General features: G+C 40.0%; 1 protein-coding gene across 2 annotated transcripts; it reads left to right on the top strand.

The window, feature by feature from the left end:
* The first annotated feature begins 6,753 nt into the window (after positions 1 to 6,753).
* Positions 6,754 to 125,303, top strand: DENND5A (DENN domain containing 5A). 2 transcript variants are annotated; one of them, XM_030331138.1, is made up of 24 exons: positions 6,754 to 6,886; positions 45,580 to 45,651; positions 46,653 to 46,762; positions 48,719 to 49,376; positions 58,962 to 59,149; positions 70,439 to 70,756; positions 79,402 to 79,617; positions 80,004 to 80,238; positions 80,652 to 80,801; positions 95,031 to 95,181; positions 95,870 to 95,963; positions 99,054 to 99,185; positions 104,009 to 104,161; positions 109,920 to 110,004; positions 112,773 to 112,857; positions 113,536 to 113,664; positions 117,973 to 118,094; positions 119,304 to 119,449; positions 120,022 to 120,140; positions 120,551 to 120,732; positions 121,362 to 121,444; positions 121,932 to 122,055; positions 122,600 to 122,768; positions 124,269 to 125,303. In XM_030331138.1, exons 1-24 carry the CDS (start codon positions 6,778 to 6,780, stop codon positions 124,450 to 124,452), a joined length of 4,014 nt encoding a protein of 1,337 aa, XP_030186998.1. In that variant the 5' UTR covers positions 6,754 to 6,777; the 3' UTR covers positions 124,453 to 125,303. The 2 variants fall into 2 exon arrangements, with proteins under 2 accessions (XP_030186998.1, XP_030186999.1); XM_030331139.1 differs by lacking the exon at positions 80,652 to 80,801 and having other exon boundaries at positions 6,756 to 6,886.
* The last annotated feature ends 370 nt before the right edge of the window (positions 125,304 to 125,673 follow it).

The following is a 125,673-nucleotide window of genomic DNA, read 5'->3' as shown; positions in this document are numbered from 1 at the left end:
CCACCATTCTACTTTCAAGTCCCTAGGATTTTGACTAGTCTAGGTAACTCAAGTAAGTGGAATCATATAGTATTTGTCTTTTTTTTTTTTTTTTTTAATGTTTATTTATTTTTGAGACAGAGAGAGACAGAGCATGAATGGGGGAGGGGCAGAGAGAGAGAGGGAGACACAGAATCGGAAGCAGGCTCCAGGCTCTGAGCCATCAGCCCAGAGCCTGATGCGGGGCTCGAACTCACGAACTGTGAGATCGTGACCTGAGCTGAAGTCGGACGCTCAAACGACTGAGCCACCCAGGCGCCCCAGTATTTGTCTTTTTGTGACAGGCTTATTTCATCTAGTGTAATGTCCTCAAAGTTCATCCATGTTGTAGCACGTGTCTTCTTTTCCTTCTTTTTAAGGCTGAAAAACATTCCATTGTGTATATATATTACATTTCACCTATCCATTCATTCATGGATGGACATTTGGGTTGCTTTCACATTTTAGCTATTATACACACTGTTTTGCACTTGCTTTTTACATTAACAGTGTATCTTGGATATTTTTCCACATCAGTACACAATATGTCTCCTTTTTTTTTATCTTTCCTTCTTTTTATTTTTTTTGTTTTACAACATACTTCAATTTTTTGCACAAACTGTAGTTTCTTTGACTTGTCCCCTATAGCTGGATATTTGGATTGTTACACATTGGTTTTGTTTTTGTTGCTACATACCATGATGTATATATTTACTTATCCCTCTCTCTCTCTATCTAAATATGATCCATCATATATATGATCCAAGACACACCAATGACCTCATTCCATCCTTCAAAGCAGGGTTTGGCTCTGCTGTTGGGCTGATCTGTTGTGATCATATCCTCCTTCCCCTTTACTTTGCTATTGCTTTTTCAGGCTACAGGCTCACAAGGTACAGCCCTGCTGTTCCTACATTCCTTCAGGGCAGAGCCAACATTCAAGGGAGTAATAAAAAGGCAAATAATTTGGTGTCCCTTCAAACTGTTTTTTTTTTTTTGCAGGAATTCTTTTTTTTTAATTTTTTACTTTTAGAAATTTTTTAAAATTATTTTTTTATTTTTTAATTACATCCAAATTAGTTAGCATATAGTGAAACAATGATTTCAGGAGTAGATTCCTTAATGCCCCTTACCCATTTAGCCCGTCCCCCCTCCCACAACCCCTCCAGTAACCCTCAGTTTGTTCTCCATATTTATGAGCCTCTTCTGTTTTGTCCCCCTCCCTGTTTTTATATTATTTTTATTTCCCTTCCCTATGTTCATCTGTTTTGTCTCTTAAAGTCTTCATATGAGTGAAGTCATATGATTTTTGTCTTTCTCTGACTGACTAATTTCACTTAGCATAATACCCTCCAGTTCCATCCACGTAGTTGCAGATGACAAGATTTCCTTCGTAGTACTCCATTGTGTGTGTGTGTGTATATATATATATACCTATATATATATACATATATATACCTATATATATATATACATATATATATACCTATATACATATACATATATATATATACCTATATACATATATATATGTATATATATATATATATACCACATCTTCTTTAACCAATATCCATCTATCTTTCCATACTTTGGCTATTGTTGATAGTGCTGCTATAAATGTGCGGGTGCATGTGTCCCTTCGAAACAGCACACCTGTATCCCTTGGATAAATGCCTAGTAGTGCAATCGCTGGGTCGTAGGGTAGTTCTGTTTTTAGTTTTTTGAGGAACCTCCATACTGTTTTCCAGAGTGGCTGCACCAGCTTGCATTCCCACCCTTCAAACTAGTTTAAAATACTTGTTGAGGGGTGCCTGGCTAGTTCAGTCAGTAGAGCATGTGACTCTTGATTTGGGGGTCATGAGTTCAAGCCCCACATTGGGCACAGAACTTACCTAAAAAAAAATTATTAAATAGATATATATCAAGCAAAAAGAACTGATTTATTAATAAAAATGGTATATTTTTTTATATTAAAATGAGGGATTTATTACATTCATTGTATATATCATTGTGTTTTATTCAATGTGAATTTGTTTTTATTTCCCAGTTTTTCCACTATTGATATCATTATCTAGCAACATTCATTAAAAGTAGAGGTAACTTATAGGGGCGCCTGGGTGGCGCAGTCGGTTAAGCGTCCGACTTCAGCCAGGTCACGATCTCGCAGTCCGTGAGTTCGAGCCCCGCGTCGGGCTCTGGGCTGATGGCTCAGAGCCTGGAGCCTGTTTCCGATTCTGTGTCTCCCTCTCTCTCTCTGCCCCTCCCCCGTTCATGCTCTGTCTCTCTCTGTCCCAAAAATAAAAATAAACATTGAAAAAAAAAATTAAAAAAAAAATAAATAAAAAAAAAAAAGTAGAGGTAACTTATAAAGTTCCAAAGTATTTTTTGAAATATGCTTAGTAATTTTCTGGATTTCATATAACCAGAATGTTTCACACTTTCAGTAGCTTGTTCTTTTTTCAGTTTCCTTTTATAATTTTCTGAGCCAGACAATTTTAAAGGGATTATAAGTTAGAAAGCATTGTGCTATGCTTTAATCATTATTTTCTGTAACTAAGAGAACTTTCTAATGTGTGTGTGGAGAGAGAGAGAGAGAGAAATCAAGAATGAGTGTAAGGTTTTTGCATGAGCTGAAAGAATGGGGTTTCCATTTGCTGATATGGGGAAAGAGTGTGGAAGGGGCAGCATCATGGAGACAAATCAGAAATACAATTTGGAATATGAAATGCCTTTTAGACCTCCAAACTGAGATGTTAAGAAGTCAGTTAGATATACAAATCTTGAGTTCAGGGACAAGTTCTAGGCAGAGCTAATATACATAAAGTGCTTAAAACAGTGCCTTGGAGATATATATATAAAGTTTATTTATTTGGAGAGAGAACACGAATGGGGGAGAGGGGCAGAGGGAGAGAGAGAATCACAAGCAGTCTCCATGCTCAGTGCAGAGCCCAACAAGGGGCTCGATCCCACAACTCTGGGATCATGACCTGAGTAGAAATCAGGAGTCAGATACTCAACTGACTGAGCCACCCAAGTGCCCCTCAATCTTTTATATTATGGATAGTGCTTTCTGTAACTTGTTTACAAAGTCCCTACCCAGAGGTTAGAAATGTATTTGTTAATATTATCTTTAGAAGATTTAAACTTTTGTTCATGACATTTATAACTTCTTAATACATCTCAAGTTGATTTTTGTTCTGGAGCTTTCCTCTACATGCTTGATTCAGAGATCCAGGCTCCTTCTGTCTTCTGTTTCACCTTTCCTTAGAACCGCAGAATTCTTCTAGCTGGTGAAAAGCCTACAAGAGAGACTGAAGCCTCATTTACTTCTTAAATACACTGACCCAGCAGTGACACACATAAATTCCTGCACATATTCCATTGGTAAGAACTAGTCACATGGCCACATCTAGATGCAGGTGGGACTGGGAAATGTTGCCATGAGCAGACAGTTGTTTCCTAGGGACAATGCCACACACTGTGTTAAGGGGAAACATGATTTTTTGAGCTACAAGGTAACTCCACAACTTTTACCGTCTTCTACCGCTCTTCCCACCCCAACCCTTCCCAGCCACCTTAGGCTTCTTATAGCTCCTTGCACACTCCAGGCACACTTCTGCCTCCTGCCCTTTCCTGGAATTACCTTCCCTTACATGTTCACTTGCTCTCTCTAATGTCCTTCATTATGAAATGGGTGCCCTGGAATGCCACTTATTAAGAATGTATTATGTCCCAGATATCTGAAATTCCTTTTTTCATTGATTTTTAAAAATTAATTTAATAATCTTCAAATCAATCTTGTGAAAAAGGTTAAGAATGATTATTCTTACTCCAGAGAGGTTAATTGATGTGCCTCAGTTCACACAGCTAGTAAAAGCAGGAGTGGGGATTTAAACATTAAATCTAAAGAACATCCAGCTTTGTTTTCTCTCTGACTCTCAATAGAAGCAATCACTCTGCCAAACATATTTCCTACTGGGAAGGAGATCACTTTACAATTGAGTATTCTGGGCCTCTGAGCAGTTACATTTCCCAAGGCAAATTAATACAGTTGGGGTTTTGTTTCGAATTTGTGTTTTATGAGTTGACTTGGTGTGAGAGATCTCCCAGCACCTGATTGCCTTGGATGCATTGGATAAAAAATCTCTGGGGGCGCCTGGGTGGCGCAGTTGGTTAAGCGTCCGACTTTAGCCAGGTCACGATCTCGCGGTCCGTGAGTTCAAGCCCCACGTCGGGCTCTGGGCTGATGGCTCAGAGCCTGGAGCCTGTTTCCGATTCTGTGTCTCCCTCTCTCTCTGCCCCTCCCCCGTTCATGCTCTGTCTCTCTCTGTCCCAAAAATAAATAAAACGTTGAAAAAAAATTTAAAAAAAAAAATAAATAAATAAAAAGTCTCTGGACTAGAGAGAGCACGCAAGCTGGGAAGGGGCAGAGAGAGAGGGAGACACAGAATCTGAAGCAGGCTCCAGGCTCTGAACTGTCAGCACAGAGCTTGACATGGGGCTCAAACTGACCAACTCACCAACTCCTAACCAACTGAACCATCCAGGAGCCCCAAAAGTCTCTGGACTTTTAAACTGAGGACATTTAAGCTTTTTTTCAAGTCTCTTTTTCCATATTGCCCTCAGTAATCATTTTAAGATGTCAGTCAGATCTTGTCATTCTTCAGCTTAAATTCCTCTAAGTTACCATTCCTCACACACACTTCACAGAGTAAATTCTCTAGCCTGGCATTTGAAGACTTTCCTGCTCTGTCCCTCTTCTCTTTCCCTGGTTTCATCCCCCTTTAATTCTCCATTTCCCATTAAAATGAATTACTTGCTGTTGCCTGAATGTACCATTTTAATCTGTCACTCCCTGTTGTTGCCCATGCTTCCTGAAACATCTTCTTTCTCTCCCTTTTTACCTGAGAAGTTCCTTTTGATCCTCTGGAACTCAGGTCACATTATACCTCCTTCTGGGAACCTTCCCTGACCATCTCCCAACCTGGGGAGATGCCCAGATGCCTTGTAATTATTTAGCTCCCTAATCCCCCTCTACTGTCTGTGTCTCCAACATACAGGATGGGGGAGGATTATTCATACCATCCTGAATAAACTTTGTGAAGCTACTTTCTCCTCCCCACTTTTTGTCCCCTCAGTTCAGCCAGGTTACATACAGGGAGGGGCAGGTGCTATGGTTCCCAGTGATGTTGGTTGTGACCTCCAGGCCACCCTCCCCAAGGGAACAAATGCTTGAGAGAAGTACCCAGGAGAGAACCCAGGAGAGAGCCCAGGGTTAGTCCTTGGGGAAACCAGCTGCCTTCCAGAGTTCTTAGTAGCAGCCTGCCAGATCAAACCTTTTGCTGGAATAATAATAATTTATAATAATTATGGAGTGCTTTTTATGTTCCAGGCACTATTATGACCATTTTACCTGTTTGCACATTTATCTTATGTAATCTTCACAAAAACATGATGGCTGGCACCTGGAGAGTGCCCAAGGTCACATAGTAAATGACAAAGTCAGGATTCAAATCTGAGCATTCTGTTTCTGGGGCCCATGGTGGTAACCAAGATACTATATTACCTTCCTGGCTTCTGATCTCCAGTTTCCTGCCTACCTTCTACGGGAACCAAATCAGAGGGTCCCAAGACAAGGAGCAAGAAGCAAGTTTCTCTCCTCCTCATCCCCCACTTTTTCTCAGGAGGACCAGCTCAGAGACGGATCTGAGATTTCTCATAAGTAGAAAGGGAGCTCCTAAGTGGCTGGGGCCTCTGGAGGCCCTAGGAGAGAGATGAGGACAGCCTGGTGCATGGGAAAAGGCCTGGCTGAGGTGGTGGGTGAGGGAGTTGGGAGCTGGCAGCGAGCCCAGGATTCTAGTCCGGGTTTTGTCTCTTAGACTCTATATAAAGTTGGGGGGAAGTCTTTGCTTCTTTCTGAACCTTAGTTTTCCCCATTTGTAAAACAAGGGTAAATACAGGACTGGCCGATCCATCTCCACCAAAAGAGGCGGCATCTTCAGCTCTCCTGCCCGAGGAAAGGGCAGGGCACGGAAGCCAGGGAGCAGGGGCAGGGAGAAGACGCTCTCTGGGGTCTAGGTCTAGTCTGGAGACGGGACCAGGTGGGGTGTTGAGCTCAGTCTTGCGACCCCATTCCTGTGACAGGGCCGGTTAAGGAGGAGACGTCTGGACCGCCAAGTAGAGGAAGAGGTGGGGGGACAGAACGTGGGCCAGGCTCTCGGCTCTGCAGGATGCGCCCACTCATCCCTCACCTCCTTATCCTCTCAAAAGGAGTCGCAGCCTGTAGAAGGTAGCGGTTGCCGGCGACCCGGCAGTGGCCGGCGGCGCTGCGGCTGCCGCCTGGGAAGCTGCCGCCCTCCGGGCCCGAAGAGCATCACGTCATCCTTTCCGCCAGGCTCCCGCCCCCCTCCCCGACGGCGCCTGCGCAGGCGCGGCGGGAGGGGGTCGCGGTGGGGGTTCTCTCCTCAGCGCTTTCCGCCCTTCTCCAAGCTCGCTCGGGTCGCGGCGCTCTCGGCGGGCGGCAGCGGCGGCGGCGCAGAGAGGAAGGCGTCCAGGATGCGGCGCGGGGCGGCCCGGTGCCCCCCTGACCCGTCACGGCAGCCGCGGCGGCCGCGGGGACCGGGCCAGGGCCGGGGGCGGCGGCCCGAGCCGCGGTAGCGGCGGCGGCGGGAGGGGCAGCCTGAGGGCGGACGGGCGGGCGCCCTGGTGCGGGGGCTCCGCACTCCGCACGGCCCGGCCCGGCTCGGCCCCGGCGCCATGAGCGGCGGCGGCGGCGGAGGGGGCTCGGCGCCCAGTCGTTTCGCCGACTACTTTGTCATCTGCGGGCTGGACACCGAGACCGGGCTGGAGCCGGACGAGCTGTCGGGTGAGTGCGCGCGGAGCCCGGTGCTGCCTCCCTGCGCCCACTGCGGCCCGGGACCCTCGAGGAAACCTCCCCGCTTTGTCCCGGGATCTGGGCGAGGGCCGGTCCGCAGGACCCACGGCTGGCGCGGAGGAAGGGGGCATCGGGCTGGAGGTGGGGAAGCGAGGTTAGAGGCTCTGAGCCGCGAGGTGTCCGAACGGCCCCAATGCTTCTCTGCGCGTTGTCCTGTAGTAGGGGACGAGGAGGAGAGGGAAGCGTTGTGTGATCTGTCTGGTGAAGGTAGAGTGACTTAGTACAAGATAAAGGTAAGCTTGTTCTCGAACACCCGTTAGGTGAGGGAAGAAGGTATTTCACGATTAGTGCAAGTAAGTTCTACCCAGACTTTTAAAAAAACCAAGGAGAGCAAAACAGAAACTTGGTGAGTTTTTCTGGCCCCTTCCCAAGAAGCCAGTTCCTCAAAACCAGCCCTGGGATGGGCCCCCTTTTTGATAGGACATGAAGTAAAGTTGAGCCATGAAGTGAAGTTGAGCCACACGAAGAAGGGTAAGAACTCTCTTAGTTCTAGAAGGTCCTGTACCCCGAGGCTGTGCCTCTTTTTATGAAAAGTAATTGGTGGCCTTTTATGAGATCAGTGTCATTTGTGAATAAAAGCGCAGCAACCTAGTGGGAGAGTCTGGGTTGGGTCGTTAGGCTTCTGAAGTCATCTTTCAAAGAGGAAGTGGTAGGGGAGCGAAGATGGGGCCCAGATCAGATTTGGAAAGAATTGCAGAAGAATGTCATAATTGTAAAATCCCCATGAATTCCACTGCACTGTCATTGGAGCCTTTGAATTGCAACAGTTTTGAAAAAGTTTTTGTCTGGAGTGTCCAGTTTGTAGGTGTCATGTGAGTGGAGGTTTGTTGTTGTCATCCTGACTTGAGAGGGGATACCCCTTTCCAGTGCTCTGTCATGATGTATTTACTTAAGTTTCCTGAAAGTGATTATGCTGTTGACTAATTTTACTTTGTTTCAGAGATAATGGGACAAGGTTGTTGGTTTATTTTTTAATTTTTTTTATGTTATTTATTTTTGAGAGAGACAGAACGCGAGCGGGGGGGGGGGGGCAGAGAGAGAGGAAGACACAGAATCTGAAGCAGGCTCCAGGTTCTGAGCTGTAAGCACAGAGCCTGATGAGGGGCTCGAACTCACCAACAGTGAGATCATGACCTGAGCCAACGTTGGAGGCTCAACTGACTGAGCCACCCAGGCACCCGTTTGTTTATTTTTGTCACCAGAAAAATTTCCATGTTTCTTATGAAAAAAAAAAAAAAATTAGGTGCATACTTCAAGTGACAAAAATAGATCATCTTTTAAAAAACATGATAAATTGATGACTTTTATCAAGGTCAAAACAAATATTATTTTCTCAAATTTATAGCAGATGGAAAAGAATGTCATGAAGCAGTAATGCCATTAATACTAGGCCTTTTGTTGGGGTTGCTTTAGTGTTTCAAGTTCACTCTTTTAGGTCTTTAAATTCTTATAATAAAGATGCTAATTTTTCATCTCTGTTTCATATTTATTAAATTTTTGACTTTATGATGTAGTTGTTGGAATTCAGTTCATGATGTTGGAGTTGGGAGGGACCTCAGAGAGGAAAATGAGCCCCAGGAAGGACAGTAGAGCCTACATCCTGTTACTTAATTGGCTGACTTTTGGTTCATTGCTCCTTACACTAAGCTGCATCTCTGCCTGGCTGGGTCTTTAGAAAACGCAAACATGTTGAGAAAGAATAAAAATAACAAAGTTGTCCCCAGTGAAAGAAACTTTAAAGTGGTGGAATAAACAAGTGTTATTTTTATACTGTGCTTTTGAGTGTCTATTAAATTATATAGAAACTTGATTTTAGAAAATAAAGAGAATGGTTTGCAAATGATAAAGCATAAGAATGAAGCCAGGAAGTGATTTGTTAGAGCATGGATTTTGCGGTTAATCATTCCCCCTCTGCAATACATTGGCTATCTTGGTGACTAGCGGCAATTCAGGTAACTGCTGGCATCTTCATGTATAAAACAGGTAAAGTAAATAAAAAGCATCTCATCAAGTAGACCCTCAAAAACGTTACTTTTCTTTTAGCGAATATCTGTTAATTATCTGTTTTTTCAGCAAGCTAAAATTATATCCCTGTGAAAGCTTGGGAGAATAAAGAAAAGGCGATCAATTGTGTAAAATGTGTGAAGGAAGGGTATTTTTTTGTCTTTTTAAATGTGGTTGCAGTGGTGGAATGCCAAGACCATTTATTCAGTAGGTGGCCTTTGTTCGAATAGGCACTGATTGAAGGATTTCTTTTTTCCTTCATTTCATTTCTGGTGAGTTGGTAGGGGAATCTGGACGACCCAGAGGGAATCTGAATAAAATAAAACAGAATACAAATAGCTCTATGCAGGTCAGTATTGAGACTCTCCAGGGTGTATTTTCTCTCCTTAGCGAGCCTTATAGCTCCCAAACTGATGATGTCATAGTAAGTGAAACTATAGTAAATTGTGAACTGTACCCAGGTTCTTTAGGGAGGTATGAGGAGTCTATGTTCTCTCCAGGCAAATTAAGTTCTATACCTCACATAGCTTCTATGCTTTTAAAAAAGTGAGTCCTGAACAAGCAAATCAAAGACATTCAGTGTTTCTTAGTTTTGTGGAGAAGGATTAAGATTCATTCTCTGGTTGCAACAATAAGCAGAGAGCTTAGATTCAATCTCTGGTTGCAACAATAACCATAGAGCTTGCTGCGTTGAATATAAACTCAAATCATTGGATTTTATAGGAGTCTCTCTCTGTCACCTCTTCCCCTTTTTTGCAGATTTAAGTATTTAGGCAAGTCATTTAGTTACTTGTTGTGCAGGGAACTGAGGAAGGTAAGAAAATTGTTTTCTTTCTGGTTAGTTGAAGTATTTTGGGTTGTGAAGAGAGGAAGGTAATCAATGAATGAATCCTAAGTCTAGCCAACTTTAGGAAATAGTATCTGCTTGTTGGCTTTTTGAGCTCGTCGGATAGATAAGCAAATCTGTAAGAATTGCTTTCAATCTACGTTTTCATTACTGTTGGCTCAGCCTGAGTGGGGAGGCAGATGGCAGTAGAGTCCATTCCCACTCTTATCCTTTGATGGATGGGTGTCCTGGGCATCTTTGTTTCTCCCTTTTCTTCTTATGGTCACCACCACTGACTGCAGGAGAAGGCTTACCATGAGATAGGATTCCTGAGTTTACGTTCCCTGTTTCTGAGTGAGAATTAAGATCCCAGAATACTTGCGACCTGTTTTTTACCTTTTTTAAGTTCCTCTGAACTACCTGTGCCCAGCGTTGAGATGTGAGTTTTCTTGGTTCTTGCATCCACTACTCCAGTTGTCCCAGGCTCTGAGCAAAGGACTTTGCCAAGAATTGAGGAGAAGGGCTTGGGAATATAGAAATGAGACTGGCCAGTATCCTGCCAAGAATTGAGGAGAAGGGCTTGGGAATATAGAAATGAGACTGGCCAGTGTCCTGTATGAGCCTATTTAGAACACTGAGAATACACTGAAATCATCTCTTAATGTCACCGTTTGAAGAGAGGAAAAAATGTTTACTGACTAGGAAGGTCAGAGGCCTGGTGAGATCATACTCCTCCTTAACCATATTGAGCAGTGAATTTAGAACATTAAGACTCATGGCATGTCAAACATGGAAGCACTCTTCAAGAGATTATATAACCTTATGATTTTACAGATGAAGAAACTGAGGACCTGAGAAAGAGAATATTTTTCTCCCTTGCCACATTTCATTCTTCTTTTCTGCTACTTGAGTGATGCTTTGAAGCAGTCCATTGAGTAGAGGGGACAAATAAAAAGACAAGTAAAATATTTGTTTGGCAGGGGCAGGAGCAGACATTATGTCAGTTTTTCTAGTACAGGTTTCTGTTTCATTTTTTTTTTTTTTAATGTTTATTTATTTTTGACAGAGAGAGAGAGACAGAGCATGAGTGGGGTAGGGGCAGAGAGAGAGGGAGACACAGAATCCGAAGCAGGCTCCAGGCTCTGAGCTGTCAGCACAGAGCCCGATGCGGGGCTCAAACTCACAGACCATGAGATCATGACCTGAGCTGAAGTCAGACGCTCAACCGACTGAGCCACCCAGGTGCCCTGGTTTCTGTTTTATGTTAAGAAAGAATACTGTGTGTGATTCTCCTGAGAGATATCTTATTTTTTTTAGCTTTTTCTTTTCATATAATTTCACACTGAACATTCACATGAATAGTAGAAAGATCTTCAACATATCCTTTTTCCAGATTTACTGATTAACATTTTGCTCCATTTGTTTTGTTTTATCACTTGTATGCGTATGTTCTCTCTCCTTAACATATATATAAACAACTTCATTGAGATATAATTCATCTACCATATAATTCACTTATTTAAAGTGTACAACTCAGGGATCCCTGGCTGGCTCAGTTGGAAGTGCATGCAGCTCTTCATCTCTGGGTCGGGAGTTTGAGTTTCATGTTGGATGTAGAGATTACTTAAACTTAAAAAAAAAAAAAAATATATATATATATATATATAATTGAGTAATTTTTTAGTATATTCACAGAGTTGCTCAATCATGAGTGTAGTCAGTTATTTATCACTGGTGCTCCTCCCCCCCCAAGACCCACACCCATTAACAGTCACTCCCCATTTCCTTCCAACTCTCTCTCAGCCCTAGCCAACCACTAATCTACTTTTGGTATCTATAGATTTGCCTATTCTGGACATTTCATATAAATGAAGTCATATATGGTCTTCTGTGACTGGCTTTTTTCATTTAGTACATTTTTAAGGTTAATCCATGTTGTAGCATGTATTGGTATGTTATTTCTTTTTATGGCTGAAAAATATCCTGCTGTATGAATATACCATGTTCTATTTATCCATCAGTTGATGGACATTTGAGTTGTTTATAGTTTTTGATCACTATGAATAATGCTGCTGTGAACATTTGTATAAATTTTTTTTTAATTAATTAATTTCAGTAGGGCCCACACCCAATGTGGGGCTTGAACTCACAACTCTGAGATCAAGAGTTATATGCTCTACCAACTAAGCCAGCCAAGTGCCCCACATTTGTGTACATGTTTTTGTGTGGACATATATTTGCATTTCTCTTGAGTATATACCTGGGAGTGGAATTGTTGGGTCATACGGCATCTGTTTAACCTTTTGAGAAATTGCCAGACTGTTTTCCAGACCAACTATACCAGTTTACATTCCCACTAGCAGTGTATGAAGATTCTACTTTCTCCATGTCTTCACCAACACTTATTATCTTTATTTTTGATTATGGGCATCCTGGTGGGTGTGAAGATACCTCATTGTAGTTTTGATTTACATATGCATGCTGGCTAAGAAGGATATCTTATATTTAAAAAAAAAAAAAAAAAAGGCTATTTCTTTCCAGAGATGAAGTGGCTGTAAAAAGTTTGATGAGCCAGGTTCAAACAGAGAGCCAATACGAGTTATTTATTTTTATTTTTTTAATTTTTATTTATTTATTTATTTATTTATTTATTTATTTATTTATTTATTTATTTAAAAACCACCCAGAGGTATTTATTTATTTATTTTTAATGTTTATTTATTTTTGAGAGAGACAGAGACAGAATATGAGTGGGTCAGGAGCAGACAGAGAGGGAGACACAGAATCTGAAGCAGGCTCCAGGCTCTGAACTGTCAGCACAGAGCCCGACACGGGGCTTGAACTCACGAGCTGTGAGATCATGACCTGAGCCGAAGTCAGATGCTCAACCGTCTGAGCCACCCAGGCACCCCCGAGGTTTTTTTTTTTTAAGGTTTATTTATTTTTGAAGGAAAGAGAGACAGAGCGTGAGCAGGGGAGAGGCAGAAAGAGAGGGAGACATAGAATCCAAAGCAGGTTCTAGGCTCTGAGCTGTCAGCACAGAGCCCATTGTGGGACTCACGAACCATGAGATCATGACCTGAGCCGAAGTCAGAAGCCTAACCGACTGAGCCACCCAGGTGCCTGCCTCAAACTAATTTTTATTTTATTTTTATTTTCCTCTACCAGTCTGTCAATTCTGTGCAGATTCTCTTATGGTCATTGTATAAAGGGTTCTCTGCTCTGAATCCCAGACTCCTAACTGAAGCAAAACTCAAATCCTGATACTTACCTTAGGCATCTTTGATAACTTACAGAGGTCAAGGTTGCTATAACAATAGATTTCCTAAGTTAGTCATGTATTTCCTTTTCTAAAGTAGAGTAAAGGAGAGGTCAAGAGAAGAGACCAACACACAGAAAGCAGAGCAGTCCAAGGCAGTTTAAAATTACATGCTAAATTTAGTTGTAGAGACTGTATATTTTTCTTTTAATTTTTTTTAATGTTTATTTATCTTTGACAGAGAGAGAGAGACAGAGCATGAGCAGGGGAGGGTCAGAGAGAGAGGGAGACACAGAATCTGAAACAGGCTCCAGGCTCTGAGCTGTCAGCACAGAGCCCGACGCGGGGCTCCAGCTCAACAAACCGCGAGATCATGACCTGAGCCAAAGTCGGAGGCTCAACCGACTGAGCCACCCAGGTGCCCCAAGACTGTATATTTTTAAACAGAACCTCACTTTGCACTCCCTCAGGTATGGAGGATCACACTGAAAGTAAGTGGATTTTGCTTGAATGGCACTGGAGCCTTGCTCTTCTCTTCTTAGAAGGAAATCCTGAGTCACAGTGTTTGGTGCTTAAACCAGATTCTCTTAGACTCTGCTTGGTCCTTTCTTCCTTCCTAGATTAGAAATAGTTTTCTTTGCCTAAGGCGTCCTTTGGCAACACCCATTTCCAGTTTTATGTCTTTTGTAAGCTTGTTTTCTGGCTGACTCTGGCAGACAGGAATTCTTGGACTTGGCTCCTTAATTCCCTGTTGCTATCCCTGGATATGAATTACTGTGAAGAGGTCTTAGAAGTCTCTCAGAAACCTAGGTACACATGAGGGAACCTGCTGGATATGGCATAGGATCCAGCAAAAGAGAGAAAGACTTACTTTTTAGAAGCTGGTAACTTCTTAGGGAATTTAGTGCTTACACATAGGCTTTTATTGTTAGATTTTAAGATGTAGTTCTCAAAAGTTAACTAAAAAATTTTTTTTAGTGTTTATTTTTGAGAGAGAGACAGCATGAGTGGGGAAGGGACAGAGAGAGAGGGAGACACAGAATGTGCAGCAGGCTCCAGGCTCCAAGTTGTCAGCACAGAGACTGACTTGGGCTCAAACCCACGAACTGTGAGATCATGACCTCAGCTGAAGTTGGATGCTCAACTGACTGAGACACCCAGGTGCCCCTAGTTCTCAAAAGTTACTAAGTGAGGCAGATATTGAACATATGTCTGTGTTCCAGATGTTCTGTGATGACTGATTTTAGTTTGGAGTATATGGAGTCCTGAACTGTAAATTTAGGAGTGACAGAGTCTTATTATGGTAGAAAATGAGAGCATATGCCAGCTCTCAAGCCATTTTCAGTATGCTCCCAGAGGTTCAGATATGACTCCATGAAGTAAGATGGAAACAGGTATAGGTATAGTTTAGATTATCAGGTTTCTCAGATATTATACTTAGGATATTTGCTTGATGGTGATCCATGGAATCTGTCATAGTTTCCTATTAAAGAGAGCCAGGTTAGTAATATTTTTTTGTTCATTAGTGTGATGGGTAAGTCGGGTCAGACTTTTGCTAGGCCATCTGTTATCTACTGTATGGGCTGAACTAACTGAGTTAGTCTATTTTTTTTTTTAAGTTTATTTATTTATTTTGAGAGAGATAGAGCAAGCAGGGGAGGGGGAGAGGGAGAAGGAGAGGGAGAGAATCCCAAGCAGGTTCCACACCGCCAGTGCAGAGCCTGATATAGGGCTTGAGTTCATGAACTGACATTTTGACCTGAGCCAAAACCAAGAGTTGGATGCTTAACCAACTGAGCCACCAGGGACCGCTAGCTGAGTTAGTCTAAAATAGAGTTTCATGGAGTGCTGAGAGGCCTCAATAGGGAGAAGGTCTTTGGAGGTTCCTCTTGTTAAGCTTCATTCCTCTGTGAGTGTGGGATTCCTTGACTTCTAAACTATTTCTAGTTGGCACAACACACTAAAAAATGAGCATGCATTCATTAATATTGGTCATAGAATTTAAAAAGTCAGAGCTAGAAATCAGAGATAGTCTAGCCACCACTTGTGGCAGATGGTAATGATTAATATTTGCAAGTGACTTCATAGTTTTGCAGTGTACTTTTAAATAGTTTTTTAATTTTTTCAGCGTCACTTGAAAAAAAAATTTTGGTCCATTGTTACCCAACAAGTTGGAAAGAACTATTAGAATCCAGGTCTTCTGTCTCCTGTCACACCATTGATGAGATTATTGTTTTGAGTCATAGATTTGGGAAAACTGAAGCAATGGCTTAATCATTGAATAGCAAGAGTTTTATATGATGTGACCTCTTTAATTCAGTCCCCAGCCCACATTGCAGTAGAGGAGCTCTGTCAGAAGAAGAATCAGGTCACTCATTTTCTGAATTGTAGTTAAGGCTGGTTGTTATATATATATATTTTTCAAGTCTACCCCACTCTTAATCAGTTCCGAAAATGTTTTTCATAGATCAAGTAGTTACCAAGGCTTTGTTTCTAAGAAGCTCCCTTTTTTCGTGTGGCTATTTCAGGATGTTTAATGCTTCTTTGTCTGAGGTTTCTTTTCTTTGAAAAAAAAAAAAAAGGTTTGCATCTGTTAGCCACAGAAATCCCTCAGTATAGGCTGCAGTTTGTATATTTTGTGGTTGTAGTTTGTGTGCTGGCTGTGACTTTTGGTTTACCACATTCATTCATACATTCATTCATTATTTATTTATTTATATTGTTTGTTGAGAGAGAGAGAGAGAGAGAGAGAGAGCGAGCGAGCACGGGAAAGGCAGAGAGAGGGAGACACAGAATCTGAAGCAGGCTCCAGGCTCTGAGCTGTCAGCACAGAGCCTGATGCCGGGCTCGAACCCATGAACTGTGAGATCATGACCTAAGCCAAAGTCTGATGTTTAACTGACTGAGCCACCCAAGTGCCCCCCACCCTGCTTTTTTTTAAGTTTATTTATTTTGAGAGAAACAGACACAGCATGGGTGGAGGAGGGGCAGAGAGAGAGGGAGAGAGAGAATCCCAAGCAGGCTCCGTGCTGCCAGGGCATAGCCTGATGTGGGGCTCAAACCCATGAACCGTGAGATCATGACCTGAGCTAAAACCAAGGGTTGGACACTTAACCAACTGAACCACCCACATGCCCCGGTTTATCATATTCTGTATAATGAAAGAGTATGATGGGATACAACAAAGAAAGTTTCAGAATTCTTAAAGGCAGGAAGAGATGAGGAGATGATTTAGAAATAATAATCATAAGCCATGATTTATAACATAAGTGAATAAAACCAATTTATAACAAATTACATGCATTTTTATTATCATACTTTAGAATTACTTTCCAGGAATGTCAAAGGATTTGGTTCTTTTCCCCATTGTGTTGTCTCTGATGCCCTTTTCCTCTTTTTGCTTTTGTACTTTTAAAATAATGGCCCCCCAACCCTGTTTTAGCCTAGTTGTGAAGATAGATATTATTGTTAGATTGTTGAAGGAAACTAGAGATTTTATTTTAGGTGAGTTAGGTGTCTCTTCTTGTTTTTCCCAAAGTCTTTATTTGGCAATGACCATTAAAAAATTTCTTCTTATTTTTTTTGCTGATTATAAAAACTATAGGTCATTATAAAAATTAAAACATTACAGAGCAATGTTATATTGGGGCACTGGGGTGGCTCAATTGGTTAAGCGTCAGACTTTTGCTTTTGGCTCAGGTCATAATCTTATAGTTTGTGAGTTCAAGCCCCATGTCACACTCTGCACTGATGGTGTGGATCCTGCTTGGGATTCTTCCTCTCTCTCTGTCCTTCCCCTGCTTGTGTTCTCTCTGTCTCTCAAAATAAATAAATAGAAATTAAAAAAAATAAACAAAATAAATAAACAAAACAAAATATTACAAAGCTATGTTACAAATTCCTTTTGTCTGAGAGTCAGCTAGACAAATTTCTTAAAAGACAGTGCTTATACATAATAGTTGCTTGATAAAAGATTTGCTCTATTAATTATGAACTGATAGAGGCTGCCTATTCAGTTTTTTTTTTAATGTTTATTGATTTTTGAGAGCGAGAGAGTGATCATGAGCAGGGAAGGGGCAGAGAGAGAGGGAGACACAGAATCTGAAGGAGGCTTCAGGCTCTGAGCTGTCAGCACAGAGCCTGATGCTGGGCTCGAACCCACAAACCGTGAGATTGTGACCTGAGTAGAAGTCAGATGCTTAACTGACTGAACCACCAGGTGCCGCCTCTCCACTTTTTTCCTGATATAAAGCATAGGACTTAACTTTTAGCATTCAAGCCAAGCTTCCACAACTTTTCTAAGTGCTGAGTAAGTGAAGAAATGTGGAGGTCAGTAGAAGAGAGGAATAGTATTGATTGTTTTCCCATACTCAAAAAGTCCAGGGCCAAAGTCAGGTGTAGCAGTAAGATGGTGATGGAAGAGACATTTTGTACTGCATTCCAATTGTTTTATAAATTTTAATTTATAAAGCTGAATTTTAGGGGCACTTGGGTGGCTCAGTTGGTTAAGTGTCTGACTTCAGCTTAGGTCATGATCTCATGGTTTGTGGTTCGAGCCCTATGTCAGAGTCTGCGTTGACAGCTTAGAGCCTGGAACTTGCTTTTGATTCTGTGTCTTCCTCTCTCTCTGCCCTTCCTCTGCTCACACTGTCTCTCTCTCAAAAAATAAATAAACATTAAAAAAAATTTCTTAAGCTAAATTTTATAATGGTTAAGATGAACCTGATGTTTTTTTTTTTTAAATGAATCTGGTTTTAATTTGTCTAACCAGTTCTTTTGACTTAGGATCACAATCTCTTGTTGGGGAAAACCAAAACAAATATCTAGAAATATCAACTGCTAAACTGACATCCATTAAATTTGCTAACTCTGAAGTTCTATATGTCCAAATAGTATTTAATCCCTTTCATTGCTAGAGTTGTTTAATATTCTTCTCCTAGGCCATTTTTTTAAAGTTTACTTATTTATTTTGAGAGAGAGAAAAAAGCATGAGTGGGAGAGGGGCAGAGAGAGAGAGAGAGAGAGAGAGAGAGAGAGAGGGAGAGAGAGGGAGAGAGAGAGAGAACCCCAAGCAGGCTCCAAACTGTCAGTACAGAGCCCTGTGTGGGGCTCGAACCCAAGAATCATAAGATCGTGACCTGAGCCGAAATCAGACACTTAAATAACAGCCACCTAGGCGCCCCTCCTAGCCCAATTTTTTCACAACATCTATATGAAACACATTCTTTCCCCAGCATTTCTATTGTGTGGAAAGTAGTATTTAAGCACTTACGGTTTTATCTTTTAGGAAGGTATTTAGTGTTTTGTGAAGGATTGTTGGTCTGCTGATCCAGTTCTGTGGGCTGCTTAGCTCAGTTGGTTATGAGTGTGGTGCATTTAATGAGGCCAAGGTCATTGAGTCAGTTTCCGTAAGGACCAGTTAGCTTTGTTCTATCTACGTTTGTGCTAGTCTTAGCCTGCCATCCCACTGACAAGGACACTGTAGGTCATAGGGAACACAGGAATAAAGTGAGGTTAGAGTAGCATTTCATCCTTGTTATAATAGATGATAATTAAATTAATAAGTATCTATTGTTTATTGAGTACACTTCAATGCCAGGTGTGAGAGGGCATTATCCCCATTTTATAGATTTGGGACGTAAAGTGCAGAGAATTTAAATCATGTGCAAGAATTATATAGCAAGAATTGGAAGCCTGTTTTCCCTGTCTCCAAAGTCCGCTACCACAAACCTTTCTCTTACTGAAAGACCAACTTAGTGATGGGACACTTGTTTGCATAGCTGTGAGATACAATTGCTGTCTTTGAGCTAATAGTCTTCTGAGGAGTCAGGAATGTAAACCACTTAACTGCAGAAAAGGTCAGTTCCTTAAGAGAGAAGCAGATTGTGGTGTGTCCTTGGGGCTCTGGAGAGTGAACAAGTTCTGTTCTCTAGCTTTGTCGTTTATATCTTGCAAAATTTACTACGGAAGGCTTAGCTCTGGTGTGACCCTGAAAAAAAACATGGTCTCTGATTTATTCATTTGTGCAAAAACACTTGTGGACCTGTACATAAATTATAGAATCTGAGGGTTAGAAAAAACATGTTTGAAGATCATGGTATTTTTGTCTATCTAAAAATAAAACAGTTATAAAATACATATTTCTTATAGGGAATTTAAAAATTTTAGAAAGGTATAGAAATAAGTGACTCATAATTCTTCTATCCAGATTTAAGCTGTTAGTATTTTGATGTCTTTATGTAGTTCCTTCTAGTTTTAAACATTTTTATTGCAGTATAACTTAAACACAGATCCTAAGTATATAGCTTGATATATTTTTATATGTGTATGCATGTGTATAACCATCACCCAGATCAATTCTAGTTTTTACTATGTGTGGGTGTATGTGTATATACTTTTACATATTGTGATAAAGTGAAATGTAAAATTTTGTGTTTTGAGTTTTTTCAATTAATGTTGTCATGAATTATTTCTCAATATGAAGTATTCTCTTGAAATTTTATTGATCCCAGTGAAGAGTTAATTCTAAGGAGCAGAAACTCATTCAGACAAACTGAAGTAAAAAGGGTATTTATTTCAAATTATAACATGTAATGTATTTATAAATAACATCTTAAAAGAATATCCCACGTCAGGAACATCTGGGTGGTTCAGTTGGTTAAGCCTCTGACTCTTGATCTCAGCTCAGACCTTGATCTCTGGGTTGTGAGTTCAAGCCCTGCGTTGGGGAATTTCCTACATCAATATATAAATCTATGGAATATTTCAAATTTAATTAATTAATTATTTTTGAGAGAGGGGGCGCAAGTGAGCAAGGGGCAGAGAGAAAGAGAACCCTACGAGGGGCAGAGAGAGAGAGAGCGAGAGAGGGAGGGAGAGAGAGAGAGAAGCAGGGCTCACCTGGAGTCAGTTAAGGATCTGACACTTGGTTTCAGCTCAGATCATGATCTCACAGTTAGATCCAGCCCCACATCAGGCTCTGTGCTTACAGTGAGTGGAGCCTGCTTGGGATTCTCTGTCTCTTCTCTCTCTGCCCTTTCCCCACTCGCGATCTCTCACCACCACTTTTTAAGATTCCAGTTTCTCTACATCTGTAATAAAATGTTCTGGTTTTTCTAAAATGTTTCCATTCTGCTAGGAGGAAAATATCTTGTTTTAATCTGAATGTAATTATTTGTGAGGCTGAGCATCTTTTCATATATTTCATGTACCTTTGTATATTCTAGGAATTACCTGTTCAGGTCTTTTGTTCATGTTTCCATTGTGTTGATTATCTTTTTTTCATTCATTTGTGGAAACTGTGTATTAGGAATATTTTGTCAGGAAATAAATCAAAACTTGAAAAATGCTTGCAGTGAAAAATATATATGTACACTAGTATGTATTTATAAATTGGGGTCATAAGAGAAGTGCAATTGTGTATATACTGCCTTTTGAATTATATGTCCATAATTTTCCCATGGTGATTAAAAATGTCTTAATTAAAAATATTCTCATGCCATTAAATATTCTTCATATATACGATTTTAAATGTTATTTAATTCCAAAGTACGGGTGAACTGTAGAATTTGTTTTTAATTTAAATCCAAGTTAGTTAAAATAGTATAATAATGATTTCGGGAATATAATTTAGTAATTCGTCATTTACACATAACACCCAGTGCTCATTCCAACAAGTGCCCTTCTTAGTGCCATCTCCCATTTAGCCCTTACCCCCACCCAACACCCGACCAGCAACACTCAGTTTGTTCTCTGTATTTAAGAGTCTCTTGTGGCTTGTCTCCCTCTGTTTTTATCTTATTTTTCTTACCTTTCCCCCTCAGTTCATCAGTTTTGTTTCTTAAATTCCACATATGAGTGAAATCATGTATTTGTCTTTCTCTGACTGACTTATTTTGCTTAGCGTAATACACTCTATAAACTGTAGAATTTTTAATGATTATTTGGCACTTGGGTGATTTATACTTTTTATAAATAATTTTACACTGTATTACTTTATACAAATCTTGAGTATCTTATTGTTCTTTTTTTTAAAAAAAAAGTTTATGTATTTATTTTGAGAGAGAGGGAGAGAGCGTGAATGAGAGAGGGGCAGAGAGAGAGGGTGAGAGAGAATCCCAAGCAGGTTCTGTGCTGTCAGCACTGAGCCCAGTACGCTCAATCCCATAAACTGTGAGATCCCATGAACTTGTGAGATCATGACCTGAGCTGAAATCGAGAAAGAGTTGGACTCTAACTGAGTCACCCAGGCACCCTTGCATCACTTAACTTTCTATATAATTTTGACATGGATGCAAAGTGGAGATAGGGTAATAGTACTACATACATTATCTCATTTGGGCCTATTAGCAACCACATGTGGTAAGTTCTGTTATTCCCATTAAAATTTTTTTTTTTTTAATTTTTTTTTCAACGTTTATTTATTTTTGGGACAGAGAGAGACAGAGCATGAATGGGGGAGGGGCAGAGAGAGAGGGAGACACAGAATCGGAAACAGGCTCCAGGCTCCGAGCCATCAGCCCAGAGCCTGACGCGGGGCTCGAACTCCCGGACCGCGAGATCGTGACCTGGCTGAAGTCGGACGCTTAACCGACTGCGCCACCCAGGCGCCCCTAAAAATTTTTTTTAAACATTTATTTTCAAGAGACAGAGACAGAGTGCGAGTGGGGGAGGGGCAGAGAGAGAGGGAGACACAGAATCGGAAGTAGGCTCCAGGCTCTGAGCTGTCAGTGCAGAGCCCAACGCAGGGCTCGAACCTACTGTGAGATCATGACCTGAGCCGAGTTGGACGCTTAACCGACTGAGCCACCCAGGCGCCCCTGTTATTCCCATTTTATATGTGAGGACACTGATGCACAATATGGTTAAATAACTTACGTAAGACTATTCAGCTAACAGATGGAAAGACTGGGATTCAAACTCAAATCTGTCAGAATGTGGAGTTTAGCTTTTTTAAGAGTAAAATACTTTATTGAAATCAATATATAATGCGGTAAAGTGCACATATCAAAGTGCACACTGTGGTGTATTTTCACAAACAGATCATACCTGTGTTTCCAGTACCCCAAAATCCTTCCTGTGCCCTTGTCAGTCAGTATTTGCTCTTTCACCTACCAAGGGTAACCTGACTTCTAACAGGATTGATTAGTTTTGCCTGTCTGTAATTTATATAAATGTAATCAAAAGCTGTGCTATTTTGTGTTTGGATTCTTTTGCACATTATGTTTGAGAGATTCATTCATATTGTTATAAGTAGTTTTAGATTCTTACTGCTGTATAGTTTTCCATTATGTAGCTGTATCACACTTTATCTCTCAGTTCTACTGTTGATGACACTGTGGGTAGTTTCTAGATTTTGAGTATTACAATAGTGTTATATTATGAACATTGCTGTATGTGGCTTTTTTGTGAACATTCCCTTTGTTCTTTTGCATGTTTACCTAGGAGTGAAATTGTTGGGTCATAGGTATATGTTCAGCTTTAGTAAGTACATGTACTGCCATACTGTTTTCCACAGTGGTTGTACCACTTCACAATCTCTCCTGCAGTGCAGTAAGTTGCTCCCTGTTCTCATCAATACTTGGTATTTTCCTTCCTTTTTATTTTAGCCATTCTGGTGGTTGTGTAGTGGTCTTGCATTACTTAAATTTGCATTTCCTGGATGACTATTAAAGCTGAGCACCTCTCAAAAGTTTATCAGACATTTGTTTTTGGTTTTTTTAAAGTAGGCTTCATGCCCATTGTGGGGCTTGAACTCACAATCCTGAGATCAAGAGTCTTATGTTCTACTGACTGAACCAGGCAGGTGCCCTATCAGACATTTATTTGTATTCCCTCTTTTTAGAAGTATCCGTCTTTGGCCATTTTTCTTTCAGGCGGTCTTTTTTTTTTTCTTATTGATCTAATGGATCAATTCTTTATATGTTTTATTATTTTTTTAAATGTTTATTTGTTTTTGAGAGTGCATGCACAAGTAGGGGAGAGACAGAGAGAGAAGGAGACAGAGGATCTGAAGCAGGCTGTGCAGTGACAGCAGAGAGCTGATGTCAGGCTTGAACTCACAAACTGCAAGAACATGACTCTGGCCGAAGTCAGATGCTCAACTGAGAGAGCCACCCAGGGGCCCCTATATGTTTTAGATAAGAGTCTTTTGTTAGTTACATGTACTGAAAATATTTCCTTTTAAAAATATTTTTACTTTTTTAGAGGGAGAGAGAGCTAGAGCAGGGGAAGGGGTAGGGGTTGGGGTGGGGGAGAGCTTCTCCAGCAGGCTCCACGCTTTGCTTGATTCCATGACCCGGAGATATGACCTGAACCAAAATCAGGAGTCTGACACTCAACCAACTGAGCTACCCAGGCGCCTCTGAAAATATCTCCTTCTAATCTCTGTGTTTCATTTTAATTCTCTTAATGGTGGCTTTTGAGGAACAAAAGTTTTTAGTTATAATATAATCCGATTTATCAGTTTTCTCTCTTTATGTTTATTGCATTTTATATTCTGTTTAAGATATTTTTGCTGTTGCAAAGTCACAAAGATGTTCTGTGTTTCCTACTAAAAGCTTTATTGTTCTGTCTTTCACATTTAGATTTGCAGTCTCAGAGCTAACCCTCTTAATCACTATGCTGTGACACTACTCTGCACTGCCTGAAAAACGCTCTTACCCTGCTCATGCGCGCATGCGCATATGCACCACTTTTCAATATTCTGCACAATGGAAGAGAAACATTTCCATTGCTCTCACAGCTGGGCCTGTGGTACAACAAGGCTTTGATATGACCAATACAGTGCTTTTAATAGCAGTTTAGTAAAACAAATGCGTGTCTTTGTGCTTTGATTTAGTACCAGCTGGTAAAATTTTAGTGCTTAGGAAACTGAAAAAAAAAAAAAAAAAAAAAAAAAAAAGAAAAACGAATATTACTATAAGAGGTAGAGGTCTGAAGGGTAAAGAGAACTCACTTTTGTTATTGAGGGTAACCTGACAGGAGATTCTTAAATCTCCTTGTACACTCTAGAGGAAGTGAGGAGGTGGTCCTTTATTATAAACTGTGGGTTGGAATTTGGATTTAGGGATATGTTAGTGTTCTTGGTACAGCCATGTTTGCTGCTCTGAACTCTGCTTTGGGCAGATACACGATATATGTTGTCACTTTTATGCAGAAGAGGCTTCCTTCTTGGGAAGAATTTGGGAATTTCTAAGGCATTTCTGTGTCATTTTCATGGTTAAAGATTTAGAGGCGACTCTTACATGTATGGCCGTCCTTTTGGGAGGAAAGGAGCTAATATTTGTTGGGTAGCTCTTGTGCTCTTTACAAGTATATCCCTTTACATATGTTAACTCACTTAGTCCCTTAATGGGCCTATCAAGGTATTATTATCCCTGTGCTAAAGATGAGGAAACAGATTTATTGAAGAAAGAGCTTGGGCAGGTTACTTAAAATTCATCAGGGTATGCAACTAGTATTTGAATCTAGATTTGCCTGTGTTTAAAGTCTTGTTTCTTTTACCAATCATAGTGTTTATATCACAGGATATACTGTAGTACCTTCCTAGCTTCATCTGGAAGAGAGGCTTCTGTAGATTTGTAAGTCCTGTCTACCCAGAGAAGGAGATACAGATTTGTTCACATGTCTTCATGAATTCCAGGAGATGTTGGTTTTTAATGGTAAATTTTTATGTCTCTATAGCATTTAGCTTAGAGCTGTGTACATAGTAGGAACTCAGTCAAGATTAATAAATTGTTCGAGCATGGAATAATGTAGTAACGTAGTAGAACGGCTGAGTGTGGGGTAGACAATTCTCTATCTCATGGTGGCTAAATGGAGAAAACATCACTCTGTGCTTATATTTATAGCTTGAATTTGGTGAGAGGGTATAAGATGTGAGGTTTTGGGTGAATTGTTTTAAATGTCTTGCACATTCAGTAAATATTTGTAGGTTGATAATATTGATGAGTTATGGAGATATTTTCCACCTTGAGGAAGAATTTAAATTTTTGGCTGCACATTTTCTTGTCTCTGTGGTAGCAGAGGTGTATTCATTTTTAGAATTCTTCTTTAGCCTTATTTTGTAATAGATTGGCTAGTTCAGTTTTTGCTGCTGTGGTAAAAAGAACTGTTATAATTAGCATCTCTGCTTCCTCTCACAGTTTTATGGATTTGTTTTGAAGAACCTAAAAAGAAACAAACAAAAAGAAATGTTCATTGTGCTAAGTATTTCTTCAAGAAGGGTATTTTATGCTAGGTAGTACTCTAAATGTGAAACCCCAGATAACCACATTTGAAAAAACCAAAAATCCCAGGACTGAAATGAAATGGTCCCAAAAGCTCCTCCCTGCATTGTTATGGTAAATTATCTATAGATTGGAAAGGGTAGAACTGAGTTACTGAGAGGAGACTGAAACCTGAGATCATTAAGCATTTATATTGGAGCATTTAATTCCTGTGAATGAATTCAAGTCTCTAGACCCAAACAAATTATACCCCAGAGTTCGGAAAGAGTTTTGGGATGAGATCATTTAGTTGCTGTCAGTAACATCTAAGGAATATGGAATTACCACAAAAGGACATATTTTCAAGACTCAGAAGGTAAGAGCTTGACATTTCTAGTCAAAATCTAGAATGGCTTATTAAGGATGTAGTATGTGAATTTAGAAAAGGAAACTGATGATTATTTTTTTTTAAGTTTATTTTACTTATTTTAAGAGGGAGCAGGAGAGAGAGCACAGGAGGGGGTGGGGGGGTGGGGAGGGAGGGAGGGAGAGAGGGAGAGAGAGAGAGAGAGAGAGGGAGAGAGAAAGAGAGAGAGAGAGAGAGAGAGAGAGAGAGAGAGAGAGAGAGAGAGAGAATGAATCCCAACCAGGCTCTGCACTGACAGTGGGGCTCGAACTCAACGAACCATGAAATCATGATCTGAGCCGAACCATGAAATCATGATCTGAGCCGAAATCAGGAGTTGGTCGACTAACCAGTTGAACCACCCAGCTGCCCCAGGAAACTCGTTATTAAGAGCCCTTAAGGGGCCCCTAGGAACATGTTAGGTCAGATCAATCACATTTTCTTTAAGGGAGTAGACTGGTAGAAGTGGGGAATATTTCACCACCATTTTTGGATTCAGGGATTTATAAAAAAATTTTTTTAACGTTTATTTTTATTTTGAGAGAGAGCGCACGCGCACAGGGGTGGGGCTGTGAGAGATTTTTATTTTGAGAGAGAGAGGGAGAGAAAGAATACCAAGCAGGCTCCATGCTGTCAGCACAGAGCCTGATGTGGGGCTCAATCCCACGAACTGTGAGATCATGACCTGGATTCAGGGATGTTTTGATGGGAATGATTAGGATGTACATGGAGTAGGAGAGAGATTTGAGCTATATGATGAAGCAGGTGATACAAAAGTAGCAGTATAAAAAGATTTTCTAAAAAAAAAAAAAATGTGACTTAATAGCTGTTACATCCACACGACTCCTGAAACAGAATGATACGGGCACCAGTGACAGTCACAACAAAATTTATTGCAATAAGAGGCAACGCCAACCGATTGGGACCTACACTCTTGACCAGAGTGTGGTCTCGAACAGCCGGGGTACAGAGTTTTTATAGCCGACCACAGCGTCTTATCATCACCTGGGAACAGAACAAAGAAATAGTTCCCAGATGGGGGTGGAAACAGTTCAGACATGCCCTTGCCCCAATCCAATCAAATACTAATCCAGATGATTTTCTTTGAACTTGTGTTCCCTTGATTGATAGGGCAAGGCTGTTATCTCTTAATCTACAGTGTTAAAACAAAGTTGTTATTTCTTAAGGCTACAGGTTAGCCCTACACTACAATTTAACCCTTACAATAGCAACACTAAAATGTAAGGCTTTTGGTTGGCTGCAACTTTGATTTATGGCAAAAGTTGTGATTTTAGCTAATGGAGAGAGATTGTCAAAAAAGAGAAAATGGATAGTCCTGTTTTAAATGACATCTGTTAGACCACACACCTAGATTCTAGTTCTAGGAGCTAGGGTAGTGAGGGAACTGAAAACCATGTTACATTCAAAGGAGATTTGTTTATGACCAGTAAAATGGCTCTGACAATAGCTCCCACAGAGAAGTTTCAGAAGAACTTGGAGCTGCAGAATTGGCAACATTGTTGGAATACCTTAGATTTTGATAGCAGTCACTTGAATAAATGTAGATTGGCCAGTCAGGCAAAGAAGGGTTTGAAGGTCATTCTAGGCAGAGAACAGCATCTACAAAAGAATGAAGACATGATAAAGCATGCCAAATTTTAGGAACTACAAGTGAGTTGGTGTGGATAATATCTATAGAGGGAAAGAGGGGGTAGGTAGGAGGTAAGACTGGAAAGTTGGCAGGAGGTGCCTTATGGAAGGTGGAGAAATTGGAGCCTAGGAAGAGAAGATTTGCATAAGGCTCAATTGATGGTATTGAACCAGGATGAATTCCAGGCTTTCTTTCTTACTTCCCTTCAGTAGCTCTCTCATTCCCTTCCTTCAAGTATGTTGTTTTAGGTTTACTTTAAAATGGTCATGGGATACCCCGTGTTTATAAAAGGATTCTAAATAAGCACACAGGACTATCTTTTACATTCTTTAGCAAGCTAAAAGAACTTATCAGAAAAGCTGTGACCTACAAGCAGTAGATTGAAATGTATTAACATTCCTAGTTATCATTGCCAGATATTATGGTTTTAACTTTTAGAGACAGGCAGCCGATGGTCTAGGTTATGCTAGAATCAAGACCTTTTTCCACTTTACCATGCTATTTGCTTAAGAGAATTCTTTCTTTGCCTAGTTTAAATGATAGATTCAAGGATAAATAGTTGCATCTATAGTGATCCAGCAGTTAATAGCTGTGCCAAGAAGATGTATTTATCAAGACCTTGGGATAATTTAGGTTGTGACTGATGTGGTTGTAGCTTATTGTTCCACTGCAGGTAGGGTTGAATTTCAGTATGGGAAACACGTTCTTCAGGCTTCTCTTTGTTCTTTAGTCAGGGCTCTATCTAGGGTTGATATCTAGACTATATACCATATGTGTATGGCTAGTGTTTGTTCTCATTGGTTGGTGCCCACACTGTACTGATAGTTAAATATTTTGAAAATCATGTCTACTTCTAACCATCCCTATTCTCTTATTTTATCCCAGATCTAAAGTTTCTTTAATTTGTTTGTGGTTTGTTTATATAGGGAAATTGACTTTTTCTCCTCATGCTCTTAACTTTATAAAAAAAAATTCCTGTAAACAATTTTTTTTCTATTAAAGACCATGATACAGTATTTTTCTTTATATCCATTCAGTGATTTTTTAAAGTTTATTTTTATTTTGAGAGAGATAGAGAGCAAGTGGGGGAGAGACAGAGCGGGAGACAGAATCCCAAGCAGGCTTCATCCAAGCAGGCGTCACACTGTCAGCACAGAGCCTGATGTGGGGCTTGAACTTACGAACTGTGAGATGATGACCTGAGCCAAAATTGAGAGTCAGACGCTGAGCTGACTCAGCCACCCAGGCACCCCTATTCAGTGATTTTTTTTTAAAAGCTAGTTTCAAACATGTATGAGATAACCAAGGAAATTTCAACACTGACTAGAGATTTGGCATTAATGTATTCATCATCATATTATGGTTATCTTAAAAGGAAAAAAGGTCTTTTAGAGACACATGCTTAAATATAGATAAAATGATATGTCTAGATTTGCTTTAAAATAATTTGGTATGAGGGAGTATAGATGTAAAGTATATTTGGACATGCATTGATCATTGTTGAAACCAAGTGATGGATACATGGTAATTCATCGTACTTTTCATAATAAAAAGTTAGAGGAAGGTTTTGTCCTCTAAAAACCCCTCTGTGTTTATAAAATTACAATTAGATTTTTAAAAATTCTCAATCAGATATATTATTGGTAGTTATAACTTTTTTTTCATGTTTATTTTTATTTTTGAGAGAGAGAGCGCGTGCGTGCGCTCTAGCATGAGCAGGGGAGGGGCAGAGAGAGAGCTGGGGGACAGAGGATCCAAAGAGCTCTGTGCTGACGGCAGAGAGCCCCATGTGGGGCTGAACTCATGAACTTGAGATCATGACCTGAGCTGAAATGGGACGCTTAACCAACTGAGCCACCCAGGCACTCTGGCAGTTACAATTTCTGATTGCCTTGTGCTATTTAGAAGTACAACTTGGGATTAATATACTTCTAGCCAAAGGCAAAGAAATTTGACCTTTTAGTTAGTTTATGTAATATTTTCACATATATTCCAATACAGCTTTTTGAAATATTAAAAATGATACCCCCCCCCCCATCCTTACTATTTCCTTTTGGACCTCTAGGTGGGAGCCATTGGCTTTAAAATTTTTGATCAACCTTGTTTATATTTAGATTTTTTTTTCTTCTTTTTAGAGAGAGAGAAAGAGTGCAAGAGGGGGAGGGGCAGGGGAAGAGAGAGAGAATGCCAGGTAGGCTTTACACTCAGCACGGAGCCCGAAGTGGGCTCAATACCATGACCCTGGGATCATGACCCAAGCTGAAATCAAGAGTCAGATGCTCAACTGACTGAACCACCCAGGTGCCCCTGTAGCCAGATTTCTTAACTCAGCTGTAATTAATAAATGTTTTTCATTTTCTTTCTTTTACTCTGTGTATTGTTTTAATGTTTGGATTGTATTCCATTGTGTTGATGTATTACACTTTGCTCTTGTTATACATTTGCTCTTTTTCTTGTAAATAGCTCTACTATGAGAAATTGCTTTTTCAAAAGTTTTTTTAAAAGTTTACTTATTTATTTTGAGAGAGACAGAGACAGCACGAGTGGCGGAGGGGCCGAGAGAGAGAGAGAGAGAGAGAGAGAGAGAGAGAGAAATCTCAAGCAGGCTCCTAGCTGTCAGCACAGAGCCCGATGCAGGGCTTGAATTCATGGAACCGTGAGTTCATGATCTGAGCAGAAACCAAGAGTCTGACTCTTAACCAACCGAGCCACCCAGGTGCCCTGAGAAATTGCTTTTTTAAAAAAGTGTTATTGGGGTGCTACGTTAGTGGGTGCTAGTTTTTTTTCTGGTTCCTTTTTGGTGGGATATAGCAGCAGATTAAAGGGCATGGATTTTTTTTTTTTTTTAAGCTTTTATGATGTCATGCTAGTTTGGTTGAGCTTCTGTCAAAGGTGTCGTTTTGTTGGTTTGAACCTTTTTCAATGTTTGATTCTCTGACTCCCATACCAAAGTTTTAAGGCATATTAACAGGCTGGAAAAAAAGAATAATTTGTTCTGTTCAAAAGAATTGAGCTTTCATTGGAAACCAGTTGAAGGATGGAAATGAATTAACTGTAATCTTGCCGTTAGTGAATTCATAGTTTGGTACAATACTGCCATTTAAATAGGGAGAACAGTTGCATATGTTGGCGGTGATCAGGGAAAGCTGCATAATAAAGGTGACATTTGAATACAGTTTTGAAGGATAGGAAGGACTTAGACCTAGAGGATATGGGTAGGATATGAATGGAGATGGGTAAAAGGTAGATGAACAAGGAACTGCTGGGCATGTTTAGGCACTATGGAGTCATCCTGTTTGGCTAGAAATATGCCATTCAGAGAATAGTAATGGAGGCTAGAGTGAACAAATAAAGCCAACAAGGATGTATCAGATAGATAGTATGAAAAAAGAATAGTGGGGGGAAATGGAGAGATGATGGTATTTGACTGTAATAGCTTCAAGAGCTTGAAGACTATTCGCTGTCTCTGTTGCCTAATTAATAACTCAGTTGCAGGAAAATTGCTACTCTGTTAGTCATTCTGCTAGGATCCTCAGCTTAGCATTTAGTAGACCTACTGATTTTCCAGAAAAAGGGGGTTCTGTGTTTGTACAGCTGTTGATCTAAGTGGAACTGATTCATTTTCAGAGTTTGTGCAGACAAGAGAGCGTGAGAGAGAAGATGCTGGACATTGAGAAGGTGGAGAGAAAGAATTGACATAGTTTGCTCTTTAGACTCTTTCTAAGAAGGTGTGGTGGCTTTTCACCTAAAGCTTTGACAACAGTGGTGGCTTTTAGTCTTAGTTTTCTTCCAAGGACTGATAGAAGGCTCTAGCCTCATGTCTGTGTTTTCCTCTCAGTAAGCGCTCTCTCTCTCTCTCTCTCTCTCTCTTTTTTTTTTTTTGTTGTTTCAGTAAGCTCTCTTACTGGCAGGTTGTCTCCTCCCCCATTCTCCACTCTCCACCTCCTACCATTTTAGCCTCATTTGTTACTCTTCCTGGATCTCTGCCATTCCAGGAGCAAGGAAAGGCTCTGAGGGGCCATCTGCTAGAGGGTCCTAACTGCCAGAGAGTAGGGCAGCTTAGAGATTGATATTGCTTGGTGCAGTGAAAGGATCCAGGAGATTTTGGGTTGATTTTATTTAGGGAGGAAGCCTCTCATGACCTGTGGGTTGAGTATACTACTCTGTATTACAGTAGAGAATTTGTGATTTTATGGTTTTTAGACTTCTTGATGAAGATTACGTCATCTATACTCTTAGAGTATTCCTTACACCAAAACTGTACTTCTTAACTCCTTTAAATTCTAAAGTTCTAAGAGATATCCACTCTGGTGTAGTAGGTGAAAAGAATATTAGAGTAGTAGGTGAAAAGAGTATTAGACAAGGGTGTCCGGAGAGGTTTCTAATCCCATTTTGTGTCCTACTTGTTGGGTGATTTATTATCTCTGAGCCAGTTTACTTACCTGTAAAATCTCTTTTAGGGTTGTAATGAATCTTAATGAAATAATATTTGTGAAAGTGGTTTATATATATATATATGTATATACATATATATACATGTATATACCTATATGTATATATATGTATATATATATATATATATATGAGCGTCTGACTCTAATTTCGGCTCAGGTCATGTCATGATCTCATAGTTGTGAAATCAGGCTCTGTGCTGGGCATGGATCCTGCTTAGGATTCTCTCTCTGCCCATCCCCTGCTCACTCTGTCTCTCATAAAAAAAAAAATTATTTATATTTTTTAGTGTCATCTCTTTGTCATAGAGATTATACATGTTCATAAGTAGGAAGTTCAGAAAATACAGAAAAGTATAAGGAAAAAATAGCAGTCACACATACTTCTACTTTTCAGAAGTCATGTAACAACATTTAATATTTTGTGTATTCATTTCTATAATTTTTTCTGTGTTGAATTTCTTAAAAATATATATTTCAAGAAAGCTGTCATTTGCAATTTTTAAGTTATGCCATAGGTGCTTACGAACATGTTTCTTTGCTTTAAAAATGTTGTGATTTAAAATTTTTTGTATAGTTTTTCTTATATGTCTTATTTTTTGAGGTAGGTAGGACATAAATTATAAAAAAAACCACCTCTCACTTCAGGATTTTATAAGCTCTGTAGAATAAGGTATCACGTTTCATCTGGAGTCATATTCACTAGGCTTTAACTGTGCCTCTATTTCCTTTCTTTTTTAAAATTCCTACCTGATGATATGCAATCAGGAAAACTGTGTTGATCTGCTTCATTACTCTCTACATTTCTTCTCTTTGAGATTTGCAGTATCTGAAAGATTCTTGTTTTTTTCTTTGTTTGTTGTTTTTTTAATAGGAGTCTTGGGGTGCCTGGGTGGCTCAGTCGGTTAAGCATCTGACCTTGGCTCAGGTCATGATCTTGTGGTTCGTGAGTTTGAGCCCTGCATCCGGCTCTCTGCCTGCTTTGGATCCTCTGTCCTTCCTCTCTCTCTCTGCCTCCCCCTCCCCCACCCCCCCCAAATAAACATTTTTTTTTTTAAAAACAAAGAAAATAGGAGTCTTGTAGTTTGTCCTTTGGGTGGGACTTATTATGGATACCTTTAAAGCAGTGGTTTATGGAAGTTTTGGTTCAAAAATCTCTTTGAGAATCTGATACATGCTATGGATTCTTGCCCTAGCTCCGTCAACCTGGGTTGTTTGATATATTGGCTCTCTAGGCCTTTTGCACAGTGAACAGCTTGGGATGTTCCTTTACTTTATCTTGGAGTTATCCTTTGCCACTCTCTTGTGATGGATCCAGCTTCCTGCATCCTGTATGTACATCTTCCCTGGTTGATTCTAGTTTTGGCAGAGCACCTCTTTAATTTCCATAAACTTATTGTTGTCTTTTTATTTTACACAATTTTATTGAGATATAGTTTACATACCATAAAGTTACTCCATAGCCCCCCATTGCAGGCAACTACAACTCTACCTTCTGTCTCTATGGATTTGCTTATTCTGGACTTTTTATTTATATGGGATATAATTTTTAAAACCTTTTCAGTAACACTTTAATTTTAGAATGGTTTCAGTTTTACAGAAAAGTTGTGAAGATAGTACAGGGAGTTCCCATACACTCCCACACCCAGTTTCCCCTAGTACTCACATCTTACAGTAGATGGTACGTTTGTCACAAATAATGAACCACTTTTGATACATTATTATTATTATTGTTATTACTTACTGAAGTGTGAGTCTGTTTTCATTTACTGTGTTAGATCTTTGGAGACCACTTTCATTTTGGGAATTCATGCCCTTTATTTCTGGAGAAGTTTTGTTGAATTATTGATAATATCTTCCCTTTTATTTTCTCTCTTTTCTCTTTATGGAGTAGTCCTATTTGGATAGTAGACTTCTTGGACTGACTCCATACATACTTTATTCAGATTTTCTTAGTTTTTTGCATAATACTCTTTCTTTCTGTTCCAGGATTCCATTCAAGATACCACATTGTGATGAGTTGTTATGCCTCCTTACACTCCTTTAGTAGTACACTTTCTTAGACTTTCCTTCTTTTTGATGACTTTGGCAATTTTGAAGAATATTGGTTAGCAGATTTGTAGAATGTCGATCAGGGTATGTGTGATGTTTTTCTCATGATTAGATTGAGGCTATGGTTTTTTTGAGATGAAGACTACAGAGGTAAAGTGCCATTCTCATCATATTACATCCAGAATACATGCATATTAGCAACATGACATCACTGTTAATGTTTAATTTTTTTTTTTAATGTTTATGTATTTTTGAGAGAGAGAGAGAGAGAGAGAGAGAGCTCATGAGCCGGGGAGGGGCAGAGAGAGTGGGAGACACGGAATCTGAAGCAGGTTCCAGGCTCCTAGCTGTCAGCACAGAGCCTGATGCTGGACTGAAACTCACCAATCGTGAGATCATGACCTGAGCCGAAGTTGGATGCTTAACTGACTGAGCCACCCAGGTGCCCCCAACATCGCTGTTGATTTTAATCTTGATCATCTGGTAGTGTTTGTCAGGTTTCTCCAATATAAAGTTACTCTTTTTTTCCTATGAGCAGCCCATACTTAAGGGAGTTATTTTCCACCTCTTTGAGATCAGAGTATCTATGTAAATTGTTTGGTGTTCTTCTGTATAGGAAATTTGTCTATTGTCCCTCTATTTACTTACTTAATCATTTATTGATATTAGTATGGATTCATGGATATTTATTTTATACTTTGGGTTATAATTCAGTGTGTTTGTTTTGGTCAGATTATCCTGGATTTGGCCAGTGGGAATCTTTTAGTTGGCTCTTTGATGTGTCCTCATCACCATGGGTTTTTTTGAGTACTTCCTTGCTTTTTGGCACTCCAAAATACTCCAGGCTCCTCCCATGTATTTCCTGCTCCAGTTAAAGAACGAACCATTTCTTTAAGCAATCCTGGTTCTTTTTATTGGTGAATAGTATTAGAAACCAAGATCTGGGTGCTAGCTGTGCTTGTCACTCGGGAGTTGTTGCTTCTAGGCCTGAAGATAGTCCTTTTTTTTTTTTTTTTTTTTAATGTTTATTTTGTTTTTTTGAGAGAGATAGAGCGCTAGAGCAGTGGAGGGGCAGAGATAGAGGGAGACACAGAATCCAAAGCAGGCTCCAGGCTCTGAGCTGTCGCACAGAGCCCGATGCAGAGCTTGAACCCATGAGCCTTTAGATCATGACCTGAGCTGAAGTTGGACGCATAACAGATTGAGCCACCCACGTGCCCCAGATAGTAATTTTTGAAGCTTTTTTTTCTGCATAATTTTCTATTTTCTCAAAGTTGCATTGATTGATTGGCAAGAGGTGTCTTTCTTTAATCTTAGAGCCTTTCCCCATATATCTCATGATTCTCTGGCTGTCCATTTACACTTAAGAATAATGCACCAAGAAGCTTGATGTTTATAATAGTGGGGCATTGGTTACTGGGGTTCACTATAGAATGATCTGGCTGCATAGTTTCTTCCCTGTAGTATGAGTATCTCTTGGTCTTTTTTCTTGGGCTCGTCAGATTCACATAAAACGTTCCTCTAAATCTCTGCCTCAAGGGAGTAATTCTAGCCGTCAACTTTGTGAGAGCCAAATAGTGGAAGAGCACTGGGAAGTCTCAACATTCAGTATGTAAGATTTTTCTTATTTTTCTGTTTTTAGAATGATACCCTTGCTCTCAGCTGTGCCCGTGGTTTCCCAGATGTTGATGCTTGATGCCTCGACTATAATCCCAAGTATAGATACCCATTCTTTAAAATTTGGTTTTTTTTTGTTTTTGTTTTTGTTTTTTTAACGTTTATTTATTTTTGGGACAGAGAGAGACAGAGCATGAACGGGGGAGGGGCAGAGAGAGAGGGAGACACAGAATCGGAAACAGGCTCCAGGCTCTGAGCCATTAGCCCAGAGCCTGACGCGGGGCTCGAACTCACGGAGCGCGAGATCGTGACCTGGCTGAAGTCGGACGTTTAACCGACTGCGCCACCCAGGCGCCCCATTCAATTGATATATAATTGGCATATAATATTGTATTAGTTTTAGGTGTACAACATAACGATTTTTGATATATGTACATGTATGGCAAATGATTATCACAGTAAGTTTGGTTAACATCTGTCACCACATAGTTACATTTTTTTTTTCTTGTGATAAGAACTTGTAAGGTCTACTCTCTTAGCAACTTTCAAATATACAATATCGTATTGTTAACTATAGTGACCATGCTGTACACTACAGCCCCAGGACTTATTTATTTCATGACTGGAAGTCTGTACCTGTGACCACCATCACCCGTTTTGACTGAGACCTCACTCATTTCATTTATCCCTTGTGGGAGTAGTATGGGAGTAAGGTGGGGTCTAGTTCTTTTATTTTAAAAAATTGAGATATAATTCATGTAACATAAATAAACCATCTTAAAATGTACACTTCAATGGTTTTTAGTTTACTCACTGTGTTTTGCAGCCATCACCACTATCTAGTTCCAGAACATTTCTGTCATCCCAAACAAACTGCACACCTATTAGCAATTAGTCCCCTGGCAGCCACTTTCTGTTTCTATGTATGGCTATTCTGAATATTTCATATAAATAGAGTAATACAATATGTAGCATTTTGTGTCTGGCTTCTTTCACTTAGCATAATGTTTTCAAGGTTCATTTGTATTGTAGCATCTAACAGTACTTCATTCTTTTTAATGGCTGAATAATGTTCCATTTTACAGTTCTAAAACAATTTATATCTTCATGAGCTGATGCCATCTTCAATAGACTTTCAACCAGTCCTTCTGTTTTTAGTTCCATTTTTATCCCTACTTCCATAAGTGCCTGATGCTACAAGTTCCTGAGCTTTTTGGAGGTTGTATTATATCTTAGCTTTCTCTAGTCTGTTGTCAGGAACCACTCATCCATCTCCTTTTCAGCTTCTAAAATTTTGCTGCTCTCACCTTCATTTTCATTCTGTGGCTATGCCACCCTGACCCCTACCCTTAATGTTGTTCTCATGGGGTTTTGGGGAGAGAGGCAGCAGAGGGAGAACTAAAGCATGCCTTCTCATAATTCAAAGGGGACAGTTTCCATGCTGGGTCAGACTTGAGGCCCAACAGTCATTAAGTCATGAAATGATGAAGCTAGAAAAACCTTTATAGATAGTCCTCTACTTCTTTATCTTTTAGGTGAGGAAAGTGAGACCCACAAGACTCAGTAAATTGTTTAGGTCACACAACTAGTGAGTAGCCAAGGTGGGATCTTAACTCTGTCTCCTGCGTTCTGGGTTAGTTGCTTACAGTTAATTTAGGCTGATTAGTTTACAATTTGGTGTTAAGGAGAGCATGAAGATTGCTCATATTTGTCCTTTGCCATTTCTTACTTAGAGATCCCAGTTCATTGGGCTTGCCTAAGCCTGTTTTACTGGAGGGGCTAGCTTTTAGAGAAAAGTGCCTATAGCATATGTATAGCCTCTGGGAGTTCTTACTCTATTTTAGTAATTCAGTATAGTATGCACTGTATGTAATTCAGTACAGTATATGTATATCCATCTCACAAGAGGGGTTGGTTAGACTGCTCTGAAAGACCATGGATTTGATAGCTTGTTGCTTCCCATACAAAACAGAACAGATTATCTAAGTTACAGATGTTAGCCCAATGGATGTGTGCCCTGTAGGGTTTTTGGCTGGGCTAAAAGGGAGGCAATGCCTATACTTGACACCTTGTTACCAAAGTTTTGTCCTACCTGTTGTTTGGAGCAGTCCTGTCTGGATCGGTTCTCAAACCTCTGACTCTTGTTTTTTTTGTTTTTTGTTTTTTGTTTTTTAAACCTCAGACTCTTGTTAAAACTGGGTACATCAGGGGCTCCTAGGTGGCTCAGTTGGTTGGGTAACTGACTCTTGATTTTGGCTCGTCATAATCTCACAGTTCAAGCCCTGCTTTGGGCTCTGTGCTGAGCATGGAGCCTGCTTGGGATCCTGCTTGGGATTCTGTGTCTCCCTCTCTCTCTGCCCCTCCCCTGTTCTCTCTCTCTCTCTCTCTCTCTCTCTCATTTTCTCTCAAAATAAAGAAATAAACTTAAAAAAAAACAAAACTGGGTACCTGAGAAGTTCAGCCATTTTAGAAATATTAGATGCAGGAGTTGGACTAGGTATGGTGCCTGGAAGATGTCAAGCAGGAGGTAAAGCATCAAAAAAAGTAATGGCTGTATATCTAAATCAAAAGTTATCTGACAAAGAAAATATGTTGAGAAAGAAAGTGAACAAATGTACCTCAAGGGGAACACAAAGGGGTAACAGATGGTTTCTGTTGCTTTTATTGAAAAGTCTGGTGAGCAGCTTTTCTGGGTTATTGCCTTAGAAGAGGCCTTGTGGTGTGTCCAAAGTGGGGGGCAGCTCACTCCCTGCATTTTGGGTATTTGTAAATGTCTGACTCTTGAGCACAAGTCACCTGAGGTCATGTGGGCCAGGGTACAGCCTGTCTCTTCAAGGAGCAGTTACCCTCTTTCTGCTGCAGAAGCTGTAAATTTGCCTCAATTTCATATGTAGAAGACGTGAGGGAGAGCGATGAGTATAGTGTTAAATGGTTTTCTGTAGCTACCAAAACATACCTAGTCTTACTGTGTTTTTTAAAAATGTTTATTAATTTATTTTGAGAGAGAAAAAGAATGCATGCAGGTGAGCGGAGGAGGGGCAAAGAGAGAAGGGGAGAGAGATAATCCCAAGCAGGCTCCATGCTCAGCACAGAGCTCAATGCAGGGTTCAGCACAGGGCTCAATCTCCCAAATCGTGAGATCATGACCTGAGCCAAAATCAAAAGTCAGATGCTTAACAGACTGAGCCACCCAGGCGCCCCCTTTTAAGCTATCTCCATTTAAAAAGTGCTGATAGTAATGAAATGGCCATCTAAAAGGAATAGCAATGTTAATTTTTGTTTAGGTAGAAATTTGCATTCCCTTCTCTTACTGCACTGTGTCCCATCAGTCAAAGATGGCAGGAAACGATTTCTGATTTACAGGGGTTCAGAAAATTATCTGGAAGATAAGGAGAATGCTGAGGCAGCAAGTGAATTAAAGGTGAAACACAAGCTGGTTTTTCAGCATGTGCGAGAAACCAAGTGTAGGTTGGTAGTAATACAATTTTCATGGGCAGTCTGTTTTAGAAATGTTTCTAACAGGAAAAATATAGTGACATCTTTTAGTGCAGGAAGTAAACTTTATAGCACGAGTGGCCCTGAATTGGTCACCATTGTCACCAAAATGATCAGTTTTAGGACATCCCAGAATGCCAGTATGCAAATGAAGGCATAATAACCTGGTTGTATCCATTCCCAGAGGAAAAAAATTCTACTACTCTTGCTGTAGATAATGTGAATTAGACCTTATAGGATTGGTGTGGATGTGGTGAGATGAGGCAGCCCATGTGACACTTCTGTTTTGGGCCTGAAGGGAAAGATAGAGTTCAGCTGTCTTTGAAGAGTTCAGTCCAAGGTATAGCTTTGAATGCTTGAATTGTATTGCTTGAAGCCTCTGCTTTAAAACCTTGACAGGTTGTTAAAATCATTAAAAGTTTTTTTATTTTATGAGAGAGGGAGCGCAAGCGGGGGAGGGCAGAGAGAGAGACGGAGACAGAGACAGACCGAAGTAGGCTCAAGACTCCCAACTGTCAGCACAGAGCCTGACGTGGGGCTTGAACCCACAAACAATGAGATCATGACCTGAGCTGAAGTCGGGTGTTTAACCAACTCAGCCACTCAAGCGTCCCTAAGAGAATTTTTTTTTTGAAAATTTTTTTAACATTTATTTCTTGTTGAAAGACAGAGACAGAGTGCGATCAGGGGAGGGGCAGAAAGAGAGGGAGACAGAATCTGAAGCAGGCTCTAGGCTTGGAGCTGTCAGCACAGAGACCAACATGGGGCCCGAACGCACGAATCAGGAGATCATGACCTGAGCCGAAGTCGGACGCTTAACTGACTAAACCACCCAGGCACCCCTAAAAATTTTTTTTTTTAAATTAAAGAATGCGGGGCGCCTGGGTGGCGCAGTCGGTTAAGCGTCCGACTTCAGCCAGGTCACCATCTCGCGCTCCGTGAGTTCGAGCCCCGCGTCGGGCTCTGGGCTGATGGCTCGGAGCCTGGAGCCTGTTTCCGATTCTGTGTCTCCCTCTCTCTCTGCCCCTCCCCCGTTCATGCTCTGTCTCTCTCTGTCCCAAAAATAAATAAACGTTGATAAATTAAAGAATGTAGTTTTTAAAGACATTAAACTTTTTATTTGAGGTAATTTTAGATTCATATGCAGTTGTAAGAAATAATACAGAGACGACTCTCTACCCTCTACCAAGTAGTAACATCTTGCAATGCTATTGGATGCTCTCACAACCAGGATATTGACATTACTGTACTCAAGACACAGAATAATTCCATCACCACAAGGATTCTTGTGGGTTGCCCTTTTATAGACACCCCCTACTCCCCATTTCTGACCTTTGGCAATCACCAATGTGTTCTTCATTTCTAAAATGTAATTTCAAAATGTTATGTATGTGGAATCATATAGTATATAACTTACTGGGATGGGCTTTTCTTGTAGCAGTACACTGCATGGTAGCAGTGAATTCTCTTAGTTTTGTTTTACTTGAAAATGTTTTGATTTTTCCTTCATTTTTGAAAGATTTTTTTCTGCTAATAGAATTCTGGGTTGACAGGTTTTTATTTGTTTGTTTCAGTACTTGTATGATGGTGTTCCAGGTCTTCTGATCTCTATTGTTTCTGGTAAGAAAGCCATGGTAATTTCAATCATTTCTTTTCCTTAATGTATCATTTTTCTCTGTCTCCTTTCAAGATTTTCTCCTTAATAGTTTTCTTCTTTCTTTCTTTCTTTCTTTCTTTCTTTCTTTCTTTCTTTCTTCCTTTTTTTTAAAGTTTGTGATGTACAGTTTTTATTTTCTTGGTATGTATCCTGCTTGGAATCCACTGAGCTTTTTGAATCTGTAAATCTATGTCTTTTACCCAATTTGGGAAATTTTTTGGTATTATTTCTTCAATTAAAAAAACTTCTTTTAAAACCTCATTTGCTCTCCTTTTTTTCCGGGGCTTCAATTATATGTATATCAGGCTTGTTGCCCCAGAGATCTCTGGGGTCCTCTCCCCCACTCTCCTTTTCTCCTTAATCTTTTTTTCTCTTTGTTTTTCAGATTGGATACTTTTTTTGCTCTTTTTAAGTTCACTAACTCTTCTGCATCCCCAATCAGCAGATTGTTAAGCCCATCTTCTGAATTATAGTCTATTTTTGCTGTTGAGATCTACTATTTGTTCATTTATTATGATCATAGCTGTTTTCAAATCCTTGTCTGTTAATCCCAGTATTTGGATCAAGTCAGGATCAGTTCCTGTTGACTGACTCTTCTTTTGAGAATGGGTCAATTTTTCTTCTTTCTTTCTTTTTTTTTTTTTTTCTATTTCTTTATATGCTGAATAGTTTCGTTGGGTTGTGTCCTTGTTATTGAGTATGACATGTTGTAGACAGTCTGGATTCCATTACCTTCCTCCAGAGAACACTGAATTTTGTTTGTTTTGTCCCCTGCAGTGAATGGCAGTTTAAATCTCAGTTCAGTTCTTTTAGCCCTAACTTGGTTGCCTGAGGTCTGTTCCGTGCATGCATAGTTCAGGGATTAGCCAGAGATTTCAGCAGAATTTATACACAGTTTGAGGCACCTTCTTCGGGTTCTCTTTGGAATTTCCCTCCCTCACTTCTCTGTGTTGGTTGCCTTACAGTTTGTCTTCTGGTTTGTGAAGCTAGTAAGACTGTGAATTTTTATCTGAATTTTAGCCATCTTTCATGGCACAGACTGGGACCTGCCCAGCCAAAAGCTATAAGAAGGGACACTTGGTGTCATTACCTTCTTCCAAATTTTGACCCTCTCTTTCCCTCATGATCTGCCTGCCTTTTGTTCCCTAGTATCTTCAAGTAGTTGTTTTTTTAATTTTCTGTCTAGAGTTCATAGTTATCTGCAAGAGATTTGGTCTCATAGGAGCTACTCTTCTATGACTGGAAGCAGAACCTCCATCATGCTAGATATTAATTATTCTGTTGACAGAGTCATCTTTTTTTCAGTTGTAGTTTCACAGATATTTGTATTATCCTTCCCATCTCTTTTAAGGGATGATATACAAAAATGCCCTTAGCTCTTGCTCTGTTTTCTCTTTTTTTTTCAGACTTCAAATTTTATGGAAAGTTTCTTAAGTGTTTGTCAACTCTGATTACTGTTAGGTTTAGAAATTGAAATACTCCTTTTATTTGGTATATATAATCCAAGATGTAGGTATAACAAATGTGTCCTGTAGACACTTTCCTAGGAACTGATGGTTACTTTTGTTTTGCTTGAATTTAAGCTAACACTGTGTTCTGGAGAAGTTTCGTGTAATTTAACATAAACCAGATGGAGATTTGACTGTATTGGTTCTTTCTCACGTTGTTGTTTGGGACATGCCTTTTTATATCTGCTCTACCATTTCAAAACTGTTGCTTTCCCCACAGATTGAAACTTAGTGGACATTTTCTGATGATTTTTCAGATGACTTCAGACAGAAGTTTTGAGGATAATATTTTTTTAACTTGTTCACATATATGTGTATATTTAAAGAGAGAAATTTGCATCCATAGTCTTCTTATGATAAAAAAGGAGAAAATAATGTCCTGTTTTGAGTCAACATCAACCCAGAAAGCAGTTACTTAGTAGTGAATATATTTTATTTTAGACTGTATGTAAACCTACCCATTTAGGTTAATCTGTAAGTGGTCAAATGTTTCCTGCCCAAAATAGAAACACTTGGAGCTGTGGTTTCTGATTTTTTTGGGTCATGGAACCCTTTGAGAATCTGATGAAAATTGTGTTTTCTCTTGAGAAGAATGCACATATTTTCATACAAAATTTTGTAAATAATTTCAGAGTTTAGGGGCTCCTTTGAAGCTTCTCATTTGTAAGCATCCTACATTTAGGGTTATTCAAATCAACCTAGTACCAACAGGCTAATAGCAATACAAATGTCAGTTTGTTTCTGACTTGGTCAAAGCAGAACAAGTAAACAAAGAACCTAATAGAAGTCCTTGTAAGGCGTGCAGTCTTTAAAAAAAATCTGTTATGATTTATTTGAATTGTACTTCCCCAGGGACAGATTCACAAAGATAGATCTATACCTAGTTGACTAATTTTTAAGTTGCTGTTAGAAATGGGCCTTAGTTCTTGGTATCCAGAATTGCTGACATTTGTGGACTCTGTATGTGTTGGGCAAATAAGTAGTTACGGTTTCAGGACAATAGGACAGTTGTGGTTGTGATATCTTATTCCTAATATTGTTTGAATTTCCAAAGGTCTGAATAATTGAGGATTTAAGGGACCTGTGACATATGTACAGGTCTCAGGAGGTGGGGTATGTAGGTGTTTCTGTGGCATTAAGTCCCTGCCGCTTATTCTCAAAACTCATCCCTCACTATATTATGAAAGACTGAATTTTTTTTTTTTTAAATTTTTTTTTTTTCAACGTTTATTTATTTTTGGGACAGAGAGAGACAGAGCATGAATGGGCGAGGGGCAGAGAGAGAGGGAGACACAGAATCGGAAACAGGCTCCAGGCTCCGAGCCATCAGCCCAGAGCCTGACGCGGGGCTCGAACTCACGGACCGCGAGATCGTGACCTGGCTGAAGTCGGACGCCTAACCAACTGCGCCACCCAGGCGCCCCGAGACTGAATTGTTTTAATAAAAATATCTTAGGTTTGTGAATCCTTTTACCCTGTGACTTTTCTAATGCTCTTCATAGGATTCTTTAATAAACATAATTTGATCTCAGGGCTCTCATACCTCTTTATACCTCCCCTTTCCCCCTGCAGTGAAAACACTAGGCTCCTGATACTGTTCCAGTCTAATACACAGAAAGACTTATGTCTAAGATTGGCACTCTCTTTGGTGCCTTTACTCAGAACCTGACTCTTTAACAAGAAATTTTTACTTAGCTTGTTTGAGGAAGGGGCAGGAGGTAGAGAGGTGATGGGGACAGAGGATCTGAAGACCATTTCTCCTTGTGATTCTTAGCTTCTTCCTCCTCTTTGTACTCCAGGTCAGCTCATCATTTTTACCTCTGGCTTCATCTCTCTGCTGTTTAAAATAGTCCCCTGTTCCATCTTTTGAATGTTCATCATGTCTTAAGGGGCACAGCCATCTTAGAAAAATATCTTTCTCTAAAGGCTTTCATTAGGGACAGTGGTAACTGCCCTGATTCCTGTTTATGTTCAAATATTTTGTGGTTTTTAGTGAGGGGATTTTCTGGCCTAGTAAGGAAGAAATGAGCAAACTGACAACTAAAAGTAATGAAGCTTAGAAGAAAGACATAGTTATCTTCTTAGAACTGAATATAGTTTAAATAAACATTCTGAGACTCTCAGACTATAGACAAGATCATTATGTCAGCTGCTTGCTGTTTAATTTTTTTGTATAGTAAGTGCAGGCTTGCCATGGTGGGCTCTTCGCAGGTATTACCGAAAGCTTGAGATTAGCTGTATATAGCTATAGGGCTTTGTTACTACCACTGTTACCAGCTGCCTGCTGATTTTGCCACTCTTCTTTAGTGAAGATTACCAGATGTATTTTGAGAGATGAAATTTGCTGGAGAAGAGCTTCAGAAAACTAAGTTTGGAAGAAGGATCAGGAAATGGGAAGTATTGAAATTGCTCTACTGGCTTTATTAATAGAAGGAAGGTTGAGTCTTGTCAGAAGTTGAAAATTATTCATGGACTTCTGACGATGGACAAAACCTGAGAGAAAGTGGAAGTGAAGGTTTTAGTTATAAAAGTGATAACTTTCTGACTGGAATCATTATTAATTTCTGGAACAGGCACTTCAGAATTGTTATAAATTCTTTAGAAACTTGAGATGCCTCTGGGATGATTTAGAGTGAAGGACTATCTGACTTTACATTTATCCTAGCCCTGTGTTTGTGGACAATATGTCTTCCTTAATCACCAGGTCCTTTGTGTTCCAAACCAACTTAGAAAAACTGTAGTTGGAATAGAATTTATATTATCAACTAGAACATGTAAACAGGGTCCTCTACAAGCGTGCTCTGAATGGTTGGACCACATAGACTAAAAATCTGGAGCCTGCCAGACAGTAACGTCTGTGAAGTGGTTATTTGTGTATGTTCTTTTTCCTATACAGTTAAGAGTATAAGGTCCTGAGGATGGGTACTTGATTTGGTTCATTGCTATCTCCCACAGTACCTCGGGCCCTTGTATGACATAATTACTCAATAAACAGGTATAGAATTCAGTTGAATTGTTTTTGATCATGTTTTCCACATATTTTTCCATGAGTCCTACTAAATGTATTTATTTGAAATATTTAGGTGCATTTAATTTGCCCCCTACTCCTTAACTCCTTTGGAAAAGCAGTATTTGGGACAGGATACTTTTGGATAAAGTACCAGTGACTTTATAGTAATTTTATATCTGTTGAGCGCTTCATCTTATTATGCTGTATTGTAATGTTTTTTCAAACCATGAATTGTGTTAGTAGGTCTGCAATTAGTATATTTGGTTTTAATGATATAGAGTAGAAATTATGAGAGGGCATCCCACAAAGTAAGGTAAGTATTATTTTGCGAAATTTGTTTTAGACAAATTTATATGCACGCATCATGTATGTATTTATTGCTCCATGATGTGAAACTTGTTTCATACTGGAGTCATGGTCAAAAAAGTTTGAATAACATTGCTTTATTGTAATACTCTGTTATTTCATTTATCATATAGCATTATGCCAGTACATACAGGCTTCTAAAGCCAGGGATGGTGCCAGCCCTTTCATTTCCAGTACGACTGAAGGTAAAAACAAAACAAAATTGAGAACACCCAAAGCTTTCTGGTGGCTCTTACATATGTCTCTACAGTGGCATTTTGTACCCTTTGGCCTTCTAACTTTCTTGTGCCTTTTTTGACCAGTAGGTTTTTCATATTTGTGTCCCTCTAGGTGGTGGGTTCTTTGGTTCTTCCTTTTTTCACTTTAATGTTCTTTATTTCAGTATACTCTGTTTTTAGGGGGAAAGGAGGAACAAAGGAGAATTTCAGAATTTCAAATGATTCTGAATTGACAAAATGGCTCATTAGATTTACCCTGAAATCTGCTTTCTTAATGTTCTTGAATCTTTTAGTCCCTTTGTGTTTTTTTCTGAGATCATAGAAATGCATACTTGATTCTGAATTTAAAATCATTTATGCTTCTATGTTATCAGTTGACTTAAAGCAAACTAAATTGTGGTTTTTTGGGGGGGGAAAAAAGGATGGATATAATCCTTTGTCATTCCTTGCACTTTCTCCACTCTCCCAGGAAGGTTAACCATTGGGTTTGTAGTAATAATTCATTTTCTTTTTTTTTTTTTTTTCAACGTTTATTTATTTTTGGGACAGAGAGAGACAGAGCATGAACGGGGGAGGGGCAGAGAGAGAGGGAGACACAGAATCGGAAACAGGCTCCAGGCTCTGAGCCATCAGCCCAGAGCCCGACGCGGGGCTCGAACTCACGGACCGCGAGATCGTGACCTGGCTGAAGTCGGACGCTTAACCGACTGCGCCACCCAGGCGCTCCAATAATTCATTTTCAAGAAAAGAAAAGATAGTTGTGTCCAGTATTAACCATGCTAAACCTTTTCAGCTTCTTGCTTACCTAATGACTTTAATACCTTTCCTGTTCTTAGATGGTTGGCATACTAACCTAACCCCTTTGCCTTTACTTCTGTACCTTGCTGGACTACCAAGCTCAGACATTCATAACATTGTGATTTCAAGGGACTTTGTAGAGATGATTTGCTTCATTCTTTTTCTTGCAGGAGAAAATTTTGAGCAGACACCACTGAGACGAACATTCAAGTCCAAGGTCCTTGCCCGATACCCTGAGAATGTAGAATGGAATCCCTTTGACCAAGATGCAGTGGGAATGGTTAGTATTTGTTAGCTACAAGTATGAAGTAATTTACAAAGTAATTTATAGTGGAATTGTGAGTCCAGGCTGTGGTAGCAGTGATTCCACTAACTACCAGGAACTTTTGAAGAAGGGGTTATATGATTATTATTTATGATTCTACATTTTGATCAACAAATCAGATATTCAGGATGTATGAAATACACTGAAAAGTCACAGTGTGTTTCTGTTTTGTCAGACAAATACATAGTACTGGGTCATTGAACTTTGTGGTACTGAGCTACTGGTTGCTTATAGCATTGAGATTGCACAGTGAGTCCGATTTAAAGCAGTTTTCTCTCAATCTGGGTTGTATATATGTCTGAGTGATACTGCAGAAATGGGTATTTTGTTTCATCATAATTTTAAATTTTTTTTTTTTTTCAACGTTTATTTATTTTTGGGACAGAGAGAGACAGAGCATGAACGGGGGAGGGGCAGAGGGAGAGGGAGACACAGAATCGGAAACAGGCTCCAGGCTCTGAGCCATCAGCCCAGAGCCTGACGCGGGGCTCGAACTCACGGACCGCGAGATCGTGACCTGGCTGAAGTCGGACGCTTAACCGACTGCGTCACCCAGGCGCCCCATGTTTCATCATAATTTTAGATAGGACACCATTTTAAATCTCATGTAGAAGAATACTACTGTGAATAATCTAACTTTTATTGAGTATTCACCTTGTGCTAGGCAATGTGATAAGCATTTTACATGAATTAATTCACTTAATCTTCATAATACCCCTTACGTAGATGATATTAAACACACACACACACACACACACACACACACACACACACATATTTATACATGAAGAAACTAAGATCCAAAGAGTGATGTGTTTAAAGTCACATGACTAAGAAGCAGTTGAGCTACAATTTGATCACTATGCCATAGTCTGGTTCCAGTGCTATGCTTTTCATCACATCTTTGTACTGCCTGTATTAATTCTTAATAGCTTTCTGTACTTTTTTAGAGGATGATCTTGTTTGATGCACATAATAACCCTGTGAAGTAGGCAGAGTAGACTGTATTATCTTCATTTCACAGATGAGGAAACTGAGTATTAACCTCAAGTTTTTTGACTCCTGGTTCAGTGCTTATTTTATTTTTGACATGCTGTATTCTAGAAACATCTAGGTTTTGGGAAGTCAAGTCCAAAGGTAATGGATATACCATAAGGTTATATGTTATATCCTTTTATTTGTTAACCCAGGCTGCTGGTAGATCATTTGTATAGCCTGGTTTTTGTAAGCCTGGAAAATGGGGACCAATTGATGTAGGTCAGTTTGATTAGCTATCCAAGTTTCTTTATATAACCCATCTGAGTTAAAGTGAAAAAAACTGCATCTTTATCCTGATTATGTCATCTCCTTTATGTGCAATGCTCCCTTTTTTCTGTGAAAAGAGAAGGTTCTCTTGATGGCAGAATTTTGTGAGCTGATAAGAATCTAAAACTTTATGTTTATTTTTAGGTGCAAAATTTTATCTGTCTAGTTTTTAGGTATATTTCTAGCATCCTTTCCCAATAAATGCTGTCATGCTTAACCACCTACTTAAATTCTCCAAGCTTTCTCTTACCTCCTTATCTTTGGGCATTTTCTCCCAGTCCCTGAAATACCCTTCTCTCCCTTGTCTACCTCATGAATTCTAACATAACCTCATCAACAAGCCTTTTCTGATGTTTTTGGGTTGGGTTGTCCATTCTGTGTTACCCTAGCACTTTGTTTCTGGATAGCCCTGATAACTGCATTGTAATTTTATTTACTTGCACGTCTTAGAATTGACGATCTTGAGGACAGATCTTTTCCTGTATTGATCTTGATCTCTCAAACACCTAGCATAATAGGTACTCTGTGAGTAAATCAACAGCGATGGTATTCTGAAGAGGACCAACAGTGAGTTCTCACCACTTGTTTCCTTGTTGTCTTTTGCAGCTATGTATGCCCAAGGGGCTGGCATTCAAGACCCAGGCTGATCCCAGGGAGCCCCAGTTCCATGCCTTTATTATCACAAGGGAGGATGGCTCTCGGACATTTGGGTTTGCCCTCACGTTTTATGAGGAGGTGACTAGCAAACAGATCTGCAGTGCAATGCAGACCCTCTACCACATGCATAATGCTGAGTATGATATCCTACATTCTCCGTCTGCTGATGGCCAAGATGACAGTGGCATGGACGATGGTGAAGGCACTCCTGGGACTAAGCTTCAGCGCTTCAACTCCTATGACATTAGCCGGGACACGCTCTACGTCTCTAAGTGCATTTGCCTCATAACACCCATGTCCTTCATGAAAGCATGCCGGAGTGTGCTGGAACAACTTCACCAGGCAGTCACTTCACCTCAGCCCCCTCCACTGCCCCTTGAGAGCTACATATACAATGTACTCTACGAGGTGCCACTTCCACCTCCTGGCCGGTCCTTGAAATTTTCTGGAGTTTATGGGCCAATAATCTGCCAGAGACCAAGTACTAATGAGCTTCCCTTATTTGACTTTCCTGTCAGAGAGGTCTTTGAACTGCTTGGGGTGGAAAATGTGTTTCAGCTTTTTACTTGTGCTCTTCTGGAGTTTCAAATCCTGCTCTACTCACAGCGTAAGTCAGTGCTTACTAGAGTTCTCTCCCTGCACAGGGCCTCCCTTCTTTCCGTATCAAATGCAGTGGCGCTGATGGTAAAGGTCCAGGGCTGTTAAAATTTGAGCAAAACTCAGATCTTTTGCAGGTAGGTGGTAGATGGAAAACCGATAGAACACAAGAGGGTCACAGTTTTTACTTGGCTATCATCACCATGGCCTTTTGCTGGACACTTCAGTCTAGGAGGGGATTCCTGCTTCCTGACATCCCTTCTAGTTGATGCTGAAAAGAGGGGTAGGAGGTGATGGTTCTGGGAAGCTGACTTTCCAACATTCTGCAGAGTTATTTCTGCCCCTTCCACAGCCTGACAGTAAAACTGAGGATTCACAAACAATGATCCTTCATATATTTGAAAAAAATATATTTGATAAAAGGAGGATGTGTTGCTTCTTCTTTCTGTTGTTTGTTATAACTGAATTGTTTTTTATAAATGAGAAGTGAACTGAATGTGAGCAGCAGATTTGGACAAAATAGTAAAGTAGATCAGAAGGAAACAGATGTTTATTAAATGAACCAGAAAAGTAACATAAGATGTATTCATTCAGTACTTATTTATTGAGAGCCTAGTGTGTGCCAGGCATTGTTTCAGGGTCTAGAGACACAGTGATGGACAAAACAGATAAAAACCCTTCCTATAATGGAACTGATATTTTAGTGGGGAAGGAGAGGTGATTATATAAATAAATAAAGTTTATAGTGTGTAAGGTGTTAATAAGGTCTGTGGAGAAAAGTAAAACAGGAAAGAGGATGGTATTTGGAGAAGGGAAGTTCCAATTTTAACAGAGTGATTAGTTCAAGCCTTCTCCGAGTGACCCATGTCATATCTGTAAGAAAAATATTCTAAGCAAAGGGCATAGGACATATAAAGGTTTTGAGACAAGAATGTGCTTGTTATGTTCAAGAACAGTGAGAAAAATGGGTGGATGGAATGGAGTGAGAGAGCAGGGATATAGAAGCAGATGTTAGAGACTTAACAGCAGCCTAGATTTTTTTTTTAATTTTTTTAATGTTTGTTTATTTTTGAGACAGAGAGAGACAGAGCATGAGCAGAGGAGGGTAGAGAGAGAGAGGGAGACACAGAATCCGAAGCAGGCTCCATCCAGGCTCTGAGCTGTCAGCACAGAGCCTGACGTGGGGCTCAAACTCACGAGCTGTAAGATCATGACCTGAGCTGAAGTCGGACACCCATCCGACTGAGCCACCCTGGTGCCCCTAGATTTTATGGTCTCATAAGGACTTTGTTACTCTGAGATGCATAGTCATTGTAGGTTTTAAGTTTTTTGACTTTTTATTTTGAAGTAGTTTCCACCTATGGAAGAGTTGCAAGAAGTGTTCAAAGAACTCTTGTATGCTCTCCCACAATTCACCAATTGTTAACTTTTGTTGGCCACATTTGTTTTATCATTCTCTCTCTGTATATGTGTGCACATAACTGAACCATTGAGAATCATTGCAGACACCATGGCCCTTGACTCCTAAATGCTTCGGCTTTCATTTCATAAGAACAGGAACATTTTCTTACATAACCATAGTCTGATTATCACATTTAGGAAACATAACATTGTTACAATATTGTTATTCAGGTTCTACCATTGTCCAATAATGTCTGCTTTGATAATTTTTTTTTTTTTAAATTCCTGATCCAGGATCTAGTTGAGTAACATGCATTGCTTTTACTTGTTACTTCTTCATGTCTTTCATGACATGGACATTTTTGAAGAGTGTATCAAGGCATTCTGTAGAATGTCCCTCAATTTGGGTTTGTCTGATGTTTCTTCATGATTAGACTCAGGTTATACAATTTTTGGCTGTAATACACAAAAGTGATGTTGTGATTTTCTCAGTGCGTTACATCAGGAGGCACTTGATGTCAGTTTGCCCATCTTTGGTAATGTTAATTTGATCACTTGGTTAAGGTTATGTCTGCCAAGTTTCTTTCTTTCTTTCTTTCTTTCTTTCTTTCTTTCTTTCTTTCTTTCTTTCTTTTTCTTTTAACATTTATTTATTTTTGAGAGACAGAGACATAGCACAAGTGGAGAGGAGGGGCAGAGAGAGAGGGCGACAGAATCCAAAGCAGGCTCCGGGCTGTCAGCACAGAGCCCGACATAGGGCTAGAACCCACGAACCATGAGATCATGACCTGAGCTGAAGTCAGACGCTTCACTGACTGAGCTACCTGGGTGCCCCTGCCAAGTTTCTTAACTGGAAAGTTATCCTTTTTCCCTTTGTAATTAATAAGTACTTTGTGGGGAGTTAATTTGAAACTCTGTAAGCATACTACTCCACTTTGAAGTTTGCCCAGTAGATTTAACATCCATTAATGATTCTAGTCTGAATTAGTTATTACCATGATGGTTACAAAATGGTGATTTTTCTAGCTACATCTATATTTATTAGTTGACATTTTACTACAGGGAATAACATTCACTCTCCTTTGTTTATTATTATATGGGCTCATAGATTTTTATTTTATTTTATCTTATTTTACATATATATATATATATATATATATATTTAATGTTTATTTACTTATTTTTGAGAGAGACAGAGTACAAGCAGGGGAGGGGCAGAGAGAGAGACAGGGAGAATTTGAAGCAGGCTCCAGGCTCTGAACTGTCAGCACAGAGCCTGATGTGAGGCTTGAATGCACAAAGTTCGAGATCATGACCTGAGCTGAAGTCGGATGCTTAACTGACTGAGTGAACCACCCAGGCGCCCTAGATTTTTATTTTATTCAGTAGCGTAGATACCTGTAATGAAGTGCGAATGTTATAGAGGTGGAAAAAGGAGGATTAAAACCAGAAATATGATAGGTGACATTTTTCCATCGGAGTTTCTTCTTATTTTCCAAGAATATGGGTTATTGTATCCATAATAAGAATTTTAAAGAGGTTTGAAGGCAGTTGAGAAGATTTGTGTATAGAATCAAATGGAATTCAGGATCCAAAGTCATGTTTACAGTAAGGTCAAGAAAAAAGCTTTTTCCGAAAAATTCCTGGACATTGTTGAGCATGGCTGACCATAAAATGCAGTGGCCTTCTATTGGCTGTAGGTTATGTTCTGTATTAATAGAGTACTTTAAACAATTCAGGTTGGATTTCTTGAAATAGTTTTTATTTATGATTCAAAGGCCTTAGGTAGATGAAAATCACTCTGGACTTCCAAAAACATGTCATCACCACTCAGTTAGTTTTGACCACTGCTTGTCCTGCCTTCCGAATAGAAAATAAGCATTACTTAAGTAAAAAGAATGCAGGCAAAATTGTAAGAATCTCAAAATATAATCCACTGGGTGACTGAAGTGACATTTTTAGGAATTTTTAACTTGTACAGATCATTTTACCTACTCCTGGATATTTGTTCTTTGGTCCATATATAGCTTTTTAAAATAACTTATTTTTAAAAAATACTTAAATGTTTATTTATTTATTTTGAGAGAGAGGGAGACAGCACAAGCTGGGGAGGGGAAGACACAGAGGGGGAAAGCGAATCCCAAGCAGGCTCCATGCTGCTGTCATTGCCAAGCCTGACGTGGAGCTTGATGTCACGAACTGCAAGATCATGACCTGAGCCAAAATCAAGAGTTGGACACTTAACTGACTGAGCTACCCAGGTGCCCCTTTAATAGCATATTATTCACTGGTTGGTGCAAAATTGTACATAGAGCAGAAGTTTTTTATCTGAGTTAGTAGGGTAGTAGATTGGATAATTGGAAAAGTCATTTCAGTCTGAGAATCCTAAAAATGATACATATATCCATTAAACATTGTATTTTAGTGTAAAACATGATTGTATAGTCACTAGTCTTTTGATGAAGGGTCTAGCTATTTCCTTGGATTATGGGTCCACTAATCTAATGTCTGCACTGTTTTTCTTGCATAAACCACACCTATAATTCATTAACTAGGTTTTCCAGATACATTTTTTTTAAAGGGGAGTGAGAACTTAATGAACTTTACAAAAGAACTGGAATGGAGACTACCTGTAGATTTTTGTAGTTTTCCCTAGTTTTTTGCGCTTAATTGCCTCATGATATGCCTAATTCAATTATAGTATTTTTTAGCCACTTTGCATTATTCAGTCTTTTTAAAGCATTTAATTTTGTTTTCAGAGAAAATTCTTTTTTTTGTCCTCATTTCACCATTTATTTACATAATATTTGGTTAAATTATATAATTTTTCTGTGTACACAGATACGTTATGTGCGCTAGTTGAACTAGCGCAGATAAGTCTTGTAACAAATGTAACTGATTTTTGATAAGCATACATTAGTTTTTATTGCAAAAGTAATGCATGCTGCTTAAGGCATACAATCAAAACAATTCCAAAGGGAATACAATGAACTCTCCTTTCCTCTCTCCCACTAGTGCTAGCAAGAGATCAAGTTTCTTGTATATCCCTAGTGAAAATAATCGTTTTTTAAAAATGTCTGTTTATTTATTTATTTATTTATTTATTTATTTATTTATTTATTTTGAGAGACAGAGAGAGTGCGTGTGTGTGTGAGAAAGAGCGGCAGAGGGGCAGAGAGAGAGAGAGAGAGAGAGAGAGAGAGAATCCCAAGCAGGCTCCGCGCCACCAGCGCAGAGCCTGACACGGGGTTCGATCTCACAAACTGAGATCATGACCTGAGCCAAGATTAAGAATCATATGTTTAACCAACTGAGCCACCCAGGTGCCCCATAAATAATAGTTTTTAAAAAACAAATAAATAATGTATGGGCAGGGGCGCCTGGGTGGCGCAGTCGGTTAAGCGTCCGACTTCAGCCAGGTCACGATCTCGCGGTCCGTGAGTTCGAGCCCCGCGTCGGGCTCTGGGCTGATGGCTCAGAGCCTGGAGCCTGTTTCCGATTCTGTGTCTCCCTCTCCCTCTGCCCCTCCCCCGTTCATGCTCTGTCTCTCTCTGTCGCAAAAATAAATAAACGTTGAAAAAAAATTAAAAAAAAAAAATAATGTATGGGCAAACAAGGCAAAGAACGTTGAAAATTTCCCTTGTTCACCTAGAATTCTATTTCTATGAAGTGACTTCTTAATTTCTTAGTGCCTTCCACCCCCCCAGATTTTTTTAAGCAATTAACTATTTTTATGTTAAGTGTTGAGTACATATGTATTAATTGTAATGTTCTTCAAAGTATTCATATACATTATGATGCATGTATGGTATATTAAAAATTGATGCTAAAATTTAATATACATATGTATATGTTTTAAATATGGTATATTAAAACTTAAAAAAAAGCCTTTCAGTTATGTGATAGGAATTTTAACACATTGCTAAAGGTTATATAATGAAGTGTACCCCTGGTTATCCTTTAGAGAGATTACCACTGTCTCCTGTTTCCTTCCAGACATAATCATGCATATGTGCTTTTTAGAAACAACACAAATGGGAGCATGCTAGTCATTGTTTTGCAATTTCTTTAATAATGGATCTTGGAGATATTGGACATAGAGATTAGTTTATTTCCTAAGGACAAAGAATACACAAGAAACATCCTTGTTCATACAGTTTTCACAGAAGTGTGAGTATGCAAGGGCAGTTTATGATTCGGTTTCTAATGTGCAGGACTTGCCCTGTAGATTGTTTAGGAGTGGACTTATCTGTAGAGTGTTCCCAAGGCTATTATCTTTCTCTGCACAGAGACAAGTCATAAAGACAAGCAGATTCCTCCCTCCTTCCTCACCACAAAGCAGTGGTCATTGTAATCCCACTATGCTTTGCATTATTACCTCTTTTTGTTAAAAGTAATTGCTCAGTTAATGTTAGGGGAGCCATAAGAGAACACAGTTGTCTAGAGCTGAAGTGTTTCCAGTTGATTTGATTGTTTGAAATGGTTTGGATGCACATGACCTTCAGCTGCATCCTATTTATTGGTTTTGCCTTCTTGGAATGATGAGCACAGACACAGGCAATGGCAAAGGAAGTGCTGATTTGATCATTTGTGTTGTGTACACAAACGGGTTTTTGCTATTGCATACAGCTCTTGGAGGTCAGCATCCTAGTGTGGGTACCACAGATTACTGGAACCCTGAGGTATTGTTTGCTAGGCCATCCTTCAGGTGGGATGTTGCTTTTTAAAAATATAAATATAGAGAGAAAAAGAAACTCAGAACTCACATAGACCAGAAAGGCCATACAATTCCACGTTTCTAGTATCAGTAAAGTTAAGCCACATAGATGGAAAGCAGCTTAGTCTTGAGAGGAGATTATGTCTGACCTCAAAAAGTGTTTTGTTTCTAAGAATCCCATAATTTCAAGTGCATCACAAGGAATTCTTCAGAGATTTCAATCTGAAGCAAATAAAATTATCCACTTTTACAAAAATAAGTGGTCTGAGTTTTAGATGCTAGATTACATTTATCCTGAAGAGTAGGGAAAAACCAGAACTAGATTTCTGTGATACTGAAAAACTTGCTTTGATGGAGCAGAGAAGGCCTCTTTCTTCAGACTCTAGCATGCTCTGTGTTATGGTTATAGAGCAGATGTTCCCAGACCTGCAGCTAGGAACCATACATAGTAGTCCAGTGCCAGGAAGTCTCATGACAGAGGCATTTTTGGGACTCCTTTACTTAGACTGTCTGTTGGCCTTCTGTGAGATGTTACTGTCCCTGAGCAGAAATGCCAGCCACATAAAACACCTGCTTTACTGACTTTGGGTAAAGGAAGGAGGAAGTTGTTTGGTTTTCTCATGATTAAAAAGACCTCTGGTACCTCTGACCCCCACCCCCTAAGATTCAGAAGTGTGTGTGTGTGTGTGTGTGTGTACACACTGAAAATGGGGGTGGGATATTTCAGTGAATATTTATTCAGAATACGTGTTTGAGAGCCAGTGTTCAGACATAGTAGTAAGACTAAACCAGCTTTAAATACCACTTGAAGGTTTTCTCCCACGCTTTTACATTCTTTTGATTCATCTTAATTTTGAATTTTAAAATAAATTCTTAGGATGTCTGAGATTCTCAAGATTGTTGCTCTTGAGTGGATTATTTACAGACATTCATATGTAGAAGAATATAGGAATTGAAGTCTCATCTGGAGAATCATGAGAATTTGTCTTAATAACGATTATTGGGGCGCCTGGGTGGCTCAGTTGGTTGAGCGTCTGACTTTGGCTCAGGTTGCAGTCTCGTGGTTCGTGGGTTCTAGCCCCACACTGGGCTCTGTGCTGACAGGGTGGAGCCTGCTTTGGATCCTCTATCTCCCTCTCTCACTTCACCTCTCCTGCTCACGTTCTTTCTCTCAAAAATAAATAAACATTAAAAAAATAATGATTGTTGGAGTAGTCATTGAGCAGAAGAATTTCAGGAGAAAGATAAAATAATAAGTTATATGGTGTCCCATGGAATTGGGGTATCAGGTGAAGAAGAGGCTGAGGATAGAGCTTGCAATGGTGTAAATTTTGTTACTCAGTTTTTGTTTACTTTCATGTGGGACTAAATACTTTTTCTGAAATTATTTATATTATTTATATAAAACCTAATTTAATTCTTCAAAGATTGCTTTTTTTTTTTTAATTTGGGAAATGTTTTTGTTGTTGCTTGAATGAGGTGGGGAATCTTCACAAAGTAGTTTTTTTAAAAAAAGTTTATTTACTAAATATTAAAAAAATTTTTTTTTCAATATTTATTTTTGAGATACAGAACATAAGTGGGGGAGGGGCAGAGAGAGAGGGAGACAGAATTTGAAGCAGTCTCCAGGCTCTGAGCTGTTAGCACAGAGCCTGGCCTGGGGCTTGAACTCACAAACTGTGAGATCATGACCTGAGCCGAAGTCGGATGCTTAACCGACTAAACCACTTAGGCACCCTTTTACTAAATAGTTTTTAATACAGGAATGACCATGCTTTGTGTGGGCATAATGAAAAATGAGACAGACTCTCTCCTTGAACTCTTATTAGTTTGCCCTGATCTTTAGTGAATATGAGAAGCTCATGTTCTTTTGTCCTTCTGCTAAACTTTTTTTTTTTTTAATTGATGATCAAATCTCTGAGTTTACTTTTATGCACTGATTGGTTATATCACTCATTTGTCAAGTGCCTTAGTTTCCCCAAAGAAGCATATGAGGCATTGTCCTGTAGTACCTTTAAAATGTTCAAGATAATGAAATTTTAGTCATTAATCTCTATTTATTTGCATTACTAGTTAAAAGACTATTTGTAGGTCATGTTCTTTTTTGCTTAGCTGAGAGTACGGTGATAGGCAGTTTTCAAAGCTTTATTAGTGAGCAAATGTAGGGTACTTTACTGAACTTCTACATAGTTGGTACATATCAGCTTTTGTTCATTTTTACTCAACCTTCCTCATTTTCTGGAAAGCTTTTTGTTACTTATAACTCTTCTATGAACCAAGCTGTGATTTGTTTAAATGATGGGGTGGGTTTTTAGTATATGAAACCACTTTAACCCTAATGAAAGCTCATTTGAAATCAACCATTCCAAAGGATATTACTCATATGATTTTAAAATTTATGTTCCTGCTTTGTCCTTAAATGCCTGAAACCATTTTACCATTTGTGAAGAGTAATTTAAAAAAAAGTTTTTTTAATGTTTATTTATTTTTGAGAGAAATAGGGACAGAGTGCGAGTGGGGGAAGGGCAGAGAGAGAGGGAGACACAGAATCCAAAGCAGACTCCGAGCAATCAGCACAGAGCCCAATGCGGGGCTCTAACCAATGAAGCGCAGGATCATGACCTGGGCCGAAGTCGGCTGCCCAACTGACTGAGCCTGCCAGGTGCCCCTGTGAAGAATGATTTTTAAAATTTCACTTGTAACTGGTCCATTTTATTGGCTTTGCCAGTGTATTTATTACTTATTGTTTTGTAAAACACGTCCAGAAATTGTGTTCTAAAGGAAAGCAAAACTTTGAACACAAGCCTTCCCTCCCAAATTAAGATCCCTGACCTAGAGTTAAGAGTTTTGAGGCCTGAAAGTCAATGTTTGGAGTCTTTCATATCCTCGGGAAGCTTTTCATTGATCTGTTAAAATAACATATTTGTGCTGTTCCCATTGAGGAAAAGTTCCAGGTGAAAGACAGACTTGGCTAGTGTAGAAAACCAGCTGCTGCATGCTGTGTTGTTCTTTGGTCTTGATCTTGAAGGCAGAGCTCACATTAGTTCCTTACAGGATGCAGACATATCTGAGTGGTAAAAGAGCCTGTTTTGGCTTCCATGCTGAATGAAGACCCTTTTTTTTTGTTGTTCCAGTTCCCCAACCCCTTTCTACTTAAGAGAATCTACTTAACATTCTGGTTTAGTATTTGGAGCAAGGTGGTATTTAGGATTTCTACTGTATTTCCACACTAAATTTTATCACTTGCGAGAACCTGTATGTGAGGGTTAAATTTCAGCTTGTGGTCCACTGAGGTCTCTGGGTTGTCTTTCTGGGTACCCACAAGGGAATCACACTCTGAGCATACCCTTGCTGAAGTTTATCCTGACTGTTTCTAAATGTGAAATTGTATTGAAGTTTTTAACTTGTTATTTGGCAAGCAGGTGCTTTGTTTTTGACTGGTTTGTTTTTTGCTTTTTGTTTTTTGTTTTTACCTAGATTACCAGAGACTGATGACTGTGGCGGAGACAATTACAGCTCTCATGTTTCCTTTCCAGTGGCAGCATGTCTATGTCCCTATTCTCCCGGCTTCTCTCCTACATTTTTTAGATGCTCCTGTTCCATACCTGATGGGCTTGCATTCCAATGGCTTGGATGACCGGTCAAAGCTGGAGCTGCCTCAAGAGGTAAGAGGAAAGCGGAGCTTGAGTGCTGGTGCCTTTGGTCCCAATCCAGGATTGGAGGGAGGATGGCTTTGAGATGAGCCCAGGGTGGTGTCTCCAAGTTTATTTTATTTTATTTTATTTTATTTTATTTTATTTTATTTTATTTTGAGGAACATAAATTACTTTCCAGGAAATAAGTAAAAATGATGAACATTTAGCTTAGTTTATGTTGTTCCAGAAACACTTGTCATCTTTATTATATGGCATACATACATTGTAATCCCTGTGTTTATACTATCGTGAATTGCCTTTTTCATTTGCAGTTTTTCTTTTTTTTTTAAGTTTATTTATGTATTAATTTTTTTTTTAAACGTTTATGTATTTTTGAGACAGAGAGAGACAGAGTATGAACGGGGGAGGGTCAGAGAGAGGGAGACACAGAATCTGAAACAGGCTCCAGGCTCTGAGCTGTCAGCACAGAGCCTGACTCGGGGCTCGAACTCACGGATCATGAGATCATGACCTGAGCTGAAGTCGGCCGCTCAACCGACTGAGCCACCCAGGTGCCCCTAAGTTTATTTTTATTTTGAGAGAGAGTGCACGTGTGCACCAGTGGGGGAGGGGCAGAGTGAGAGGGAGAAAGAGAATCCTAAGCAGGCTCCATGCTGTTGGCACAGAGCCTGACATAGGGCTCCATCTCACAAACTGTGAGATCATGACCTGAGCCAAAATCAAGAGTCGGATGTTTAACCGACCAGGCCACCCAGGCACTCCCCATGTAGTTTTTCAAGCCAGTATTTTACATACTTTTCAAGACATTTATTAGAAAATCATTTTATTATGTAAAACTTTTAAATATACACAATGCATAATGAATTCTTGTGTTCTTAACACCTAGCTTCAGCAGTTATACATATTAAATTATATTTAAGAAATTTTTTATTTTAGAGAGAGACAGAGCTTGAGTGGGGAGAAGGGCAGGGAGAGAGAGAGAGAGAGAGAGAGAAAGAAAGAAAGAAAGAATCTTAAGCAGGCTCCGTGCTGAGTGTGGCTTGATCCCATGACGCCAGGATCGTGACCTGAGCCCAAATCATGAGTCAGCCACTCGACTGAGCCACCCAGGTGCCCCTAAATTGCATTTTAATTCTATACCTCTCATTCCCTTATTATTTTAAGGAAATCCCACATAATATAATTTCATAATTACTTCATTACACCAAGTATTAATAAATCAGTGAGTTTCTTTTATAGGCCAAGTTTATATGTAATAGTTGACCTGATCATAGTGATTCTTGTGGTGCTGAACCAGCTTTGAAAATTTTCCTTTCAAGATAAGGAAGACCTTGAGAGAATGCTTTTCCTCTCTTTCTATGAGGATGGTCTCCTCCTCTTTCCTATTGTTTCAAATACCAAAGAATTAATTAAAAATATGCATTTACTTGTTTATTTTCTACTTTATTCAAAATATATTTAAAGCATGATTAAAATAAGATTGTTTTATTTATTTATTTATTTATTTTTTTAATGTATGTTTATTTTTGAGAGAGAGTGAGTGTGTGTATGTGAGCAGAGGAGGGGCAGAGAGAGCGAGAGAGAGAGAGCCACAGAATCTGAAGCAGGCTTTGAGCTGTCAAGCACAGAGCCCGACGTGGGGCTCGAACTCACAAACTGTGAGATCATGACCTGAGCTGAAGTCGGATGCTCAACTGACTGAGCCACCCAGGTGCCCCTTATTTTTCTGGAATTATCCATAGAACTGGTCTACCTTTTTATGTCATTTTGTGGCTGGTATGAAACTACTTGGGGAAAGGGCTTTCGTACACTGAATTTCTCAGTCATTAGAAAGGCCTGGGAACAAGACTTTGGAGGATACATACACTGGTGTTAACATGGCTTTATTTCCTCACTTCATCAAAATGTTTTTGGAGGGAGATTTTTGCATAATTGAGTAATATTAGTATTAGTAAGGAGACCTCCAAAGAAGAGAACAGTCGCATGGACTTGTTTCTGAGCTTCATTCATGTCGTTGGGCATGTCTGGGCAGCATCCTTGATGAAACCCTGATAATTAGATCACACCTGTAATATTTAAATTATAGTCAAATGCATCTCTTTTTTTTCCTCTCTCCTTTGGTTTTACAATCAAAATGTCTTCCTCGTAGCTTCTTCTGTTTCCACCCCCTTTGCTTCTTTGGTTTTATAGAGCTTTGTGTTGTTTGGAGTAGGACAAGATTGATTAAGGAAGAAAAGATCTAAATGATAGAGAAAATCATTGAGTTGGGGTATTAGGTTTTTATGTATGTTTGTCTGTTTTACTGGTAAATACACATGAAGAGTAGTTATCAAAGATTGGAGATTGGGGAGTTTCTGTTTGCTTTGTTTTATTTTTTTAAGTTTATTTATTTATTTTGAGAGAGAGAGAGCATGCTCTCCAGTAGGGGAGAGGCAGAGAGAGAGAGAGAGAGACAGAGACAGAGAGAGAGAAACCTGAGCAGGCTCTGCACTGTTAACAGAGAGCCCGATGTGGGGCTTGAACCCCTGAACCATGAGATCATGACCTGAGCTGAAATTGAGAGTTGGTTAGGATGCTTAACTGAGCCACCCAGGTGCTCCTTCTTGATGGTTTAAACAAAGGCATAATTTAAATTGACACCTCTTCATAGTAAACCTAATTATAATTTTGTAAAGTCAAAATAAGAATAAGAACAAAAAATGGTAGAAGGTGGGAAACCTAAAGAGGTGTGCTACCTACCAGTCTAATGAGTAGGACTCTAGGCAAGAAGCCACTTTTCTCAGTTTTATTTTTATCTTTGGCATCAACTTGACATATGTTTGGGGCAAGTTCTATTCCCTGTGGGATCCCTCAGCATCATTTTTTGGGTGCCTCATGTATATGGGGCCTCTTCATAGAGGCTGCTAGGAGCCCAGCAATTTTCTTAACTGGGGGATTCGGTGAGACTGAGAAACCAAGTGTTTTTTGAGAAACCCAAAAGTTCACTCTGTTGTGATGTTGCTGCTGCTTCCACTTTTGCAGTATTCCCCATCATTGCTACATCCTTTGCCTTTCCTTGTGGTCTGCTTGGGAAGGGGAGGCATGTGGAATACCTGTGCATACTTAATAAGTAGTTCTAGGATTTCAGAGTCCCACTTCATCCAGACTGGCCCTCTGAGGGTGACATATTTGTGTGGGGTGTTTGATAGCTGGATATTTACCTTGATTTTTAGCAGATAACCTCTAGAATATCTGAGCCTGGATAGTTCCCCATGGGGAACTTTAAGTTGGGGAGAACTGACTTTCTCATGGAGTAAAGCACCATGAAAGGTATACATAATGAATGAAGACTAATAAATAATATCTCTGAAAGACAACTTTGGGATGTCTCACAAATGATACACGGTTATAGTAAGACAACTTGGGGATGTCTCACAAATGATATATGGTGGTTTTTTGTTTTTGTTTTTGTTTTTTTTTTAAGATTTTATTTTTAGGTAGTCCATACACCCAACATGGGACTCAGACTTATAAAGTTGGAGATTAAGAGTCACGTGCTCTATGGACTGAGACAGCCAGGTGCCCCATAAATGATATATTAAAAAAAATTTGTTTTTAGTGTTTATTTTTGAGAGAGAGTGTGAACAGGGGAGAGGCAGAGAGAGGGAGACACAGAACCGGAAGCAGGCTCCAGGCTCTGAGCTGTCAGCACAGAGCCTGATGTGGGGCTCAGACTCATGAACTGTGAGATAATGACCTGAGCCGAAGTTAGATGCTTAATCGACTTAGCCACCCAGGCACCCTGAATGATATGTTTATAGTAAAAAATTCTAACAGTGCCCCTATGAAGAATAAAGGGTGGCTTTATTGGGTGGCTCAGTCAGTTAGGCATCCAACTCTTGATATTGGCTTAGGTTGTGATCTTGGTGGTCATGAGATCCCTGCTGATCGTGGAGCCTGCTTTGAATTATTTCTCTCTCCTCTTCTTTCTCTGCCCCTCCCCCGCTCACACTTGTGAGCTTACTCTCCCTCCCTCTCTCTAAATAAACACTGAAAAAACCTTCCTTTTAAAAAAAGAATAAAGTAGAAATTACTTCGAATTTTTTCACCCAGAGATAACTACTTTTAACATTTTGGTGGACATCCTGAGGTATCTTTACACTACTGGAGGGACTTTGAGGCAGAACTAATGGGCCTGTGCAAGGGTGCATCATCAGGGTAGTGGAGCAAGCTTGATTTATAAAAGAGACTTTCTCCAGAGGGATGGAGACTGTACATTTCCTGGATCCCTAAATCAGAATTCATCAGTCGCTGCCTCATCTTGGGGCATCAGAAGTCTGTGAAAAAACCCTTTGTTTCTTTTTATACCAACACATGAGTTCAGTTGTCCCTGAGCAAGGGAAAGTGCTGAGCTGCCTTTGTGAGGCATTCTTTGTCCTGTGCTTCTCTTTTGGGTGCTATTGTGTGAGTCCAGGAAGGAGTCATGTTGTCCATATGTCAGGGGAAGCAGGCAGAGGATATTAGAATAAAGGGTGTGTGTGTGTTACTTCTTTATGTCTTGGGTCTTTCTGTCTTTCCTGATGGTTTTTCTCCTTTCTCAGGACACTCCTTCAATAGCTTTTTTCCCAATAATGTGTGTGTGTTGAGCTCCTCCCCCTCAGTGAATAACATGGGAATAGACTAGAGGTGAGGCTGGCTGTGATTTGGTGTTGGGAACTCAGGGTGGGAAGGGGCATTGTGACCTCCTGCAGGAAAAGATTTGGGAGACTTTCTGGGATTTGGGGGATCCATGTGGTTATTACCCAGAGCAGCTAAGTCTTCTCATGGCTTCTTCCAAACAACACAGGAGGTTAATTAACTGAGGAAAACTGATCATGTGGGTTCAGTGCCTCTTTTAGGCTTCTTGTCCCTCAAGCTGTTTTGTAGGACTTGTCCTCTTAGCTGAGGAAAGGGGTGCATGAGGAGTTTGAGGTAGGTTTGCAAATTACTTCTGTTTGCCAGAGCCCTCAGTGTGCTGTGAGGAAACAGTGTGAGGCTATGTATGAGTTTAGTATTTGAATGACGTCCTATTTCACTTTACCTTTTCATTCCTACCTTCTTCAGCCCAACACTGCAAAGAATGGCTATACTGGTGTCTACTCAGAGGTGCCTATCTAATCTAGCCCATCTCTAAAGTGTGCCTGAGTTGTATTCTCCCCTCTAGCTACCTCCTACCAGGAGTGTATCTATAATATAGGGACATAGCATGTGGAGTTCATAAAATTCTTTACAGACATTATGTATTTGGCTCACATCAGTGGGAGAAAAGCCAACCAAGCATTGTTGAGTGGATGCAGTTATTTTTAGATGCTTCTGTGTTTCCAATTGGACAAAATGCTTTTTTTCTATAAAAAGAGGAGAACCAGTGGGGTAAATGATTGCATTGTTTGCCTGTGGTGGGTTACAGGGCTTTATTCTGACGGGGCTTATGAGGCAGGTGATCTTCATGACTAGATTTAATTGTTTTACTATCTTTTTTAATGGCTTGATGTGAAAGCATTTATAATTTTAAATAAATCTTTTTAAAAAAATATTTTATTATTTTTTTTTGAGAGAGAGACAGAGCATGTGTCGGGGAGGGGCAGATAGAGAGGGAGGCAAGGAATCTGAAGCAGGCTCCAGGCTCTGAGCTGCCAGCACAGAGCCCAACACGGGACTCAGACTGGTAAACCACAAGATCCTGACCTGAGCCGAAGTAGACGCTTAGTCTACTGAGTCACCCAGTCACCCCTATAATTTTAAAATCTTAACAGGAAAAACAAAAAGCCAATTTTTAGGTGTTAAACACTTACTGGCCCTTTTTCTAGGCAGGGCTCAAACTTTTTCAGTGGAGGAATTACAAAAAGTGAATTTTAAAGTGATTCTTCTTTTAATCTTTGTATCTTAGATAAGAGAGAGTTCTCCCTCTCTCTTTTTTAACTTTATTTATTTTGAAAGAGAGAAAGAGCAAGCCAGGGAGGGGCTGAGAGAGGGAGGGAAAATCACAAGCAGGCTCTGCTTTAGTGTGGAGCCAGACATGAGGCTTGAATCCATTAACTGTGAGATATGACCTGAGTCGAAACCAAGAGTCTGGACATTTACTGACTGAGCCACTCAGGGACCCCAAAAGTTCTCCTTTTTGGTTATAGATTGGTAAACTGAATAGTTTCATGCACCCAGCAGATGTTTATGCATGGACATGTTAAAACATGCAGTTTTAATAGATTGAGAGCTTGTGGAATAGTTGTATTTAGCTAGACTTATGTTACCCTCCTGCCTCTTCTTTTAGGATGCAAGACTTACTGGTATGGGGAAAAATAGAAGGATCAATGGATCGGCACTTTGATATAACATAGAGGTGCCATCCTGAAGGAGGGACTATTTAATAATGGAGCTGGAAAAATTGCTTGTCCATGAGGAGAAAAAATAAAAAAGGATCCCCACATTCCACTGTAACAAAAATCAACTTGAGATGGATTAAGAAGTGATAAATGTCACAAGCAAAAGTTTAAAATCTTCTAAAGATAATATTAATAAATGTATTTCTAACCTCTGAGTAGGGACTTTATAAACAAAATACAGAAAGCACTATCCATAAAATAAAAGATTGAAGGGAGCCTAGGTGGCTCAGTTGGTTGAGTGTCTGACTCTTGATTTCAACTCAGGTCATGATCCAAGGGTTGTGAGATTGCGCCCGTCACTGGGTTCTGCATTGAGTGTGGACCCTGCTTGAGATTCTCTCTCTCCCCCCCCCCCCACTTCTGCCCCTCTCTCCCGCTCTCTCTCTCAAAAAATAAAAAATAAAAAACAATTTAAAAAAGATTGATAAATTTGATTTTTTAAATTAAGAGAAAGACATCTTAAAAAGATATGATAAAAACTGGAAGATACGTGTAACATATATAACCTACAAAAGTCAGCATTAGGAGATTGTAAAGAACTTGTACAAACCAGTAAAATGATAAGCAACCCAGTAGAAAAATGGGCTAAAGACATGAACAGGTATTGCACAAAAAATACACATTTTTTCACTAGCAACCAGAGAAGTGTAAATTAAATGCACCCAAATCAGTGGCAAAATTAGGAAATATGATGATACCAAGTTTTGGAAGGATTTGGATCAATAGGATCACTTTAGATTGCTGGTAAAAATATAAACTGTTATAACCACTTTGGACACACCTAGGCCTTATCTTATAAAGTTGAACATTTGCATAGCTTACCACACAGCAGTTCCATTCCTAGGGTACACCCAACAGAAGATCTTGCATCCGTGTCCAAGAAAATGTGTAAAAATGTCAAAGCAGTAAACAGGAAAGAACTTAAATGCCCTTCATTGGGAAAATTGATAAATTGTGTTATATCCACATAGTGTGGAATATTATATAAGAGTGAAAATGAATAACATAGCTACATACAACAAAATGGCTGAATTTTAGTAGCCTCCTGTTGAGTGAAGAAAAGTAGTACCATAACATTCCTTAAGGAGTGGTAATCTTTTCATAAATTTAAAAAACAAGCAAAAACTTAAAGGCATATATAAATTATAAAACAAAAGCCAAAAAGGTAATAGAGAATTCTGGATAGTGGTTACCTGGGGAATGGGAATGTATAGGTTGGGGATGGTATTGGGGAGGATTAGATAGATAAAGTATCTGGTAATGTTCTAGTTCTTGGATTGGGCAGGAAAAGAATGTCTTTAAGATTGTCCTCAGAAAGTTTTCCATTTACATTCCCTTTTTTTGGTTTGTTTTTTAAGTTTTTTTAATGTTTATTTTTGAGAGAGAGACAGAATGAGAGCAGGGCAGGGGCAGAGAGAGAGAGGGAGACACAGAATCCAAAGCAGGCTCCAGGCTCTTGAGCTGTCAGCACAGAGCCTGATGTGGGGCTCGAACTCAAGGACTGTGAGATCATGACCTGAGCCGAAGTTGGATGCTTCACTCATTGAGCCACCCAGGTGCCACCAGTTTACGTTCCTAATAACAGTGTTTGAGATGTTTGTTTTCCTATTATTTGGCTGGCATTGGACATTATAAATCTTGTAAATCTTTGTCAGCACAGTAGATGAAAAGTATTTTGTTTTTATTTATTTTTTTTTTTAATTTTTTTTTTTTTTCAAAGTTTATTTATTTTTGGGACAGAGAGAGACAGAGCATGAACGGGGGAGGAGCAGAGAGAGAGGGAGACACAGAATCGGAAACAGGCTCCAGGCTCTGAGCCATCAGCCCAGAGCCTGACGCGGGGCTCGAACTCACGGACCATGAGATCGTGACCCGGCTGAAGTCGGACGCTTAACCGACTGCGCCACCCAGGCGCCCCTTTATTTCTTAGATTATTAGCAAAATTGAACATCTTTTCATATATTTGATGTTAATCAGATGAAAGAAAGTTCTTCTGTGTTTGCCTTCCATAACCAATTTCTACTTTTCAGTTGGGTGAATTTATTTTTATCTTAATGATTTCTTTGGCTATTAACCTTTCACATGTTATACATAACAATTACTGTTTCCTAGATTGCTTATCTTTTAATTTTTTTATGGCAGTATTTACCTTTATGGTTTTTAGCTCTATATAAAGTTTAGAAAGCCCATTCCACCTTAAGATAGAATAGTAACTTTTTATAGTTTCTTTTAATGCTTTTGTGGGTTTATTTAATTTTTTTTAATGTTTATTTATTTTTGACAGAGAGAGAGAGACAGAGACAGAGACAGAGCATGAGTGGGGGAGGGGCAGAGAGAGAGGGAGACCCAGAATTTAAAGCAGGCTCCAGGCTCTGAGCTGTCAGCACAGAGCCCGACGTGGGGCCCAAACTCACGGACTGCGAGATCATGACCTGAGCCGAAGTCGGACACTCAACCGACTAAGCCACCCAGGCGCGCCTTGTGGATTTATTTAACTTTTTTTAAACTTTTTTAATGGAAAATGTTGAACACGTGTAAGAGTAAAGGGACTAGCATCCATTGTTTTATGATAATCATCAACTCATGGCCACTTTTCTTTCTCTACCCTCCTCCTCCCCACTCACCTTACTTGATTATTTTGAAACAGATCTCACACAGCATTATTATGTTATTGAAATATATTTAGTTTGTATCTCTAAAAGATACTCTTTTTAAGAAAATAAGGTAGATTTTTTTAAAAATTATTTTTAAATGTTTATTTTTGAGAGAGAGAGACAGAACGTGAGTGGGAAAGGGGCAGAGAGAGAGGGAGACACAGAATCTGAAGCAGGCTCCAGGCTCTGAGCTCTCAGCACAGAGCCTGACACAGGGTTCAAACTCACAAACTGTGAGAGCAAGACCTGGGTCAAAGTTGGACGCTTAACCAACTGAGCCACATAGGCACCCCTGTTTTTTATATTTAAAGCTTCAATCTTAAATTTATTTTTGAGTATGGTATTCTATTTTAACATTTCTAAATGTACAGCCATTGTCCTCGAAACATTTATTCAACAATCCATCCACAATAAATGGGTCTGTTCAAGATTCTCCTTTTTTTTTTTTTTTTTTTAATGTTTATTTATTTTGGAGAGAGACAGAACGTGAGTGGGGAAGGGGCAGAAAGAAGGAGGGAAACACAGAGTCTGAAGCAGGCTCCAGGCTCTGAGCTGTCAGCACAGGACCCGACGCGGGGCTCGAACTCACAAACTGTGAGATCATGACCTGAGCCGAAGTCAGACGCTTAACTGACTGAGCCACCCAGGTACCCCAAGATTCTCTTTTTCCAACAGATTACTGTTTTATGTTTATATTAGAATCCAGTAAGGCAAGTGTTTTCTTAAAATTTTCTTGGCTGTTTTATTTTTTCAGGCAAAATTCAGAATCAGTTCATCAGACACTCCTTTTAAAACAAAAATCTGGGATTTTGAAAAAAATTACATTAAACTTACAAATAAGTAGGGGCATTATTAGCATCTTTTCAATATGGAATTTTCCTACCTAGTAATATTGTTATGATATCCATTGATTGAAGTTATTCCACAGTGATAATAACAATGTTAATTGGCATTTGTTATGTACTTTGAGCCTAGCTATAAATCTCAACATTTATTGTCTCATAATCCTCAAATTTATGGTATAGGTAATATTATCATTTCTGTTATGAACAAAACAGAAATACTCTTAAGCATTTAAACACTGCAATGGAGGAAATAATAGTTGTCTTGGTTAGCTAGACAGGTTCATGGTTATAAGATAAATATATATATATTTTTAATGTTTATTTCTGAGAGAGAGAGTGTGTGAGAGCACCAGCAGGTGAAGGGCAGGGAGAGGGGGACAAAGAATTCAAAATGGGCTCCGTGCTAACAGCAGAGAGCCTGATGGGGGGCTCAAACTCAGGAACCGCAAGATCATGACCTAAGCCAAAGTCAGACGCTCAACCAACTGAACCCACCAGGCATCCCGAGACAAATATTTTTTAAAAAGCCTTTTCTAATGTATTGCTACAAAGAAATTCCAACGGGAATAGGAACTATAATATATTTAAGTTAAATTGAATAAGAAATGCGTAAGACTTCTAAGGAGAAGGGTGGATGGTTAAGAGCTTGAGTGTATGTCTGAAGTCAGGCTAGAGGAGTTTGGATCTCAGTTCTACTACTTACTAGCTGTGTGACTTTGATCAAGTTACTTAACCTCTTTATGTCAGTTTTGTCTATAAAATGAGGATAGATGGATATTACCAAACTGTTCTATGTTAATCTAGATTACCTACCTCACTAGCAGTGTATGAGTGCTGTCTCTGTAGGTCCTCTCAAAAGCAACCTTAAAACCAGAAGGAATCACAGAAATCAGTAAGAGCAGCCACCAAATCTTACAAATTAGGACTAAGGCTCAGAAAAGGATGATGGTATGCTCAGGGTCATAAAGGGAGATAGTGATGGAGTGAGATATGGAACCTAGACTTTTTGACTCACTCCTGGTGTTCTTTTTACTATTATAAGAATTCATGAATTCATCAAACATTTTATGAGCATTTACTGTATGTGTGGATTTTGCACTAGATGCTCAACATCTGTGTCATCACAGAATCCCTACCCCTCTCTAAGATAAGTGTTTTTATCTCTTTTTAACATTCATAACTGAGGAGACAGAATCAGAAGATTAAGTAACTTTCCCTAGAAAGTGGCAGGGGAAGATTGGAACCTAGGTCTATTTCCTTCCTGAGCCCCACCTTCTTTATATCATATCTCATATATGCCTATTTCAAATATTTCCTCTTCCCTCTCCTGTTCATTATCCTTTCTAAAGCTTCTTCTTAATGCTCTGGAGTTGTTCACACTCATCCTGTTTTGACTGCCAGGCTAACCTCTGCTTTGTGGACATTGACAACCACTTCATTGAGCTGCCAGAGGACCTGCCTCAGTTTCCCAACAAATTGGAGTTTGTCCAGGAAGTCTCTGAGATTCTCATGGCATTTGGCATTCCCCCTGAAGGAAATCTTCATTGCAGTGAGAGTGCCTCCAAGCTGAAGAGGCTTCGGGCCTCTGAGCTTGTCTCTGACAAGAGGAATGGGAACATCGCAGGCTCCCCTTTGCATTCCTACGAGCTCCTCAAGGAGAATGAAACTATTGCTCGGCTGCAAGCCTTGGTTAAGAGGACTGGTGTGAGTCTGGAAAAGGTAAGATGCTGTATATGAGTTTGTGACAGGCTTGGTCTGTGCTAGGGGGCTGTCCTGCTGAAATAAAGTGTGAGATGAGAAAGCACCTAGTTCAGGGCAAGGCTTATTTTCGAGCAGTGAAAGAATGCTCTTGTGTGGGAGACTGGATTTAGCTCTTGCATATATTATCTTAGTAAATGCTATATAGATCTAAATTTGGGTAGCTTCTCACCTGGACATCAAGGAGAGCCTACTGTCATTCTTTGTGAACATGACAGCAGAGTGACTTGGAGGGATGACAGTGGTAATCTTTGTGTTCAGACCTCTTTAAAATCCATTGCCCTGTGAATTTCATGGCAACCTATAGCATACAGGGCAGATATTGTTAACTCCTTTATAGCTCAAGAAACCAAGGCTTAGAGAGCCTGAGTGGCCCAAGATTAAATGCCTGGTAAGTGGCTTAGCTGAGGCTAGATCCTGGTCCTCTTGATGAAGTTTTGAGGGTGATGGGGGGTTCATGGGGTCTGGAGCTGACAACCAAGAAAGAATTCTTGAAGGCATCATTGGTGCAAAATGGTGATTTTATTAAAACACAGGGACAGGACTTGTGGGCAGGAAGAGCTGCACTGGGGTCATGATGGGTAACTCATTATGTATCATCAGGTTGGAAGGGGGTCAGGGATAGAGTAAATCTCCAAGGAATTTTGGAAGCAAGGTTTCCAGGAACTTGAGGGCCTAGCTGTTGTGAGGGAAATACCATTTGTTACCATTTAATAAAACCTCAGTCATGAGACCCTTCAGATGTATATTGAGGGGTCAGAAGCTTGGAGTATGATTGCTGACATATATCTTGGGGCAGTTGAGATAAAGTAAGTAGACTTACAGGATCCTTGAGATTGGGATAATGTTAAGCCAAGGTTGTCTTTTACACCCCAGCAGAGTGTCATCCTTGAGGCAGCTGAGTTCTTAGAGGGAGGTCACTATGCCAGTCTCAAGGACTTGTCAATGGGCTGTAGGCAGTAAGGGAATTTAATTTTTCATTTGCCTTAATTTCCCACATTACCATGGCAAGCACTTAAAACCCTTTCCTTTGTTCTTGGGTAGCCAGGAGTGTCTGAGGAATATCACACATATTCCACCTTGGGGGGGGAGGGGGGCGGTGGTGGTGGTACCAGCCTGTATTTTGCCCTCAGCTTGCCTGACACTCTGTCATCATATCCCCCCTGAACAATTTTGACCATTACATCTTTAAGGTTGCTGAAGGTGGAAGGCCTCATCTTCTGTAGCTTCTTCCTATTGAGTAGGGGCATAGAGTTGTCCCTACCTGTATGGGTCAATATTGGTCACTTGGGGAACATGTAGGGAGGGTTACAAAAACATAGAGGCAGCTGAATCCAACGTGGGCAACATGTATGAACCTCCTTGAGTAGAAAGGATCATCTGTTAGCTTGAAGTTATTGCAGTGATGGAGTCTTGGCACCAGGCAGAGAGGCATGGGAGAAAATAGCAAAACATAATTAGAATAACTAGAAAGATTGGCCCAAATGAAAGTCCTTTGGTAGCTGACAGAAATCATCCAGTCCAAGAGTTTAACCAATCATTAAAGGAAAGAGAGGGATGTTTAAAGCACCAATTTGAGTATTCATGTCAGTTAGAAATCCAGAAATATTTTTGTGGTAATTTGGAATGTATACACAGCATTTTGTTTTGTTTTTAATTTTTTTTAATGTTTATTCATTTTTGAGAGAGACAGAATGCAAGTAACGGAGGGGCAGAGAGAGAGGGAGACACTGAATCAGAAGCAAGCTTCAGGCTCTGAGCTGTCAGCACAGAGCCCGATGTGGGGCTTGAACTCACGAACTGTGAGATCATGACCTGAGCCAAAGTCGGATGCTTAACTGACTGAGCCACCCAGCACCCCAGCATTTTGTTTTTATAAAAGTATAAGTTCTACCTTGTGCAGCAATTAAAACATCTAAATGCCATTCTGTTTTGTAGAACTGTTTTAGGCATTTGAGTTATTTTAGTATTTAATATATTATTTTGAGAGTCATTTAAGGCTTTAACTGTGTAGTAGGTGGTAAACAGCCATCCTATAGACTCTTGTTTAGTAAGCAATTAGGTAATTAATAAGATGTACTTTTATAGAAACAAGAAAAATACAGGTTAATGGTTAGAGCACATTACAAACCCTGTGTCTGCCAGTGCTGCCAGTGAGATTTTTAGATGTGAGACTTGAACCATCCTCAGATGGGAGTGGGAACAGGCAGCAGGAATCCAATTGGTCTTTCTGGTTTGTAACTCACATGTCTGTGGTGATCCTTTTGAACGGCTCATTGTAAGAAGGAATTGTTAGTAGAAATTGGGGAAAGGAGAATGCAAAAGAAAGGTACAACCATCATAAGAGAAATTTGAGCTTTTCCACAGGTTCACAGGAATAAGAAGGCACATTAGTTTCCTTATTGATTCCCTGTAAAGGAGGTATAGATTTTATTTAGATACGGGAACCTATGAAGAATGCCTCTCTAATTTTACTGCATTGGGAGTATATAATATGACCCAATAGGGGCCTTTTCATTTTGGAGTTAAGCCCCCTGCTGTATTAGACTTTTAATCCTTTAACTAAACCAGGTCTTTTGGATTTATATGGGGTGGGTTTCTAGTAACTGTCAGATCGGGTTTGGAAAGGATATGTTTTGCAATATTTAGAGATTTATGAATTAACCTGGCCTCAAGTGAATAATTTAGTAAAATACTATAGTCTTTATCTATTGATAGGTTTACAGTGAGAAAAGTCTTTTTATATGTAGTTGTTGAGGGAATCCATCCCATTTTCCAGTTGTTTAAATAATATGTCCATGGGGTCTTTTTTCTCACAGAATGACAAGCAAGGAGATTGTCCATACCTGTGCTATTGTGATGGTTTTTCTGAATTTTACCTCAAGTTGTCTAGTTTAGGCAAACAACAAACATTTAAAGACCATCAGAACTAGAATTTAACATCCATAACGGTGCGTTATTGAAACATCGTTTTTCGGGGCGGCTGGGTGGCGCAGTCGGTTAAGCGTCCGACTTCAGCCAGGTCACGATCTCGTGGTCCGTGAGTTCGAGCCCCGCGTCGGGCTCTGGGCTGATGGCTCGGAGCCTGGAGCCTGTTTCCGATTCTGTGTCTCCCTCTCTCTCTGCCCCTCCCCCATTCATGCTCTGTCTCTCTCTGTCCCAAAAATAAATAAACGTTGAAAAAAAAAATTAAAAAAAAAAACATCGTTTTTCTCTCAAAAAACCTTCATTTCCAGAAACAGCCAAATCAAGACTTAGTTTGTTTGTAGTACAAGTTCAGTTTTAACAAACTTGGCCTAATTATTTACATAAACTCAGCAAGAATAGCAATTGATCATAAGGATCTTTTAAAGTTTGTTTTGCTGGAGCCTTTTTATAAGAAATCTCCAGATTGAACTTTTAGTTGCCTCTCTAGACCAGAAGCCAAGTGAAGTACTTGCCATCAGACATGCCTGCAATACCTGTAGATTTGGGAGAATTCCTCTTCACAAGGTCCCCAAGATATCCTGAGGTTCCTGCACATGCCAGGAAGTGACATTCTTTACTCACGTGGTAAGGCTGTTGGGAACTCTGTAAACAAGGTGACAGGCCAACATTTCCAAGGGGCTTTATCGTTCTGTTTCATAAGTTCAACCTTGGTTCCTTAAAGCTTTAGGGTCATATCTGAGTCTATGCATGTCATTCAAATAGGACATTCTAGTTAAAGCCTTGGTAAAATAACCAGTATTTCCAGTGGTGTCCTGTTACAAGATGAACAGATTCCTATTGAACTTATGCAAACAATTGTAATTGCCATGAAAGAAAGAATACTGAAGAGTTTTTGAATTTCAGAGGGTTTAGGTAGAGAGAAAAGATAAATGCTTCAGTTTACAAATGAATACTTTATGACATCTCTGTATGTTATACATATCTCAAGAGGAAGTTTACTTAATCTGGAAGAGCAAACATTAGAGAACCAGCAATATTTCGAACGAGTCACAAAAACTGTAATCTTCTTTAGTTTATTTAGTCCCACGTTCCTAATTCTTGTTCAGTTTGAATGCAGTTTTTTAGTTCTGGAAGTTCTTACCCATGTTAGTATTAATCTTAAAGATGTCAAATATTTGTCCTAAAAGTCCCTTTTATGAATCTCCTTGAAGATGAAATAGTTTTGTGAGAGAATAAGAACAATTATAAGTGACAAAATATCAGAAATGGACATTGTTAAAGATCTGATGAGAGTTCATTATGATGCAGTTGACAAGGAAATTCGGTTATTTCTGTAACACATTTCAATAATCAGAATATCAAGTGATAAAGCATTAAAACTTTAGGAATTTCATATACATTTGAGCAGTTATAGCATTTACACATGCAATACAACCTAAGGTTAACCATTATTTGACAATGCTTTTCCAAGTAACTTAGCATATAAAATAAAAAGGCCTAATTGGTCAAAAAGACTTCATTTACCCTTTAAATCCTGGGAAGTTTGTTAAAATTTAGAAAGTTATAAAGCACATCCTAAATAGGATTACAGATCATTACAAATCTTATTTCTTTACCCAAGCTGGCAATAAGAAATCCTAAAGGCAAATAGGTAGTATTATACAGTTGTTAGCAAAACCTAGCTCCTTTAATATTGAGCAATTTTAAGTAATCAAAGACCTGATAAAGATGAAACGTAATATCATCTAATGTAACCTTTGTTTACATTTTCTTAATGAGAGCAGATCAACAATCTAAGAAAACTTTGTCTTTTGAAAAGAGAGAAAAACAGAATTTCAACCTTATACCAGTGTACTGTTTAAATTTTAAAAAAATTTTTATTTTTTTTTTAATGTTTATTTTTGACAGAGAGACAGAGCATGAGTAGGGGAAGGGACAGAGAGAGAGAGAGAGAGAGAGAGAGAGAGAGAGAGAATCCGAAGCAGGCTCCAGGCTCTGAGCTGTCAACACTGAGCCCAACTCGGGGCTCGAACCCATGAACTGTGAGACTATGACCTGAGCTGAAGTTGGATGCTCAACTGATTGAGCCACTAGGGTGCCCCCCAGTGTACTTTTAAACTATATTAATCTCAACCTTAGTCCATCCTGACTACACATAAATTCCTTTTCAAGATTTTCCTTCATGAACCTTCTACAGCTTTCCTTTGCCTTCAGATTTTGTCCCAAGCCATTTCTCTCCAACCAATCTCATTTAGGACAAAATTATTTTCTTTTACCTTCAACAAAAAATATATTTCCATTCCTTATACATTTCTTATATTATCTCCTACTTTTCTACATATGGAGTTGCTTTTCTTATTTCCGTCAGTCTTAAGTACATTTAGCAGAATTTTAACTCTTGGAAACCTTAGTCTCCAATGAAAACTTAGTAACCAATCATAAACCGTTACACCAGAGTTCTTTAGAGGGCAAATTCATGAACCAGTTAGGCACAAAGCATGTTTTCCAATAGACCCAAATAGCCTTAGTTTCTCTGCAATAAGGAGTTAAAAGCACAAACCTATGTTCAGTAATCAAAGTTTTAGCACTCTATCCTATTTGGAAAAGACCTAGATGTCCAATGAATTTAATCTCGTTTATTGTGCAAGCAAAACTTCAAAGTTTCAGGTTACCAAAGACTTTGAAAGCTCTTAACAATTACCCATGAAAACTTTGAAACAGACAAAATTAACCATCATTTTAAGTCATCTTTTTGCTAACAAATTGCAACAGAGATAACATGAACTTATTGGACCTTTAGTAAACCTTGGTAGAATACAAGTTTCATATTTAATGCTGATAACTCTGAAGACATGTCTATCTTAATTAAACCAGCACACTTAAATTAGTTTAAATAAACGCTGAGTTGTTTCATATGTGTCCACTTAAGAGAAAGAGCATCCCAGGGCACCTGGGTGGGTTAGTCAGTTAAGTGTCTGACTTTGGCTCAGGTCATGATCTCATGGTTCGTGGGTTCAAGCCTTGCGTTGGGCTGTGTACTGACAGCTTGGAGCCTGGAACCTGCCTTGGATTCTGTGTTTCACTCTCTCTCTGTCACTCCCTGCTTGTACTCTGTCTCTGTCTCTCTCTCAAAAATAAATAAACATTAAAACAATTAAAAATAAAAAGAGAAAGAGCATCCCCTTTGTCAGGGATGGCCTGTGTTTCCTCCAGCAACCTGGGTACTATCAGGAGGAGGCCCGTTTAGACAGTTATCATCCAGTATATCAGGAGGGAGTTTACTGGCCTGGTTACTGACCAAACACATTGTGCAAGAGGCTCTTGGGTCCGGGTAGAGCCATGAAGGCCTGGACCTAGGGTACCTCCATCCATTTGCCCTGTTTACTAAGGCCATGCAGTGTTATAGGAGATCAGTTCTTTTCTACATTTTGCAAACCAAATTATTTCCATTGGGTTAAAAGGCATCCCAAGAGAGAGTCCTTGGGGACTGAGGAGAAGCTCCCCTGTTCCTAGACAGAAAAGTAGAGAGAAAGTAGAAAGAAGGTCCATTACCCCTGAGAATCCCCCTGACTCCTGGGTGGTATCCCATGCGCAGGATATGTCAGAGGTTCCTGGTGTCAAAGCAACCCCAAGTGTCCCTCGAATGAAACCACTATGACCACCAATCAGTCGATTAAGGGCTCCTGAAGGAGGGATGCTAGCGTCCCCCTGCTTGCACATTGCATCCTAGGCTACAGATGGGTGCCTGGCATTTGGACCAAGTTTGCCTTGCTGAGAAGGCCAAGAAACCACCATTTTGTAACCCATGGAAAACACTGGAAAAGTTTTACAAGGGGGAATTCCCCAATTTTGTAATTTAAGTAGTAGTTGATAGAGGACATTGATGGAAAGCAGCACAGATAGAAATCCATTATGATCTTAGTAAGGTTCCAACACACACAGTCTTTTTAGCCAACTTCCTTAGGAAATGGTCCCCGGTAGGGTTTTAATTCATTTGGGTACTGGTTTTGGCCAGTGGAGATCTCAAGGCCAGAAGCTGCTGGACCAGAGACCTTGAGGAGGGAACCTCACACGGGAGTCTTAAGATTGGTAGCCATCTTGGTGATTTAGGTGGCTGTCCTGTGCCCAAGAGAGACAACTTTGTATAAGGACAGGAATAAAGAGAGGGCATCAAGTTTCTGGGTCTTATTACCATTCCAGCCAGGGTACTAATTTAATAGTCAGAAGGCAGGCTACCCCATAGAGTAGCCACAGGCTAGAGGATTGCAGCCAACATGAAAGTGTTCCAAAAGACCATGAGAGTAAAGGAGGAAAAGAGAAAGGGCTCACCAAATTTACACCAAAACTCAGAGTCCAGATGAAAAGACTCATCGCCCCACACACTGGGTGCCTTATGATTAAATTTTGGGGTAATGGTGGGGTGGTCCAGAGCCATCAGCCATGATAGAATTCTTGAAGATGTCTTTGGTACAAAAAAGTGATTTTATTAAAGCACGGGGACAGGACCTGTGAGCAGAAAGAGCTGTACTATAAGTGTGTGTGTGTGTGTGTGGGGGGGGGACCGGTTTATGGAGGGGGGAGGGGAGGAGATAGGAGTTTCCAAAGAGACTTTCACATGCTAAAGACGTACTGGAGGCCTACTATTGTCAAGCTAAGGTTGTTTTTCCCTCTAGCAAAGCATTAACATTAAGACAGTTGGGAGTTCTTAGACTTTAGGCTATGATGGGATTGCCTTTTTCTGGTAAACTGGTGGAGACTCTTATCAGTTTAACCATTTGGGTTTTTTGTCCTTTCCTGTTTTGGGGTAGCTTGGAGTGTCCAAGAAATATTATATATACATGTCCCACCTGGGGGGTGGGGAATGCTGTTAGCCTACATTTTGCTTTCAGCCTGCCCCTAGCTCCCTCATCACTCTTGAATGTTAGTCCTATGCTCTTTTGGGGATGAAGTTAGTTTTTCATTTCTTGACTTTGATGAGACTATCAGCTTTCTGTAGTTTTTTACTCATCTCTTCACCCTCCTCCATTCTCACTGTTAAATTATTTTTATAAATTATGTATAAGCAAATGGGACAATGTAATCACTTTGGCTTTTTTTTTTTTTTTTTTAGTGAAGTGTGAAACATTTCATTTTCTTGTTCTATTTAGGTAGTAGAGCAGACTTTTTGTTTTGTTTTTTTTTTTTTTTTTAATTGTGGCTAAAGAGGAGCAGGGAAATATTTAGAGAGGTTGGACACAGTAAGGAAAAATTCTTAGGGAGAAAGATAAGGACAGTGATGTGGGGGAGAAAATCAAAGAGATGAAGGGAGAGCCAGAGTCTTACTCTGTTGCTTTGCATTATCATTTTCTCATTGACTTCCCAGATTCCCTCCTTTCTCTGACCCTCGAGATAAGTAGCAGCTTTTCTTCTATTGCTGAATCTCTCTCTGCCTGTAATCTTAATCTCTATTTTCATTAAGTTCCTGGGTACCTGCAAGTGGAACACCCTCATTTTTCTCTTCTGCATGTCAGAATCTCTTCCTTTTTTTCCTTCTGATGTTTTTCTCTTTTGTTTCTTTTCTTCATTTGCTGTGAAGTCAGTGACCACTGGAAGGGGGGTGGGGGTGGAACGGATGAGTTGCATTTTGGGGAGGATAAAGGAAAAGCTTATATTTTCAACTGTTGTTTGATTTTTGGTAGCTGGAAGTACGTGAAGACCCCAGCAGCAATAAGGACCTGAAGGTTCAATGTGATGAAGAAGAACTGAGGATTTACCAGCTAAACATTCAGATACGGGAAGTTTTTGCAAATCGTTTCACTCAGATGTTTGCAGATTATGAGGTGTTTGTTATTCAGCCCAGCCAGGATAAGGAGTCCTGGTTTACCAACAGGGAGCAGATGCAAAACTTTGATAAAGTGAGTAATCCTGCTGGCGAGGTGGTGAGAAATGAGAATATGCCAGACCCTCCTGAAGATTTAACTGAAGATGAGTTTTTCTTTCATTATACATATATGCTGGAAACAGAGCTCTCAGGTTAAGGTGCACATGCAGGTTGAACATCAGGATTCTGGGAAGATTGGTTGCCACAGTAGGTTACCTGAGTGAGTTTGGGCTAGTGTGTCAAAATTTCAGGATATCTGAAATTATATGAGTGTTAAAAAAAATGAAGAGATTTTGCTGTTTGCTTTTCATAAAGACCTAGGAAACTTGAGAGAAAATTTAACCTACCGGATCCCTTCGGTGTGTTGCCTTTGCTGGTCAAGGCTCTCAATGACTGTGTGTTTCCTTTTGGTCCAATCAGGCATCTTTTCTGTCAGACCAGCCTGAGCCATATCTGCCCTTCCTCTCAAGATTCCTAGAGACCCAGATGTTTGCTTCTTTCATTGACAACAAAATCATGTGTCATGATGATGATGATAAAGACCCTGTACTCCGTGTATTTGATTCTCGAGTAGACAAAATCAGGCTGTTGAATGTTCGGACACCTACTCTTCGTACATCCATGTACCAGAAGTGTACCACTGTGGATGAAGCAGGTGAGGCCTTCTTGTTGCTGTACTCTCCTCTTGGATTATGTCACTAAAGTGTCCCTGTTTCTAAATATGCCAACTTCTTTCCCTTTTTCTGCTTTACATAAATTATTCCCATTGCCTGAAATACTCTTTCCTTTTGTTTTGCCTGGCAAACGTCTCCTTTAACACCGTGTCAGTTAGGAATGGGTCCTGCTGTAATAGAGAATCTAATCAACTTTGGGTTAGACAGATGGGGGTTATTTTTCTCAAATTAGCAAGGAGTGCAGAATTGGTGGTTTTTGGTGTTAGCTCAGTTGCTCAACAATGTAATCAAGAACTGAGATTCTACTTTTTACTCAGTTATCCATAGCATATTGACTTTTATATTCATACTTGTTGCCTCATGGTTACAAGAGGCTTTCTATGTTTACATTCAGGGCAAGAAGAGGGGAAGGTTGATGCCAGCGGTATTTTCCCTCTTGTATCAGAAAACAAAAGCTTTCCCAGAAATTCCCAACAACTTCTGTTGTCTCATAGGCTACAACCATGTTCTATGACCATCCTTAAGTGCAAGGGAGGCTGTGAAAGTGAGTATTGAACTGGGTGTAATATTACCCTGAATGATATCGGGGCTGTATTAGCGAGAAAGAAGCAGTGAATGAGTTGTGATTAGGCACTACTTGGTGTTTGCCACAAAAACTTAGCTGAAATGTCTCTTTCTCTGGGGAGCCTTCTCTGATGACCTCAGACTGAGTCAGTGAATTCCTCCTCAGTGCTCCTGTGGTGCTTTGTTGTTGCCTCTTCTCTATAATCTCTATTCATTTGAGCTATTATGGGAACAGTTTGAGAGCAGAGACTATTTACTCATTTTCTTGCCCCTAATCTGCTAGCACATATCGATGTTAAAAGTTGTTTGCTACATGCATGATTGAAAAGACCTTTTTGTTCAGAGTCCCTGTCTAGATCAGTTTAGGTAGAAAATAGTCTCATCTGAGGTATCAGATTAAGTCATGTGTTCACTTCTTTGTGGGTTGTTGAGTGTCCTTGTTGTAGCCTTTTTGTGTATTTTGTTCATTCACTTAACAAATTGCATAATACCTATTACACGTTCAACATATGGTAAGTGCTCAGCAAATATTTACTGAGTGAATGAATGTGCCTGGCATTTTTCTAGGTTTTGAAGATAAAACTGGTGACAATTTGGACAAAGTCCTGCCTTCATCAACCTTACATTCTCTAGCCTTCTGTCTTTACCTTGTAGCTCTTGTTCTAAGCCTTTCATTAAGATGACAGTCCTTTTGGCTAATGAGGACATGTTGCCTATGCAAGTGGACTGCTCTAACACAATCATTCTTGCTTTCTGGAACACATCAGGCTTCATATTCCTGAACCCTGCCTAAGGTTTTGGTCCTGGGAAGCTTGACAGATTTTTACAAGAATGTGGAAACGTTTAGAGAAACATCTCCCAGGCCATCAGCTTAAATCAGGACTTCCTGATCTTTTCATATTTTGCTACCTTTGAAAATGATAATATTTGTATATGACTCACTGGAATAAAGGGAGAAGTTTGCTTATAGCTAGAGGCTATGGAGCTAGCAGCTCTAGTCACTTGAGGCCTTGCCCATCTGTCACAAGTGTCTAGGCAGTCAGTTCTCAGCCCATCTCTAATCCATTTGTTGAACACCAAACACTGAAGCATGCTGATTTGAATTACTCTGGTCTCAGTTGTGACCAGGACTTGTGTCTGTTCTCATGGAATATGGAAGGAGGGTCAACTAACCCTCATTCATATGATTAATTTCAGCAAAATTGGTGTCACAGACCCTTAGGCAACTCTATGTACTCCAAATAGTCTAAACTTTTTTTTAATGTTTATTTACTTTTGAGAGAGAGAGAGAGAGAGAGAGAGAGAGATAGGCGTGAGCAGGTGAGAGGCAGAGAGAGGGAGACACAGAATCTGAAGCAGGTTCCAGGCTCTGAGCTGTCAACACAGAGCCCAACACAGGGCTTGAACTCATGGACCATGAGATCCTGACCTGAGCTGAAGTCAGATGCTTAACTGACTGAGCCACCCAGGTGCCCCTGTACTCTAAACATTCTAGAGCAGGGTTCTTGCCACTGGCCTCAGATCTCTAGCCTGGAGGACTAGTTCAGTCACCTCATTCCATCTTACACTTGAGCATCTTGAAGCAGGCTTATTGGAAAATGGTAAACACATAAATAAGGGGATATTTTTGGAGATCCTTTAAAATGCTACATTTAAAAGGGATCTTGGGGCACCTGGGTGACTCGGTTGAGTGTCTGACTTTGGCTCAGGTCATGATCTCACGGTTCGTGAGTTCAAGTCCCACATCAGACTTGCTGCTGTCAGCCTGTCAGCATGGAGCCTGCTTTGAATCATCTGTCCCCCTCTCTTTGCCCCTCCCCTGCTTGTGCTCTCCCAAAAATAAATAAATATTTTTAAAAGGGGAGGAAATGGGAAGATGGCAGAGCAGCATGGAGACTCAGGTTTTCTTGTCCCTAAAACACAGCTAGAGCGCACCAAACCATTTTGCACACCTAGGAAATTGATCTGAGGATTAACACAACAATCTGCATAACTTGAGCCACAGAACTCAGCAAGTTCCCAGTGCGGAGAGGTGAACTGGGGGAGAGAAAAGCTGTGGAAGGTAAGAAGCTGTTTTTGCGGAGAGAGGGCAGAGAAAGAGCAGTGGGGAGAGTGCGACAATTTGGGATCATGCAAGAAAAGCACTCCCCTGAAAGTAATTGGAGAGAAAGAGAGAGAAAGAGTGAAAGCACTTGCAGGGGACTGAACAAGAAATCTGTTCCCCAGAACCATTGACGGGGAGAAAGGAGAGGGTTTCAATCCCATTAGGATTCTATAAACAGTGGAGTACAGTCTGAAATTCTGGAGCTCAGTGCCTGGCAGTTTTCTGGTGAGGAAGCAGGCGAATCCCCAGGAGCAGGCAGTGGGGTCTGAGGGGTCCATTTGCCACAGCGGAAGAAGCGGTTCCCATATATGTAGAGCATTTGGCTTTCACTCCATACAGCCTCCACACAGGCAAAGGTCCCAGTGGACCCTGGAGAGCAGTCACATTTGCTGGTATTGGGACAAAGACACCAGCATGTGGTGAAACCTGGTGCCAGCTGTTTGTTGTGATTTGCCATAATCTCTGAACCTTGCTGCTGTGTGATCGCACAAACATTCTCTGGGGCAAGCCGGCACCCAGCCATTGCTCAGTGAGACCCTCCCCAAGTTGTAGGGGTCTCTGAAATGAGGGGTTTGAAATGCATCCCCATCTGAGGTAAAACTCTGGAGGGAGGTGCTGCCTAGCAGGCTGATGGCTTGGACATGGACAGGGTAAAGGTGGGAAGTGGACAGAGGCCTGAGAAGAAGGAAGGGTGCTTGATCACAGGTTGGTGAGAGTGCAGAGTTCCTGTGCCAGAGACTAGGGAGCTGGGTGAAGCCATTTTCATCTCTCAGGTGCATGCAAGTGCATGTGCGCCACACTCATCAATCCCAGTAAGCTGAGCAGCGCTATCTACTGGAGAATGGAGCCATTACACCACGCCCTGCCCAACTGCACCCTCTAAGCACATCCCCTAGAAGACCAGCACAAATCTCTCTACCTGCTTAGTGTATGGACTATAGAGTGCTTCATAGTTTGAGTTTTAGAGGAAACTGAATATAACTTCATTTGGGTTTCATTCTGTTTGCTGGTTCATTTATATGTGCTGTTTTTTTCTTTGCTTCTGTCTTTGTTTAAATTTTTCTTTTTTTTCTTAGAAAAAGAAAAAAATTTATTTTCTTTTTTGAAAATTAAAATTTAAAAATTTTTACTACATTTTTAATTAAAATTTTTAAATTCTATTTCATTTAATCTATTTCATTATATATATATTTTTACTTTTGAAATTTTTTCTTACCTTTTTTCTTTCTTTCCCTTTTTTCTCTATTCTGTCAAGCTTCCGTCAACAAGAAGCCCAAAATACACCTAGGATCTAGCTTCCTTTATTTGATTTTTTTGTTTTGTTTTTAATTTTTTAATTTTAATTTTGTTAATTTTTTTTCTTCCTCTAAAATTATAAAATGAAGGAATTCACCCCTAAAGAAAGAACAGGAAGAAATAACAGCCAGGGGCTTACTCAACACAGATATATCTGAACTAGAATTTAGAACCACGATAATAAGAATACTACTTGGGGTTGAAAAAAAGCATAGAATCCCTTTCTGCAGAGATAAAAGAAATAAAATCATCAGGACGAAATTAAAAATGCTATAAGTGAGATGCAATCTCAAATGGATGCCATGATGCCAAGGATAGATAAAGCAGAGTAGCAAATCAACAATATAGAAGACAAAATTATGGAGAATAATGAAACAAAAAGGGAAACAAAGGGAAAAGAGCATGATACAAGACTTAGAGAACTCAGTGACACATTAAAAAGGAATAACATCTGAATCATAGGAGTCCCAGAAGATGAAGAGAGAAAAAAAGGGTCAGAAGGTTATGTGAGCAAATTATAGTGGAAAACGTTCTTAATCTGGGGAAGAACACAGACGTCAAAATCCAGGAAGCACAGATAACTCCCATTAGATTCAGCAAAAACCTGCCATCAGCAAGGCATATAGTCAAATTCACAAAATACACAGACAAGGAAAGAATTTAAGAAAGCAGCAAGGGAAAACAAAAGTCCTTAACCTATAAGGGAAGACAGATCAGGTTTGCAGCAGACCTATCCACAGAAACTTGGCAGGCCAGAAATGAGTAGCAAGATATATTCAACATGCTGAATTGGAAAAATATACAGCCAAGAATTCTTTATCCAGCAATGCTGTCATTCAAAATAGAGCGATAAAAGGGCGCCTGGGTGGCTCAGTCAGTTGCGTGTATGACTTTGGCTCAGGTCATGATCTCCCAGTCTGTGGGTTTGAGCTTTGCGTCGGGCTCTGTGCTGACAGCTCAGAGCCTGGAACCTGTTTCGGATTGTGTGTCTTCCTCTCTCTGCTCCTCCCTGGCTTGCACTCTGTCTCTCTCTCTAAAAAATAAACAAACATTTTAAAAAAAATAAAAAAAAACCCAAAAAACAAAATAGAGCGATAAAGAGTTTCCCAGACAAACAAAAACTAAAGGAGTTCATGATGATTAAACCAGCCCTGCAAGGAATTTTAAGGGGGGCTCTCTGAGTGGAGAAAAGACAAAAAAACCCAAAAAGACCAAAAAGCAACAAAGACTAGAAGGACCAGAGAACATCACCAGAAACTTCAACTCTACAGGCAACACAATGGCACTAAATTTGTATCTTTCAGTGCTCACTCTAAATGTCAATGTACTAAATGCTCCAGTCAAAAGACATAAGGTATCAGAATGGATAAGAAAACCAAACCCATCTATATGCTGCTTACAAGAGACCCATTTTAGACTTAAAGGCACCTGCAGATCGAAAGTAAGGGGATACGGGGTGCCTGGGTGGCTCAGTCAGTTAAGCGTCCGACTTCAGCTCAGGTCATGATCTCATGGTTCCTGAGTTCGAGCCTCGCATTGGGCTCTGTGCTGACAGCTTGGAGCCTGGAGCCTGCTTCAGATTTGGGGTCTTCCTCTCTCTCTCTCTGCCCCTTGTGCACTCATGCTCTCTCTCTCTTAAAAATAAATAAACATTAAAAAAATTTTTTAAAAAGGTAAGGGGATATAGAACCATCTATCATGCTAATGGTCACCAAAAGAAAGGCAGAGTAGCCATACTTATATCAGACAAGCTAGATTTTATTTTTTAATTTTTATTAAAAAATGTTTTTTAATGTTTATTTATTTTTGAGACAATGCGAGAGACAGAGTGCAAACAGCAGAGGGGCGGACAGAGGGAGACACAGAATCTGAAGTGGGCTTCAGGCTCTGAGCTGTCAGCCCAGAGCCGGATGCAGGGCTTGAACTCACAAACCGTGAGATCATGACCTGAGCCAAAGTTGGACGCTTAACCGACTGAGCCACTCAGGCGCCCCAAGACAAGCTAGATTTTAAAATAAAGCCTGTGACAAGGGATGAAGAAGGGCATTATAATTAAGGGGTCTGTCCATCAAGAAGGCTTAACAATTGTAAACATTTATGCCCCCAAAGGGGAAACACCCAAATATGTAAGTCAGTTAATCACAAACATAAAGAAACTCATTGATGATAATACCATAATAGTAAGGACTTCAACACCCAACTTAAAGTAATGGACAGATAATCTAAGCAGAAAATCAACAAGGAAACGATGGGTTTGAATGACATACTGGACCGGATGGACTTAAGACACTTTCAGAACATTTCATCCTAAAGCAACAGAATACACATTCTTTTTGAGTGCACTTGGAACATTCTCCAGAATAGATCACGTACTGGGACACAAATCAGCCCTCAACAAGTACAAAAAAATAGAGATCATACATTGCATATTTTCAGACCACAACACTATGAAACTCAAAATCAACCACAGGAAAAAATTTGGAAAGACCCTGAATACTTGGAGATTAAAGAACATCCTTATAAAAAATGAATGGTTAACCAAGAAATTAAAGAGGAAATTAAAAAGTACATGGAAACCAATGAAAATGAAAACATGACAGCCCAAAACCTCTGGGATGCAGTAAAGAGTGTCATAAGAGGGAAGCATATAGCAATCCAGGCCTTCCTAAAGAGGGAAGAAAGGTCTCAAATACACAACCTAACCTTAAACCTAAAAGAGGTAGAAAAAGAACAGCAAATAAAGCCTACAACCAGAAGAAGGGAAATAAAGATTGGAGCAGAAATCAATGATATTGAAATTAAAAAAATAAAACCCTGGTAGAACACATCAATGAAACCAGCAGCTTGTTAATTCTTGGAAAGAATTAACAGAATTTATAAACCTCTATCCAGATTGGTCAAAAAGAAAAAGGAAAGGACCCAAATAAGTAAAATTACAAATGAAAGAGGAGAGATATAACCAACACCACAGAAATACAAACAATAATGAGAGAATATTATGAGGAATTATATGCCAATAAATTGGGCAATCTGGAAGAAATGGACGAATTCCTAGAAACATAAACTACCAAAACTGAAACAGGAGGAAATAGAAATTTTGAACAGACCCATAACCAGTAAAGAAATTGAATCAGTAATTAAAAATCTCCAAACAAACAAAAGTCCAGGGCTGGAAGGTTTTCCAGGGGAATTTTACCAAACATTTAAAGAAGAGTTAACACCTATTCTTTTGAAGCTGTTCCAAAAAATAGAAATGGAAGGAAAGCTTCCATACTCATTCTACGAGGCCAACATTACCTTTATTCTAAGATCAGACAAAAACCCCACTAAAAGAACTACAGAGCCAATTTCCCTGATGAACATGGATGCAAAAATTCTCAACCAGATACTAGCAAATTAGATCCAACAATGCATTAAAAGAATTGTTCACTGCGATCAGTGGGGTTTATTCTTGGGGTGTAGGGCTGGTTCAGTATTTGCAAATCAATGTGATACATCACATTAATAAAAGAAAGGATAAGACCCACGTGATCCTCTTAGTACATGGAGAGAAAGCATTTGACAAAATACAGCATCCTTTCTTGATAAAAACCCTCAAGAAAGTAGGGATAGAAGGATCATAACTCACGATCATAAAAGCCATATACAAAAGACCCACCATTAATATCATCCTTGTTGGAGAAAAACTGAGAGCTTTCCCCCTAAGGTCAGGAACATGACAGGGATGTCCACTCTCTCCACTGTTACTCAACATAGTATTGGAAGTCCTAGCCTCAGCAATCAGAAAACACAAAGAAATGAAAGGCATCCAAATTGGCAGGGAGGAAGTCAAACTTTCACTCTTTGCAGATGACATGATACTCTATATGGAAAACCCAAAAGATTCCACCAAAAAGCTGCTAGAACTGATCCATGAATTCAGCAACGTTGTAGGATAATAAAATCTGTACAGAAATTGGTTGCATTTCTATACACCATTAATGAAGCAGCAGAAAGAGAAATCAAGGAATCAATCCCATTTAAAATTGCTTCAAAACCCATAAAATACGTAGAATAAACTTAACCAAAAAGGTGAAAAATCTATGCACTGAAAACTATAGAAAGCTTATGAAAGAAATTGAAGAAGACACAGAAAAGGAGAAACATTCCATGCTCCTGAATAGGAAGAACAAATATTGTAAAAATGTCAATCTACCCAAAGCAATCTACATATTCAATGCAATTTCTATTAAAATAATACCAGCATTCTTCACAGAGATAGAACAAAGAATGCTAAATTTGTATGGAACCGGAAAAGACCCCGAATAACCAAAGCAGTCCTGAAAAAGAAAACCAAAGCTGGAGGCATCATAATTCTGGACTTCAAGCTGTATTACAAAGCTGTAATCATCAAGACAGTATGCTGCTGGCACAAAAACAGACACATCGATCAGTGGAACAGAATAGAGAACCCAGAAATGATCCCATAACTACATGGTCAGCTAATTTTTGACAAAGCGGGAAAAAATATCCAATGGAAAAAATTGTGTTGGGAAAACTGGACAGCAACATGCAGAAGAATGAACCTGGACCACTTTCTTACACCATACACAGAAATAAACTCAAAATGGATGAAAGATCTAAATGTAAGACAGGAAGCCATTAAAATCCTAGGGGAGAATACAGGAAACACCCTCTTTGACCTTAGCCTCGGCAACTTCTTACTTGACATGTCTCTGGAGGTAAGGGAAACAAAAGCAAAAATGAACTATTGGGACCTCATCAAGATAAAAAGCTTCTGCACAGCAAAGGAAACAATCAGCAAAACTAAAAGGCAACTGATGGAATAGGAGAAGATATTTGCAAATGACATAGGGTAAAGGGTTAGTATCCAAGACCTATAAAGAACTTATCAAACTCAGCACCCAAAAAACAAATGACCCAATGAAGAAGTGAGCAAAAGACATGAATAGACACTTCTCCAAAGAAGATATCCAGATGGCTAACAGACACATGAAAAAATGCTCAACATCACTGATCATCAGGGAAATACATATCAAAACCACAATGGGATACCATACTTGTCAGAATGGCTAACATTAACAACTCAGGCAATGGCAGATGTTGGCAAGGATGTGGACAAAGGGGAACCCTTCTGCAGTGCTGGTGGGAATGCAAACTGGTGCAGCAGCCACTCTGGAAAACAGTATGGAGGTTCCTCAAAAAATTAAAAATAGAACTACCCTACAACCCAGCAATTTTACTACTAGGTATTTATCCAGAGGATACAAGAGTGCTCTTTTGAAGGGGCCCATGCACCCCAGTGTTTATAACAGTGCTATTGACAGTAGCCAAAGTATGGAAAAAGCCCACATGTCCATTGACTGATGAATGGATAAAGAAGATGTGGTGTATATATATATATATATATATATATATATATATATATAATGGAATATTACTTGGCGATCAAAAAGAATGAAATCTTGCCATTTGCAACAATGTGGATGGAACTAGAAAGTATTAATCTAAGAGAAATTAGAGAAAGACAAATATCATATGACATATATATATCATATAATATAAATTCCACATATGAGATATAAAACAGATGAATATAAGGGAAAGGAAGTAAAAATAATATAAAAACAGAGAGGGAGATAAACCATAAGAGATTCTTACATATGGAGAACAAACTGAAGGTTGCTGGAGGGGTGTTGTGTGGGGGGATGGGCTAAATGGGCAAGGGGCATTAAGGTGGACACTTGTTGGGATAGCACTGGGTGTTACATGTAAGTGATCAATCACTAAATTCTATTCCTGAAGTCATTATTATACTATATGTTAACTAGGTCAGATTTAAATTAAATAAATAACTAAAATAGGGGGATCTTGATGGCAATCAATTCTACTCACCCACTAATTTTATAGATAAAGACATTCCTTTGATTCACCACTATATCTGCAGGGCCTAGAGTAGCACCTGGCACTTTTTTTTTTTTTTTTTTGAGAGAGAAATGGGGAGGGGCAGTGAGAGATAGGGAGAGATAGAATCTTAACCAGGCTCCACGCCCACCACTTAGCCTGATGCAGGACTTGGTCTTACAACCCTGAAATACTACACAACCCTGAGATCATGACCTGAGCCGAGATCATGACCTGAGCCAAAATCAAGAGTTGGACACTTAACTGACTGAGCCACCCAGGAGCCCTTGGAATTTTATATAAATGGAATCATACATTGTTTTCTTCCTTTCTTTTCTTTTTTGTCTTGCTTCTTTTACTCAGCATAATTACTTTGAAGTTCATTTATATTCTGTTTATTGCTGAGTAGTATTCCATTATATGGATATTACTGCAATTTATTTCTTTTCCTGTTGGTGGACGTTTGGGCTATGAACAGTTTTTTTTGTTTGTTTGTTTTTTTTTTTTTTTTTTTACATGTTTTCTTTTCCCTTGAATAAATACCTAGGAGTGGAGTGACTAGATCATGTATGACAGGGTGCCAGTGGGGGAGGGGCAGCTGTCAGCACAGAGCCTGACATGGGGCTCAAACTCACGAACAGTGAGATCGTGACCTGAGCTGAAGTCGGACGCTCAACCGAGTCACCCAGGTGCCCCTGTATGTTGACTTTTTTAAAGAAACTGACAAATTGTCTTTCACAGCACATTTTATATTCCTGCTAGCAGTGCATAAGAATTATAGTTCCTCTACATTGTTGCTAACATTTTTTTATGGTCAGTCTTTTCGATTTTAACCATTCTAATAGGTTTGTAGTGATATCTCATTGTGACACCACAATGAGATATCACTACAAACCTATTAGAATATGTTGATTTGGGTCTTCCTGATGATTAATGTTGAACATTTCTTGATCTGCTTATTTGGCATTCATTCATTCATTCATTCATTCATCTTTTCTGGTGAAATGCTTATTTAAATATTTCTCCCCTTTTTGGAGGTTGTTTTCTTATTGTTGAATTTTCCAAGTTTTTTATACATTCTTCATACAAGTACCTTATCAGATACATAATTTGCAAATATTTCCCCTACTCTGTGGCTTGTCTTTTCATTCTCTTAACTGTTTTCTGAAGAGCAGTGTTTAAGAAAAACAGTGCTTTTAAAATGTTGATGAGGCCTGAATTATCGTTTTAAGAAAAAATGGATCAAATCTTTAAAAAAATAAATGAGACGCCTGGTTGGCTCAGTTGATAGAGCATGTAACTCTTGATCTCAGGGTTATGAGTTCAAGCCCCACCTTGTGTGTAGAGAATACTTAAAAATAAAATCTTAGGGGCACCTTGGTGGCTCATTCAGTTAAGCCTCTGACTCTTGATTTTGGGTTAGGTCATGATCTCATAGTTCCATGAGTTCAAGCCCTAAGTTGGGCACTGTGCACTGACTACATGGAACCTGCTTGGGATTCTGCCTCTCTCTCTGCCCCTTCCTGACTCGGACTCTTTCTGTCTCTCTCAAAATAAATAAATAAACTTTAAGAGAAATCTTAAAAAAAAGAATGGGGTCCCTGGGTGGCTCAGTTGGTTAAGTATCCAACTGTTGATTTTAGCTCAGGTCATAATCTCAATTCATGAGATCGAGGCTCACATTGGGCTCTGCGCTGACAATGTGTTGCCTGCTTGGGATTCTTTCTTTCCTCTCTCTCTGACCTTCCCTACTCACACACTCTCTCTCACTCTCAAACAAACATTTAAAAAAAGGATTATACTTTTGCTATTATATGTAAGAAATTTTTGCCTATCCAAGGTCACAGATTTTTTTTTTTTTTTTAGTGTTTATTTTGAGAGAGAGACAGAGATTGTGCATGTTTGCATGTGCATATGGGAGAGTCAAAGAGGGAGGGAGGGAGAATCCCAAGCAGGCTTCATGACCTCAGTGCAGAGCCCAGGGCAGGGCTCCATCGCACAAACTATGAGATCATGATCTGAGTGGAAACCAAGAGTCGGTTGCTTAACTGACTGAGCTACCCAGGTGCCCCACAGATTTTTTTTTTCCCCTCTGTATTTCTTTCTAGAAGTTTTATATTTTCAGGCTTTATATTTAGGTCTATGATCCATTTCTTGTTTTGTTTTAAGTTTATTTATTTTGAGAGAGAGAGTATGAGCAGGGGTTGGGCAGAGACCGAGATCGAGAGATGATCCCAAGCAGGCTCCAAGCTCTCAACATGGAGCCCAGTGTGGGGCTTGATCACATGAACTGGGAGATCATGACCCAAGCCAAAATCAAGAGTTGAACACTTAACCAACTGGTCCACCCAAGCCACCCCTATAATCTACTTCAAGTTAATTTTTTTAGATAGTGTAAGCTAAGGATCCAAATTCATTCTTTCCATTTTTCTTTCTTTCTTTCTTTCTTTCTTTCTTTCTTTCTTTCTTTCTTTCTTTCTTTCTTTCGTTCTTTCTTTCGTTCTTTCTTTCGTTCTTTCTTTCGTTCTTTCTTTCTTTCGTTCTTTCTTTCTTTCTTTTGAAACTGCCTTGAATCTGTAGACCAATTTAGGGAGAATCGATGCCTTAACATTACTGAGTCTTATGTTCCATAAACACAGCATACCTCTCCATTTATTTAGACCTTTAGTTTCTTTCAAGAGTGTTATATAGTTTTCGGTGTGCAAGTTGTGCATATCTTTTGTCAGATTTATCTTTTAAGTGTATCATTTTTTGAGATGTTATTTTAAATGGTATTGTAAAATTTTAATTTCTCATTGTTCATTGCAAATATATAGAAATACAATAGAGTTTTGTATGTTGATGTGTGCCTTGCAACCATACCATACTTTTTTCTAATTGCTTTCTGTACATCTAGCCAATTTTATACATAGATAATATTGCCTGCAAATAATGATAGTTTTACTTTTTCCTTTCCAATCCAGATGCCTTTTTTTTTGTTTATCTTGTCTTATTGCACTGGCTAGAACCTTTACTATAGTGTGAGACAGATATGGTGATAATGGGCAGTGTTGTCTATTCTTGATTTTGGGGGAAAGTATTCGCCGTTAAGTATGATGTTAGCTGTAAGTTTTTCAAGGGATATCTTTTATTGGTTGGTGTTTGCTTCTGTTACTAGTTTGCTGAGAGTTTTTATCAGAAGTGGATGTTGTATGTTGTCAGATGCTTTTTGTGCACCTATTGAGGTAATTATATGGTTATTAGAATTGGTTTTTTAATTTGGTGAGTGATATGCATTGATTTTTGAATATGTAAATCAACTTACATTCCTGAGAGAAACTGTATTTGGTCATGACGTATTATCCTTTTTGTATATTATTGGATTAGATTTTTTTTTAAATTTTTTTTTTTCAACGTTTATTTTTCGGACAGAGAGAGAGCACGAACGGGGGAGGGGCAGAGAGAGAGGGAGACACAGAATCGGAAACAGGCTCCAGGCTCTGAGCCATCAGCCCAGAGCCTGACGCGGGGCTGGAACTCCTGGACCGCACTCACGGACCGCGAGATCGTGACCTGGCTGAAGTCGGACGCTTAACCCACTGCGCCACCCAGGCGCCCCATTATTGGAGTAGATTTAACCAAAAATTTGTTTATAGAATTTTTGCATCTGTGTTCATGAGGGCTATTGGTACATGTCTTGGTCTGATTTTGTATCAGGATAATGCTGGCTTCCAAGAATAAGTTGGGAACTATTATTTTTCTTCTCTTCAGTTTCTTGGATTATTTCTTCTTTAGAGATTTGGTAGAATTCATCACTGAAGTCATCTGGACCCGGAGTTTTTTTGTGGGAAGGCTTTATAAAGCTATTTGTTTGTTTGTTTGTGTTTGTTTGTTTGTTTATTTATTTATTTATTTATTTATTGTTTATTCATTCAGGGAGAGAGAGCACAAGCAGGGGAGGGGCAGAAAGAGGGAGAAAGAGAATCCCAAGCAGGCTCCATACTGTCAGCACAGAGCCCAGTGTGGGGCTCAATCTCACAAAATGTGAGATCAGACCTGAGCTGAAATCAGGAGTTGGATGCTCAACTGATTGAGCCACCCAGTTGCCACAAGATTTTTAAGAAATGTTTATTTATTTATTTTGAGAGAGAGAGATAGAGAAGGAGGGGCAGAGAGAGAGGAAGAGACAGAATCCCGAGCAGCAGCAAATTCAATTTTTAACACATATATAGGGCTATTCAGATTATCTATTTCTTCTTGAGTGAGCCTTTGTGTTTTGTGTTTTTCTAGGAATTTCTCCATTTAACCTATTGTTAAATTTGTTGACATTAAATTATTTGTAATATTCTGTTGTTAATATCTATAGAATCTGTAACAATGTTACCTCTCTCATTCCTGACACTGTTAATTTGTGTCTTTTTCTTTTTATGCTAATTAGTCCAACATTTTACATTAGTTTTACTGATCTTCTAAAAGAACCATTGTTTGGATTTATTAATTTTCTCTCTCTTTCATTGACTTTACTCTGGCCTTTATTGTTTCGTTTCTTGTATTTACTCTGGATTTAATGTCCATGTCCTTTTCTGGTTTCTTAAGGTGGAAGCTGAGGTCAGTAGTTTTGAGAACTTTCTTTTCTAAAATAGACATTTATTGCTGTAAATCTCCTCTCAAGTAATATTTTAATTACGTATTCTGATATTTTGTGTTTTCGTATTCAGTTTCAAACTTTATTTCTCTTTTGGTTTCTTTTTTAACCCATGAGTTATATAGAAGCATGCTATTTAGTTTCAAGATGCTATTATTGATAATTGTGGTTAGAGGACATAATTGTATGATTCAAATTATCTTAAATGTATTGAAACTTATGGTTCAGAATATGGTATAGTTTAGAAAATTTTTGACTTATTTTTTGTTGTTCTCATTCAGAGAAAGCAATTGAACTGCGTCTGGCAAAAATTGACCATACTGCGATTCACCCCCATTTACTTGACATGAAGATTGGACAAGGGAAATATGAGCCAGGCTTTTTCCCTAAGTTGCAGTCTGATGTGCTTTCCACTGGGCCAGCCAGCAACAAGTGAGTCAACCCCAGGGATTCTCTTATCCAGCTCCCTAACCACAGTGATGAGGGTTCTCCCATATCAGGGCCTGAGCTTGTGGAAGATCCCTGGAATTTTGTAAAGCAAATATGAAGATGACCCAGACCATCCAGGTTGTTTGTTTGAACAAGAATACAGGTGACAAAGTATAATTCGCTCCTGTCTCTACTCTGCAAATTGGGATAGCTCCACATGCCTAGAAGCTACAAAAAGCCAGACTACAGATAGCTTGCAGTCATCTCTCAACTAAATCCCATACCACACCTAGCTAGCTAGCATTGTGTCTTTAATAAGTGGTGGTTGAAATAATTGGAGTCTGAACCAAAAGTAGATACCTTAGTGGGGTTGCTCTTTTTTAGTTACTTTTGGAGATGAGTGTGTCAAAGCCCAGACAGAGAAGGAGTATAGTTTTGGGTCTGCATGTGAAGTTTTTACATGTGTTTTAAGAGAGATATGTCTATGTTCCCCTGAGGAGTTTTCTCTTTCTTGCCCAGTCACTGAGCTCTCAGCTACTTTTCCTCAAGGTCTCTGAGCTATCTCTGTTGACTGTTAGGTATTTTTCCCATGCCCAGCGTTATTCCCTAAACATTCACGTTCTCTCTTATCAGTAACCTGACCTTACTTTCTTAGTGCAATGTTCATAATTGCCTGCTTGGATTCTGTCAGGTGGACAAAAAGGAATGCCCCTGCTCAGTGGAGGCGGAAAGATAGGCAGAAGCAGCACACAGAACACCTGCGTTTAGATAATGACCAGAGAGAGGTAAGACATCTTAAGGGTGACAAACAGTGGCTCTTGACTATTCTACACTCTACTTCTCTTTCCCATTTTCATAACCTCTGATCTGATTCAAATGTCTTAGTAGTGATCTCTCCCATAAAGATGGGTTAATACTAGGGTTAGTTCCCGATACCTGATACTGGGCCTTGGTTATGACAAATCTAGGATATAAGATGTTTTGCAAGTGACCGCTAGTAGGTCCTCTCCCTGAGCCAGGACCTGTTTGCAGCCCTATCAAGAGTAACGTCCAGGCTTTCACTGTCCTTTCAGTACTCAGTCATGCATATGCTCCCTGGGGAGTGTGACAGGAAAACTCAGAAGATAAGAGTCTGAGATTTGGAAGAAATTCTTTTAAAATTTGTGAGACTTTGTGTGTGTGTGTGTGTGTGTGTGTGTGTGTGTGTGTGTGTGTGTAATATGGTAGAAAAAAGTTAATTCTATTAAAGTGAGAAGGAAGAAAAGCTGAACTTGGGTTAATGCTGTGAATTTCTGAAATGGGTATGGGGGACTTTTCTTCTATTTTTTGTGTATATTAATTTAAAACAGATAATCTTTTCTTTAAAATTTTTTTAAATGTTTATTCATTTTTTGAGAGAGAGAGCGAGCGTATGAGGGGGGCAGAGAGAGAGAGGCACAGAATCTGAAGCAGGCTACAGGCTCTGAGCTGTCAGCATAGAGCACAACAGGGGGCTCAAACTCACGGACCAAGATCATGACCTGAGCCAAAGTTGGTCGCTTAACCGACTGAGCCATCCAGGCACCCCTAAAACCAATAATCTTGACTTTTTTTCTTAGAGAAGCAAAAGAGAGGAATGTTATCATTAGGTGCCTGGGGATTGGGGATTCCTGAATTGACCTGAGTTTACCAGCTGAGTTTCTCAGCTCTACTATAACTCGTTCCCAGTGAAGTTTCTACTTCTAAACCTCAGGATGGAGACCCTGCCTTAGTTGCAGAGAAGTTGTAAAAATGGGGCTTCACCTTCAGAAACCTATTTCAGGAACTTCTCTTTGAGAAAAGAACCTGCAATTTGCATTTTATACATTTAAAACCTATTAAAGCATATTGTTTTCATATTAGTCTGACACCTCAGTGAATTGGAAAATAAATACTATTTTGTCTTTGCTGTTTTTTAAAGGAATAAATTAGAATTGCAAGGTATGGCGATGAATTTTTAAAAAAGGTTTATTTATTTTTGAGAGAAAGGGGGTTGGGGGAGGGCAGAGAGTGGGAGACAGAATCCCAAGCAGGCTCTGTGCTCAGTGCAGAGCCCTATGTGGGGCTTGAACTCATGAACTGTGAGATTATGTTTTGAACCGAAATCAAGTGTTGGACGCTTAACTGACTGAGTCACCCAGGCAACCCTGGCTATGAATTTTTAACTGCTGATTTATAGGATATGATTGTGCTTAGCGTTTTTTTTTTTTTTTTAATGTTTATTGGTTTCTTTTGGGTGGGGGGAGGGGCAGAAAAAGATGGGGAGGGAGAGAGAGAAACCCAGGCAGGCTCTGCACTGGCAGTGCAGAGCCCAACACAGGGCTGGATCTCACAAACTGAAATCATGACCTGAGCCTAAATCAAGAAGTCAGGTGCTCAACCGACTGAGCCACGCAGGCATCCTTGTGCTTAGAGTTTTTGTTTGTGTGAGGGTGGAAATAAAGTGTTGAGTATTGGTGTTATTTTAGAAGTGTCCCCTGGGTCTTCCATCTCACCTCCATATTCTTTCAACAGTGTTTATTGAGCATGTTTACTTGGTCCAATCGTTGTAATAAGCACTTTGAAATATAAAGATGAGAAGGAGATAGACTTGTCCTCAGGGATACCAGTTTATTAGGGAACAAAGTCAGATACACAGATAACTTTAGTAGAATAGTCTTTTGGAAGGATCCTATGAGAGGCAAGTCAGTGTTTGATCACTGATTAGAGAAAGCAGAGGTCAGTTCTACCTGGGGTATTATTCAAACAAGACTGATGGAGCCATCATCTCTTTAAGTCTGGGAGGATGATAGGGTTTTGAGAGACAAAGAGCAGTCAAGTGGAAGAAATAAATGCAGGATCAAACACTTGGTATTTGTCTTGTAATGGAGGCTGTAGGCTGAATATTTTGGAGTAAGGAGGTACAGGAGGTAGGTAACAAACTAGGAGGCAGGTAGTCCAGGTGAGAGAAATGAAGCCTAACCTTGGGGGTTGGTAGCAGGAGCAGATTGAGGGACCAGAAGGTAGAATGGACACAATTGTACTACTGGAATAAAGTCTGGGGTAAAAATATTGGTTGTGAACTTGAGATACTGAGAGGATGTCAGTGGGTTCTATGTTAAAACAAATAGTGGGGCCTCTGGGTGGCTCAGTTGGTTAAGATTGGACTCTTGATTTCGGCTCAGGTCATGATCTCATCGTTTGTGAGTTTGAGCCCCGTGTTGGGCTCTGCACTGGCAACGCAGAGCCTGCTTGGGATTTTCTCTCTCTCCCTCTGTCTCTCTGCCCGTCCCCTGTTCTCTCTCTCTCAAAATAAATAAATAAACTTAAAAAAATAGTATATGGAAAATCACCAGCACATTGTAGAAAAGTGGAAAATGCAGTTATTATTTTAAATGTGCAGTCTTCTTTTCTAGGCTCTAATTTAGCAAGGCTATACTTTATGATAGTAAGGGTAGATACCTTTGAAATGGGCAGAGGAGTTAAATTCCTCTCAGCTTGTTGGAGAAAATGATTTTCTCAGTAGTACTCTGAAATTTGGGTGGGTTTGTACATTGAACTATACATGTTGCAGCCATGTGTTAGCTGTGTGTTAACCATGTGTTTTTTTTTTTTTACCTCTTCTATCGTTAAAGCAAAGGTAATTACAGTACTCATGGAATGCCTTACATCAAAGAAAACAGAACTCATGTTGTCTGTTTTTCTCTTTGCTGCAAGAGTTGTGTTTTAAACTTGCCACTCCCAACTTTGAGCATAGGAAAGAGACAATAAGAAAGTGCAGGTGATAATAGTGCCCTCTTCAGGCTCTCATTAGTACTGGTCACCCATGGTTTGTGTGCGTAGACACAAAGAGCTTTTGATTTTTCCGTTTGCTGTAGAAGTACATCCAGGAAGCCAGAAATATGGGCAGCACCATCCGCCAGCCCAAATTGTCCAACCTCTCCCCATCAGTGATTGCTCAAACCAACTGGAAGTTTGTAGAGGGCCTGCTGAAGGAGTGCCGCAACAAGGTGAGCCATGGTTTTGTGTGTGTGTGTGTGTGTGTGTGTGTGTGTGTGTGTGTTGCTTCTGTTGGCAGCCACGGGGAGACACATCTTGGCCCTGATCACTCTTTCTTGGCTTTAAAAATATTGTTAATATAATGGGATACTACTGATGTTGAGATTCTGTTAACTTAGAATTAGGTGTATTTGCTTTAAATAAATATACCATTAATAGAGAGCAAGCACACTTTGCTTGATATTAACATATATTTTTTAAAACTGAAAGATATAGTTTTCAATTTTAGACATCTTATACTATTTATATAAAAGCCTTATAGTTGAATTGTCTTCAACAGATTAGTCTTACACACATGAAAATGTTTTTGCCTCTCTGTTTTAATTTGATAGAAGTGGTCTCATTATTTAGATACAAGAATTTACTGAGTGCCTACTGTGTGCCAGGCCAAAGTGTGTTGTTGGGATATTTTTCTCAATTCTACAGACAGTAATTTTTTAAAGGTTTTTTTGAGGTATACTTGATACACAAAAAAATTACACACATATTTTAATGTATACATTTTGACAAGTTTGGACATACGTATACACCCATGATAATATCAACCACAGTCAAGATGCTAAAGGTATCTATCATTTCCAAAAATTTCCTTGTGTTATTTTTTTGGTTTTTGTTTGTTTCTGTGGGTAAGTATACTTAACATGAGATCTGTCTCTTAACATATTGTGAAGTGCCCAATAATCTATTGTTAATAATAGGTACTATGTTAAAAAAAAAATAGACACATAGGTAAATGGAACAGAATAGAGAGCCCAGAAATAAACCCATGACTATATGGTCAACTAATCTTTGACAAAGGAGGCATGAATATGGAATGGGAAAAAGTCTCTTCAACAAATGCTATTGGGAAAATTGGACAGCTATATGCAAAAGAATGAAACTAGACTACTTTCTTACACTATACACAAAAATAAACTCAAAATGGATTAAGTATCAAAATGTGAAACCTGAAACCATAAAACTGAAAGAGAGCACAGGCAGAAATTTCTCTGGCATTGGCCATAGCAACATCTTTCTAGATATATTTCTTGAAGCAAGGGAAACAAAAGCAAAAATACTATTGGGACTACATCAAAATAAAAATCTTCTGTACAATAAAGGAAACAGTTAACAAAACTGAAAGGTAACAACATACTGAATGGGAGAAGATAATTTGCAAATGACATCTGATACAGGGCTAGAATATGTAAAGAACATATACAACTCAACACCAATAACACAAATAATTCAATTAAAAATGGGCAGAAGGCATAAACAGACATTTTTCCAAAGAAAACATACAGATGGCCAACAGACATATGAAAAGATGCTCAACATCACTCATCATCAGGGAAATACAAATCAAAACCACAATGAGATATCACCTCATACCTGTTAGAATGGCTAAAATAAAAAACTCAAGAAACACCCAAGTGTTGACAAGGATGTGGAAAAAAAGGAACCCTCATGCCCTCTTGGTGGGAATGGAAACTGGTGCAGCCACTGTGGAAAACAGTATGGAAGTTCCTCAAAAAATTAAAAATAGAATTACCCTATAATCCAGCAATTGTACTGCTGGGTATTTACTCAAAACATACTCATTTGAAAAGATATATGTACCTCTATGTTCATAGCTGCATTATTTACAATAGCCAAATTATGGAAGCAGCCCAAAGGTTCATTAATAGATGAATGGATAAGGAAATGGTATACACACACACACACACACACACACACACACACACACACACACACACACTAGAATATTACTATATTACTCAGCCATAAAAAAGAATGAAATCTTGCCATTTGCAATAACATGAATGGATCTAGAGGGTATAATGCTAAGTGAAAGAAGTCAGAGAAGGACAAATACCATATGATTTCACTCATATGTTGAACTTAAGAAAGAAACGAACAAAGAAAAAAGACAAACCAAAAAACAGACTCATAACTATGGAGAACAAACTGGTGGTTACCAGAGGGAAGGTGGGTGGTGGGAACAGTTGAAACAGGTGAAGTGAATTAAGAGTATACTTACCATGATGAGCAAGCACTGAGTAATGTGTAGAATTGTTGAATCACTATACTACACACCTGAAATTAATATAATACTGTTAACTATACTGGAATCAAAAAAAATAATAGATGCTATGTTGTGCAGCAGACCTCTAAAATTTACTCATCTCACATACTGAAATTTTATACCTACAGAACAACAATTCCCTATTTCCCCCTTTTCCCCCTCTGGCAACCACCATTCTGTTTGCTTCTGTGAGTTTGACTATTTTAGATACTTCATATAAGTAGAATCATGTAGTATTTGTCTTTTTGTGACTGACCTGTTTCACTTAGCATAATGTCTTCCTGGTTCATCCAGGTTGCTGCAAATGGCAGGATTTCGTTCTTGAGCACTTGAATTGTTTCCATATCTTGGCTATTGTGAATAATGTGGCAATGATCATAAGGTACAGATACCTCTTTGAGATTCTGATTTCAGTTCTTTTGGATATATACCCAGAAGAAGGATTGTTGGATTAAAATATAATCATTCTTTGTTTTTAATGTTTTAGTTATGAATGTAGTTTCTAATAAAAATAGCCTTTCAACCAAGTCGGTGTACCATACTTTTTAGGACAATTCAACTAGCTTTGTCTCTACTACATCTTGTTTATTCATCAGTAGAAAAAAGATTTTCCTGCATCTTCAGTTTGTTAATGGTGGTCATTTATAGAATGAAATCAAATATACTTTCTTTTACAGAAGACATTATTACAGTCACAAATTAGATGGATATATCAGTACTGATATTTTGAATTCAGGTATTTAAAAAAACAGCTTCTATCAGCTCACTCTGAGCCATTGGTATCCATTATTTTCCATACAATGTTGTCTTCTCTGCTATTAAGAGCATAGGTGATGCTGCCTTTCTTGAAAGAAGCCTTTTCTCTTGTCTCTGAGTTTTGTTTTCCAAGTTGAGGACATTTATTCTCAAGTTTTGAGGTGCCTGCCTAGCCAGTGACACCTTTCTTATGTCCACTGTCTGGTCCACAATGACTATGAAATACATCCCAATTTCAGAGATGTTAACATGCAGAGAAAAATGTACATAATTCGTCTAGCAGTGCCAAATGTTGGTTAGCATGTGGAGCAACAGGAGTTCTCATACTGTTGGACGTATAAATTAGTGTGACCACTTTGGAAAACGGTGTAACATTATCTAGTATTCTTCTCCTAGATCTTTTCCCTAGAGAACAGTGTAACCCAGGAGGTATGTACAAGTAGTTTACAACATTCTTTGTAGTATCCCCAAACAGGAAACAATCCAAATGCTAATCAGTAATAGAATTAATAAATAAATTGTGAGTATATTCATATGTTGGAATGCTATACAGTGATGGAAATGGACAACAGCTATACCCAGCAATGCGTGTGAATTTTACAAACAAAGTTTAATGAAAAAGCAGATCACAAAAGAAAACATATAGGCAAAACTAAACTACATTGTTTAGCAATGCAAATATAGGTGATAAGCATTTCTTTGCTTTTCTGTATAGTTCTGTTGTGTAGGTCAGGATAGTAGGCACTTCCAGAGTGGGAAGGTGATGAGAGAGGACACATGGAACGCTTCAAAGATATGGATGGGCAGTGTTTCATTTCTTAATTTGGGTGATGGTTGTAATAGTGTGTGTGATATATAACACACATACACATGCATACATATACACACACACATAATACAGGTATATGAGATATATTTTACAGAAAAAGTATTAAAAATAACACTGGAAAGAAATATGCCAAAGTATTAAGAATTGTTGCTTCTGAAAGGCAGAATTAGGGGTGATTTTCTTCCTGTTCTTTAGATTTTTGTATGTCACAAATTTATAACATAACTAAATAAGTGTTAGTTACGGACTTGAACTCAGTATTCATGCGGAGTTAGATTCAGAGGCCAGATCTTCTCTTTCTTTGCTGTGTGATTTTGGCAAGTTCCTTAAGTTCTCTGACCTCAGTTTCCTTATTAGTAAATTGGGAACAATAATAATACTCATAGACTTGTAGTGCTTAATACAGTGCCTGGTACACAGTAATAAAGGTTGCAATGATCATTACACAGTGTGTGTTTTTTGTTTTTTTTATAATAAGCATTTGGAAATTTTACTTAAAAGTAAATCATTTGTCCTTAATTTTTGATCCCTTTGACAGGTACTTCAGATGTATTTCTAGCATTAAATACTTGAAGGTTTGTTTGGTAAGATCAGTTAAACAATGAGAATCAGAGAATCTCAGAAGTGAGCATGACCAATTTTATTTAACTTTTTTCAGTTCATAAATGAAAAAACTTAATCCAGAGTGAGGACATCACAGAAAGAAGAAGTAGGCCCAGGATCATACAGTGATTGCTGTTTTCTTATCTTTGAAACTAAACTTTAAAAATATATATATTTATTTACTGTGAGAGGAAGAGAGAATCCCAAGCAGGATCTGTGCTGTCAGTGCAGAGCCCAACCTGGCGCTCGATCTCCTGAACTGTGAGATCATGACCTGAGTCAAAATCAGGAGTTGGATGCTTAACCAACTGAGCTACCCAGGTGCCCCTATAACTAAACTTTTAAAGAATGTACCATAACCTGATGTACATGGTGGAGAATAAATGTACTGTGTCTCTTGGTCTTGTTCATCTTGTCCTTCCCAGCCCAGCAGATGTGCTGTGCAGGTGGCCACAACCCTCTCTAGTTGCATATGATCCTGCTCACTGGGTTATCTAATCCTGCTGACTGATTCCTTGTAGACCAAGAGGATGCTGGTGGAGAAAATGGGCCGAGAGGCTGTGGAGCTAGGGCACGGGGAGGTGAACATCACAGGGGTGGAGGAGAACACCTTGATTGCCAGCCTTTGTGACCTCCTGGAGAGGATCTGGAGTCATGGGCTACAAGTAAAGCAGGTAAGGAATGTGTAGACTCTCCCTGCTGAGCAAACTGTCTGTTTTCACTTACTAACTTTCCCATACTTCTCCAGCTGGCTGGCTTTGAAGAATGGTGCATGGCATGGTGGAGTGAGACTTGAAATAGCTAAACAAACTAATAAGTAAATAAATATGATCCAAGCTATTTTTTTTTTAATTTGCTTCATAAACCTGTGTGTTTGTGAAGACATTTTTAGAGTGGCATCTTCCTTTTTGTGAATAGAGCTGAAGGCCAAATTGATAGATCCTTTTTGGCATCTGGCCCTAGTCTGGAAATGGAACACAAAAGAGAGAACTTGGAGCTCCTAAGTACCAGATGTCCTCTAAAGGTCCTTCACTGTACATTCCCAGTGGAAAAAGGTCTGTCATTAACATTTCTTTTATATGCAGATAGCTTAACTATCTAAAGATTTGAGAAAGGACTGAATGACACTGTTTGATTTTTACTGCTGAATACCAGAGAATTTCCTTATTTCAGAATACTCTACAATGAATATTTGGTTAAGATGGACAACTTTTACTTTTATACATTTTTAAATTTGAAAAGAACTTGAAATCTTTTCAAAGGCAGTTTTAATATGGATAAATTAGAAAATATATGTAAGTATGTTGCAACTATTTTTTTGAGAGCCAACAGTGTCCAGCACTGTTGTAGGCACTTGAGATACCTAAGTGAACAAAACAGACCAAGATCTCTGCCCTTCTGGAGTTGTCATTGTTATGGCTATAGAGACAGTTTACTACATCTGTTCTTCAAGACATTTTTCTATGCACATATACCCATATACAGTGTATATTTAAAAATTCAACTACAGTGAGATACCTTTTCACATCCGCTAGGATAACTAAAAAAAGACAGACAAAACAAGTTTAGTAAGGATGTGGACAAATTAGAACCTTCACACATTGCTGGTGGGAATGTAGAATGGTGCAGCCACTTTGGAACATAGTCTGGCGGCTCCTCAAAATGTTAAACATGGTGTTATCATATGACAGCAAGTTCACTTCTAGCTGTGTACTCAAGAGAAATGGAAATATGACGTCCATATAAAAACATGTACTCAAATGTTCATAGCAGCCTTATTCCTAATAGACCAGAAGTAGAACAATTCAAATGTCCATCAGTTGATGAATAGATACACTAAATGTGGTATGTCTGTACAATGGAATTTAATTCAGTAGTAAAAGGAATGAAGGATGATAGATGGTTCAACATACTAAGTGAAAGAAGCCAGTCACAAAAGACCACATATTGTATGATCCTGTTTATGTAAAATGTCCAGAATAGACAAATTCGTAGTCAGAAAGTAGATTAGGAGATGTCAGAGGCAGGAGGGAAGGAGGAATAGGGAGTGACTGATAATTCTTTTTGGGTGATGACAATGTTCTAAAATTAGGTAGTGGTGATGGTTGCACAACTCTGTGAATGTACTAAAAACTGGATTTTTTTTTTTTTACAGAAAATTGTATAACTTTATACGTGTGAATTTTACGGTAACGTGAATTATATCTCAGTAAAACTGTTTTTACAAAAATCTAGATGGGATCATACTGTACATAATGTTTTGTAACTTGCTTTTTCTTTTTTTAACCTCAGAATATTTTTTCTGTGTCCTTATCTAATTTTTAGGTGATACTGTAATGTTTAAGAGTTCAAACTAGGACTCAGATAGACATGGGTTTGATTCCCAGTTAATAACTTTATAAGACTGATCAAGATATGTAGCTTTTCCAGGCTTCTGTTTCTTCCTATATATGATGGAATTTTTAAAGTACCCACCTCCATAGGATTCTTGTGAGGATTTAAGATAGTTCATGTGAAGCACTGAACTCAGAGCCTGGAATGTGGGAGGTGCTTTGTAAATGTTTATGGTCATTACTCTTCTCAGATCTCAGTTTTAGTTACTGTATCCACTGTATACATTTTCCATATTTGAATCAATCCTTTATTACCGGTCATTTAGATTATTTCTGATTTTTTAATATTATAAACAATAATGTGATTATAAAATTTTTTAAATGCTAAAAATTGTGCATCACCAAATTCCTAAAATTTTGAGATTCCTGTAGTATAATAGCAACACCATGGGCTTTGGAGTCAGGAGGCCTGGGATTTTTGAATCTTAGCTCTACTGGATGACTTCCAGTAACTTGTGATTTTTGAGTTTCATTTTTTTTTTATCAATACTACAGAGTTAATCAAGTCTACCTTTGAGGGTTATGATAATTAGATATAATACAAATAACCTGGCGTGTGGTAGGTATATAACATATGAAAGCTATTATGCTAGGTTCTACATGAAGAATTTGTTTCTTTACTTTTCTTTATAACAAATGAATAGAATATAAATAATCATTTTATCAATTTCCTTGAAGTTGAGCGAGCCTGGCACTATAGTTGAGCTCTTCAGCTTTTTGGTAAAACATATGCCACCAAAACTTTTTAATATTTGCCATAAAAATTTCTAGAGCATTAGTGAGACTTCTGCAGTTTAAGAACTAATACCATACCATGTTCTAAACCTGTCCTCTGAGGCTTTGTAGCCATATTCTGCAAAAATTCCCATAGTATAAGGAATATCTTTTGGAGCCAATTTGATTCCCTTCTCAGTTTGGATGGATAGGGGCTACTTGTTTAGTGAGAAACTAGTTCAAAATAATGGGGACTTTTCAGTTGAGGTCCCATTTTGTTCTGAAGTCTGCATTTGGAGTGCTAGAAGTAAAGCACTAACAGCGTCACCAGAGGGAAGCAAGGGTATGTGCTTTTTTGGCAGGTCATTTATACCCTCAAAGACACATGGATGTTCAGCTGAGGATTGACCAAGACTATCTATGTTGGGTTTCTACAGCATGTCCTCCTTAGGCCTCTACTTTGCTAGCTTGTGTGTAGAGCTCTTCTCTCCTGCTGAGACATTCTTTGGTTATGTCCTAATCCAAAAGCTATAACCTGGTTACCTGGTCTCCATCATGCAGATTATGCATGATCATGCAGTGACCAAATTTACTCTCAGAAGGTGATTTTACTGCCCCCTTCTGAGGGCATCTTACTGATCAATTACCTATTTTATCTACTTAGAAAGTAGAGAGAATCCAAACAGCAGGTTTTGCTGCTAGCTTTCTAAATTTTGTTATTAGCCATACAACTGTCTACATGCAGGGCTGCCTTCAGCAAGTCCTCTTAAGCTCTGTTATCTTCACAGCTCTCTTTGGCTTTCAGTGACATTTTTCAAGGAGATGTGTATCCTTCTCTAGTATATTCTTCTGACAATAAGAGGTGAGGTTTGGTTTTTCATACTGGTTTTGTAACTGCTGCCCTTGGGGTAAGTGAGAAGGGGTTGTTTCCTACCTTCCATATATATGACATCCCTGGAGAATCTGGTGCTACTTAGATCTTGCTATCTCTATATAACTACCCCAAATGGGTGGTTAGGCTAAATTGAACCTTGCAGTCTCAATCAACCTCTTCAAAAGAGGAAAAAGAATAATCCATGTCTCCTGAACTAGAAAGACCCGTCAGCCCAGCTGCTGCTCTCTCACTCCTGCCTTTGCTCTCCCTCCTCATGAGTAAAATCACTGTGAGCCAGGGCATCCTCCTGGCATGGCAGCCTGGTGTTGCTCTAGCCTTTGGCTCTTCAGTATCATTGCCTCTCTGGTGACCAGCTATATTTAGTGTGTGTCACATTCACACAATTCTGTTAAGGGAGGCTGCCTTCCTGGTCTTCCTAGATTCTGAGATACAAGTGACAAGCCGAAGTCCCTTTCAGGAGCCTACTTTAATGGTTTTGGTGGATAAGTGGATGGATTTCTAGAAGTTGAATTATTAAATCAAAGAGTGTGAGTATTTTAAGCTCTTGCATTGTCTTTCATATTTATTGTATTAATATACCAGTTAGTGTATAGGGGTTGTAAGTCTCACTGATGTTGTTAAACATTATTTTTTCCCCAAATATTTGTTTTTTTGATGAATAAAAAAATAGTCGTTTCTAGTTTTAACTTGTGTTTTTTAAAAAAATGCCATGATGATTATTCGGTTTTGTTTTAAGCTGTCTAAATCTTTTTTCTTTTCTTTTTTTTAAAGCTGGTTAAATCTTGTAGGATATCCAAACATACAGCAAGTTTATGTCAACAACTTGCTGATTTATAGATGAGGGTTTTTCTTCCATTCAGATGCTTGCTTTTTTCTCCTAAGATAGATCAAGTTGGTGGATGGAAACAAAATAAATACTCAGTATTCTCAAGGGACAAATCTTGAGACCTTAAAATCTTCGCATTCATTTGAGAGCATAAAACTTTCTTCAGAAAGTATAACTTCAAAAGTTAAATCTCTTTTAGACAGTCTGTATAGCATCATTATTGATAGCAGTGGTTCTGATATTAGATAGATTGAAGCTTGAATCCCAACACTCTGCTTACTAGCTCTGTGATCTTTTACATGTTACTTAATCTTTGATCCCCAATTTGACCTTGTCTAAAGAAAATGAGGATAGAGCTACGTATCTTGTAGTATTGTTGAGAGCATTGAATAAAATATATTTTGAACATTTAATGTAGTACTTAGTTTATAGCAAGCCTCAAGACATGGTAACTTCTATTATTATTACTATTCTTTAAAATACAGAACTAAAGTCATTTATAAAATTATTATAATAAATCCTACTACTAAAACATAATACTACATTTATATTATGTCAGCTATATAGAAATATTTACCATGAATCTGATATAAAGTTTTTTCTTTAAGTCACATACAAGGGTCACTGTGTACTGCAGGATGGCTAGAAAAAGACAAAACAGTTACTGGATGGCCAGCTGGGCTCACTCACCACCTAGGCAAATTGCTCCCTCACATCAGGCTTGCAAATGCTAATCTAATCTGTGCCTTGGTAAAATGACAAATTGCTACATGTCTTAGTTTAAACTGCAACTCTTACATTTCCAAATGCTAAGGTTCTGTTACACTGACTATAGTTAAGTACCTGCAGCCTTCTTCAACTTTACCTTCAAGAGTAAATCTTCATGACAGCTTCTCCTCAGCCTACACTAAAGACAATAATGCCTTTAAATATTTAAGGAAACTCAGGAGTTGTCATGGAATCTTATAGACTGGGTATTAGCTCCTATGTACAAAAACCATCATGCTCTACCCAAGCTGGCCTTTAACCAACTCAGAAGTTGATAGGTTATTTGCTTTTTTCTTTCTTATAAACTGGCCCATTCACAGATTCTATGTGGCCATGTCCTCCTTCCTGTTTCAAGTGGTGGGCCACTTCTCTTTTCTCCCTTCCATTCTTCTTTATATTTCCTCTGCATTTTAGTAGGGGGATATATTTGTATATGTTGCACTAGGTGTACATCAAGATAAGACATAGTACGATATTTTTTACTAAAAGCCCATATCTATATGTTTTATCTATGACTCTGTTCACTGGATGGATGCCTTGGTCTCTGAAATCTAAACTGACAGGAGTTTCGGGGCACCTGGGTGGCTCAGTCGGTTCAGCAACCAACTTCGTTCGGGTCATGGTCTCACGGTTCATGGGTTCGAGCCCCACGTTGGGCTCTGTGCTGAGAGCTCAGAGCCTGGAGCCTGCTTTGGATTCTATGTCTCCCTCTCTTTGCCCCTCGCCCGCTCATGTGCTCTCTGTCTTTCTCTCTCTTTCTCTCTTAAAAATAAATAAATATTAGAGAAAAATTTTTTTAACTGACAGGAGTTTCTTCTCCCTTGTGTTGGTTCCAGGGGAAATCAGCCTTGTGGTCCCACCTGTTACATTATCAGGAAAACCGGCAGAGAAAACTCACATCAGGAAGCCTCAGTACCTCAGGTAAGTTGGTCTCTGTAGCATTGGGGAGAGCCCCCTTCATCCATTTTCCCATCTCCCACTGGAGTGATTATCTGCGGTAGACTATTCCAGGTCAATGAAGCCTTTGTCTGGAATGTTTTCTTTTTTAAATATTAAGCTACTTGGCTCTCTGACCACAGAGTGTGCCAAAGCAATGGGGTTTGCTTTCATGATGTGTTTCTATACTTTTTTTTTTTTTTGAGTAAATTCTACACCCAACATGATGCTTAAACTCATGACCCTAAGATCGAGAGTCGCATGCTCTACTGACTGAGCCAGCCAGGCGTCCCTGTCTCTATACCCTTTTGATGAGTGAAATAGGTGACTTATATTAGCAAAAGGCCAGTGTTTATAAATTTTCTTTTTTAACGTTTATTTATTTTTGAGACAGGGAGAGACAGAGCATGAACAGGGGAGGGTCAGAGAGAGGGAGACACAGAATCTGAAGCAGGCTTCAGGCTCTGAGCTGTCAGCACAGAGCCCGACGCGGGGCTAGAACTCACAGACTGCGAGATCATGACCTGAGCCGAAGTCGGCCGCTTAACCGACTGAGCCACCCAGGCGCCCAAGGCCAGTGTTTAAATGAATTTAGGTTTTCAGTGAATTTGTGTGTTACTGGTGTCCTGTGTTTGGAATAGGTTGTCTTCATAGGTTTTTGTTTTATTTCTCTGGAATGGGCATTGAGATGATCTATCAGTTAAGAGAGCCTGTTTGTCAATGTGTTCTACCTTGGAGTTCCTCAGAGTCAAGGCCTGATGTGAATGATCCCTTAAACACTTCTTTTTCCATTTCTAATTTAATAAAAATATTAGAGTTGGCAGGGACCCCAGAGATTATCTAGTCCAGCCCCTTTATTTTACAAGAGGAGGAAACCAGGATCCAGGAGGAATTGAATTTTTTCAGGATCACACAGGGCATTCATGGAAGAGGCCAGATTAGGAGCCAGGCCTCTTGTCTCCTGGTCTGGTGTTCATTCTGTAGTGCCCCTTCCAAGACAATACTCCTCCTTCCTTTACTTCTTAGCAGCATCTCCCCTTTGCATCATCCTTCATTTTCTTCTCTCTGCCAGGAAGTTTGTTTACTTTTCTTGGGTGTTCTTATCCTAATGGTAAAGATCAGTTCAAATGGAAGTAAAGAGATAGGCATGAATTCCGTGGTTTCTTTCCTCTTGAGCTAATTGACTTCAGCTAGCACTGAAAGTGGGGAGACTAGTTGGCTGGAAACCAGGTACAAGAGCTTCCTAAGCAGCTTGATGAGGAGTTCTTTCATCTATTCTCTGGATATTGGAACAAAAATTCTTCTCAGGAAGGCTATAGAAGTTACTGCTGAGGGATAGACTATATAGCCAAAAATTCTCAACAGTTAAATGATGAAGATACTATGTTTTATGTATTGGACCAGACATATGGATATAAATATACAAGCATACCTCAGAAATATCGTGGGTTTGGTTCTAGACTACCACAAAAAAAACTGAATATTATAAGGAAGTGAGTCAGGTGAATTATTTGGTTTCCCATTGCATATAAAAGTTATATTAATGCTACACTGAAGTCTGTTAAGTGTGCAATAACATTATGTCTAAAAAATGTATATACCTTGATTTAAAAATATAGCTAAAAACAATGCTAACCATCCGTTGGAGCTATCAGCAAGTCATAGTCATGGATCACAGATCACCATAACAAATATAATGACAATGAAAAATTTTGACATATTGTGAGAATTACCAGAGTGTGACACAAAGACATGAAGTGAGCAAATGCTGTTAGAAAAATGGTGCCAGGGCACCTGGGTGGCTCAGTTGGTTGAGTGTCTTGAGTCTCTTGATTTTGGCTCAGGTCATGATCCCAGGGTTGTGGGATTGAGCCCTGTGTCGGGCTCTGCACTAAGCATGGAGCCTACTTGGGATTCTCTCTCTCCCTCTGCCCCTCTTTCCCACTCATGTGCTCTCTCTCTCTCTAAAATAATAATAATAGGGGTGCCTGGGTGGCTCAGTCGGTTAAGCACCCGACTTTGGCTCAGGTCATGATCTCATGGTTCACAAGTTTGAGCCCCACTTCAGGTACTCTGCTGTCAGCACAGAGCCCGCTTAGGATCCTCTGTCCCCATCTCTTCCTGCCCCTCCCCCGCTCTCTCCCTTTCTCTTTTAAAAATAAATAAAAACATTAAATAACAATAATGATAATAAAAATGGTGCCAGTAGACTTGCTTGACACAGCGTTGCCACAGACCTTCAATTTGCAAAAAACACAGTATCTGTGAAGCACAATAAAGCAAAGCATAATAGAATGAGGTATGCTTGTGTCTAGAGATCCTAAGCATTCTGAAACATGTTCTTTACGCATTTGCTTGGCTCTTTTGTAGCCCATTTTGAGGCAAGACCAAGTACATGAGTAGTAGCTCCAAATGGAAATAGTGCTTCCATAGGTTAGTGATGAGAACATGCTGGATTAGGAGCTAGAAGATCTGTGTTCCCTCCAGTCCTGATTTCACCACTTGGTGACTGAGGCAAAGCAGTGTTCTCTGAATCAGTTCCCTTCTCTGTGATACTTTCCTTGGCTATCTAACATTAGAGGGTTAAATGAGATAATACGGGTAAGAGTATAACATCTGATACCTAGTAGGTACTTAATAAATATTCATGAAATGCTAAGTGTTACCAAAGTAACCATTTCCTGTACAAATTTGGGTAATCAGCTCTTTGGATAATCCTGTCTCTTGAGACATGAACAACTTTTTTGTTCTAGGAATACTTCTTGATTCAGAACGGAGGAAGTCTGATGCCAGCTCAGTCATGTCTCCCCTGCGAGTCTCCCTCATTCAGGATATGAGGTCAGTCTGGGTTCATATATAATAAGCCACTAAAAGCCTGTTTTCAGTTACTCCTTAGGTGTCTACTTTACTTTTTTTAATTAAAAAAATTTTTTTAAATCTTTATTTACTTTTGAGAGAGGGAGAGACCGAGTGTGAGTGGGGGTAGAATACAGAGAGAGGGAGACACAGAATCCAAAACAGGCTCCAGGCTCTGAGCTGTCAGCACAGAGCCCGATGTGGGGCTCAAACTCATGAACGATGAGATCATGACCTGAGCTGGAGTTGGACTGAGCCATCCGGGCACCCCAGGTGTCTACTTTAAATAGCAGGGTCTCAGTGACTTGGGCTTCTATAGCCTCTCTGTTAACCAGGAAGCCCTCCTTATTGGTCTTGTGCTTCATGATGCTGTTGTAGAGCTATACAAGCAATTGGGTTTCCTGACAGTTTTGGCGAATTATACCAGAGTTATCACAAGACCTTAGGGTTCCAGGGTTAGCTTGGCTTTTTGAGAACTGTGTTATTCCCCCTCAGCCCCCCAAATTGTAGTGAGCCTATCTGCAAAGCTACATGGAAGCTGAGGATTTAGAGAACAAGAGAGATGGGCTCTCACCAGGCTTCCTTGACTTTACAGGGGAGGTATTAGTCAGTTCATTTTCTACCCCACTCCCCACCTCCTTTTTTCTATTCTCCCTTCAGGCACATCCAGAACATCGGGGAAATCAAGACTGATGTGGGAAAGGCTAGAGCGTGGGTGCGATTGTCAATGGAAAAAAAGTTACTTTCCAGACACCTGAAGCAGCTTCTCTCAGACCATGAGCTCACCAAGTAAGGCCATTCCACCTAGATTAGAACCAGGCTCCCAGGAATGGTGGGGAGAGATTGGACACTCTTGTGTGGGAAGGGAGAATATTCACTACATCATTTGTGTTGTATTCAGCTGAACTCAAATTGCATATGAAGGTTTTGTAGCTTTTCCTCTTCTCCCTCTTTATCTATAGAGGAAAAATTCTATGTTTGTTCTTCCTACCTTTTTAAATCTGCATGTCCCCAAATAGCTTTCTTAAAGAGATAATGAGAAGGATGGGGTCCTTATTGGGTACTTGAGAGTTTTGGGGCTCCCTTCTCCTTACTGCACCCAGGTGATTTGTATACCTCTTAGGCACAGGGCATTTTTTGGTCTCTTTCCTGTCCTAGGGAGGAAAGGATTAGAGAATGAAAAGAAAACTTCTAAGAGCTCCCCTTATCTGTTTTGTTCTCTCCTGAGCTCAGGGCCAGCCCAAGTCCTTACTCTTTCTCTTTCCACCCTGTTTGAGTCTCCCTAGAGCTCAAAAGGGCTTTCAGTTAACCTTCCTAGGCCCTCTCTCTCCACGCTTTCCACCTAGAAAGAGGAAGGGGAGAGATTCCATCACACTCACACTCGCAGGGGCCATTAGCCTACAGTTCCCTTCTCTGGATTTGATATTCCTTGTATACTTTCTGTACCCTAGTTACCAGGGGAGGAGCAGGAAGGAGGGCTGTCCTTCTCTGCCTCTTGGACTACCACCTCTCTACCTTTTTCTATGTTTGGCTCTTTCTTCATTGGCAAACCTGTTGGGCACTTTTGTTTAACATTTCCGTAGACATCTTTTCATGGTGTCCTTTATTATTGACTTCTCCAAGGATGATAAAGCAGAGGAGTGGACCTTGGTGAAATTTAGTGTAGCCAGTTGATTAAACCTGCAGAATCTATTTTTATTCAAAGTGAAAATAAAATTTTTTAGATTGTTTATTGTGTATAAATACCAAGCAAGAATTAGGTTTAAAACTTTGATAGGTTAGAGTGCTTACCTTGAGAGGTTTTAAAACAGCAATTCTTACAGAACTTAAAAATTAAAAAAAATTTTTTTTAATGTTTATTTTTGAGAGAGAAGGAGACAGAACACAAGCAGAAGAAGGGCAGAGAGAGAGGGGAGACACAGAATCCAAAGCAGGCTCCTGGATCTGAGCTGTCAGCATAGTGCCTGATGCAGGGGCTTGAACTCAAGAACGATGGGATCATGACCTGAGATGAAGTCAGACACTTAACTGACTGAGCCACCCAGGCGCCCCATTAAAGCACTTAGATTTGATTGCCTATAGATACATAAGGGCTTAGGAATAAAATTTGGAGATTGGGAGAACAACTAAAAGAGAACAAGTGAACATGTAAGTGTGGAATTTGGAATGGACGTGTTTGAATTCCACCTTCTGGGGACAATTGTGCGTGGTTAAAAAAAAAGAAAAAAAATCAGTGTAGCAGGACAGGGCAGCAAGTCTTTCCTGCTGGCCAGTGTGGGCGTCGTCATCAGGAGGACAGAGAAGCATCTGAAAGGGGGTCAAGCATAAGAACTTTGTGAAGTCTGGGGCAGTGTATAGGTCTAGGGTATGTTTGATCTTAAAGGCCTAGGCAATAGCAAATAAGGCACAGACCTTGGTCAGGAGGCTAATTTTTCTTTCTTTTTCTCTTCTTTTCTCTTCTTTTCTCTTTTTCTCTTTTTCTCTTTTTCTCTTCTCTTCTCTTCTCTTCTCTTCTTTTTCTTTCTTTCTTTTTTAAATTTTGGTTTCTTTAAACCATAGCCCTATTAGAGGAAATAAGCTCAGAAGTTACTCAGTCCTAGAAACTTTCCATCTGATATCCTGGCCCCAGTGCTGCTCCAGTGAATGGAAAATGAGTTTTGCTGCCACAGATTGTATTTTGGATGGGGTATGGGGAGAAAAAAGGGGCCTTTCATCAAAACCTGCTTACTCCTTCTCCCTATCCTGTTCTCTCTTATCTTTCTCTTCAGTCGACTTAAAGTTTTAGCCACATCATACCACTCACCCTTCTCAGGATGTCTTTAGTCCTTTCAGGGCCTGGTCAGTTTTCTTTGCCAGAGTTTGCCTAGATGCTCCAGAGACTTGGTCTCTTCTTCCTCCAGGCACCCATAGCATTTGTCACAGTATTTGTTCAAACCTGCTTCACCACTGATGGGCTGTATTATTATCTAGTTGCTTGCTGCTTATTACAGTTTGCTTTCATTGAGGGCATGAATGAGCATGCTGCCTAGCACCTAGAAGGTATTAAATTGGGCACATAAAATGTGTGCATAACTGCATAGACAGGAGGAGGTAGCCTTGGAGAGTGTATCTTGATAGAATGGTCCTGACTCTGTGATTTCCAGGTACCCTCCAACACTGTTGGCAGCTTGGAGAAGGGGGTAAGGTTGAGGCAGGATAAGGGAGCTGTATAGTTTAGGGGGAAAAGTTAGCTCCTGTACAGTGAGCTCATGTGGTTTCTCCTTGACCTCCCTACAGTGATGCTGTGTGGTAGCTGCTCTACCTTGACACTCACTTTGCATGACTGCCGTGACCTTATACCATCCTGTTCTTTTTCTCCCCCTACTCTTTCCAGGGTGTTGGCTTCCACATTCCTCAGTTCTCTGCATGCACACACATTCTTTTCACACTTTTTCTCTCACTTAGTGATCTCACCTATTCTCATGACTTCTGTTACCTATCTGGTGACTTCCACATCTGAAGCTCAGGCTTTGACTTTTCTTCTGAGCTCCAGTCCTGCATTTATTTCCATTCAGATATCTTACCTTTAGCTCAGAGAGAACAAAACCAAGTTCCACAGAGTCTTCACCATAACCACCTTTCAAATTTTTTTTGTTAATGTCACCACTCTTCTCTCTGAATCTGCTTTGAAATTTGGGGTCTAGTTTGACTCCTTGCTTTGCTTTACCTTCCACATGCACATTTCAGGTCCTTAACTTCTGCCTCCACCTGTTTTCTTATCTGGTGCTGCTGTCTTAGTTTTACTCGTATGCCCTTTCACCCCTCAGCTACACTAAAATGAAATTATCTGAAATTGGTTGTGGCTTTCTACTTCTAAGGTAAATTGCCAAAACTGACTACTTGTAGGGCAAGTTGCAAACTCTTTAGCCTGACTATTTAGAGTCTTTCTTCATTTGACTGTGGCCTAACCTTTCAGCCTCATTGCTAACTGATCACCTCCCTGGGTCCTCAACTCCAGCCAAACTGGTTTTCACACCCCGTCCTCTTTCTTCTGCAACTCCTGTCTAAATTCATGCTGTCCTTTAGGCCTTTCCTTTTCTAGGACCACTGAAGCTTATTGCTCTTTAAATTCCCAGAGAGAGCCTTTCATTTGCACCTCATTATGGGCAGTGTTATACCATGGCCTTTACCTAATTTATTCACCTGGACTGTATTTGAGGATAGGTGTTTCTCTCTCCAGCACCTGCATATAGTAGGCCCTGGCTGGTGAATTAATCTCTTGGGTGTGCCTTATAAATAGAACCTCACAGGTTTACTAAATCTCTACCTCTTTGGCCATGGTGATTGCAGTCTTGGCAGCCAAGATGGTTACCTTCTTGGATTCTCTGTGTGTTTCTCTGTGCTGAAGGCCTGTGCACATGGCTATTTATGTCCCCTCTATTTGGGGAAGGTATCATTACTGTTGCAAAGTGTCTACAATGTCAGGCAAAGGAGTTGGCCTTTGATAAATAAGTGAGGTTGGGGATGGGGATAGGAGAAAATTTGAAAAGAGGGGAAGGACATGATGTGTGCAGCTCTTCCTTGCCTGTGACCTGGGCCATTCCCTTTATTAACTCTGAAACTGTCCTGTGCTTACATTCACATTCAGAACAGTGTTCTGACTCAGGGGTCTTAGGTCTGCTGAGGGTGTGAGGCTGGCTCTGGTAATGAATGGCAGTCACAGACCTTCTGCCATTGCTATTCCCACAGCACACACTAGCTAGTGATGCCTTAGCTAGAAGCCTGAGAAGGCCTGTGTCATCCCTGAGGGGTGATAGTTCCAGCCTCCAGTTTAGGAAAGGAGGTCCCATGACCTCTGACACCACATTATAGTAGCATCAACCCTTAGACACAGGTAGAGTTTGGTTTTTATTGTTCCTGCTGTAGTTTCAGCCACTTTCCCTCTAGCCCTCATTTCAATGGAGAAGCCGGCTTTGTTCCATTTTTTAGGTGGCTCTAAGGAACTTGAAGCTTGACATCTTACTCTTCCCTTAGCTGTCTCCTTCCAGAACTGAGTAATTCTAGTCTCTTTCCCCTCCTTTTGGCTGGGGGACTGATGTATTGCCTCCTCTCCGACAGAAAGTTGTACAAGCGCTATGCCTTCCTGCGCTGTGACGACGAGAAGGAGCAGTTCCTCTATCACCTCCTCTCTTTCAATGCCGTTGATTACTTTTGCTTCACCAATGTCTTCACAACTATCCGTGAGTAGCCCTGTGTTCCCCAACTAGCCTTCTCAATGCCAATCTTCATGAGCTTGTTGGAGGCTAACTCACTGTCCCCTTTTTAAAGAAAGAAGATTGCCACTTGCACTTTCTACTTGCCTTTTGCTTCTGTGGCAGAGAGGTGCATTAGCCCTCCTTGGAGGTTGTTTTTTCTCCAAAGCTTCTTATTCTTGTTCTTAACTGGGAAGTTCAATCTTTTTGGCCATTGTGTTGTTACTGTTGTCCTAGTACTGCTCTGGGGACCTAAAGCAATGAAGGTGGAGTGGAGTCGGGCGGTTGGTGAAGTTCACTGCCCTGTTTGTACACCTGTAAAGAAATCTCCCTTTTGTTTTGAGCTGAGGGAATCATTCAGCATCCTGGGTTTCAGACCAGCCCACAGGGAAAGACAACTCTTCCTGAAGTAGCAGAAAAAAATCTATGTTGTGGTGGGAGATTTGGGTCCAGGCCTTGCTGTGTCCTAACTCATTATATTTCTGTGAGCAGAGTCGATCTCTGCTGTGGGCCTAAGTCTCTGTTTACAGAGTGGGGAAGAGGGTTCAGTATGGTCTAAGGAAGGGCCTTGAAGCCTTACCTTTCTTTGGTGCCAGGATGCCCTGTTCGGTAGGGGGTAGTCTCTGAATTTGCCCCATGGCTCATTGTGTGGCCAGTGACTCAGCAGCTTCAGCAGTGTGGAATCTTGTTTCTACATGACACCCATCCTCCCTCTCAGAGATGAGGGTTTATAGGCTACAGGAGAAACAGCACTGTACTGGAGCTTAGGAGATTCAGGGGAACGATTTCCCTCTCGGTACCTCAGAAAGGCATTGTAAGACCAGTATGGCCTCTCTGGAGATTGTTATTAGAGTTTATGAGGTTATAGACTAAAAAGTGCTCTCCAAAGCAATTCAATACAACATGGAGTTGGTGATACTATTTAGGGAACAAGTTCACTTAGCTCTGGGCCTGAAGATGGGTTTGGATCTTTGATGTTCGGGTAGTAACCCTAAGAGGAGTGAGACTGAGGGTAGGATTGGCTAATATTCTAAGCCAGCCAGAGATTAGGTCCTGGGACCTGCTGCTCCCAGCTCCGCTGGGGCCAGTACAATAGGGGCCACAGTCATGCCAGCACACCTGGACAGGTCAGGACCCTTTCAGGTATGGGAGGGATTCCTGATCCTTCTCAATGCCTTTGTGGCTTCCCCAAAACAGTGATCCCGTACCATATCCTGATTGTACCGAGCAAGAAGCTGGGGGGCTCCATGTTCACCGCCAACCCATGGATCTGCATCTCTGGAGAACTGGGTGAAACACAGATCCTGCAGATTCCCAGGAACGTGTTAGAGATGACTTTTGAGGTATGTGTTATCCAGGGACCACAACCCTAGGCTCAGTGGGGATCTGAGTTTGTAACAGCTGCCTACAGAAGTTTTCTGCAGGGTTTTATGGTGGTCTTGCCCTTATAGTATTATGCATCAACACAGTTGACCTGTCCTGAGATGATCAGAGGCCGGAGTCAAGGATTGGCCCAAGAACGAGGGAGCCCACCCTGTCTAAGTGGTCTCTGGCTGGAAGGCACTTACTCATCTGGACTTGCGTGTCTCCCTGCCCACGGTGTATTGAGAAATCCCCAAGAATTCTTTCAGTTGCTGAGCCTGTGTCACAGACAGCTCTGAATCTCAGACTGCTTCTGCTCTTAGGCCCTATTCTTCCTCTAGGTAGTAGCACCTTCTTTCTCAGTCATTTCCCCCTCATGAGACAGTGCTGTACTACCAGCCTTAGTGGTAGGTGGAGCCATGAGGTCTTCCTCTGCAGATGCTGAGGGGCCAGATTGCAGGCAACCAGTCAGATCTGTGCCTCTGAGCAATGCCTTTCTTTTCTCTTATTTTCTTGACCTACGCGCCTTCTTTATCTGACTGTTCTTTCACAGTGCCAGAACTTAGGGAAGCTCACTACGGTACAGATAGGCCATGACAACTCTGGACTGTATGCCAAATGGTTGGTGGAATATGTGATGGTCAGGAATGAGATCACAGGACATACCTACAAGTAAGTGTTCCCTCGGCTAAGATATCTAAGATAGTGGGGCAAGGTGTACTGCCAGGTGCCAGGGGCTGTGTTTGATCTGTGGGTATGTGGAGTTCTCAAGAAGACTCTTTAGGTTGTGGTGGACTGAGGGAACTTCCTGTTTGGCCCTGTCTTATGTGCCTGAAAAGAATTAGGAGAGATTTCCAAGCAAAGATATATGATGTTGCTGTACACAGGTTCCAGGCCACCCATCATTCAGGTGGCTTCTCGATGATGCACAGTGGGATGAATGGGCAGGGTCTTGAGGGATCCCTAGCCTGGTTTCAGAGCCTGTCTCCAAGGTTTGGCTTTTTGATGGCTTTTGCTGAGCAGCAAGGAGAAGGGACACTGGAGGAACTGGCAACTCTGACAGGCCATTGCCTGACCTTTAGGTTCCCATGTGGCCGGTGGTTGGGAAAGGGCATAGACGACGGGAGCCTGGAGCGGGTCCTAGTTGGGGAGCTGCTCACGTCCCAGCCTGAGGTGGATGAGAGACCGTGCCGGACCCCGCCCCTGCAGCAGTCCCCTAGTGTCATCCGGAGGCTCGTTACCATCTCACCCAACAACAAGCCCAGTAAGTGGGAGGAGGGCTGGGCCCTTGTGCTACCCAGGTGGGGGATGTGGGCACATTTCTGGAAGCCCTGATATGGGTGTCCAGATCCCAGCCTAGGCAGCTGCCTCAGGAACCAGCTGTTCTAGCAAAGTAGCCTTAGGCATTTGTCACCTTCCTCTCAAGAATCAGTGTGTATGTGTCAGGCTGAGGGGGTGTCACACTCCTTAGAAGTCTGGAAGGAGAAGGGAGAGTTCATACAGCCTGCCCTGGTCCTCTGTACCATTTTGTTTATGATTCTAGAAAGGAGAGGGATCTACTTTCTGGCCTTGTCCTTCATGATTCCTGGGCCTCGCAGCCAAGTTGTGGACCTCTTTTGGTTGCCAAAGATTCCAGGGTAAAATGGGAAATAAACTTTACCTGTATCTTTTAGAGACGGAACTCTAAGGTATTAGCTTTTGCTTTCCCCCCAAGATTTTAGGAAGGACTAGCTTAGCAAAGTTGGATAGGCAAGAGCCACTGTTTCCAGGGTCCAGCTTCCCAGTGTCCTGCTTCTCCCATGAGCCCTTCCTATGTCCTCAGTCCTGTGCTCAGTCAGCTAAGCACTATTAGCCTCTGAGATTGGTTAGGGATGTCTTCTTGATTTTTATCAGAGCTGAACACTGGGCAGATCCAGGAGTCCATCGGGGAGGCAGTCAATGGAATTGTGAAGCACTTCCATAAGCCTGAGAAAGAGGTGAGCCTTTCTGCCCTCCAAACCTGGGCTTTATATTGAATAAGAGAGAATGATCTTTTTCCAGGGCCATGTACTATGGGCAACGCGGAGTCTAGAGTGTGTGTCTCAGTTTGAGCAGATTGTTTCCTCAGGGGCCTCTGCCTTAGGTTACCCTGTTTTCACTATACACTGATGACCCAACAGAGTCCCTGGGCCCCTAATGAACAGTGTGTGTTCCTGTCTTCTTCTGGATTTGTCTGAGCCTCGCTGAACGGAGGTCACTCTGACTTTGTCCCACTTCTGAGGACCCAGATCCATCATCTGTTCATTAGCTATTCACTGACAGCTGCTCTGTGTCATTCACTGTGCCGGGTACTGGGGGAAATAGACAAGATCCAGCCTATCTTTTGCTGCCCTCCCAGCTGTGGGCTATGGGTTTGGGGAAGCAGTGGTGGGAAGGCAGTTTGGCTGAGGCAAGCCTGGCACTCTCTCCTGTTTCCTTCCATAGCGAGGCAGTCTGACGCTGTTGCTCTGTGGAGAATGTGGCCTTGTCTCGGCCCTGGAACAGGCTTTCCAACATGGATTTAAATCCCCCCGGCTCTTCAAAAATGTCTTCATTTGGGATTTCTTGGGTGAGTTGGACCAGGGTCTGAGGGTGGGAAAGCATGCAGAGACATGGGAACTCACCAACATAATGTGGGTGCTGAACGCTGGAATCTGAGAGGCAGAAGTCCAACCAGGTGACTCTCAAATTAGATCTGTTGTTTGTTTGCCTTGACTTTTCTTGAAGTTACTCAGTCCTCACACTTTCTCCTTGTAGGTCCAAAAGTCCAGTTGATAGCATTTGGAGCCCAAACACTGTGTTGTACCCACTTGAAGAATTTTTATACAAGAAGTTTCTCCCTTAAGGGTTTCTTTTTTCTTTTTTTTTCTTTTTTATCTTCAGAGTAGAGAAAGGACCATTTTCTATCAAGGGCCACATAAAGAAATTTAAAACCTAAGAACAGGGACTTTACATTTTGAAATGTGACCAATGATGTCAAAATGTTCATGTTATTCACATTAAGTTACCTAGCATCAACATGGAGAGGCCCATGGCTAGTGGCCTGCAGGGCAGTCATGGATGGGTTGGTTTTGAGAGCCTTTGTCACTGGCAAACTTTTCTGCTCTTCACAGAAAAAGCACAAACCTATTATGAGACTTTGGAGCAGAACGAACTTGTCCCTGAGGAAAACTGGCATACAAGGGCCCGGAACTTCTGCCGATTTGTCACTGCAATCAATAATACTCCCCGGAACATTGGCAAGGACGGCAAGTTTCAGATGCTGGTGTGCTTGGGAGCCAGGTACTGCAGCCTCATGGCCCAGAGTGCACGGCGCCACCTTGGAGGTGGTGCTGGGAGCCTAGTGTGGTGCAGGGGGTGGGAGCGGCTAATGACCAGATGCCGCCCAGCAGGTGAGACCTTGGAAACCCTTAATTTCCTTCATGTACCAAGCCTATGTGTGGGGATGTGTAGGGGTGGCAGTGAGGGTGTGTGTAACTGCGTGGAGGCCCATTTTGATGGGATGATAAAACCATCCCACTGGTGAAATTTGAAGTAGAGTATATCTAGTCATTCCTTCCAACAACCATTCAAATGTTTCAGGCCTGATGGAAGACAGTGGGAATGAGCTGAATAAAACATGGTCCCTACCATTTAGAAGCTTACTTGTCCTAATTAAGTACAGTATAAGGCAGAAGGTTGTGAGAGTCCCAAAAGGAGCATTCATAAGGTATGCTGAAACTGTAGAGGAGAAAGATCAGAGAGGGGAGGAGGTGGTATTTGAGTTGAGCCTTAATGGAAGGTAGAAGTGGGGAGAGAGTTTGAAGCAGACAGAACTAGCAGAGAGGCCCTAAAGGAAGCAAAGAGTGTGGGGTTAGGAAATAACAGGTAAACTTGGGAAGGGCGGTTGTAGGAAACAGTTGAAAGGATGGGGGCCTTGGGGAGCTGGGACAGGGAACCTTTCCATATTAGAACAGAGTTGTTTAAACAGGTGACTGAAATGATATGAATTTGATACCATGGGTGGTATGCATCAGAGTGGATAAGATTGCTAGGGACTATTCCAGTGGGTGACCTGAGGGTGTGAAAGCCAAATAAATTTAAGGCAGTAGTTTATTTGGGCCAGGGAAGAGAGGGAGTTGGCGTTGTACTTAAAAACGGACTCTGGAACCAGATTCACTAGGTTCATATTCTCAGATCAGCCATTTCCTAGCCATATGAACTTGGACAAGCTACTTAACCTTTGTCAATTTCTTCATCTATAAAGTGGGGATAGTAATAGCACTAATAGCACCTACCTCATATCACAGGGTTGTTACGAAGGTTAAATCTCTTAAAACAGTGTCTGGCACATGCCAAATGCTATGTGGATGTGAGCTCTTAGGATTATTCTGGTGGTGATAGCTCTGGGGAGGAGTAGTGCTCTGGGACAGATGGGCTGTTGAGATGGAGGAGGTGGTGTTGATTGGTCCTGGAGTCTGGTTGGTGGTGGGCTGGTCTAGGGAGGCAGGGGGAGACAGGAGAGGAGGTGTGGGCCTTGTGGCAGGTAACTGGGTTGATTTGGCTCAGATTGGGTTGCTGTCCCTGGGACTGAGTAGTCCCTAATAGGAGCCTTTTAAAGCGATGTAAGGCCTCTTTGCCAAGAGCTATTAGGGGAAGGAAAGGGAGTTGGGGAAGCTATCCACTTCTCCAGCTTTAGACTTTGTTCAAGGAGTGATGGAGCAAGTTTCCTCCTTGGCCTTGTACTAACTGTCTCCCTTCCACTTCCCTTCTGACCCATCTGGACTGACCCTTCTCTGCCAGAGATCACCTCCTACACCACTGGATTGCCCTGCTGGCCGACTGTCCCATCACCGCACACATGTATGAAGATGTGGCGCTCATCAAAGACCACACACTTGTCAATTCCTTGATCCGCGTGCTGCAGACATTGCAGGAGTTCAACATCACGCTGGAGACGTCCCTTGTCAAGGGCATCGACATCTGACCTCCCAGCACCAGCTAGCAGTAGGACCAAGAGAGACTCACCCTGCAGCTCTGACCCTTCTACCCAAAGGGATTTAAGCGAGTTGAGCAGGAGACGGAGAGGAGATGTACACTCACTGTAAAAAGAAAAGTAGAGGATTTTTGGAATAAATAATCTATTTTAGAGTTTATTTGCTGATTTGCTTTTTACACACTTTCATGTGAAAGAGTGATAGGGAGAGGGAGACGAGGTTGGTGCCGCTTATTTTGAAGCTGGTGCCCTCCCTCGCCGTGGCCGCTGCTGGGAGCCTGCGGCCTCCCCAGACTGAGCCTGCATCGCGGGCGGGGCAGTTCTGCTTCCTCACTGCGCTGGTCATGAGGCCATTCCACATTGTTTTTAAACTAATGTTTTCTAGATTAACATTGTTACGGATATTTGGCTTTCACCGGCCACACACAGGTGTGCTGGGTGGGAAGCCCCAAGCTCCAATCAAAGGGATTTTTAGTAGTGCCTCTGTAAGCACTGATGAGTCAGTCCCACATCTTTTCTGTTTCTGTCAGTATTATTTGGAACAGAGACATGCCGGGATGCACCATCATGCAGAAGATCATGCTTCCTCTTGGCACACAGCTGCACAGAAGTAAACATAAGCATGTCTTAACAGGGTTTCTTTTTCTTTTTTTTCCTATTATTTATTTAACCCTCCATTGTGTGTTTTAAGTCTTTCTTTTTCTTTTCTTTTTTCTTTTTTTAAAGAAGGAAAAAGCTTGTCACAGTCTAACTGGCTATGTTATTATTGTTAAATTTATGTTGTTTTGCAACCTAGAAACCAGCTACAGTATGGCCCACTTAATAAAACACCTGAAACAAAACTGCATGGATCCCTGACTTTAATGGGGGTTTGTGAGCAATGGGTGGTGGGGGGCTACGGTTTGGTCTGTGTAAGAGGACCAGTGCGAGCTCCTCCCTCCGCAGCTGCCCAGGGTGCCCCTCAGGACCTGGCATCTCCTGGGTCTGGGTCCTTCCCACTGCAGCACCATGAGCTTTCATAGTTGTCAACTCAAATGGCTGTTTGAGAAGGATGCAAATAAGGGTTATTTTCCCACTCCACAGAGGAGGAGGCTGAGGCACAGAGGGGGAAAGACCTGGCCAAGGTTTCAAAGGTTGTCACTTGACTGAGACAAGAGTGGGTGTTTCTTGAAGGGTAAGGAAGACCAGGGGTGGAAACATAAGGCACATGAG

The sequence above is a fragment of the Lynx canadensis genome, chromosome D1, assembly GCF_007474595.2.
Source record: "Lynx canadensis isolate LIC74 chromosome D1, mLynCan4.pri.v2, whole genome shotgun sequence".
NCBI lineage: Eukaryota > Metazoa > Chordata > Mammalia > Carnivora > Felidae > Lynx > Lynx canadensis.
Note: the sequence above shows the minus strand (reverse complement) of the source record. Positions and strands in the feature narration are given on the sequence as shown.

Excerpts from the sequence above, each read along its gene's own strand:
- DENND5A (XM_030331138.1), top strand. The coding sequence starts at position 6,778 with ATGAGCGGCGGCGGCGGCGGAGGGGGCTCGGCGCCCAGTCGTTTCGCC. Across the intron at positions 45,652-46,652 it reads CATTTCCAGTACGACTGAAG|GAGAAAATTTTGAGCAGACA; the intron begins GTAAAAACAAAA and ends TTTTTCTTGCAG. Across the intron at positions 122,769-124,268 it reads CTGGTGTGCTTGGGAGCCAG|AGATCACCTCCTACACCACT; the intron begins GTACTGCAGCCT and ends CTTCTCTGCCAG.